Source organism: Heptranchias perlo, chromosome 25 (genome assembly GCF_035084215.1).
Source record: "Heptranchias perlo isolate sHepPer1 chromosome 25, sHepPer1.hap1, whole genome shotgun sequence".
Classification (NCBI taxonomy): domain Eukaryota; kingdom Metazoa; phylum Chordata; class Chondrichthyes; order Hexanchiformes; family Hexanchidae; genus Heptranchias; species Heptranchias perlo.
Genome location: NC_090349.1, coordinates 9,357,357 through 9,464,967, shown reverse-complemented (window position 1 = coordinate 9,464,967; position 107,611 = coordinate 9,357,357). Strand labels below are relative to the sequence as shown.

General features: G+C 44.2%; 4 protein-coding genes across 7 annotated transcripts; 3 read left to right on the top strand and 1 right to left on the bottom strand.

Annotated features, from left to right (window-relative positions):
* Nucleotides 1-1,557: 1,557 nt before the first annotated feature.
* LOC137342430 (peptidyl-prolyl cis-trans isomerase FKBP8-like) lies at nt 1,558-37,845 on the top strand. Its single transcript, XM_068006351.1, has 9 exons — nt 1,558-1,693; nt 1,785-1,954; nt 4,338-4,426; nt 7,808-8,047; nt 9,189-9,246; nt 10,719-10,964; nt 21,039-21,116; nt 25,125-25,223; nt 36,793-37,845. The coding sequence occupies exons 1-9, from the start codon at nt 1,609-1,611 to the stop codon at nt 36,940-36,942; spliced, it is 1,215 nt and encodes a 404-aa protein (XP_067862452.1). The 5' UTR covers nt 1,558-1,608; the 3' UTR covers nt 36,943-37,845.
* A 3,455-nt stretch (nt 37,846-41,300) lies between these two features.
* Nucleotides 41,301-69,786, top strand: LOC137341981 (peptidyl-prolyl cis-trans isomerase FKBP8-like). Its single transcript, XM_068005541.1, has 10 exons — nt 41,301-41,359; nt 45,412-45,507; nt 47,609-47,700; nt 47,783-47,952; nt 57,125-57,210; nt 61,724-61,929; nt 62,917-63,089; nt 63,195-63,272; nt 66,725-66,847; nt 69,662-69,786. The coding sequence occupies exons 3-10, from the start codon at nt 47,637-47,639 to the stop codon at nt 69,734-69,736; spliced, it is 975 nt and encodes a 324-aa protein (XP_067861642.1). The 5' UTR covers nt 41,301-41,359; nt 45,412-45,507; nt 47,609-47,636; the 3' UTR covers nt 69,737-69,786.
* A 12,308-nt stretch (nt 69,787-82,094) lies between these two features.
* Nucleotides 82,095-92,253, top strand: c25h22orf39 (chromosome 25 C22orf39 homolog). 4 transcript variants are annotated; one of them, XM_068005553.1, is made up of 3 exons: nt 82,095-82,190; nt 86,846-87,013; nt 91,786-92,253. In XM_068005553.1, the coding sequence occupies exons 1-3, from the start codon at nt 82,167-82,169 to the stop codon at nt 91,909-91,911; spliced, it is 318 nt and encodes a 105-aa protein (XP_067861654.1). In that variant the 5' UTR covers nt 82,095-82,166; the 3' UTR covers nt 91,912-92,253. The 4 variants fall into 4 exon arrangements, with proteins under 4 accessions (XP_067861654.1, XP_067861655.1, XP_067861656.1 ...); XM_068005554.1 differs by having other exon boundaries at nt 82,139-82,181; XM_068005555.1 differs by lacking the exon at nt 82,095-82,190 and adding an exon at nt 82,906-82,929.
* Nucleotides 92,254-96,789: 4,536 nt separating this feature from the next.
* mrpl40 (mitochondrial ribosomal protein L40) lies at nt 96,790-105,930 on the bottom strand. Its single transcript, XM_068005540.1, has 4 exons — nt 105,736-105,930; nt 104,075-104,158; nt 98,603-98,758; nt 96,790-97,158 (listed from the first exon to the last, which is right to left on the bottom strand). The coding sequence occupies exons 1-4, from the start codon at nt 105,768-105,770 to the stop codon at nt 96,849-96,851; spliced, it is 585 nt and encodes a 194-aa protein (XP_067861641.1). The 5' UTR covers nt 105,771-105,930; the 3' UTR covers nt 96,790-96,848.
* Nucleotides 105,931-107,611: the final 1,681 nt, after the last annotated feature.

Here is a 107,611-nt window from a genome sequence, read left to right as displayed (position 1 = left end):
AAGAGAAAAAAGAGAAAGAGAAAGAAAGAGATAGCGCTCTACAGCCAAAGAAGTACTTTTGAAGTGTAGTCGCTGTTGTAATCTAGGAGATGTGGTAGCCAATTTGTGCACAGCAAGTTCCCACAAAAAGCAACGTGATGATGACCAAATAATCTGTTTTAGTGATGTTGGTTGAGGGATAAATATTGGCCAAAACATTGGGGAACTCCTCTTTGAAATAGTGCCATGGGATCTTTTACATCCACCTGAGAGGGCAGACAGGGCCTTGGTTTAATGTCTAATCCAAAGGACGGCATCTCCGTGCTGTACTGGAATATCAGCCTAGATTTTGTGCTTAAGTCTCTTGAGTGGGACTTGAACCCATAACCTTCTGACTTAGAGGTGAGAGTACTATCACAGAACCACTGCTCCAAGGTGTTGTCATGGCAGTAATTTATTTTTGTCTACAAGCAAGTTAGAAACTGGAACTAAAGGATTACAATTACAAAGAATGTACAACACAGAAACAGGCCATTCGGCCCAACAAGTCTATGCCGGTGTTTATGCTTCACATCAGCCTCCTCCCACCCTTCATCTAACTCTATCAACATATCCTTCTATTCCCTTCTCCCTCATGTGTTTAACTAGCTTCCCCTATGCTCGTCACCTCAACTACACCTTGTGGTAGCGAGTTCTACTTTCTTACCACTCTCTGGATGAAGAGGTTTCTCCTGAATTCTCTATTGGATTTATTAGTATCTATCTTATCTTTATGGCCCCTAGTTCTGGTCTCCCCCACAACTGGAAACATCTACATCTACTCTATCAAACCCTTTCATAATCTTAAAGATCTCTATTAGGTCATCCCTCAGTCTTCTCTTTTCTAGAGAAAAGAGTCCCAGCCTATTCAATCTTTTCTGATACATATAACCTTTCTTTTCTGGTATCATTCTAGTAAATCTTTTTTGCACCTTCTCCAGTGCCTCTAAATCCTTTTTATAGTGTGGAAACCAGAACTGCTCACAGTATTCCAAGTGTGGTCTAACCAAAGACATTCTAATCAGACTGACATCGTCGTGTCACAGGTAAAATCGAAAAACTCTATGATTCTAATGGTTAGAAAGACGGTGCTGAGAGCCTGTGAGCTTTGCATCTTGACCCATTTCACTTGCTCTCACTGTTGTGCATTGTGCTGATCCAGAGTCCAGGACAATTGCCCCCTCTTGGGATAAACAGTCTTATGACGTTCCTTCCTTCTTAGTAAATTTAATTCTAAACGGCTTCTAACTGACATCTTTGTATCAGATATGTATCCATAGTAACAGGAAAACATTCTGTGATGCAACAATCTGTGTTCGAAAAGTGTTCTAAACAGTAACTCGTCATTGAGACATTTAATCCTCAAAATGTTTACGCAATCAAATGCTGATAATCGCCAGTGCATCGTAGACCTAAAAGTGTCTGCATATTTGTAAATGATGTCCTGATTGCAACGGACCATTCAGACTGTGATGGCCTTTTAACAATAGCATCTGTTTCTCTTTATGATTGGATAGTTTTGATTGCAAACATTACCAAAATTTGGCGGGCTAACAGCGTTGAGTGCAAGTCTCTGCTGCTGCGCTGTGAATGAGCACATCGTGGGGCATGGACACAACGCATGATGCCACTGGCGATGTAGCGGACAATCCGAAAGACTGGATTGACGTGCTAGGTACGTGTAATAAATGGTGCAGTTACTAGTAATATAACAGGTACAGAGGTCATACTTGAGATAAAGTGATGCGAATAATTCACTATTGCAGGGAATGGGCTGCTGAAGAAGAAGATTCTAAAGTGTGGCAATGTTAAGCTCGAGAGGCCAGGAAATGGGCAGAATGTGAAAATCTGGATGAAGATAATGCATGAAAATGGAGATGTCATTCTGGGCCGGCAGAGGCTCTCGTTCATCATAAATGGAAGGGATGTCATTAAGGTGGGTGAACAGAACACCAGTGTCACAAACAGTGTGCCACCTCACTAAAGTAGTAACCCCTTTAGCATTAGAAGTCTCAGCTGTGTTTGTCACACCTGTGCATACTGCAGCTCTGTATAATCACACCTACACATCTGGGTAGGATTCATGCATGTGTATAATTTGCATCTGTGTAGAGTTTGCAATTGGGCATAATTCAAATCTGTGCATTTTAAACATGTGTCCAATTCACATTTGTGTAAAATTTACATCTGTGCATAATTACACCACGAGAGTTTAAACTTGCATGTAATTCACATCCATATTTCATACTCATCTATAATTCACACTTGTGTATAATTCAGATGTCTGCAACTCACAGCTATGCACATTACACAGCATTTTATAATTCATATCTGCCTTTAATTGACACCCGTGTATCCTTACACCCTGCTACAATTCACCTATACCTTACACTGCCTGTCTATAATTGACATCTGTGTAAAATTCAAATCTGCCTATAATAGATTTGTGCATGATTCACATTCATATATAATTTAAACCTGTGAATAATTCACAATTGGGTATAATCCACAGCTGTCTGTAATTCACACCCGTGACAGTAATCCTATAGCCTGTGTATTACGTCGAACTGCATAGAAATTACAATATAATTCACAGGTGTGTATATTTCACATCTTGTGTACTTTTTCAGTTATTCCCCTCCTATTCAATTAGTGTTTTTCACTCAGTTCTGCAGTCAGTTTAACTCAATCCCACGAAAGTTCATCTCAAATATTTTCACATTGATGCCTGGTCTTTAATTAAGTCTTGACCATCATTGTTCACCTTAATTAGTTTTCTGTATAAGGATGTGAAATCACAATGGCTTTTTCCACTGCCTCTTCTGGCTCGTGCTTCTGTTCCACTGCTATTCTTCCTTTATCCCTTCCTTTCTGTTGCCTCTCCATTTACATTCTGCATATTGTTGTACTGGTTAATCTCCTGTAGCATTGATCACAATAATTTGGTGTATATGATCATTTATAATGACAGGAGCGTGATAGCATGTACAGTATATATTATACGACTTGCTATGGGTCAGCTGTGTGAAAACATATGTATCTCTTTAAATCCGTAAGGTTTCAATGTTGTAATATCCCATGGTCAATTGGAGGCTAATTGTTCTTGGGGGAATCCTGAGGTAAATTGGATGTTTTCTGATGCTGGAGAGGTTTCCCTGTAGACTGGCTTTCTTTCCTTTTATTAATACTTTTTTGAAAGTGTAACACAGCAATTTGCATATTTCACACACAATAAAATCAACATTCTCACAAATATGGGCCTTGAATTTCCTTGGGGAAAGAGGCAACTGTCAGCGTTCAGCCAGGAGTGCAGTGTATGTTCATGCAGGACCCAGATATGCCAGGTCCCCACCCAGGCAACCAATTCCCAATGAGGCCTGGGTGAGCGCAACATCTGTCTGCCCCAAACGTGGCCCATGATGTCACAGGCAGCGCAGCCGAGGGGAGGCATTTCCCACGCTGGGAATTTCCTCAGCCCCTCATCTGGCATCAACCTGGTGTACAGATCACTGAACAAGTGGGAGTGGGACCCACCAGGGTCTCCAGGCTAGGGTCATGGCCTGGAAGACCCTGAAAATTTTTGTTGCCGGTGGTTGGATTAGCTCCCCAGCCAGCTTCCTACAACACATTTCCCACCCTCACCCCCCTGCAGTGGGTGTCAAAGATGCGGCTATTTTGACACGGGCACCTGCCAACTTTATTATAATTATCTGACCCCAGATACTGCACCTGGTCAGAAGTATAGGTAAGTAGCGTCTTTTTACTACACTTATGTCAGTGGAGCAAGGCCAAGGACTTTCAACCCCATGGTCTTCATGTATAACACAATCTGATTACACAGGAACATAGCAAAATAGGAATTCCTAAATGAAAAAAGACCAAGGTCCATCTAGTTCACCTTCTACCATCCTGGCAGTCGCATAATACAACGATAATGGAGTTGTTGACTATCATAGCAATCAATCTCTATCAATTAGTCTACATCAGACCCAGACATGACATAAGGAAAACTCTAATGGTGGAGAGCTTTGGGAATCTTAGGTCCAAAATATCTGCTCCTCCCAAGCATGCTACACTTGACCACATGTCATGTCTCAAATTACTCATATATTGTATCCCAAAATATTGTTTGCTGAAAGAAATACCTAACTTGCCTATAAATGAATCAATATTAACTGCTTCCACCATTTCCTGAGGGAGTCTATTCCATAGATTGACCACTGTTAAATTATCTTAGCATACAAAAATTTATAAATCAGAGAAGTATTACATGACTGATTTAACACAATCACACTTACAATTTTCCTTCCCTCTCCAAGGCTCTGGAAATCTGTGTGCCCCTTATGTACATACATGAAACAGCACTGATTCTCACTGACTCCAAATTCTGTTCTGGGAGAGCAGCCAGGTAAGACTTTACATGAATTTCCTTTATTAGTTAATCAACTAACAACTGTTACAGAATTACATGTGGCTGAAAGTCAGTTACAAGGCTGTGGATTCAAATGAAATCACAAGCATGAAGGTGAAACTCGACTGGATTATGGATGTAGCCTGAACCGTGAGATTAAATTCCTTTGTATTTGTGGACTACTATTTACGGTTACTTTGAATGCTAGTAGATCTCCTGTGGCATTGTTCAGGGTATAGAACATGGTTGTGATGATGAGCTCCTAACCTGGCCAGTTTCTTTAAGATCTCTGCTCTTTGATAGGCAAATCCCAGAATTAGAGCTACTTTTAAACTGCTAAGATCAGAGGACACTTGTAACTGCTTGTAAGTTTCAGGCTCCAGGTGACTGACTGACTTGCTTTCACCTTTTTAAAGATTGATTTCCATCTGTAACTGAGCAGTTAGCATGTGACATCTGGAGTGTTACAGATGCAAGATTTTTAGGTTAATTGATCTCTTACGGCTGAAAGACAAAAGAGGAAATTGTGTGTGTGTCTCTCTCTTATAACTCTATCTTTGATTGCCTCACAATCTAATTCTTTTTACCTTCCTTTCCCTGTCTTTCTGCTTGTCCGTCTGAAACATCCTCTTTTCTCAAGAGAAGGTACAGAGAAGGGTAATCAAAATGATATCCAGTCTTAAGGCTTTTAGTTACCAGTATAGGCTCAGAGAGTTGAGGCTATTTTCGCTGGAGAAATGTAGGCTTAGGTGAGACAGGACTGAGGTCTTTTTAAAAGTATGAAAGGATTAGATCTGTCCAGTTAGATACATTATTTGAGATGCAAGAACTATAGATAAGTAGAAATAGTTAGGTTACATGTTAGGAAGTATTTCTTTTCACAGAGTCATCACACCCTGGTAAAAGTTGTATTTCAAGCAGCAACAATCACTAATCCATTATTCACAAATCTTTGTAATTCACACAAATGCATTCACATTCATCAAGAATCAATATGATTGTCCAAGCAACCAGGATCGACCAAACCTCAAATCAATCTTCAAACTAAAGGGCTTTTGTTTTGCTTTACGGGATATTTTCACTACAGGAAGTTAAGTTTCTCCTGATTTAATTATCAGACTTTCAGACCTGGATAAGCACTTCAGATCCTGAGAAATAATCACCTTCATGAACAGATTGAGTGGCCTGTTGTAAAAATCGGAATACATCCCTATGTTCATGTGATTTGGTGCTATGTGTTGATGTGCAGAATATGTGAAAATGTAATACAACCCCAAGTGTCAGGTGACCAATTTAATTTACTTGTCATTACAAAACGTCACCTGTCTGGAATTGACTGAATCAGTAATGGTTAACACTGTGAAATAAATCTAAATGATCAGTATGAATTTATCTTAGAAAGCAGTTTTAAATGAATAGAGATTAAAAAGAACCAAAGTTCAATTTGACATATCAACTGTACTTTTGCATATTAATTTAGTACTAGAAAGCCTGTTTAAATGAATGGCTCAAAATTTCTCTTATTGTAAGTTACATTTGTGTGACTCACTTCCACAGGGTATTATTTGAAATTCCCAGCTCCCCTGGGTTATTTTCCCCCACTTTGGTTTTCTCTGCTCTGCTCAACTGCTGGCTCTGACCTCACTCAGTTTTCTTACACACTTCACTTCCTGCTCTTTCAGGCTGAGTACGGTGATGTAGTGGTGATATAGTAATCCAGAGGCCTGGAATAATAATCCAGAGAACGTGAGTTCACATCCCACCATGGCAGGTTGAGAATTTGAATTCAGTTTTTTAAAAATCTGGAAGTAAAAAGCTGGTATCAGTAAAAGTGACCATGAAGCTGCAGATTGTTGTAAAAACCTAACTGGTTCATTTAATGTCCTGTAGGGAAGGAAATCTGCCATCTTGACCTGGTCTGGCCTATATGTGACTCCAGTCCCACATCAACGTGGTTGACTCTTAACTGAAAAGTGGCCTAGAAAACCTCTCAGTTGTATCAAACTACAACCAGTCGTTCAAGAAGAAGGCCAACCTTCTCATGGCAACTAAGGATGGGCAATAAGTGGGGGCCTTGCCAGCTCCGCCCAAATCCCAAGAATAAATATTATATTTTTGAAAAGGACCAGTGCAGCCACCCTAATCAGTCCAGTCTGCATTGCAACAGCCATCCAAAAGGGAAAGAAATATAGACGTATGAGTGAAACCCGTACACCGACTATGTAGTTACTTTGTCTCCTTTTTACTCTTAATAGTTAGATGAGAAATTTAAATAAGTGTCTTACTGCCACAAACATTTCTGGTACAGGTATGTTCTAATGCACACCTACCAGGGGTGTTATTAGCCAGGTCCTTGCCCCTCCCTATCTCAGTAGCCTCCTCCAGCCCTACAACTCTCCGAGATCTTTGCGCTCCTCCATTTCTTGCCTCTTGCGCATCCCCAATTTTCATTGCTCCACTATTGGCGGCCGTGCCTTCAGCTGCCTAGGCCCTAAGCTCTGGAATTTCCTCCCTAAACCTCTCCACCTTTTTACCCCCTCTCCTCCTATAAGACGGTCCTTAAAACCTATCTCTTTGACCAAGCTTTTGGTCTCCTGTCCTAATATCTCCTTACGTGGGTCAGTGCCAAATTTTGTTTGGTAACGCTCCTGTGAAACACCTTGGGACATTTTGCTACGTTAAAGGCGCTATACAAATGCAAGTTGCTGTTATAATCTCAATGAGAGCATCTGCATGTGTTTTGTAATGGTAGTTCCCTGCCCCTTTGCATCCATTTACTGACAACACCGAAACAGGAGAGGATCCTTTCCCCCCTTGAAGAAGCTATCTAGTTTCATTTGAATTCAGATCGTTCCATTCAGATTGATAAATGCAAAGCTTGAGTTCACTGGATTCTTTACCTCCTCCTTGCTTGCAGATCTCTAACACTGAAGAATTTAGAGAGACTGGGACATGGCACTCGGTCCATCTGGCTCACACCAATTGGGGAGTCTATTTTCTGGTGTTGTCGTCTTTCATTTTCTAACGATGCTTTTCCACCTTCACTCTCTCTTGGTTACTTTCTATTACTGTGTTTTGTGCTGTAAAACTTAGACACATTTTGTATAGAACTCTCTTGTGTGGCTCGGTGTCAAATATTGTCTGATAACGCTCCTGTGAAGCGCATTTTTATAGCTCCTTTACTACGTTAAAGGCGCTATAAAAATGCAGTTGTTGTTCTTTTTGTTGTGGTTCTGCTCCTGTGTGAGTGTGTGGTGGCTGTATTGGCCTTTTTATAGCCACAATATCAAAATAAAGCAAGATTCAGTAGCCCGAAACTGCACGTTACATATCACTACAGGGAAACCGTTTCCAGTCATGTCCTTAATTGCTTTGCAGTGAAGCATCAGAAGTGAAACCAGGATCCAGACTCCTCCTAGAGGTGCAGCTCCTGTCAGTCAGTGGAACTCGTCTGGAGGTGAAGCCCAAGGCTGAGCAGCTGAAAATAATCAGGAATGAGCGGGAGAAAGGCAACCGCTATTTCCAGAGTAAGAATTATAAGGTGGCGATCCTTTGTTACACTTGTGCTTTGACAATCATAGATGCAAACACCAAAGGTATTGAATCATTTTTCTTGAAGTAATGATATTTCCTGTTAGAACTGTATTCATAATATGCAATGTTAAGGGAAATCTTTCAAATTACTCCTGTTAATGGCATTAGCATTACTGTCATGAGCCCACGAGCACACATAATCTAAACACCGCCTTCAATTATTTATATTCTTCCATACCCATTCACTTTTCAATCTTGGCTCAGTGGTAGCACTCTCACCTCTGACTCAGAAGGTTGTGGGTTCAAGTCCCACTCCAGAGACTTAAGTACATAATCTAGGCTGACACTTCAGTACAATACTGAGGGAGTGCTGCACTGTTGGAGGTGCTGTTGTTTGGATGAGATGTTAAATCAAGGCCCTGCCTGCACTATCTGGTGGACGTAAAAGATCCCATGGCATTATTCGATGAAGAGCAGAGGTGTTCTCCCTGGTTTCCTGGCCAATATTTATCTTATCCCTGAATCAACATAACTAAAAAAACCAGATTATCTGGTCACTATCTCATTGCTATTTGTGGGATCTTGCTGTGTGCAAATTGGCTGCCGCATCTCCTACATTGCAACGGTGACTACACTGCCAAAGTACTTCATTGGCTGTAAAGCGCTTTGGGACGTCCTGAGGTCGTGAAAGGCGCTATATAAATGCAAGTTCTTTCTTTCACCTGCAACTACATACAGAGCCACAACCCGAAGACATCCAACCACAGGCCCCACCTACTCCAATGCACAAATAACTTTAGATGTATTGAGGCTACACTGGTGTACAACTAAGCAGTGTTAAAAATGTTGCAGTGCATTGCAGTTATCCTGTCCATCAGCAAAACCCCTTACTTCTTTATCTGCAACATCATCACCTCTGCCCCACTGCTGCTGAAATCATTACACATGCCATTGGCACCTCCAGACTCAATGGGGGGAATTTTAACCCTGAGAAACGGGTGGGAGTAGTTAAAATAATTGATTTTTGGAGCGTGACCGCAACCTGGCTCCACTGTCAGGTGTAACAGAGGCACGTTTGGATGCGTGCGAGTAACCCACTTGCCAGAGATGGAACCTTAATTATTTCAGGAGGATGGGTAGTTAACGAGCAATTAACATGATTATGAGACTTGAAGTAGGTGTTTTTAAATTGAATTTAGGACACCTTTGAATTTAATGCCTCCAGCGTGGGTTTCCTGGAAACACAGCAGGTAAAACGAGGCAAGAAGGGCTGGATCAATGAGGTAAGTGCCTTTATTGCACTGATTGTGGGCCAGGAGGAGCAGGAGTTCTTCCCCAGGACTGACCTAGCTTACCTGCCGTGATCAGACACCAGTGATCAGCCAACGCCCCCCAACCCCCGGCCGTGATTGGCCGACTCCCCCCTCCTGCAATCACCTCCCGACCCCCGATCTCCTCCCCGGCTCCCCCCTCCCCCGATGTCATCCACGGCCCCCCCCCCCCCCCCACAACCGATGTCCTCCACGGCCCACAATCTCTCGCTCCATCCCTCCTCTTCGATCCCCGGCTGCGGCCTGCTACCGCAGGCCTTCCCACCCGTCAACCAGGCAGTCTCTCAATCTGGCTGGCTGCAGGCGGGAAACCGATTTGAAAAATTTAAAACGTGTCCTACTGTTAAATTCGGTTGGATCTGTGGGAAACTTCCGGGTTTCCCATCCGCAAAACCGCCACTACCCGCTCGCTTCCCAACTCCAAGTTAAAATCCAGGCCAATTACTTTAACGCTCTCCTTATGGACCTCCTACCCTTACGGACCTCCTATCCTCCACCTTCAGTAAACTCCAAATTGTCCATAGCTTTGCTGCACATATCCTGTCCTGTATAAAGTCTCATGTGCCTATCATCCTCATCCTCACCGACCTTACACTGGCTCTTCATTCCCCAACACATGAAATTCAAAAATTCTTGTCCTCCTCTATAAATCCCTCCATGGCTTTGCCCCATCCTCTCTCTGCAGTCTCCTCCATCCCCATATTCCTTTCCAAATCCTCCCGGCCTTTTTCTCCTGTGCATCCCCCCCCCTTTCTTGAACCCATGACTGGTGACATAGCCTTGAGCCACCTCAATGTTACTCCTTTGAATTCCCTCCCTAAACTTCTCCACCTCTGTGCCTCTCTCTCAACCTTTAAAAACCTCTTCGGAACCCATTTCTTCAACTTAGCTTTAGACCACCTTTCCTATTCTCTTCCTTCCCGGTTCATTGTTAGTTTACATTATGCCTACTTGTGAAGTGCCTTGAGGGTTTTATTATGTTAAAGGTGCTTTGTAAATGTGAGTCATTGTTGTTACTGCTCCACAATCCACTGTGATGGAGGCATAATCTCTCAATGCCTTTCAAGCCCAAACTTTGATTTGAAGTCTAACAGTACTTGCACCGAGACCCGAGAAGCCCACTGTGAAGGAAATGTAATATTTGTACAATAACGCAATCTAGCATCTGCCTGTGGTACTTGCAAGTATATTCCATTACCTTGTGTAGCTGGCTGGCATTGAGGATTTGCAAAGCTGAAGGAGCAGATGAATGATGTAATTTGAGTAGCTGCCCAACATTAGCCTGTGTTCTCCAACTTTCAGGCCATCGTTGTCAAGAACGAGGAGGTCCACAAAGACGATTAGACCCAAACAAAGGTCTACTCTTGAGTTCAGGTTAACATGAGAGTTTTCAATCCAGGCTTATGTTGTGGGATTTGTTCTAGGTTGGTGTGATTGCTGGCTGTGCGCCAGCACGCTGTGCTGAAACACTCATTTATTGCTACATTATTGTTCCAGATGTCCTCAACCACGAAGATGAGAAAAGTCTTCTTGAAGAGAAAGTGAAATGTTACAGTAATATCTCAGCCTGCCACTTGAATACGGGAAACTTAGAGGAGGCTTTTTCCTGTTGCGATATTGTCTTGCAGCATCAGCCTCAGCACTGCAAGGCATTGTTCAGGAAGGGCAAGGTAGGCCTGCACTTTATATTAAATTAGTTATAGAGATCTGATTACTCATTGATTAAAAGTTTCTGTCTTTGACTCCTAATAGACATAGGTGAAATGTGCTTTTTGTGAAGGTAAACCAAGGGAAAAGGGTTACAAATTGGACGTAGCCACAGTTTGGCACTAATGAACTAACCATATGCACCATTGACTGCAACAGTGCGATCTGTTCGTGAAACAGTAGAGAGATGTTGGAACTAAAGCATTGGAAAGTGGTTGACAACGTTCACACTGGCATGGTGGTTAGTTAGGCTTTGTCCTGATGTGGATACAGGTCGATCCCCTACACTGTGGCAGGCCTCCAAAGTCTTCTACAGCAAAACTCTGCCATCTCCTCCACGCCACCCCCCGGCAGAGGCTGGGGAGCCTGCCTCCTGTATTCAACTGAGCTGAAGCCGGAAGGTCGGCGGGGGTCAGTGTACAACTTAGTGGCGGACGATAATCAGCCCTGCTGAACCTTAACCCTAATCAAAGAGGACCAGAAAGTTCAAATCCATTTTCCCATTAATTTGCATACATCTCAAGCTGCTGACACAAACAGATCTTGGTGTTCTGATTTAAAGATTTATCCATCATTGAGCCTAAAACAGCCATTTCCAAATTTTCAGACCCACAAAATTCAAATAGGACATACCAGTAAATAAGAAAAATAAGTGCAAATGGGTCTGAGTAGCCTGAGTTTTGAGGGTTATGTGGGCCAAGTGTGACCCCAGGAACGTAGGATAGATACCAGGGGCACACGCAGCAAAATGCGCCCAGAAAGCGCTGGACACTGCATCGGTTTTGCCGCGGTAAAGTTAAGCTCAAGTTTCCATGCAAACTCATTAGCATAAGCCCAAACGTAAAATCTCCCATGAATCAGCACAATCAAGCTGTGTAATCGAACGTAATCGATTCGTGACTGGAACAGGGCATTCTCCAGGACCACAAAGAGGAGTGGGATTGCCAGGAAATGAGTCATTCTTCAATTGACTGATTTAATGCTCTTGGTTTTACTTTTTAATTGGTTTCAATTGACTGCTTTGATCTGCCCTTGTTGCATAAGACATGTGACCAGCAATCAATTGAAGCCACATAGGTGTGTCCTGCTCTGCTGTAATTGACTGAATTTAGATTAATTCAAACTGAATTTAAAGTAATTTAAAGTAATTGCAGTTCGTGCCTGCATGCAGCAAGACCTGGACAACATCCATGCTTGGGCTGATAGTGGCAAGTAACATTCACGCCAGACAAGTGCCAGGCAATGACCATCTCCAACAAGAGAGAGTCTAACCACCTCCCCTTGACATTCAACGGCATTACCATCGCCGAATCCCCAACCATTGGGGTCACCATTGACCAGAAACTTAACTGGACCTGCCATATGAATTTTTTTTTTTTCAAAAAATATACTTTATTCATAAAATTTGCAGCAGTACATACAAACAGTTGTCATATCACTTTCCAAACGTACACAATACAGATTATACAATTTGCAGGTTACGTTAAGTGCAGTACAATGAACACATTGGACATCATTGCAGTTCATGACACTCTAGGGTGTCTCATTGCATCATACTCAACACAGATTATTGCTTACAGATTCATTTTTGGTCCATTTCAGATTCATTACAGGTACATTACAGCAATTTGAATTTTACATTCTGCCTGAGGGGGTTTTTCCCTGATTACAGCCCCTCGGTTTACAATGGCGGGAAGGCTCTAAACGGTTGCCTTTCCCCACAGGGCCTTTGCGGCGGCCGCACCCATCCTCAGTGCATCCCTCAGCACGTAGTCCTGGACCTTGGAATGTGCCAGTCTGCAACACTCGGTCGAGGACAGCTCCTTGTGCTGGAAGACCAGCAAGTTTCGGGCAGACCAAAGGGTGTCTTTCACCGAGTTGATGGTCTTCCAGCAGCAGCTGATGTCCGTCTCAGTGTGCGTCCCCGGGAACAGCCCGTAGAGCACAGAAACCTGTGTTACGGAACTGCTCGGGACGAACCTGGACAGATACCACTGCATCTCTCTCCAGACCTTCTTTGCAAAGGCACATTCCATAAGGAGATGGGTGACGGTCTCGTCTCCACCGCAGCCTCCTCTGGGACAGCGCGCGGTGGCGCTGAGAGTCCGGGAGTGCATGAAGGATCTGACGGGAAGGGCCCTTCTCACCACCAGCCAAGCTAGGTCTTGGTGCTTGTTTGAAAGCTCTGGCGATGAGGCGTTCTGCCAAATGACATTGACAGTCTGCTCGGGGAACCAACCGACAGGATCCACCATCTCCTTTTCCCGCAGGGTCTCGAGGACGTTACGTGCGGACCACTTGCTGATCGCCTTGTGGTCAAAGGTTTTTTCCTGCACAAACCTTTCCACGAAGGACAGGTGGGGCGGAACGGTCCAACTGGACGGAGCATTCCGTGGCAGCGTGGCCAGGCCCATCCTTCTCAACACCGGGGACAGGTAGAACCTCAGCACGTAGTGACACTTTGTGTTTGCGTACTGAGGGTCTATGCACAGCTTGATGCAGCTGCACACAAAGGTGGCCATCAGGATGAGGGCCACGTTGGGCACGCCTTTCCCTCCTTTCTCTGGAGATTTGTACATCGTGACCCTGCGGACACGGTCCATTTTTGATCTCCAGACAAAGTGGAAGATGGCTCGGGTGACTGTCGCGGCGCAGGAGCGAGGTATGGGCCAGACCTGCGCCACGTACAGCAACACCGAGAGCACCTCGCACCTGATGACCAGGTTCTTGCCCACGATCGAGAGGGATCGTTGATGCCACAGTCCCAGTTTCTGCTTAACCTTGGAGATACGCTCCTCCCAGTTTTTGGTGCACGCCCCGGCCCCCCCGAACCAGATCCCCAGCACCTTCACGTAATCCGACCTGATGGTGAAGGGGACAAAGGATCGGTCGGTCCAGTTCCCAAAGAACATGGCCTCGCTCTTGCTACGATTTACCCTGGCCCCCGAGGCCAGTTCGAAACGGTCGCAGATGCTCATCAATCTGCGGACCGACAGCTGATCCGAGCAAAAGACGGCGACGTCATCCATGTACAGGGAGGCCTTGACCTGAGTGCCTCCGCTGCCTGGGATCGTCACCCCTCTTATGCCCGCATCCCTCCTGATGGACTCGGCAAAGGGTTCGATGCAACACACGAACAAGACGGAGGAGAGAGGACAGCCCTGCCTGACTCCAGATTTGATCGGAAAGCTTTCTGATTCCCACCCGTTGATTGAAACTGCGCTACTGATGTTTGTGTAGAGCAGTTGGATCCAATTGCGGATTCCCTCCCCAAACCCCATTTTGGAGAGCACGTCCATCATGTACGTGTGGGATATTCTGTCAAAGGCCTTCTCCTGGTCCAGGCTGATCAGGCAGGTGTTCACCCCCCTGTCCTGTACGTAGGCAATCGTATCCCTGAGTAGCGCCAGGCTATCAGAGATCTTCCTGCCGGGTACGGTGCAGGTCTGATCGGGGTGGATCACCACCTTGACCAGGTGACTTGACCCGATTGGCGATGACCTTGGACAGAATTTTGTAGTCAACGTTAAGTAGTGAGATGGGTCGCCAATTTTTGATTTCTTCCCTCTTCCCCTTCCGTTTGTAGATGAGGGTGATGATGCCTTTCCTCATGGAGTCTGACATGCTGCCTGCCAGAAGCATACCCCCGTACACTTCCAGCAGGTCTGGGCCTATCCAGTCCCACAGAGCCGAGTACAACTCCATCGGTAAGCCGTCGCTTCCGGGAGTCTTACTCTTCTCGAAGGATCGGACGGCCTTTGTCAGTTCGTCCAGAGTTAGCGGGTGATCCAGACTCTCCCGCTTGCTGTCGTCTAGAACCTCCGTGATAGACGACAAGAAGGAGTGGGAGGCCGCGCTGTCTGTGGGCTTCGCGTCGTACAGTCCGGCATAAAAGGATTTGCAGATCCTCAGTATGTCGGGCTGCGAGGACGTGACCGAGCCGTTCTCTTCCTTCAGGCTGCTGATCACAGAGCTCTCTCTGTGCACCTTTTGGAAGAAGAAGCGCGAGCAAGTCTCGTCCTGCTCCACGGAGCGGACTCTGGACCGGAAGATGATCTTGGAGGCCTCGGAGGCAAAGAGCGAGGCTTGCTGGTCCTTCACCTCTCTGAGTTCCTCCCCGACATCGATCCCCATCGACTGCAGCAGGAGAAGATTCTGCATGCTTTTCTGGAGTCGGGACGTTTCCCTCTGCCTCTCTCTCGCCTTCTGAACACCTTTGAGGATGAAGAACCTCTTGATGTTCGCCTTGATGGCTTCCCACCAGTGCACTGGGGAATCAAAGAGGGGCTTTACGGTTCTCCAACCTTTGTAATCCCTCGTCAGTTCCTCAATGTTTCCCGGGGTCAACAGTTTCACGTTCAGCTTCCATGTCCCCCTGCCCACTCTCTGATCGTCCTGTAGGTGACAGTCGGCCAGGAGGAGGCAGTGGTCAGAGAAGAACACCGGTGTGACCTTGGTGGATCTGACCTTGAGCTTCGGGGATACAAACAGGAAGTCTATCCTGGAACGGACGGACCCGTCTGGTCTGGACCAGGTGTATTGACGCGCCGCTCCGTCTGCAGGGTTGCTGAAGACGTCGCACAGCTTGGCGTCTTTCACCGCTTCCATCAGGAGTTTGGACGTGGCGTCCAGTTTGCTGTCGGCTCTGCCGGATCGTCCAGCCGCATCGATGATGCAGTTGAAGTCACCGCCGAGAATGACCGGCTTGGACGTCGCCAGCAGCAGTGGGAGCTGCTGGAAGACGGCCAGCCGCTCGTCCTTCAGAGCCGGGGCGTACACGTTGATCAGCCGGAGCGGAGCGTTTTTGTACATTACGTCTGCTACGAGGAGACGGCCCCCCACCACCTCCTTTACTTCGGTGATGGTGAAGTTGCCCCCCCGCAGCAGAATCCCCAGGCCGGAGGCACGGTTATCGTTGCCTCCCGACCAGATAGACGGCCCGTGGGCCCAGCGCTGCGACCATTGCCTGTAATTGCTGAGATGCGGCAGGCCGCACTCCTGTAAGAACAGCAGGTCGCTCTTGACCTTGGCCAGGTAGTCCAAGGTCGACACACATCGCGTAGTGCTTTTAACGCTACGCACGTTAATGGATGCGACTTTCAGACCCATTTTAACAACTGTTTAAAGTCTCACCCGTCAGTCCGTTTGCTGTTTCCAGCTCTTGGCCGTGTTTCTGCATATAGGTGATCTGTGTAAAGTGTTCCACGATCCCTGAGCTGAGGTACGAGTTCTGTTCTGCCTCAGAGAGGGGGTCGTCGTTCCGCCGGGGTGACATCGGCGGCCTGGTGTCGGGTGAAGAGTCCGTGCGATCCTCGATCGGTTGGGGCTCCTCGTTGTCGCTTCTCCCGGTTTCCCGGAGCTGGTCTTCGCTCTCTGCGGTGCTGCTCCCGGTGTCCCGGAGCTGGTGTGCGCTGGGCACTACGATGCTGCCGGCTTCCCGGAGCTGGAGGGCACTGGAGGCGTTGTCGCTCCCAGTGTTCTGGAGATGGGGGCTGCCGATCGCTTCGCGGTCACCTTGGGTATTTTGCCGCTTTCGGTGGGACGGCTGACCACTTCGCTCCTGTCGTCCCTCCTCGTCAGACTCGGGGTAGTCGTTGCAGTCCGACTGCAGTCCGACTGTGGCTACAAGAGCAGGTCAGAGGCTGGGTATTCTGCGGCGAGTAACTCACCTCCTGACTCCCCAAAGCCTTTCCACTATCTACAAGGCACAAGTCAGGAGTGTGATGGAACACTCTCCACTTGCCTGGATGAGTGCAGCACCAACAACACTCAAGAAGCTTGACATCATCCAGGACAAAGCAGCCCGCTTGATTGGCACCCCATCCACCACCCTAAACATTCACTCCCTTCACCACCGGCGCACTGTGGCTGCAGTGTGTACCACCCACAGGATGCACTGCAGCAACTCACCAAGACTTCTTCGACAGCACCTCCCAAACCCACGACCTCTACCACCTAGAAGGACAAGAGCAGCAGGCGCATGGGAACAACACCACCTGCACGTTCCCCTCCAAGTCACACACCATCCCGACTTGGAAATATTTCGCCGTTCCTTCATTGTTGCTGGGTCAAAATCCTGGAACTCCCTTCCTAACAGCATTGTGGGAGAACTTTCACCACACGGACTGCAGCGGTTCAAGAAGGCGGCTCACCACCACCTTCTCAAGGGCAATTAGGGATGGGCAATAAATCCTGGCCTCGCCAGCGACGCCCGCATCCCATGAACGAATAAAAAAAAATTGCAACAGCTGCAGGAGAAACAGACCTGGGTCAGGCTTCAATTGACTGCTCATCATGGCAGGTACAGGTGATTAACACTGGACTCATTTGACTACTGGTGCCTGTGTGCCCGAGAATCTAGGCATAAAGTGATGAACTCCCCCAAATGGGCGCAATCGGTGGAAATTGGGATTAAGGGTAATTACTCAGACTGGCAGAAGATGGGAAGTGGTGTTCCACAGAGATCAATGCTGGGACCACTGCTGTTCACCATTTACATAAACTCAGGTTGGACTCAGGAATGGGAAGTACAATTTCCATATTTGGGGATGACATCAAATTGGGGGGTATAATACTGAGAAAGACTGCGACAAAATACAGGAAGACAGTAATAAACTTGCAGAATGGCCGAGTATATGGTAAATGAATTTCAATATAGATAAGTGTGAGGTGGTGCTTTTTGTTAGGAAGAAGAAGGAGGAGGCCACATACTCCTTGGGATAAAAGGAATCTAAATGGGGTAAAGAAACAAAGGGATCTAGCATACACCTTCACAAATCATTAAAAGTAGCAACGCAATTTACCAATGCCATAAAAAACGCAAACAAAACACTATGGTTCATTTCTATGGGAATAGAATTGGAAAGCAGGGAAGTTATGTATAGAACCTTGGTTAGAACACACTTACAGTACTGTACACAGTTCTGTTCTCCATATAATAAAAAGGATATAGAGGCACTGGAGAAGGTGCAAAAAAGATTTACAAGGAAGATACCAGAACTGTGCGGTTATAACTATCAGGAAAGACTGAACAGACTGGGGCTCTTCTCTCTAGAAAAGAGAAGGCTGAGGGGTGACCTAACAGAGGTCTTCAAAATTATGAAGGGGTTCGATAGGGTAGACATAGATAAGATGTTTCCACTTGTGTGGAAGTCCAAAACTAGTGGCCATAAATAGTTACTAATAAATCCAATAAAGAATTCAGGAGAAACTTCTTCACCCAGGGAGTGGTTGGAATGTAGAACTTGCTACCATATGGAGTAGTTGAGGCGAATAGCATGGATACATTTAAGAGGACGCTGGATAAGTACATGATGGAGAAAGGAATATAAGGGTATGCTGATAGGGTTAGATGAAGTTGAGCGGGTGGAGGCTCATGTGCAACATAAACATTGGCATTAACCAGTTGGGCAGAATGACCTATTTTTGTGCTGTATATTCTATGTAATTCTATGTAAAACCCGCCATTCTGATTTGGGGGCATGGCCAATTTTGTGGGCGGGGACTGCTTCAGGCGAATGGACTTTTGAACCAGCGTAAAAGATACTTGTGCGTACAGTAGTTAAAGGTGGAATTCGCGTACATTTAAAAATTCCGCAATCATTTGGGCTATTTCATTTGATTCTGCCCAGATCATGCTGAGATCTGGGTGGAAATCATATGGAAACTCCATGCCTTAGTGTATAATACTGCATCATTAAGTGCTAACTTAACTGAATTGACCACTGTCATAGAATCATAGAAAGGTTACAGCAAGGAAGGAGGCCATTTGGCCCATCGAGTCCATCCCGGCTCTATGCAAGAGCAATCCAGCTAGTCTCCCTCTCCCGCCCTATCCCCGTAGCCCTGCAAATTTTTTCCTTTAATTTATCCAGTTCCCTTTTGAAAGCCATGTTTGAATCTGCCTCCACCACCCTCCCTGGCAGTGCATTCCAGATCATAACCACTCGCTGTGTAAAAAAGATTTTCCTCATGTCACCTTTGGATCTTTTGCCAATCACTTTAAATCTATGTCCTCTGGTTCTTGACCCTTCTGCCAATGGGAACAAGTTCTCTCTATCCATTCTGTCTCGGCCCTTCATGATTTTAAATATCTCTATCAACCCTCCTCTCAATCTTCTCTGCTCCAAGAAGAACAACCCCAGCTTCTCCAGTCCATCCAAGTAACTGAAGTCCCTCATCCCTGGAATCATTCTACTAAATCTTTTCTGCTCCCTCTCTAAGGCCTTCACATCTTTCCTAAAGTGCGGTGCCCAGAACTGGACACAATACTCCAGTTGTGGACATAACCAGTGTTTCATAAAGGTTCATCATGACTTCCTTGCTTTTGTACTCCAGGCCTCTATTTATAAAGCCCAGGATCCTGTAACCTTTTTTAACCACTTTCTCAAGTGCCCTGCCACCTTCAACGATTTGTGCACATATATCCCCAGATCTCTCTGTTCCTGTACCCCTTTTAGAGTTGTGCCCTCTAGTTTATATTGCCTCTCCTCATTCTTCCTACTGAAATGTATCACTTCGCATTTTTCTGCTTTAAAATTTGCTACGTGTCCACCCATTTCACCAGCCTGTCTATATCCTTTTGAAGTCTATCACTATCCTCCTCTGTGTTCACTAAATTGCCAAGTTTTGTGTAATCTGCAAATCTGGAAATTGTGCCCTGTACACTGAAGTCCAAGTCATTAATATATACCAAGAAAAGCAATGGTCCTAGTACTGATCCCTGAGAAACACCAATATACACCTCCCTCCAGTCCGAAAAACAACCGTTCACCACTACACTCTGCTTTCTGTTACTGAGCTGATTTTGCATCTGTGCTGCTACTGCTCCCCTTATTCCATGGGCTTCAATCTTGATGACAATCTATTATACCTATCAAGATATTTGCCTAGTTGGCCTAGAAGGGAATTCAGGTTAATTTATATTATGATGTTGCTGCAAAGTTAAATTAAGGCCATAAGGTTTTAACTCCCAGCAACACACAAGCTATTTGGGAATGTTGATTAGGTCTATTAACTGCCATGGCTCAGTGGTAGCACTCTTGCCTCAGAGTTAGAAGGTTGTGGGTTTAAGTCCCACTTGAGCACAAAAATCTAAGCTGACACCTCAATGCAGTACTGAGGGTATGCTGTAGTGTTGGAGGTGCCGTTTTTCGAATGAGACATTAAACCAAGATCTGCCCTCTCGGGTAGATGTAAAAGATCCTCCAGCACTATTGTTCTCCCTGGTGTCCTGGCCAATATTTATGCTTCAGCCAACACCTACAAACAGATTATCTGGTCATTATCACATTGCTGTTTGTGGGACCTGTAAATTGGCTACTGCATTTCCTACAATACAACAGTGACTACACTTCAAAAATACTTCATTGGCTGTAAAGCACTTTGGGAGGTCCTGAGGTTGTGAAAGGCACTATATAAATGCAAGTTCCTTCTTTCTTTCTTTTATCAGATGAAGTAATTCATAGAATTCGGCATACTCATAACACTATAGTTTGAGGCAATGGAGGGGGATCGTCAGCACATTTCAGAGGGTTTCGCAGCTATATTGTCGGATTGGTTATAGTCATTTAACATAGCAGGTGGCCGATCTAGTTAAATAATGTAGCTGCAATGAGACCTGGAATTTCTGCAGAGGTTCTCCTGCGAGAAATCGGAGAACTCCTGGAGAAACGGCATAAATGACTAAAACTGTTTCTCTGGGGATTCTGACGATCTCCTGCCTAGATCGGGAGAACCCCATTAAAATTCAGGGCAAGTGACTCGTCCTGGCTAGTTGTATGGACACCAGCTTGCCCCAGTGCCTCACCCAATCAGCAATTTTTCATAAGTGAGCCAAGTGATTGAACAGACTTCCAGTTCAGACAGTGAGTGTTGGTGTTATTGTTCAATTGAGATGGCATCAGTAAACCACATCTGCAGCTCCTCATCATGAAATTCCAACCTACACTTCATTAAATTCCTTGTGTAAAATGCTGCTGGTATAATAATTCTGTAGAAATGTGCAGCATCTAAATATTTTGTTCCAATTGTTTCAGGTGCTTGAACTGCAAGAGAAGTATTTCCTCTCAATCAAATTTCTCAGAAAAGCTTCACACGTGGAGCCTGCAAATCAGGTGACTGTGATCTCAGTGATGCTCTAACACTGAGCCGAATGATTCTGACTCCACTGTGCGTTCCCTTCATGATGCTGCTCCCAGACGGTGATTGTACTGTCTATGAATCTGCTGCTCATGATTGTGCTGTTTCTGATTGTCCCTGCCTTCTTTGAGTCTGCTCCTGGTCAGTGTGGTCTGTTCTTGGTGAAAGTTCTCTCTCATTCTGCTCCTCATGAGCGTGCCCCTTGTGTGTATGTTATGATTCTTTGCCTAGTGACTGTATTCTATCATTCCGCCTGTCGTGAATGTAATTTTGCACCTGCTGAGGGTACTGCTTGTCACTGCCTCCAGTGAGTGTGTTCTCCATAACCACTTTTATAGTGGCACTGTTTTGGTTCAAATTCTAAGTCATAACACTAGAAGCCGGCTGAAGGATGGTAAACACTTTTAGTCTGTCACAGGGAGTGGCAGACGGTCGACCCAGCTTTGTGCATCTAGGAGTCGGTCTCATGGATAATTTAGCAGTCGAATAGCCAGGAGCTGGCAATGGATGCTCGTACCTGGAATCCGTATTGTAATTGTCCAGGACTAGCAATAGATGCTCATCTCCCAGAATCCGTAGTGTAATTGCCTGGAACTGGCAATAGAGGCTCAGCTTCCAGAATCCGGAGTATTATTGCAGGAGCCGGCAATGGATCATAGTCTCCCAGAATCTGAACCAAAACAGCAGCAATATAAAAGCAGTTTAGGATTCTGCACCTGATGAGCACGTGCTCTATTGGTCATATTTTCCTCTTTGGGCTAAGGTTAACTGAGATGTAGGCGTGACTAAAATCATTAGAAAGCAGTAACGGATCTTTCTTCCATACTCGTAGTTTTGCTCCCATGCTGAAATGTGTTAATGAAATAAGCCCAAAAGTTTTTCTGTTAAAGATTGTTAAAGTCTTGTTGAAGTCTAATCTGCAAAGAATCTTTTAGAGTTGCTCAGCTCAGGCTAAGTTTAGTCTGGAGTGCCTCAAGGTCAGGGAATGAGGCCTGGACTGTTCTGAAGCGGCAAATTTTGGTGGACTCGCAGGTCAGGGCTGACATTTAGATGGAGATTGGACCAATCAATATGAAAGACAGCATGAAGGAATGAGGTCGGTGGTCACATGATTAGTAGGGACCAGTTTCCAGAAAATTAGACTATTATTGATCTCAACTACCGAAACAATCAGCTCCCAGAAAACAATGCTGAGCAAAAGATGGATGGACTTTGCTTTTTTTAATGATATATGTAGATCGATGGAATTGCTGAATACTTTACTTGCTTAATTGTGACTAACACCTGCCTCAGGTCACTTTGGTTTATTTTGAAACAACAAACTTCCTCTTCAGCACCCTGAAAGAATGACAGACTACACATATAGTCTAATTGCCTGTAATTTTATTTAGAGAATGAGTTTGTGATGTTTGAGTGCTTATCACATTACAATGCATGTGATTTGAGATATTGAGTATGGTTTACTATGGTGTCTCTTATGATTTGTGGTATTGCTTTCTCATATGCCCAATACCAAAGTACTGCGGAAATAGTGGTGGTGGTTGTTGGCTTAGCCAATGACAAGTTGCCTGGAATTCAGAAGGCCCGCTCCTGCATGTGTGACTATCTGCGATGTATCTGCCACAGTGCCAGAGATGACCTATGCTGCAGTCACTAGGGGCTCAATGCTTTCACAGGCAGTACCTGCAGCCACTTGTTCAGGGCAATGTGGTGGCACAGAGCTACCACTCAACTGCTTCTGTTCTATTCCACACCGTTACTGCTGGAGGCCATTGCCTCACAAAGCCCAAAGATCTGTTGCGAGTGTAATCAGTGAAGCCCTGAAATTCCCTGAGGGTTCTGCCAATCTCCTGCAGTAATTTCAGCGAGAGTTCCATAGAACTGCCAGAGAAATGGCATAAACCGTTTTGAGCCATTTGCATTGTTTGTCTGGAGGCTCTGCCAATCTCCCACTGAAGTTACAGCAGGAGTTTGGGAGAACACCTGAAGAATTTACAGCCCAGTGTCTCGAAAAGGACTTTGAACCTCTCCCTGCTCGTCAAATCAAACCCAGTCATAAGAACATAAGAATTGCTAGACAAAAAAAGACCAAGTCTATCTGGTTCGCCTTCTACCATCCTGGTAGTCGCATGATACAACGATAATGGAGTTGTTGACTAATCACAGCAATCAATCTCTATCAATTAGTCTACAACAGACCCAGACATGAGGTGAGGAAACCCCAGTGGTGGAGAGATTTGGGAAGCATAGATCCAAAGTCACCTGTTCCTCCAAGCAATGCTATACTGACCACATGTCATGTCTCAAATTACTCTTATACTGAATCTCAAGATGTTATCTTCCGAAAGAAATCTATGTAATTTGCATTTGAATAAATCAATACTAACTGCTTCCACCGTCTCCCTAGGGAGTCTGTTGCATAGATTGACCACTCGCTCACTGAATCAGATTAGGTTTAAATTTACCCCCCTGCAAGCGCAGGCCGCATCCTCTGGTTCTGCTGTTGTGGACAAGGTGAAATAACTTGTCATGGTCTACATTATCTAATCCTTCCAGGATCCTAAAGCTTCCTTATCGGCCAGTCTCAATGTTTTTTCTATGGCATCCGTTAGTGACATCACCACTGTACTTGCTATTCGTGTTGCTCCCTGCTGAAAGGAAAATTACATTGCAGAATCATGAGGGTAAATTTAACCCCCAAGGATGGGTGAGTTGGGGGCGGGTGGGAAGGTAAAAAATGTAAAACCCAATCCCAACTTGTCTCCAACCCGCCCACTTCCAGTTTTAACGGATCGGAGGGCCGGCAACCAACCCGCTCTCTGGAGGCGGGTCAGTCAGTAAAATCTTTTAAGGAGGCTGCGTGCCTCCATTTCAATTGTTTTTTTAACTTTTACTCCTGGGGGCCCGGATTCCCGGGCCTTCGGATTCACGCCAGGCAAGAGGTGGCGAGAAGGCCTGGATCAACAGCTAAGTGCCTTTATTGCACGGCTTGTAGGCCAGGAGGAGCAGGATTGTTTCCTCCCAGGCCCAACAAGCCTACCTGCCGCAGTCGGACAAACATGATCGGCCGACCCCCCACCCCCATGTCCGGCCCCCCTGATCTATCCACGGTTGCCTCCACCAATGTATCCGACCTCCCCTCCCCCCCCCCCGCCCCCCCGATGACCGATCCCCTGATGTCAAGCCCTAAACCCCCCCACCCCATGACCGATCCCCCCCGATAACTGACACCAAACCCCCCACTGGCTTACCTGGCATCCGCACCCCGGCTGCTTTCCCGTCCAACAGGCAGCCAGCCTGTCAATCAAGTTGGCCGTCGCGTGGGAAACCTGTTGAAAAAAACTTAGAAGACATCCTGACGTCAAAATCGGCAGGTCGTCCGGGAAACCCATGCTTTCGGGTTTCCTGTCCGGAAATCCTCCCCCCTCCCCTGCTCTCTCCATGGCTTGGAGTAAAAATCCAGGCCATGGACACTACACTCACTAAGGCCAGGATCATAGAGAGCACACGCAGCATGGGCAGAACCATGGACATTACACGCACTAGAGAGCATATTCACTAAGGCCAGAATCAGAGTGCTCACTCACTACAGCCAGAATCACAGAAAAGCACAGCAGGGGCAGAATCCCTTGACTTTGACATTGCATCGGTTTCACGCTCTGATAATCAATTTCAAATCCTCGGTCGCCCTCATACGGTAACACAATAGGGGTGATTTTTTGACTGAGCCCTACTGCCGGGCAGCTTTGCTCACCAGCAGTACGTATTGGAAATTCAAGTGCACACTGCACACAATTTACCAACCATTAAATGATCGGAAAATTGTTCACACTACACATCCAAGTTTCTGATACTTGCTGCCAGTGAAGCTCGTAGTCGGAGAATTACCGCATGTATCAGTAAATTACTGCAATAATAAGCATTGCTATATTGTATATTACCAAGGGCAATCTAACATGTTCTATTGCTGTTTGCTCCTGCAGGAAATTGAAAGGGAAATGAAACTTGTTTTTGACAAGTGGGCAGAAAAATCAGAAGGTACCAGCAATGTTAAAACAGTGAATGCATGTCCACTGTTCTTGGTAGGTTCAAAGTTACTCACTAATGGTATTTGATTTGCTCTATAGTGTGGTACATCTTCTAATAGTTAACTTTGATATTCTCAGATCTATAACAGGTCAACCTGCCAACACACAACGGCTAAACCTTACCGTAACCTCAGACGTCATGAGTAATCATGTGTTACTTACAATAATAAATGAAACAAGGTACTTTGTTGGAGCAGAGTTGAAGCACCTTTGCTCTGCAGTTCGCTGTGCTGTAACTGGCCTGGGAGTGTTTCATGCTGAACTAGGTGCCTGACATGGCAAAATGTTCAATTCCCCAGCACTTAACACCCCTCACCTTGCTCAGCACAAGGTTAAATATCTGAGGGGGGAGGGTCTGCCATTCATCCTCCGTGACTTTGCTTATGCTGTTTCTCTGGGCTTTCCACGGACCTTCTGCTAAAGTTATGGTGAAAGATTGGAAGAACCGCCACAGAAGCCAAAAATTCACCAAAAAGAGAGTGTCTGAAGACCCTTGCCGTGGACTAATTATTTAGTCTCCATCTCATTTTCTTCTGATATCAACAATCCTAGAATGTTACAGCACAGAAACAGGGCATTCGTCCCATCAAGACTGCTGTTTTTCGCCACACATGGCACCTAGTCTAATCTCTGCTTATTCCCCATACCTTTTATATTCTTTTTCCAGCAACTATCTAATTGCTCCGGTAGTTCTACAATCTCTCTTAAAACGGAGACAAAGTCATTATTTAATAGCTCTCCCATTTCCTCATTGCCCGCTACAGGCTTGCTTCCTTCTTCTCTTAGCTGCTCTAACCCTACTTTCACTATCCTCTTATTACTGAAGCGTTTGTAGAGAGCCTTTTTGTTGCTTTATGTTTTCATGTTAATTTTCTCTCATGCTATCTTGTTACTTTTCTAATCTTCCCTTTTGTAGCTTTCCTACATTCATGTTTTTCATTTTTATTATCTGCCCCATAGTCTTTTAGACTACACAACAACTACTTGCATTTATATTGCGCCTTTAACATAGTAAAACGTCCCAAAGTGCTTCACAGGAATCAAACAAAATTTGACAGTGAGCCACATTAGGACAGGTGACCAAAAGCTTGGTCAAAGAAGTAGGTTTTAAGGAGCGTCTTAAAGGAGGAGAGAGAGGTAGAAAGGCGGAGAGGTTTAGGGAGGGAATTCCAGAGCTTAGGGCCTAGGCAGCTGTACACATGGCTGCCAATGGTGGAGCGATTAAAATCAGGGACATGCAGGAGGAAAAAATTGAAGGAGCGCAAAGATCTCGGTGGGATGTAGGGCTGGAGGAGGTTACAGAGATAGGGAGGGGCGAGGCCATGGAGGGATTTGAAAACAAGGATGAGAATTTTAAAATCGAGGTGATGCTGGACCGGGAGCCAATGTAGGCAGCGAGCACAGGGGTGATGGTTGATCAGAACTTGGTGCGAGTTAGGATATGGGCAGCAGAGTTTTGCTAAGCTCAACTTTACGGAGGGTGGAAGATGGGAGGTCGGCCAGGACAGCATTAGAATAGTCAAGTCTATAGGTAACAAAGGCATGGATAAGGGTTTCAGCAGCAGATGAGCTGAGGCAGAGCAGAGACGTGAATGTAGAAAAGCAAAGTACAGTGAAACTAGGGGAGATTTAATAATTATTCAAAATTATGAGGGGTTTTGATAGAGTAAATAAGGAGAAACGCTTTCCACTGGCAGGAGGATTAGTAACCAGAGAACACAGATTTAAGATGATTGGCAAAAGAATCAGGGGAGACAGGGAGAATTTTTTTTACGCAGTGCATGATTATGATCCGGAATGTACTGCCTGGAAGGGCGATGGAAGCAGATTCGATAGAAACTGTCAAAAGATAATTGGATATATATTTGAAAAGGAAAAATTTGCAGGGCTATGGGGAAAGAGCAGGGGAGTGGGACTAATTCGATAGCTCTTTCAAAGAGCTGGCACAGACACAATGGGCAGAATGGCCTCCTTCTGTGCTGTATGATTCTATGATTGGCAAAATTCAAATCGCAAAATGGAATGCGTAACATTGGTGTTAAGCACCTCAGTGCAGTTTTCTACATTAAAGGTGCTAAATGAATGCAAGTTGTTATCTCTCATCTTGTTCGTGGAAATAAAAATTACATTTCAGACATCTGGGGCACAATTTTAAAAGAAATCTGCGGGTGCATTGGGAGTAGGGGGGCAAATCGTGTTTTTGAGGAGCGGACAGAAATCCCGGCTCCAACACGCCTAAGAACGCACACAACCCAGAGCCTTCTGGGTGCACGCGCCATCCGTGAACCCGGAAGTCCAGCCGGCTTTAATTGCCGGTGTTTAAAGCACTAAATCACCTAGCTGAAGTAGTTTAAAAATTAGTAAATGTAATTTACAATGAAGGCAAATGATTTCAACGCTGCCTCAGCGTATTTCCCATGCTGTGTGAAACACGCCATGGTGAAGGAGTCGTGTTTCAGCTGGCAGCCATTTGGACATTTGAATCCCTGTTTGACAGATGGGGATAAAAGGTGAGTTATTGCAGCAGGGCACTCAGTTCTCTCAGACAAACTTTTGGCTGGGAGATCTTTGTGTTTAGACTGGGAATTCTTGATTTCCACTCAGAATTGTTCTCTTTACACATACTGACACCATCAGGATGGGGGGGCACGATGGCTGTATTCACTAGTACATCAGAGGACGAGCAACATCACCATCCTCGCCAGGCATGGCGTGCTCTTCCACCACTTATAGCTCCACAACACAGTGCTGTGCCACAGGTACCTGCACAAGAGCACAGAGGAGAAACAAGAGAGGGAGTGACGTCGCAGGAGGCACTACCCTCGTCAGAGGGTCTACAGACTGCGGCTCAGCTTCCTGGACCTCTCTGAGGAGCAGTGCATACAGAGGTGGTCACAGACATCTGCAGCCTCCTTCATGCCGACTGGGCCTGGCGGCACCTCATTACCCGTCGCTGTCAAAGTCACCACTACCCTTAACTTCTTCGCCTCCAGATCATTCCAGGGTGACACCGGTGACATCGCCGGGGTCTCTCAGTCGTCTGCACACAAGTGCATAAGACAGGTCACCGACAGCTTGTTTTGCAGAGCCTCGCACTACGTCAACTTCCCCATGGACAACCTCAGCCAGACAGAGAAGGCAGTGGGGTTCCACTCTGTGGCTGGCTTCCCACGTGTACAGGGTGCAATTGATTGCACGCATATAGCAATCTGAGCGTGACCACATGAGCCAGGTCTGTTCATCAACAGAAAGGGTATCGCTCCATCAACGCTCAGCTCATTTGTGACCACTGCAAAAGATTCCTTCATGTGTGCGCCAGATTCCCTGGCAGCTGCCACTATTCATTTATTCTGAGGGAATCCAACATCCCGCCCCTCTTCCACGCACCAAACACCCTTAAGGGCTGGCTCCTTGGGGACAAGGGATACCCCCTGCACACAAGGCTCATGACACCTCTGAGGAACCCCATCAGCGAGCAACAGCGTCGAAACAATGACAGCCACATCGCCACCAGGTCTATAATTGAACATGTGACAGGGCTGCTGAAGATGCAATTTCGGTGCCTCGACTGTTCAATACGCACCAATGAGAGTGGGTCGCTTTATAGTAGTGTGTTGTGTCCTGCACAACATGGCGCAACAGAGAGGGGTACCAGTTGAGGAGGCCCCACGCCCTCATCCACCATCCACATCTGCCATCCACATTGAGGAGGAGGAGGGGGAGGATGAACCATGGGCAGAGCAGCGGCTCATCTGGCTGCTCATGAGGCCAGGGAGTCACTCATATGTGAACGGTTCTCATAAGATCAGAAAGTGAGAAGAGACCAGTCCTCACACCACCTGGAAAGACCAGCGCCAACACCAGCAGCCCCCCGCCACCCCCCGCACAAAACAGTCCTGCAAATACACATACACCCATTGTAAAGTGACCCACTGGGTGGCATCAAGTGTCGCCGTTCATGGTGAAGCACATGAAAGGGCGATATCACAAAAGCCAGTCAAGAATGGGCAAGATGTGGCAGAAGTGTTGAGAATGATAACATTTAATGTGACTTTAACAGAAACCAAATATAAATGAAAAACATGACAGACACTCTTGTGCATACCCTTCGTGCTTACAAAACCTTTGCCTTTCGCTTCCGACCATTTCTACATGGTGCATCCCCTGTGGCAGCAGCAGAGGTAGTGGCAGGTTGCTCATGTTCATGCCCTGACTGCTTAGATGCTTTTGGCCTACGCCCTCTGGGTTTTGGAGCCCGTGAGGCCCTCTCCAAAGACTGTTCCACCTGCACCTGTGCAGGGTCAGACTTGGCCACCTGGAGAGGAGGCAGCATTGCAGGTACTGGTTGAGAGGGGGGCAACGGGTGAGACGTGGGAGCACTTTGAGTGGCGTTGTCACTTGCATGTCCCCTTTCATCATCATCCCTCTCCTGGACCTGGCCCACATCACTCCTACCACCCTTCTGGAGTACAGTTTGGAGGATATGTATGATGCCTTGGAAGCCCAGTTGTAAAGTTTCTGTCTGCCTGTTTAAGGCGGCAGAATGTTGTTCATTGTGAGTCCAAACGGCCATTGTCAGGGCCTTCTCTCCATCGCAGACATTCCCGCGCTTACCTGCGACACTATCTCAGATATTTCAGCAGTTACGTGTGACACTATCTCAGACAGTTGCTCACGTCCCTGTGACACTAACTCAGAGATTCCCTCATGTCCCTGTGACACTATCTCAAAGATTCCCTCACATATCTGCGCCACCATTCCCTTAATGCAAAAGTTGGACTGTTCCATCTTCTGCGCTATTGTGGAGAGTGTGCATGACACCTGTTCCAGTATCACGCAAGTGTGCTGTTCTCCTTTTAAAGAACGACCCCCGGGGTTCAGCATCTGCGTCCAGCTGAGCAGAGCGTGGAGAGGAGTGCGTCCACTGACGCGGACTCTCCACAGCTGCCCCTGCCACCAGTATCTGCTCATGCTCACTTGTGTGTGGTGACTCACCAGGTGCCAACCCAACTAACTGACTACTAGGACCCACCGAGGTGTGAGTATCTGTGCTGTGGATGGCTCGCTAAGATGTGACAGTGCACCCTCAGAGGCCGGCAGGTCCTCTGAGGAATCACCCTCTGCTGTCGCTGCGGTCGTTGAAGGGCCTGTAAGAGAACAGAAGACAATATTAAGCATCATCACAGATGTGTCATGTTGCGATGAGCATACTGAGGTGTTCAACATGCCAAGCATTGTTAACATCAATTCATGTTTGTGATGAATGTTAAAGTTGTGTCACCAGACGTTTGTGGGATGCCAGTCTTGGCATCCCCGACAGACAGGCACTCGAGGATGCGGCTGATCTCCAGCGCCTCCTCCTCTGCGTCTGTGAGGACCACTATTTGTTGTGGCCCCCCTCCAGTCCTCGCCCTCTCCCATGCATTTTGCACTCTCTTCTGGAAGGGGAGAAAGTACAGACATGTGAGTGAGTGATGGTGAAGTGGCCAACTGATGAATGCATTGCTTTGGGTGTGGCTGACTGTGAAAGAGGTGCATCAGAGGGTGAGTATGTGACAGAGACATCACATTAGATCAGGATTGGGGTGAGTGGTAGTGGTGGGGTCACAAATGGGGAGGTGAGGAAGTGCAGGTAAGTCGAGGATCAGCCTTAAGTGGGTGTGAGGAGTGATGTCATGGAGTAGTCTTGGCAGTGCAGAATGAGTTCAGGAGTTGGGGGGGGAGGAGGGGGAGGTTGATGTGCACCACGGAATGCAGGAGAATCAGTAAGTGTACTCACTTTTGCTGACTTAGTTAGGCCATTGAAACTCTCCCCGCACTGGACCTAGGTGCAGGATATGTTGCTGCTGCTGGTGACCTCCTCTGCCACCTTGAGCCAGGCCTTCTTGGCGGCAGAGGCAGGGCGCTTCCTCCTGACGGCCGGGTAAAATAGTTCCCTCATCCCCCTCACCCCGGCCAGTAGCAGCTGAAGTGAGGCATCGTTGAATCTTGGAGCAGCATTACCCCTGTGCTGCTCCGTTGGGTCTTCTGGCTCTTTGCTCCAGCAAAATCCATTGGAGCAATGGCCCTTTAAATCTAGAGGGTCCAGCTGACAGCCTGTCATGCAGGTGCGCAGTCCACCCACTGCGCAGCTTTTGGACGGAAAACCTGGAAACAGGATTAATGGCCACCAATTAAGTCGCGATTGCTTGGGTAAAGGTAAGTTTTTATTAGTCGGGTGTGCTGCGCACCCATTGACCACCCCCCCCCCCGCCGCCCTTTTAAAATCATGCCCCTGATGTTCAGTTGACAGAGTGTGTACATCCCATTTCCCATTCTGTATAGTTCCATGGGCGATGGTTGCCCTCTGAGCCCTCACCCATTCGTTATATGAGAGGATAGGTGGTGAGTGTATTGGTAGTTTATTTGATCATGAAAGGCATCAAAACAGAACCCTATCCTGTTCTCACCTGACAATCACATGTACACACTTTATGAAGCATATCACACAATCATGTTACAAAAATGGGGATCGATACAGTTTGCTTATTTTATGCCCAGATGTCTGTTCATCTCAGTAACAACTTTGTTGCTCATGAGTTGCTTAGTTACTTTAACTGGGGAAATTATAATCCTCATCACACAGACCGGCCTACTCTATATATTATATAGCAAAGCTCCACTGTTGTTTGTGTTACACGCTTCAGCAAAATATCAAGATTCATTGATGTGATAAACTACTCAAATTTTACTCGTGTTTTTTGACGTTATCAGACCTGATTACGTTGTAGCCTGTTAGACACCTCAGACTGTTGGCCTTTATATTTAGTTGGAACACTCAATGAAGAAGTGTCTTGAATTATGAAGAATGCCACACTCAACCTTTTTGTGGATGCGCAATATTTAATCCTTTTGGTTGAGGAAAAAATACCAAACCACCAACACCAATATCCCAAAGGGACAGTCTAGGACACCTCCACTAAAATCTTCCATCCCTCTTCATGCTAAGACACTAGTTACTCATAATTGAAAAGCCAGCTTTCCCTGATGGCCCACTGGGTAAAAGGAGGTCCGTGTGACATATTACACTGAGCCTTGCTTATCAGAAGGTTCGAAGTTTGATTTCTGGCCTCTGCTTTATTAGCTGATCTCAACCAAGTCAGTAGATGCGGCACTACAATTGGCAGAGGTGACCTGAGCTACAGAGGGGAAAAAAATCCCTGGAAAGTGTGTGTGGCAGTCTGGTGAGGATAGGATTGAGCTTGGCTGTAATACCTTGAACAGTCAGTAGCTTGCCAAGTATGGGCATTTGGAGGGTGCATAGCATTAGTGGAGCTTTACCCCAGTGAGAGTCATCACCTTCAAGAAACAGGTGGAAGCTGGAAAAGGATTGATTTATAAGATATAGAAAGTCAAGTATCAACCCATCTGTCTCATGAACCAGTAATGAACTGATTTCCCATTATTGACTTGATACATCCCTCAGAGAGGATTATAAGGGTTTAATGGCTTGCACAAGCAAAACATGTTGATAATGCAAAGCACACTTCCAGTGACTCTATTTTGAACAATAGCATAGTGTTGGATTTTGCATGATAACACATGTGCATGACAATGTCAGATTTCAGTAACTGTAGATACATAAGAACATAAGAAATAGGAGCAGGTGTAGGCCATACGGCCCCTCGAGCCTGCTCCACCATTCAATCAGATCAAAGCTGATCTTCCACCTCAACTCCACTTTCCTGCCCAATCTCCATATCCCTTGATTCCTCTAGAGTCCAAAAACCTATCCATCTCAGCCTTGAATATATTCAATGACTCAGCATCCACAGCCCTCTGGGGTAGAGAATTCCAAAGACTCACAACCCTCTGCGTGAAGAAATTCCTCCCCATCTCAGTCTTGAATGGCCGACCCCTTATCCTGCGATTATGCCCCCTAGTTCTAGATTCTCTAGCCAGGGGAAACAATCTCTCAGCATCTACCCTGTCAAGCCCCCTAATAATCTTATATGTTTCAAAGAGATCACCTCTCATTCTTCTAAACTCCAGAGAGTATAGGCCCATTCTAATCAACCTCTCCTCACAGGACAACCCTCTCATCCCAGGAATTAATCTAGTGAACCTTTGTTGTACCGCCTCCAAGGCAAGTATATCCTTCCTTAGATAAGGAGACCAAAACAGTATGCAGTACTCCAGGTGAGGTCTCACTAAAGCTCATTAAAGATAGAATTAGGCCATAATGAATTAGTGCTTAACAGGGACTGTCCTAAGAAGTTTGTTTTTCACTGCCATAGGCTGAAGATAGTAAGGTTAAAAATACGAAGAATCATTCAGAAACACAGGAACAGCCAGATGAATGCCAAAAGGTTTAAAGAGTTGCTGAACCTTTCAGAGACTGATTTAGGTATGTTTGATTGATTAATCTTTCAAATAGCAAATGTTAGGGTGATTGTTGTAGGGTCAAAAAGAGCAAGTGCTATCTGAATAATGGGATCAATTTTGCAGGAATGTTTAAGGTGTGTTCTCAGACCTATGCCCCAGTTGAGATATAAAATGATAATTTGGGGACCCAAGCACACATTAAGATAAGGATGATGAGTTGGAAAATTCTCAAATCACAATATCCACAGCTGATGTCGGAAGTATATCGTAATTTCCTTTAGCATGGCTAGAGTTTAATTTAGGATGCCGAATTTGGCTCATTTGGGATGTCCTATGTTAAACCAACCTGAACAATAACATTAATTGAAAAGATATTCCGCCAACAGCCTGAGTAAAGTGTAGTATTGGTCGAAAATCATTTATCTCTTGGCTCATCAGAGATCAAAAAATTATTGACAGGACAAAGTTGCTCTCTAAGGGGGATTCCACCATCCCACACTGCCAGTGAGAGTCGTACTCAAGGGGGGCAGACATAGGGCAACAACACTATAGCCCCAATTCTTCAACCTGTGCTCCCATTAAGGGTGGCTCCCTGCTGGGAACTTGGAAGCATCCCTTCTAACTCTATATTATTTTCCTAACTTTATACATGTAGGTAGCATGGTTATCAGAGTAATCATCACAAACAGTAGAATCACCGTTTCTGAATTGCAATAGTGCAACATTAGCTGTGTTGAACTTTGTATGACATAACTCATTCACCAGTATATTCACAGCCTTAGCTGGTTTCAGCTTAACATGAAGTAACTCAGTTCAAAACGTGCTGTCTTTTGCTGTTGTACAGCGGCATAACTGATATCAACCGTGTGCCTATGGTATTGGTAAAAAGGCTTATGACTTCCTTGCTCCAGAAAGGGGTTAAAGTTGAATCCTCTTCAGTGGCAAAGCGATTTCATCTCTCTCCAAGGTGGGCTGGTTATGGCACCTCGCAATTTGGCTGCCCGTTTCCTAAATTACAACAGTGACTGCACTTCAAAAATAATGTCCTCAGGTCATGAAAGGCGCTATACGATTGCAAGTTCTTTCTTTCCTTCTTCAGCTACGGTTGCACCTTCAATGAATCCTTCACAATTGTCTGTCATTCCGAGTTCATCGGACATCTTCTCCTGTTTTTTCTAGCATATTACAGAATTAATTGGTCACAATACTGCAAAACCTCTTCTGAACTGAACTGAGTTCTCTGAGCTCTTTTTAGTTTCCTTTCCTTTCTGCCGTAGTCTGATTCTGTCTCTTTCCTAGTCCGATTTAATCCTTTTTTGTACTTAATCTTAAAAACTGTTGCAAAGCTGTCTCTCCCAATACCTAATCATCAAAGAGAGCCAAAGGAAAGTACTTTATCTTACATCACTGTTTCAAAATTTAAGCCTATTTTTAGTTTTAACTTCTAAGACAGCCTTCGGCCTTTTGTTTATTGTAATCATCTGTCTCAAACTAGCCCCTCTTTTGATCTGCTATCAAGGTATTTCAGTCATCTATCTGGTATATGTTGTTCATTCAGAACCTCTTGCCTTCAGGATTTATTACCTCTATATTACAGGAATGTAAACAAGGATACAAAGCTATTTTTATGGTTTCCTTTACTATTTGTTTCTTTATTGCATTGGCCTGCTTTGGCTTTCAGTAATTTAACAACAGAAACTCTTTTTTTTATGGATTTAAGCAGTAAAGAAAAATTACATTGTAACTCCATTATATCTTGTGGATTCACTCCAATTTTCCTACGATTACCATAATCCATGGTCAATAGCAGGATGTAGTTCAAATGAAAATGAATCAATTAAATTATAAAAGAGCAATTGATACAATTTACAATACTTTGAATCCATCCATATTTTAAATATCATCTTATGAAGATTAAACAAATACAGTTTTTAGATGAAAGGGATAATTAGATGAGTTTTTCTAGAAAGGATTGAGGGATGATGGGGTGAAGATGGGTTTGATCAATTATAATCTCAAACTACTTTTAAAGTTATTCCAACTCATTCTTTCCCAAAATCTCAAAGCTGGAATTCCTTGCCTCCATCATTCTTTCCTGCCTCCTACAAACTTCAGGCTTTTAAAACCCAAACTTAGCATTCCCTAATCATTGTGTCGTGATTCACATCATCTTCTCTGATACACATTTCAACACTGGCGATGTCCTGTATAGTAGGCTTTGGCCCTTCAGCCAGATTTATCAATTTTAAAACAAGGGATAGGTATCTTGGGCTTTTCCTGTTTCTAAAAAAATCTTTTAATTCTGGACTATGGAACCGTTAAGCACACTTGGCAGGAGCTTTCTGTGTCCAAGCTTCCATGGTTTTCCACCCATTAAAGTGAATGGGCAGTAAATATTGGACTAGTGTGCACTGAAATGGAAAACCCCAGCCACTGTGTAACTGTTTAGTTCAGTCTTTAACTTATACCTATACTGCCCTGTCCAATCAATTGTGTAACTGTTGCACCTCTGCTGAACCTCTTCTTCCCAGCACATTTTGTCAAGGTTAAACCTATGTTGTACCTGCCCAGTCCAGACAGTAACTGTAAACACATATTAGGTATGTGTGGTTCAGTTCAGCCCCATGTGCAACTGCTAAAATTTGGTTTTATTCCGCTTGTGGTCGGCTAAACCCATGTTGGACCTCTCCTGTCCACACAATAACTGAAACTGTATTGGACTTGCCCTATCTAACTATGTTGGACTTGCCTTGTCCAATCTCCACAAAGGAATAGATAGAATCAAAATGATGCAATTAAGTAATTTATGATTAAAAGTCATTCTTTAAAAGAAATAGAAGGTAGATAGTAATTTATCATGTTGACATTGTATGCCACTTTGACAGCTAGAAGCTTGAGGTATGTGATCAATATCTCAATTGCTGTACTGATAATGCAAAATGAGACATTATTGTTTAGTAGAAAAAGAGGGATTTCGAGCCAGATCAGACCTTTAAGGACACAAATTAGGTGTTGCTGATGTCATTGCCTGCATAGAAAATCATATATCTTCAAAACAGAGTGGATTTGGAAAAAAATGTCTTTGAAGTTTGTTAGCTGTCATCAACACATACTCCAGAAACAGTTTGTAGAGGCCAATATATCTTGTGAACTGTATTTTTCTTTTTCTGATTAATCGTTGCGCAACTTTTTTTCTCAGATTCTCAGAGTATTTTCTGGATGTACGTATCAGGATATGCATCCATTCCCCTTGAAGGTATTACAGTGTCCAGACTGTTTCAGAAAACATCTAAGACTAGAAATTTCTGTTGACACTATTAGTGGATGGATGCTTAGCATGTTTGTGTGAAATGCCTCTGCCCATTCTTTCAATTCCATTCTAACTTGTTTAAAATAAATGGGTTAATGCCCTGATTAAAACAAAGAACAAAGGAATGTCAGATGAATGCCCAGTTTGTCCACTAACATGGCCAGCAGTAATATCTAGCCTATAGTCTGCAAAGAGGAAGAACAATTAAAAAGCTGTTATGTATATCCACGGACCTGAGTCTACACCAGGAGTTAGTTGCTAGACTGAACAACTTATTCTTTGATTGAACACCTACCTGCACCTGGATTGAACATCTTATCTCGTGGACCAGATACCTTGCTTCTGCACTGAATACCTTATCGAGAGAGGGAGAGACAAACAAAGGGAGAAGGGGCACAGGCCAGAATGAAAGTTCATGTTTGTACTGAACAGATTATCTATTTAATGAAGTGGAAATGTATATATTCCTGGTTGAAGCTTATCTACAGCTTATCTTATTCTCAATGTAATTTCTTCCCATCTACTATTCTCGGTGTAACTCCATGCCAATTATTCAATCATCCCTATGTAATTCTGTGCCAATTATTCAATCATCCCTATGTAACTCCACGCCAGTTATCCAGTCACCCCAATGTATGTGCCAGGTATCCAGTATTCTTTGTGCAGCATTTAGGCAGAATCCTTGAACAGAGGTTGGGGTGATGGTTCAGTAAATAAGTGCTTATCCTTTTTCCTTAGGTCCATGCCCACACCAATTATTTAAGAAGCATTTTATGTTTGTCGGCCCAACCAACATTTCATACCAAAGCCATGATTTATTTTATACATTAATTAGGTTCATTGAATGATCCTTAGGACACTATCAATGTGTGCATTTTATTTTAAAATGATGCAGTTCTTTTCTGCAAAGAACGTGTCATTACTGGTGTAAATATTTGAATATACCACAATGCTGAATTCAATTAAATATGTTAGAATTGTTCCCAGAGTGCTAATCTTACTTTCTGGGAGTTCACTGAAAAATGATCTCAACGTATGAGTGTTTTGGGGTCTCTTGGAATAAGGAATTGCATGATGATAATCCTAAACTGCTTCTAAAGGGAAATGCTTCATATCATCTCCAGGATACATTGCAGCAATTCACCAAACTTTTTTAGATAGCACCTCCTAGCCCTGTGACCTCCACCACTGAGAAGACAAGAGCAGCAATGTCATGGGGACACCATCTCTGCCAACTTCCCCTCCTGGGTTTTGTAATTAGGAGCATGAAGTACAAGCGCAAAAAGGTAATGGTACATTTGCACAAGACAATGGTTGGGCACCAGATGGACTCCTGTGGCTGCTCCATTATAGAAAGGACATTAAAGCCATAAAGAGAGTGCAGGAAAGATTTATGAGGAGTTCCCCTCCAAGTCACACACAATCCTGACTTAACAATATGTGGCATCCTTCATCATCTCTGGGTCAAAATCTTGGAATGTCCTACCTAACATTGTGGAAGCACCATTTGCACAAAATCTGCAGTGGTTCAAGGAGAAGGCCCACCACCACCTTTTCAGGGCAACAAGGGAGTGGCAATAAATGTGGCTTTCCAGTATCAGCCACATCCTGAGAACAAATAAAAATAAGTTCTGAATTCTTGCATAGGGAAATGCAAGCTGCTGGTGCTGGGCTCTCTGTACAAGGAAAACTAAAGGTGTGTTTACATTGTAGCTCAATGCAGTCCAAGTCCTGGAAAGGTAATACCAATGACCTCCCTGCATCACCCTCTCCTGTACACGTTTGAAATCTGCCCCAAGTCTCCAGCAGACTGGCTGGATCTACAAAGCAGGTCATGCTGAAGGCAGATCTGGGTACCCACAAAAAGTGAAAGGGTGAAATTCAACTTCGGCAGGACAGCAGCAGATTGGCCACCTGTTTGATTGCCTTCAAATCGGGCGGGGTGCATAGCGGGCCATTTTGCGCCCCCCACCAAAGTTGAATTTCGCCCCTTATGTGTCTACCGCTGCTGATGAAATGTAGGTTCTGCAATTTACACTGGGACTCCTGCTGACAGTGCAAGAACACACAGTATAATAAGGATATAAAAGTCCCTTATGTCAGACGTAGGAAGCTAGATGTGTGGTTTGTTGCACTGTAAAATAGTTAACCCTTGGAATAAACACACGGGCTCTGAAATTCTGCAGGGATTTCCCCATTTAGCCTCAGAATTTGATGACCAGTGTTTTTAAATCACAAGGCCAAACATAGAAGCTGTCTCAATAACCAATCACAATCCATTAGGAGAAATGGTTCACAGTGGGTGAGATGCCTTTGATTTGGTTTAAAACAAAAGGTGGAAGTGTTAATAGAAAAGGACACTGGATTCTTATATACTAATGTATAAAATATATGCATTGAATATAAAAGCAATGAAGTTGATGTTGAATTTGTACGAGATATTGGTTAAGCCACAGATGGAATCTTATGTGGAGTTGTAACAACCCAATAGAGCAAGGATTTGCTCGGATGATATTAGTAATGAAAAATTACACTTATGAAGAAAGATTGAAAAAATTACAGTTATCATCAAAGGATGAAAGAGAGCGATTAGGAAAAATCTTTTTACGCAGGAGGTAGTTAGAACAATGAATGCCCTATCAGAGACAGCAGTTAAAGCAGAATAACTGTTAAAAGGGACGTGGATAAATATTTGAAAAATGAAAAAATAAAAGTGTGTGCGTGGGGAAAGGTCAGAAGATGAGCCTATTTTGCTGCTAGAACAAAGCCATTTGATACAACTACACACGGCACCAGAGCTTACAGCCCCTTTTCCAATACCTGAGAGGGCTGCTCCATTCATTTGGTTGTATTTTACACCAGCACTCCTTATCTTTGGTCATCTGATTTGCAGGGGGTGGGGGGATAGCAAATCGAAGGACCCCCTGGTGGGTCCGCTTCTGAGCCTGGCAAAAACTGCCATTCATAGGTCCAGGATATGTGGGATCACCAGGGAGGGTTGTTCTGACTGCTTGCCTCTTTTTCAAGTCCTACCACGTGCCCAGGTGACTTTGGAACGAGATCATGCATTGTCTGTGACTGGTGGGCTGCAGAACATAATCTAGAATCATAGAATCATAGTTTACAGCACAGAAGGAGGCCATACTGCCCATCGAGTTTCAAGTTACATTCACCAATACACCACTTAGCTGATTAACATAGCTCCACCCCACCCCATGCAAAAGATGAGAGGTTGCAAGTTTGCTGCATTTGCTCCCATTCTGAACTGACGTAAATTTATGCCCAAAATTTTAGGTGCATCAAAACCCAAAATCACCTCAATGCGTTGTATATTCTATATCTTTGAATGCCGTTTTATGGTATCAGAATCTGTTTCATTAAAAAGAGAAAAACTTGCACAATTGCATTTTCCTAAAGATGTTGGTGTGGAGTTTCTGCTAGGGGCGCAATCAGCAAAATGCGCTCAGAATGCGCCGGTTTTGCCGAGGTGAAGTTATACTCAAGTTTCTGCACAAACACATTCGCGTAAGATCTCTCATAATCAGCGCAATCAAGTTGTGTAATTGATCATAATCGATTCGTGACTGGAACAGGGCATTCTCCAGCAACACAAAGAGGAGTGGGATTGCCAGGAAATGACCCATTCTTCAACTGACTGACTTAATGCACATGGCCAGTTTTGTGGGTGAGGACTACTTCGGGCGAATGGACTTTTGAACTAGCGTAAAAGTTTGTGGATATTCGAGCGTCAAGTAGTTATAGGTACAAATCACGTTTAAAATTCCACGATCTCTAGTCCTATTTCATTTGATTCCACGCAGATTACGCTGGTGTCTGGATGTAAATCATGTGGAAACTCAAGGCCATTGTGCATATATTATGGTTTGATGGCTTTAAACTTTAATTTTCATAACATCAATAAGATAAAGAGGGATTTAAAGGAGGAAGATGATGTACGTTCTGTGCCTCCCTGGGCCCCAATTGTTTACACTGATTCAGGCTTGTTTTACACTGGTTTTTAGCTTCAGGCGTATGCCATTAGGGTTCTCAGGAAATTTCAGCATAAGTTGCTAGCGCCAAGATCGGCGTTAAACTGGTATACATTTCAGGATGATTTCAGCACCTGCGATCCAGGAAATTCTGTCCCATTTTTGCACATATATTACATTACCAAGTTAAATATTCTGCACACACATTACACACAACCTTAGAGTGAACTTTCTCAGGTGCACTATTGCATTACAATTGCCCGCTTCGCCCCCAGCCCTCCCACCAAAATCTTGAAACACGCAGGCGCAGTTCAGCTTCTTCCCCCATTTGTCGCGCAATTCTTGGCGTGACGTCGCGGTCCGCGTGCAGCACGGGGAGGGAGCTCTGTGACGTCACCGGGGTTGCCGCAGTAACGGAGGCGGCTCGGTGCCGCTCGCGTCTGGCGGCAGTAGATGACCGGGAGCGGGTGAGTAACCGAGGCTCAGCCTCCGCCCCTCGCACGGCACAGTCCGCAATCCCATCCTCCACACACATATACTCATTGCATTGGTTGACTGCAGCGACTCCATGTCTGTTGTTTTGAGGGGGCAGATAGTTATCATGGCTCATCCTGGTGTCACTTTTAATGAACCGAGATGGTGTACAATGCACACATTCCATGAGCTCACCACCCATATTCGTAGTGCAAATTGCACAATCCTTAGACGCACTACTGCCACTGTTCAGACTTACTGTGCAAACTGAATGTAAATGCCACTCTACAAACTGCATCCCTCACTGTGCACAAATATTCACACCGTTTGTGCACATTGTATCCCATTCAATCACACTCACAGTGCACATATACCGTGCACGCGCACACCACATAGCTACCAACTATACATAGATGCGCGCTCATTATACCACTGCATTACACACTATATAGCAGTGAAAATTTATGATGCTAGGCACACTTGCAAACGTTGCAGTTACTCAAACTTAGTATTTATATATATATATCTCAGTTGCTGATACTTTCGTCATATACACTGAATAAAGCCAGTGTGAGAAGTTTATAGTATGTGCTATTTGTACAGTAACTCTGAATAGTGAGAGGTGAATAAGCATAGCATGTACTATGAAAGTAGTAGAAAACATACATATAGTTTGTAGATATTCTGGAGTCTGGTTTATTTGGTGTGACTGCATGCATTGTACATAGGCTGAGTGTGTATATTGTAGATTTGATATTCATACAATGTAAATAGTGTTCATAATGAAATAGTGAGTATAATGTTTATTTTCTTTGTGTACAAAGTGTGATTAGTGTATTTATAGTGAGAGGATGTACATATAATGCACACTTATAATTTGTAGAGCATTAGCCAGTGAGTCCAATGAACAACGAGGGTACTACTGCTTATAAGTGTGCATTACATGTACATCCTCTCACTATAAATACATTAATCACACTTTGTACACAAAGAAAATAAACATATATACTCTCACTATTTATACTCACTAGTTCATTATGAAGACTATTTTCATTGTATGAACATCAAATCTACAATATACACACTCAGCTTATGTACAATGCATGCAGTCACATTAAATAAACCAGACTCCAGAATATGTACATTAATCTTGCACTATTATAAACACACCTGTACTATACATATACTTTATTCAGTCATATACTATGTATATCCTCAGTCGCAATGTATAGTTACATTGCTTATACATTACCGACATACAAACGGACATGCTATGTGACCATATGTATATTTCATGATTATAGTGTATATATTGTGTGATTGTACATAGTGCATTCACGTTCATATACAATATAATTTGATTGATAGCTCTCCAGAAGATGTCTGCTTGTGATCATAACTCTTTTTCATCTGTTGTTCTGTTCTCCTTACTGCCCCCTCCTCAGAACATCGTCCTTATCACTGTTTAAAGTCTTTCGCTGGACCAACGGTCCTACAATGTCAACTATGATCAATCATTAATCAGCCACTTGCTGTTTCACATACTTGCTCTTCTTGAGTCTCAGATTGTTGGGTTCACATGGGAACCTCTGTCTTTATGACCATGGACAGATAGCTGGGTACATCCCTGCACTGATTATGAATTGAGGGGAATTGCATTAATTTGGTTAGGTTTTACCTTATACATTGGTATATTTTGCATTTGAGACCACTCAGCCAGCTGATTACTAGATGTCCATCCTTTTAGCCCTCTACCAAAAGGCCACCTGGCAGATCATTACAGGGTAATAGTTCAATGAACTGCTGATTGACAACTGTCAAAATTAAAAGCAAATGACTGAGCCTTACATGCACTGTCAGTAACTGAAAGAATCTTTTCTGTAGATTTATTTAAATGCTCAACTCTGTTGTCCAGCAATGGATGTAGAGGAATTGCCCAGATCTTCTCAAATGTGCATACTGCATATTTACTTAGTTACTAAGGAATGAACCAGCTATAAATCTATAAATTAGTCCTTGTACTGAAATAGTTGCTACATTTCTATTTCCTGATGGGACATGTTTCTGTCCATTTTGTGAAATAAATTCTTTACTTATTTCCTCAATCATTTGGGGACCTTGAATATCCATGGTGACTGTTTCTAAGGGTTCTACCTTGTGGTAACCAAACAGCACTTTCTTAGTAATTTCTTTCTTTGTGCTTTTTAGTGTCTTTCCACTGAATGGTCTTCTGGCCTGATTAGCATTTCTGATTGGCAGAAATAAATAATTCCACATTTTCTCAAGTAACCACTTTACCATGATTGGGGTCAATCTTTAAACATGGGTGATGTTAAACCAATTTAGCATAGATTAAAGGACACCAGTTTCAGGTCTGTTGACAGAAACAGTTGTCATGCCGTTTGCACGAACAAAGAGGTGTTTTCACAAAGACATAGGAAGAAACTGGTTTCCACTCAATCCTTCTCCATCGTCTTTTCTGTGTGATGTACCCACCATAGCACTGCTCTAGCTAGTTCCACTCCTACCCACCCTCCAACAAAGATAGCATAATCTCCTTAACCCCACATGGTCACATAAGGTGTGCTTGAAAACTCAAACTTTAGACCCTTTCTTTTCCTTATTTACATGCAACCCCATAGTATTTTTAGGCATGGGGTCAGTTTTCACATGTGTGCTGCTGACACCCAGCTCTACCTCTCTGCCACCACAATTTTTTATTCCATTTTTTGCTGTTTAGTTGGCAAATCAGTGTTGTAACATTAGGATTTAGTAAATAAACAGATTGCTATGCAATACAAGTCAATAAGATAATTGGGACCAAGGTACATGTGTAAACAATCCTTTATGATATAAACTAACATAGGTATAATTCTACGTACTGCTGCCACCGCTCTTGAATCCCAAACCGCCACTATACTCTTTGCTTAGCTACCATCAAGTCCTGGATGAGCAAGAACTTTTTTTTTGATGGAATCAAATAGTCTGCTTCTTCACCCCCAAATCCATTCTTCCCTGGCAACATGCTGAAATTGAGGCTGACGCATGCAGCCTCTGTGTCCTGTTTGACCCTGAGCTGAGCTTCAAACTCACATCCTAGCTAGCATTAAGACTGCCAATTCCACCTTTACAATGTCGCCTGCCACTGCCTTTACTTCCTTTCCAGTGCCACTGAAATGTTTATCCATTTTATCGCCTCTAGACTTGATTATTCCAATGCTTTACGTTCTATACTTCACAATTTGAAACTTGGCCAAAATTCTGCCACTCATATCTTACCCATCTCTAAGTCGCACTTCCCTATCATCCCTGTCCTCATCAACCTTCATTACCTCTTTGTCCCCCAGTACCTCAATTTCAAAATTTTTCTCCTCATCTACAAGTCTCCCCTGGCTTCACCTCTCCCTACATCGGGAACCTCCTTCAGGTCTATGTTCCTGCATGCGTCGTTGACTCTTTAAACTCTGGCCTTTGAATTCTCTTCTTTCTCCAAGTTCTCCCTAAACCTCTCCACCTTGTCACCTCTTACCCCTCCTTCAAAAGGCTCCTCAAAACTATCTTGTTGACATTACCTTCAGTGGCCTCTTCTAATCCTTCTCCTATGTCTGCTCAGTGTCCAGTTGTTTTCAACTCTGTGAAGTGTACTGGAACATGTTATTCCATTAAAGGTGCTAAATAAGTTGTTCTTCTTCTTTATGCGGGGTGATTAGTACTTGGAGTGTCTTCTAGGTAAAGTATCGGAGCAAAGACTCTGGGAGGCAAATTTTTTCAAGAGGCAATTAGATACTGTGATAAGAAAACTATAGGTTTATATATTTATAATTTGAGCTACATGGGCTGAATGACCTCCTTCAAATGTGCTTATCTTTTCTGTTAGATAACACAGCCATGGCTTCCAAGCGGCCATGTTTAAATTTAGGTGTAATGCCCAGAAATAAAATTCACAACTTTCATCAATGTTGCTACCAATTTATTCCACTTTAGGTAAGATTGTTGCAAATCTTAGGTGCAGATTACATAACTAGGTTTTATTTTTCTTCTCCAGAGTTTGAAGCATAAAGTGAGGGTGAACTTACTAGAAACTCATGATATTGTGTCCAGGAAGGAAAGCGACAGCTGTCTGCACCTGACCCACCTGCAGGTGACTGGAGTTAGTGTTCCTCTTGATGTGAATCCCTCTGGGAAGCCATATGCTACTGGGAACCTCGTAACTACCTGCCCTACCATCTGCCAACGAGTCCTCTCCTTTCAGAGCATGATTCCATTACCACTGATTGTAATGTATTCAATTTATGTGTTTTTTACTAAAACAAAAGGAAGAGATAAGTAACATGATAACTTTTTTGGGGCTAGCACAGAAGGGGTTGTATGATCTCAAAAGCTTGTGTGTTTTACAGAGGGAATCTCTTATGCTGATATACTGTTATACTCAAAACTGTTGAAGTAATATATAACCGTTGCTTTTTAATTTTTCTGTTCCTTGTGATGATCGAATATTTAATTTGGTGGTGATTGCTGGTGAAATCATAGGGTGAAGTGGCTTGTAAAGTGACTTGGAGGCTTTACTGAAGCTGATGGAGGTGAAGAATTCCTCAGTGCATAGGGTTAGTGGAATCATAATCCCCTTCTTTGTCAGGGTATTTAAAAGTTTGCTGTACCCAACACAGAGAGGAAATCTTGCCCTATGGTGTGAAGGATCTGTGTAAACATATGCTGTTGAAATGACACAATCACTGAAACATCCCTGAGTCCGGGACCATCATGATCATGGCTTCCTCTGACTTGTATTCTGCTGTTTTGGCGATAAATAACATTTTACTGGCTTTGCTGATTGCTGGTCTACATTGGTTGGACACATTGATGTGTACTAAGACTCTTAGGTCTCTTTCAAATTCATCCATGGCTATTTCAATACTATTCACGGGGTACATGTGACATCCATTTTTCCTTCCTATGTGAAGTATTTTATACTTATCTGCATTAAATTTCATCTGCCATTGTTCTGCTTTTGCTTACATATTTTGTCCAACTACTTTTGTAATTTCTGAGATACTTCCTCCTCCTCCATTGTCCTTTCTAGTTTGGTATAATTTACAAATTCGGCGCATTTACAATGAGAATCCAAGTCACTAATGTAAATTAGAAATAGTAGTGGTCCCAAAGCCAATCCCTGGGGCACCCCACTACTTCCCTCATCTGACATACCCATTATCTACTATTTTCTACCTTACAGCCAATTTCTTATCCGTTTCCAAGATTTACACTGAATCCCCACAGCTTTGAGCTTAACTAATAGTCTTTCGCATGAAACCTTGTCAAATGCCTTTTCAAAATCTAGGTGCATACAACATGTTGTCGGTCTTTCATCTATTGTTTCCACATTCCTTAGAAATTAGCTCTTTAAAAGTTATATAGCTGGCTTCTGGTCTTTGATATTTCTGAACTCCAAAACATTGTGAACTTGATCATTCCGTGGCCACTGTTCCCCATGGGTGCTATGACTTTCATTATTTGTACATTGTCTAGGTCATATATGAATACCAGTTCAGATCAGCATTGCTCTCATTGCCCTAATGCACTGGTCTATGATGCAGTCATACATTACACTTACTGACTGACTCTAAACTGCTTAAGTTTTCCAATTCATATTCATACATTGAGAACATCCACTTAATCATTTTAAATTTTGAAAATGATTTATGATGCAACATTAATGAAACTCTCTTGTTGAACAGGATTACAATTTTCCCTCCTAAAATTTGTACCTAGGATTGTCCAAATTGGGATGAGCACTATCCAGTTTTTGAAAGGGAAATATGAGTCAGCTTGTCCACTTTTGTGCCTTACAATGTGGAGACATTAGTTATTAAGGTTTTCAATGAATTTCCATCATTGGCAAAGCAAATACCAAAATTCAAGAGATGGTTCCATCCCTATTCTGCACCCCATCCTTTTTTGGATAATGATAAAAGATGGCACATCTCCTGGTCACTGATATACGCTACAAAGTAGCCTGATTTCACAAACCATTATGCATGGGAGTATTAAGGTGTCTCCTAAATCAGACCTCCAGTGTACAACAGGCCCATGAAACTACTGAGCCTTCTGTTGAGGCTTGTTGTAGTATGTACTGTACAGTCCTGAGGTACTGCTGCTCCTTCTATGGTGAACACCCATTTTCAGCATATGAGATTATTTTTACCTCATTTTTGACATGCATCTGATCTTTGTGTGCCCGACAGAGCTGTAGCTGTTAGAACATTCTGTGACATGGAGCATGAACATATAGCCTGCGATTCAGTGCAATATCTTGAAGGCTGGATTGATGTGCTCGGTATGTACAATGGGCCAAGCAATTATCAACAAGACAACGGAGATAAGTATATCAAAGCATGACAGTAAACTTGTTTCTTTAGGGAACGGCCTGCTGAAGAAAACAACTCTCAAATCCGGCAATGACCAACCTGACAATCCTCAAACTGGCCAAATTGTCAACATCTGGATAAGGACAATGCTTGAAAATGGGAAAGATATTGAACCCCCCCAAAATCTCAGCTTCATGATAGGTAGTGGTCATGTCGGTGAGGTATGTGAATGTTAAATCAGCAAATTAAAGGAAGTTAACAACGTAAGGTTAAAGTCAATATATTTTTAATGTCAAGCGTGTTTATATAGTCTGAATTAAGTTGCCATACTGTAAATAAAAGGAAAGCGCCTTTAAGAAAAATCGGTCAGTCTTATACAGTGAATATTAGGACCAGCCTTTTGGCTTTATCTCACTTTGCTTTTGGGTCTTTTTGAAGATCAAAGCCACTAGATTGCCAATGGATTGCATTTGTTGCAAGACTGACAGAATGGCCCATTCATAGATTCTGGAATGCTCTTGCATGTACTGAACCTTTTTTATTGCTGTCAGGATGTGGGTGATGCTCGCATTTATTGCCCATTCCTAGTTGCCCCGAGGTGCTGGTGGGTCTTCTCCTTCACTCATTGCAGACCTTGATCTTATGGTGCTCCGCTGATGGTGTTAGGTAGGGAATTCCAAGATTTTGACCCAGCAGTGATGAAGGAATAGCAGTATCTGTCCAAGTCAGAATGGTGTATGGCTTGGGGGGGGGAACTTGGAGATGATGGTGTTGCCATAATCTTCCTGCTCTTGTCCTTCTTTAGGGTAGATTGCAGTGTGGGAGGTGTTGTTGAATAAGCTTGGATAGCTGCTGTAGTGCGTTCTGGAGAATGTACATACTGCAGCCAGAGTGCACCAGTGGTGGAGGGGGAGTATATTGAGTCTAGTGGTAGGGACGCCAACCAAGCAGACTGCTCTGTCCTGGATAGTGCCCAGTATCTTAAGTGTTGTTGGAGCTGCATCCATCTATGCGAATAGCGAATATTGTATCACACCCTTGACTTGAGCCTTGTAGATGAGGAGAGGCATTGAGAGATCAAAGGGTGAGCCTCTGCCCTACTCTTGCAGCCACGTTGTTTCTATGGCTCATCCAGTTAAGCTTCTGTCTGGTGGTGATCCCCAGGGTGTTGATGATGGGGGACTCGATAATGGTGGTGCCGCTGAAGGTCAGGGGGAGGCAGTTAAACCTTTTTCTTATTGGAAATGGTCATAGGCTGATAATTACGTGGTGTAAATGTTACCTGCCATTTGTCATCCCAAACTTGGTTGTCCAGGTCCAACCATAGGATGCCATGAGCTGCTTCATCATTGGAGGAGGGAAGATCATTGATGAAGCAGTTGAAGATGCTTCCCTGAGGAACTCCTACAATTATGCCCTGGGAATGTGATGATTGGCCTCTGGGAACCATGACCATCTTCCTTTGTTTCAGGTATGGCTCCAACAAGTGGAGGGTTTTCCCCTTGATCCCCATTGACCTCAGTTTTGCTAAGGCACTTTGGTGCCATATTCAGTTGAATGCTGCCTTGATGACTATTCCCAGGGGAATGGGACTAATTGGATAGCTCTTTCAAAGAGCTGGCACAGGCATGATGGGCTGAATGGCCTCCTCCTGTGTTGTACCTACTATGATACTATGACGTTAAGGGCAGCCGCTCTCACTTCTCCTGTGATATTCAGATATTGTGTTCATGACTGGATCAAGGGTGTGAAGAGGTTTGAAGCGGTGTGGCACTGGCAGAACCTGAAAGCATCGATGAACAGGTTACTGGTGAGCATGTGTTGCTTGATGTCGTTATTGATGACTTCTTCTATTGTTTTGCTGATGATTGGGAGGAGGTAATTGGCCAGGTTAGATTTGTCAATGGGCAGTTTTCTACATTGTCGGGTAGAATACAGTGTCAAAGCTACACTGGAATAGCTTGGCTAGGGGATTGGCTAGTTCTGATGCACAGGTTTTAGCACTAAAGTTGGGATATTGTCAGGGCCCATACCTTTCGCTGTGTCTAGTTCACTCAGTCCACCTGGTCCTTTTGGCCTTTCTCACTACAGACTCTGACATCACGTGCCAGAGACCATGGCTGTGAAAAATAATCCTAATTATTTCTGATCTTTTACTCCAATCAGCGGGTGACACATCCCCCTTGTATTCACTTGGTGTAAACCCCTGAAGGATGAATTGTATATCTTCATCAATGCACAGCACACGTTCGATGCACCTATATTGTAATGGATGTTTGCTTTTTGGCATAAAATCCATCAAGGCAAGCACATTTGCTTTACAAGTACGTGCAAGATTTACATGTATTCAAAATAGTTGGCTTGCACTATAAAGGGTTTGGCTGAAGTTCAGTTTCTAGAGAGTAAAGCATAGATAGAAAATAGCCAAAGACAGCGGACCTTCTAGTGGCAGTGCCACTGCAATTTTCGGGAGGAGGACCCTTGTAACAAAACCATTGTTGATATTCGTGTGACAGGGGTAATGAGAAGAAATGCTTTGAGAGAAGCAGCCAATGGCTTGAAACAACCACATTATCAAATTTGGATAGTCATTAACAGCTGTTCAAATGTATCATATAAGGAGAGGAAAAGACCTCAGGACACGATGGAACAACTGAATTGTTCCTTATAAGACCTTGTGGCTTGATCGGGTGGATGGGGTAAGGATGTTCCCAAGGATGGGTGAAACTAGAACTAGGGGGCATAATCTTAGAATAAGGGGCTGCTCTTTCAAAACTGAGATGAGGAGAAACTTCTTCACTCAGTGGGTAGTAGGTCTGTGGAATTTGCTGCCCCAGGAAGCTGTGGAAGCTACATCATTAAATACATTTAAAACAGAAATAGACAGTTTCCTAGAAGTAAAGGGAATTAGGGGTTACGGGGAGCGGGCAGGAAATTGGACATGAATTTAAATTTGAGGTTAGGATCAGATCAGCCATGATCTTATTGAATGGCGGAGCAGGCTCGAGGGGCTGATTGGCCTGCTCCTGCTCCTATTTCTTATGTTCTCCAAACCTGATTCTGCACCATTTTACCCACTCAACTTGCATTAGAGGAGGAGCAGGCATCTTAGATTTAGAGTCTGGGCAGCAGTGGATATTGAGAATTTAGATACTTATTAGTGGTCATCGCCATTGCTACCTCATCTCTCCACTTCCAATATAGTCGGCCTGAGTGCACAGAACTTATCTATAGCTTGGCACTAATGTGTTCAGTATCACTCAGATTACAAGGGTGGCTGTCATTGAGAAGTGGAAAATTCACGCCTATGTAGAAGGTGATGCTCTTTTTGAGTTGGAAATTAAGGGTCTTTGTTGGGGCACAACAGATGCTAAGTCTGAGAAAGGAGCATTTGAGGGCCAACTCTGATGTTTGAGATCTTTCACAGAGTTTGCATGAGGATTATTACTCTGGAATTCTTATGTGTCGTTATGCAAATTTGTCCCACTATGAATCAGCAACTTATGTTCAGCTGTTCACTCGTAATAGCTTTGTTTTTAGATGTTTACATTTTAAAAGGTGTGAGTTTAATTTTAAGTTCTCAAAAATTTTTTAAATATGGCTGATTCAGCATTATCTTTGGATCTTTCTGCCACTGTTTGCTGCTGCAATTAGGCAAGACTCGTTTGGCCACAGCACTGTTTGCTTAGCAGTAACAACAGTGTTCAATATGGGAATTCCATTTGGCCTTCCAATGACAGTGATGAATTTGGAGGAGAAAGAGGCAAAAGGAACAAAGGCAGATGCTCAGGCACCTACTTGGCATTGTCCAAGGAGCCAAGACTTCAGACCTAGGCTTACTAGTCTGAGAAGATCAGCCTACACTGTCTGCACTCTATAAGGGAGGCTTGAGCATGACCTCTAGACAAGAGTTAACACAGAGAAAGACACGCCCACTTCTGTGAAGGTTACCACAGCTTTAAATTTTTATGTGCACAATTCCTTCAAAGCCAACAGTGACGACATTTGCTGCAGTCTACGATGATTAAAAATGACAAAGGCCTTATTTACCGGATGAATCACTTTCCTGATGGAAAGGAGGCAACAGCATGAAAAGTGCACCACTGTTACCAGGCGGCGTACTTTCCAAAGTGCAGGGTTTCATTGATGGCACACTTAGCCATCAGCGCCCTGAGCAGCAAATCCATGGCATATATATGTATAAAAAAGGCTTTCACTCCATCAATGTGCAGCTGGGGTTGGACCACAGAAACAGAATAACGCAAGTTAACGCACAATATGCTGGCAGCAGCCACAATGCCTCCATTTCACAGAAATCTGTTGGGCCACTGCTATTTGAAGGAGTGGACAAAATAGAAAGCTGCCTGCCAAGGGAGCAAAGTTACCCACTGGAGTCCTGGGTAATGATACCATTGAGAAACACCCAGATCGAGGTGGAATCCAAATATAATGAGGCTCATGCCTGCACTCAAATTCTGGTGGAACGAACAATTGGTATGTTGAAACACAAATTCTGATATTTGAACAAATTAATAGAGTGCTGCTGTACAGCCCTGCTAATTGTCAAAATTGTCAGCATCTACTCTGCATTGCAAAGTTTTGTTACCCAGGGAATGGAAAACCATTGAGCAGGAGGCCGCGGCAGGGTTGGAGGGTGGGTGGGTGGTCGAGGTGGGGGGTAATCACGATGTCTTGGCAGGGAAGGAGGAAGAAGTAGATATGGTTGATGCTGTTGTGTCAATCATCTGTACCTCCTCCTGCTGTGCACTGGCTGCTGGGCACCCCTAGCTGATGGCTCGGGATCTGTGTTGAACAGATTCTTGGCAACCGCTTGCCAATAAGATTTTCTCAGGCTGCTGCCATAGCTTCTCCAAGACAGAAGTGAGAGTTTCCTAAAAATTGGAGCCCAGGTCTCAATAGTAGCAGCCACAGAAAACGTAAGAGAAACTACATCGCACTTTGGTCCTCTGTGGCTCCCCTGCAGGTAGCACCCCTGCAGGTGGCACCAGAGTTGCCACTTGCCCCATAGTGGACTCTGGGTTTCTTAAACCATCTTGCGTGACTGCAGGCCTCAGAGCTGCAATGCTGCAGAGTTTCCACCATACTATGCATGGAGCTCCGAAGATTCTCCTGCAAGGCAAAAATCCATGGGTCCTACAGCAGAGGAACATCTGACCCTTGACTTCCATTCACGTTGTTGCCCATATCCTCTCTGTCACCAAGACCACCTGCTTCCACCTCAACCTTGTTTTCAAATATCTTCATGGCCTCAACCCTCCCTACTTCTGTAACCCCATCCAGCCGACAACCCTCTGAGATCTCTGCGCTTCTCCATTTCTGGCCTCTTGCGCACCCCTGATTTTCATTGCTCCACCATTGGTGGCCGTGCCTTCCACTGCCTAGGCCCTAAGTTCTGGAATTCCCTCCCTAAACCTCTCCACCCTCCTTTAAGATTCTCCTTAAAACCTACCTCTTTGACCAAGCTTTTGATCACCTGTCTTAATTTCTCCTTACGTGGCTTGGTGTCAAATTTTGATTGATAATGCTCCTGTGAATCGCCTTGCGGCGTTTTACTACGTTAAAGGCACTATAAATACAAGTTGTTGTTGTTGTTGCTGCTCCTCTGCTGCCAACTCAGCTTGTTCCTTCTCATGTTCCGTGCGCTTCACAGTTTGCTCCCTCCTGACCAGCTATCTCATTCCTCCATGGTGGATCTATCTGAGCATGATCAGGAGTGTGTGACAGATGCTCATGAAATGGTCCTGCTTGTTGCTCATTTCTGGTGGTAGGTACATCACTTTGGGAGACACTCCACAAAGAGGAAAGGAACACGAGTTAGCATGGTTTGTGCTTGAAATGGTTCTGCACACAGTACCAATGCCAATATGTTGAGTGCCAGTGTGCTGTTAGGCAGATGTCCCTGCATGTTTCTGAGTTTGAAGTAGAAACACGAAGTTAAAGAGAACACTTAATTTGCTGGGGTGCCACCAAGCCACCACGTTCTCCTTGGCCCACAATCTCTATTGCCTCTGCTCTCATGATTTGAAGGGCTGCCTTCTCATGGTGATTCAAAATTTGGGATTTGGAAGACCTGCCGACACTCTGGCTTCTCTATCTTTGATTGTGTGAAGCCTTCACCTATAAAACAAGAAAAACATATGCTTTCAGCATTTGCCACCCCAGTGCCCAACCTCTAGCCCACTTTTTTATGACTTGATGAAAACACAGCAAGTAATTTCAGATGGCACAGAGATTTGGTGGCACAACATGCAACAGTTGTGTGTTGTATCATTAGAAGCTTTTTTCTGTGGCAGCCACAACATTCAAGCTGAAGCAGTAAGGACATGGAAGATTTGGTGTGCAAATGTGAAAGGTTATGCCAATGCTTCCCTTGCTTCATTGTTGATGCTGCACCATGTTAGCAGCACAGTGACAAGCATACTATGGGCATAGACTAAGTTGTCAAACTGTGGGCAGTCTTAGTTTGCATTCTTCCTGACACCTGATCATTTATTCCTTACCTCTTTCCATATTATATGGATGTGAAACAGGGTTCACTTGATCTGTCACTTCCTGCCATGCATGTTGCACAGTGGCTCATACAAGATGGTTCTTCTCTGTGCCAATTATTGCTTCCTTCCTCTGATGTACCTCTTTCAGCAGAGCATCCAATGTTTCACTATTGAAGGAGACTGTTCTTTCCACTACCCCTTGATGACCTTCCATATCTTCTGGTTCACGCAGCCACAACAAACAAATTAGGAAGCACTTTTTCATACAAAGGGTAGTGGAAATCTGGAACTTGCCCTCCCAAAGGCTGTGGATGCTGGGGGGTCAATTGAAATTTTCAAGACTAAGATTGATAGATTTTTGTTGGGTAGGTGCATCAAGGAATAACAAGCAAAGGCAGGTGAATGGAGTTGAGGTACAGATCAGTCAGGCTTGAGAGGTTGAATGGCCTATTCCTGTTCCTATGGGGTCGATTTTAGCACCCGTGATCGGGTGCGTTCGTGGCGGGGGGAGCTCCGAAAATCGGGGATTCCCGGGGCGGGAGCCCGGCTCCAACCCGCCCACTTCCGGGTTTCCCACAGATGCGCTGACATGCGCGCGCAGCCCCCGCATGTGGGACTCCTGCAGGCAATTAAAGCCGGCGGGGTGCCACTTAAGCTATTTATTTAGGTATTTCAGGTCATTTACAGACATGATTAAGGAGATATTTCAGGAGGGTTGGGATTTTACAAACAACTGGGACTGTTTCCCGTACTGGGGGAAACACTGCCAGTTCAAATGGACGTGTTGCAGCCATCAGCCTGTGGCAGCTGCAAAGGTCCATTTGACAGGTGGGGGGAGACCCTCACTCATTGCAGGAGGCCGCTCTGTCACTTTGGACACAGTTTGGCCTCCACCTCCCTCCTCCTAACAATAAAATTCACCAACTTGCACACTTAACCTGGTGTCCAGACACATGTACCTACCTTGCGGACCCCCTCAGATGTACATCTTCTGGATGGGGGCCGCTGTAGCTGCAGACATGACCTCCTCAGAGGGCGAACAGCATCGCCGGCCTCGCCATCCACGCCGTCCACCTCTGACACGTGGAGCTCCACAACACAGTGCTGTGACACATCCACCTGCACAGCAGGAGGGAGGGCAACCGCAGAGAGAGATGTGTCGCAGAGGGCACTACCCTCGCCACAGGGTTCACAGACCAAGGCTCAGCTTCCTGGACCTCTCTGAGCAGCAGTGCACAGAGTCTGTCAAAGTCACCACTGCCCTCAACAACTTCTGCTCCGCATCCTTCCAGGGTGCCACCGGAGACATCGCCGACGTCTCTCAGTCGTCTGCACAAAAGAGCCCTGCAAATACACCTACACCCACTCTGCAGTGACACAATGGGTGGCATCAGTTGTGGGTCTTCATTGTGATCCTCAGGAAAGGGCATTATTGCACAAACCAGACAAGATTCGCAAAGACGTGACAGTAGTGGTGCCAATATAATATGTAATGTGAGTTGCTCAGAAATTAAATATAAGGAAAAACCATGACAAACCCTCAAACAACCTTGTGCATCCCCTTCATGCTCACGACACGTTTGCCTTACGCTGCCTACTGCACATATGTGATGCATGCCCTGTGGCTGCAGCACGGGTAGTGGCAGGTTGAGTGAGGCTGACCGTGAAAGAGATGCATGAGAGGGTAAGTATGAGATAGAGCCATGAGATTATATGAGGATTGGGTTGAGTGGTAGTGGCGGGATGAGTACTGGCAAGGTGAGTAAGTGCAGGTAAGATGAGGATGAACTTTGAGTGGGTGTGAGGGGTGATGTGACAGAGTAGTGTTGGCAGTGCAGAAGGAGATGTGGGGTGGGGGCGGTGATGTGGCAGACGGAGTGTAGGGGAATGAGTAAGTGTACTCACTTTGGCTGACCTACTTAGGTCATTGCAGCGCCTCCTGCACTGTATGCAGGTGGGCGATATGTTGGTGGTGCAGGTGACCTCCTCTGCCACCTCGAGCCAGGCCTTCTTGGTGGCAGAGGCAGGCCGCTTCCTCCCGCCCGCCGGGGGTAGATCTCTGTCCTCCCCCTCCTCCTCACCCCATCCAATGATACCTGGAGTGAGGCATCACTAAACCTGGGAGCAGCCTTCCCCCTGGGCTGCTCCATGCTGTAATTTTTCCTATTTCTTGCAGCATCAGTAAGTGGAGGACTGCCCCTTTAAATAGGGCTCCTCCAGCTGACGGACCTTACTGCGCATACGCAGTCCGCCCGCCGCGCAGCTCAGCAGCGGGGAACCTGGAACAAGAGGTAAGTGGATCCAATCAGCCTGCGATAGCGCGCGGGGCAGTCTGATTTCACCGGGCGCGTTACCCACGCACCCAATCGCTCCCCCCAGCCGCCCTGGTAATATCGGGCCCTATATGTCTATAAACACCAGTGTTTAAATGGAGCAGCAGTAGCACTTTAAGACTGGCTGCTCTCCTGATTCTGTGCCCCCTTTTATTCATAGAACTCACTGCATGCATGAGAAATGCACAGGGATCACACAATAATTATTTAAATGAGTTAACTTTGTTGAATTTGGTGAGGTTAGTTCACTAATCACCATGTATGGGACATCTGCTCACAGTGATCCGGCTCCATTTTTTGCCTGAACTGTGGAATCATCCCTATTCATGCTGACATTTGTTGCAAAAGGTATAAAGTGGTCCATTCCCCCCAGACACCCCTCACCTTCATCAGCACAAAATGCAACTCCTAAAGAGATGTGAATAATTAACAATTTATTAACAATAATTAACAATTTTGGTTAATGTTGTTCAGCAGGATTTGAGATTTTTCCATAGAGATTGTACTTACACTTAACGTCATTGTAACACTTGCTTTCTCTTTCAAAGGCTCTTGAGATCTGTGTTCCTTTGATGAAGGTGGAGGAAACTCTTCTGATCCTTGCTGACGTGAGATTTTGTTCCCCATGGTCAAGGTGGTATGATTGAATGCATTGTTAGTTAATAATGAATAGGGCTTGTACTGTTGTCATAACACAAACTTCCCAAAGTTTGCAACTTGGTCCCAGCTCTAACTCTACATGGGTTGATTTTGATATTTGAGTGGCCGACCAGTAAGAGCCCATCCCGGCTGCGAAGTGGCAGCTGGGATTTTGAGGCCCCCGCCCTCATTTAGATCGAATCGGTGAGCTGCGGGCGGCTAAATAGACGTCCTGATGCAGCTCGCCGGATTAAGACGGGCCAATATCGGGGCGCCCTGGCCTGCAGCAAGGTAAGGGGTTGTGATCATGGGAGGAAACGGTGAGGGCCCCATGTAGGCAGCAGGCCAAACTATTTTTTGTAAGGACTTCTGCTTCTCCCGACCTTTGCTAAGCCTCTTCTCCTCCTCTATCGTCTGTGGAACTAATTGGAGAGTGCATGGTTTACTCATTATTCAAACGAAAGACTCATTATGCCAGACACCTAAATCACAGGTCAATGGGCAATCCCTCCCCTCACCTTGCACTGTGTCTGAAGACGTATTAAACTGCCAAGTGTTCAAGCAATGGGCACAAGGTCTATCAGGTGGCTGTTTTGTTCTCTGTAAGTGCCTATGAGGAGTAGTAATGGGGAACAATGTATAAGTTTTCTTCCCCAGAAAATTAAAATAGCGGGACCTAAAATAAAAAATGACCTCATAGGGAGAGTTGTTATGGGAAGCTGATTCAGGGCTCAATCACGTGCTCACCCGATAACGTTTACACACGGTAGGAGGAGAGAATTACTGATACTGAAAGTGAACACTGACTTCAGTTCAATTGACAATATCATGCTACATATAATAAGTAGTGTTGGTCCCTATATAATAACCAGTGATGATTTTTAAAGAATATTAATCCAATATAATATGCAGTGTTGGTCAGTTACATAATAAAATGTAATCTAGATACTCTATATAACAGTATTAATTTATATCGATAGCATTCACAAAGTTACCATCTCTGGCCCTGGTAAATGTTACCAGAGTTGGGAGTAAGGGTGCCTCCTCCTCCTATGGTCCACTGAGAGAAAACAAGGGAATACTTTTAGGAATAATACCTATCCCAAAATTTACAGAGCAAGTGAAGGGGCTGCATTAAAGGCACCAGGTTTTTGAATGAATTGCTAGTGCTGTAGGCTTTTTCACTTCTCCTACTCCTGTAGGCAGGTGTGGTGGCAGACTTCAACTTAGGAGCTCACCATCTGGGGAACTATATTATGTGCACTTTTGGTCAAAGCAGTGGTTAGACTTGATCTTTAAGTTGTTTTCAGTCTGAGTTTACGTATAGAGTGTGCATTTAAAGTGCTTCATTTAGCAGTTTGGACACTTGCTGACTGGCTGAAAAATTATCAGGGACAAACGAGAGGTTTAATTTATTGACAGCATTTGCCCATGTTAGTTAATTGGACACATTTTCATTGTTTAAGATACAGTCGCTATTATATTGTTGTAATTACTTGACTGCTTTTCTCTACCACAAAGTGAACATCATCACCATTGTCCCTGCACCTGTTCTGATAGATGACAGTGAATGTGTGTACACTGGGCATATAACCCCTTTTAAACGGATCTCAGAAATAATTCCGATGGTCAGTGACTGCCTGATGATCACTGCATACTAACATTTCCAATTATAATGATGATCAACAAGGTTAAATTGCTGTCTGGGGAACTCCACATTTCCCCGTGAAACTTGTGAGGATCTATCCAGTACCTGCTCACTAGTTAGATCTGGGAAATTATGACAGTAATGTGTGTGCAATAACAGCCCACATGATTTGTGGAATCATATGAAGTAGATCTCCAAACACCCAAATCAATGGACAAGTGACTGAGTGTTATCAGTGATAGAAGAATGTACAATTTGAACATGGCCGACAACTGATGTGTCACACGTATTTTCTGGTGTGACCTGATTTATTTCAGTTTTTTTTTAATGCGTTGATTATTGGATGTTTTGAAATGCTTTCAAACTGTGTTAGCTTGTTACACTTTACTGTGACTCTATTGCATTGAAGGTATATTCTCAAATTGCATATTAATGAGAAAAAAAGACTGAATTTGCTTTGTTCAAGAGCTGCTTCAATTCCTATGAGCAAGGAGAGAATGCTGGGAAATCCTTGCCCAGTCTATTAAAAACGGAGAACTTCACCCATATTCAGCAATGTGGGGAAGGAGGCATTGCTGCAGGAGTTCCTCAGGGCAGTGTCCTAGGCCCAACCATCTTCAGCTGCTTCATCAATGACCTTCCCTCCATCATAAGGTCAGAAATGGGGATGTTCGCTGATGACTGCACAGTGTTCAGTTCCATTCGCAACCCCTCAGATAATGAAGCAGTCCGAGCCTGCATGCAGCAAGACCTGGACAACATCCAGGCTTGAGCTCATAAGTGGCAAGTAACATTCGCGCCAGATAAGTGCCAGGCAATGACCATCTCCAACAAGAGAGAGTCTAACCACCTCCCCTTGACATTCAATGGCATTACCATCGCCAAATCCCCCACCATCAACATCCTGGGGGTCACCATTGACCAGAAACTTAACTGGACCAGCCATATAAATACTGTGGCTACGAGAGCAGGTTAGAGGCTGGGTATTCTGCGGCGAGTGACTCACCTCCTGACTCCCCAAAGCCTTTCCACCATCTACAAGGCACAAGTCAGGAGTGTGATGGAATACTCTCCACTTGCCTGGATGAGTGCAGCTCCAACAACACCCAAGAAGCTCGACACCATCCAAGATAAAGCAGCCCGCTTGATTGGCACCCCATCCACCACCCTAAACATTCACTCCCTTCACCACTGGCGCACTGTGGCTGCAGTGTGTACCATCCACAGGATGCACTGCAGCAACTCGCCAAGGCTTCTTCGACAGCACCTCCCAAACCCGCGACCTCTACCACCTAGAAGGACAAGAGCAGCAGGCGCATGGGAACAACACCACCTGCACGTTCCCCTCCAAGTCACACACCATCCCGACTTGGAAATATATCGCCGTTCCTTCATTGTCGCTTGGTCAAAATCCTGGAACTCCCTTCCGAACAGCATTGTGGGAGAACAGTCACCACACGGACTGCAGCGGTTCAAAAAGGCGGCTCACCACCACCTTCTCGAGGGCAATTAGGGATGGGCAATAAATGCCGGCCTTGCCAGCGACGCCCACATCCCGTGAACGAATAATAAAAAAATGAGCTGAGTTTCTCATCTGAGAGAATTGATGTTGAATTTAACTTTCTTTATACCAAGCTTCAGGAATCTCATTGTACAGGAAGAACTTGTGCCCTCCTTTCTGAAGTCAGGCTGACAAGGACAGAGAGCTAATAAGAAAGCTCACTGTAAAGATGGGACTGGTAAAGGAAGAATTGGTTACTGCGCATATCAATAAAGCAGAACTGCCATTTTTGGTGCAAAACCTTCATAGCAGAAACGTTACTGGGATGATGATTCTGGCCTTCAATGTTATCATCCATATGGAAGGGAGGGATCCAGAAATAAAAGGACAGCTGCAGGCCAATATCCCTTTTCAATGCAGAGCTTAAATCATAAATATTTAACAATTTTGACTAATATTTGACTTATTGAATGGCGATATTCCACTCTGAGCAGATTGGATTCATAGTAAAGTGGGTAGAGACAACACAAAAGGTCACCAACAGGAAGTTGCTTGCTGCAATAGCAAAGTGTCAGTTGAGGCAGAGAAGATCTTTGAATGAACACCTGATAACTCATTTCAGTAGTTAACTTTTGTGAATTGAATGCCTTTCTGTATCCACATTATAAATTTGGTCTAGACTCCTTGATTATTAAGTGGGTTTCTATATTTAACAAGAAGTTATTTACTGAGGCTAATACCAATGGATTAACCTCTTTGTGCTAGATCAGGGCAACTGGTGGCTTATCCTCTGCCATCTATTCTGTTTGACCTTATATTTGTAGAGATGACTTTTCTTCAACAAGACTCATTGATTCACATAATTAACACTTTACTCTGCATGATTGATATAGTCCTGGTCCTGCAGGACAGCTCTTTTGGACCTGGGTGGTTCTCAGCACAGCTGGAATACAAGATCAGTCTAGAAGAATGTTATTTTCTCTACACTGGTGCAACCTAACATCTACTTTTTAAATGGACTAGATAGAGACCTCTGGTGCTCAAGGATTCAATTCTTCCCAAATCTTAGCAAGTTAGTAGCAGTAAATGTGGGCACGGTAATGATCCAGGACAACAAACTTGAAATATTGAAGTCTAATGACCCCCATACTGTGAGAGAGAGTAAGAGGTATGCATAATTTTCAACATAATAGCATCACATGCAAGTGATAAGATGATTCATTTTTAATATGCTTTATCTCATGATGTGTTTACAAAATAAAAGATGACACCAAATCAATTAAGCTTCATAAATATGCATATGGCAGAATAGGTCACACTGCCACCAAGTAAAACTGTTGTACCTTTGCATACCCTCAGCCAGCCACCAGGATCTAGATTACTCCTTGAAGTAAAACTCTTGTCGATCAGTGGAACCTGTATAAAGGAAAAATCAGAGGAAGAGCAGCTCGAGTTAATTAATAGAGAGCGGGAGAAAGGCAATAACTATTTCCAGAGTAAGGACTATCACCTGGCACTCCTTACCTATATTTGTGCATTGAAGATCATAGAGTCAAGCTCCACAGGTACTGAAGTACAGTCAACTCCATCTCAATCAATGCCTGAGATTGGAACCCCAACCCATTTTCTATCTTCATCTATTATAGTCACAGCTGATAGCTCAGTAATTTCAGTAGTTAACTCTTGTTAATTGAATGCCTTTCTACCCATAGTAGGTTGGGGTAGAGCAGGTGTGTACTGTGTGAAGTTCCTAGCGAGCTGGTCACATTACATTTAGCTTATTGAACTGATGCAAAGTAGATATAGTCCAGTGGGTGTGTTCTTAGTTGGTTGGATTCTTGGAGGTGGCGAAGGTTCAATGTAATTGGAGGGTGGGTTCTTGTGGGCTAGCGTGGAGTAGATTGAGTCAAATCGGAGTGTTCCTGGAGGGCTGGGTTGGATGAGTTGTAGTCTAATGAGAGATTTCCTTGTTGGTTGAGCTGAGTAGGTTTATTGTAATGAGGGGAGGGTTCCTGCTGGGCTGGTGCATAATGTGCATCCAACCCCTTTTGTGTGAACATTTTTCCTCCTTTTTTCCCCTTTCTGCTCCTCCTGGTCAGTGTCAGACAAAGCCGCTTGTCACCCAGCTGCTCCATTTCTTCAACCAGAGCTATCTACTCCAATCCCATTTCCCCACACTTTCCCCAAATGCTTTTGATGTTTCCCATTAGGATTTTGAAATGGTGGCACTGCTTTTGGATCACTGCCGCTTCGTGACAAAGGCTGATTTTAACTGTAGCCACTCGATGTAAACCATAGCAGGCTGAAAATGGCATTGGGTCACTTACTGCCCTGTTGATGCTGGTGCTGTAGTCACCGCCATCTTGGTAGGAGTCTTGAGATGGGTGGCTGGGTTATTAGTAGAGATCTGGGAGTGGGCTACCTGCTTGCCCTCTTACAAGAAGAGACGTGAATCCAGGCAGAATGGACATAACCAGGGTTTGCTGGACTAAATATCTGTCAGTATGAAATTTCTGTGAGTGGCACATTCAGATTATACATTTTTTCTTTAGGTGAGATAAATCTTGAAAAGAAGGACATGCTTCTTGATGAGAAAGTGAAGTGTTACAGCAATATGGCAGCCTGTCACTTAAAGACAGGAAACTTAAAGGAGACAATCTCCTGCTGTGATATTGTCCTGCAGCACCGGCCTCACCACTGCAAGGCCTTGTTCAGGAAGGGCAAGGTAGGTCTGTTATTCATTAGCTGCTGATTTCTTTGTAACACTACCCGTATTTGGAATGCCATAGGCTGAAATGACCAATCGTTGTTTTCTTTGCAATTGTCTCAGGTGTTGGCAATGCAGCAGATATATCCCCTTTCCATCGTCTTCTTAAAGAAAGCCTTAGCTGTGCAGCCAGAGCACCCGGTGAGTGGACTTTATGTTCTTTCCAATTAGGGCATTGGGTAATGGAAGAAATCTTGTCATTCATTAACTGACAAATTCCAGGTGAAGGGCCAAGTCCTAAAGTGCAGAACAGCGTCAAAGTTGGAAAGAGTGGGAGGGGAAATGGAATAAATCAAATGGTGATTAGGTGATGCCAATCCTAAACTTTTAAAGCCTGGAGATTGCAGAAGGAAGGGAGACTGAGAGCGATACGGTAGTGTTTTAGCTTATAACTAACTGCATTGGAAGAGCACGGTATTGATGAATATATAGGCTGATTCTGATGATAGGTGTTAAATTTGATTTAACATTTAGCAGTCCATAAGAATTTGTTAGTAACCTTGGATATCGGCAAATATTTGGGGCTGAATTTTCCTCCTCCTGCTGGGAGAGGACTTGGGCCCGCTGCCCTGACCCCAACATGACCCTGGGTTGTGCTGTTTATCTCTGTAGGACAGGCTACCGGCAGGATCCTTGCCAGTATGCTTATGGGATGCTGCAGGCAGCACCAGAAGACAAACCAACTCTTAAAGGCAGCAGAAGCACTCTGTAGAGGTGAAGAAGAATGGAGGTCTGGGCGCCCAGACGGAGCGAGGCCTGAACAAGATGCATTCTACTGACCTGAGGAGGGGGAGCGGTGCCCTCTCTCTCAAAAAGGAGCTCCAATTGACCCTTTTGCTGCTGCCCAGGGACCGATGCCACACCTCTACTGATGTTGGTGCAGTAGATGGCAGGAAAATCTATCGGATTGATAGGCCCTGCATCCCCACCGTCACTTACATATGGCAAGGATTGAATGGGTGGCCAGTGGACTTCCCCGCTGGAGTGGGAGGATGCGGAGGGAAATCCAGGTTGGTTGGACTTGTGGCAGTCAGCCGCCTTGCCCAATTTTCCATCAATTTCCTCTGCTAGATAACGTTGAGGAAAATCCAACCCTTGGTTTCTAGTGATCATTGCATAGTTAGATTTAATATGGTAATACAGGCTAAAGTCAAAAAATAAAACATGGAGGTGGATGACTTTGGAGGAGGGAGCCCTGAAGTTGTGAAAAGAGCTCTAACGCTGGAAAATACAATTGGCGACAATAGTGGATGTACACTTAATGCGTTTTTATGACTTTCCTCTGTCTACTGTCTTAAGGGAGGGGTTAACCTATTTATTTTATATGGGTTAACGGCTCCATTAAAATAGTGGACAGAGGAACGATATACAAATGCGTTGTGTTTGTCAACTAATATCACCAATAGTAATTCCCAGTCTTTGGTTAGGATGAAATTGAAAGCAGAGCTAGGGAATAAGAAAAAGGAATGTTTTAATGATCATTTTAAGACACGGAGAAAAAAACAATGGAGTACATTTTATGATTTAAAATGAATGGGTGGAATGCAGTGCGAATCTTGAATCAGGCAACAATTCCCAATATACACTCCTGTTACAAAAAGCTCTGCACTGGTGGTGCTATATAGTAAAATTTACTCCTTTATTCCCAATGGGGACCAAGCGGAAATATTTTAAAATGTAGAAGGAAGCAAAAAGTAGCAAGGATGGGACTTTTATAAAAATCAGCTCAGAATAATTACACTGAGAATTGGAAGAGGACAACAACAATTTGCATTTATATAGCACCCTTAACGTAGCGCTTCACAGGAGCTTCGTCACCCAAAAATTGACACCGGGCCAAAGAAGGAGATATTAGGACAGGTGACCAAAAGCTTGGTCAAAAATTGCATTACAGTTACAGTCACAGAGGATGCATTTGAGACTTTGATAAGGGCCGATTGAATGCAACGCGGGGAAGAAACCTAATTGGAGAGATTCAAACATGGACTTGCGGGGAAGATGGGCACAGATTTGGGAGGCAACAACACATTCAAGGATTTTGGAGAGGAAAGGGAGGTTGGAAATTGGTAGTTCCCAGCACAGAGGGGTCGAGGGCAGGTTTGAAAGGGAGAGGGACAGTACCTGAGGACAACAGATCACAGACAGCAGCAAACAGATCCAAATACATTATTCACTTTTGTAAGTGGTGGTGGTGGAAGACGGGGACAAATCTGTGCAAAACGTCACCTGTACTAGAAGTTAATTGTCCTTGTCTATGGGATGAGCATTGTTCTTTGGAAATAGGTAACTCTTCGTTAGCACAGATTTGGTGTCCTTTCTGGTTTCTGGTCCTTTTCTTTCACTTATGGTCAACATTTTTATAATGTTGTGACTGCACTTGGGTGCATAATCATAATTCTGAACAAAATCTGAATTGAAGTATAATTTTGTCATTCAAAAATTTCAGAAAAATGCAGATTATAGAATATTCATGATAATGTATTTTCATAAATTATATATTTTTAAATTGTATTTGTAAATACTTATTGTCTCATTTTAAATTTATTTTCCATAGATTGGGTGACAAATAGCAGACCTGAAACATGTTTCTCTTTTTGATTGGAAAAAAAGAGAACCATTTTGGTCTGGATGTTGATTGTAGTAACAAGATTGTAGCTTTTTCCTGCATTTTATTTACAGCCGGAATGCTGGTCAGGAAGGGTGGATCTATTAGTTTATCGGGAGAGGGGTTGGGGCAGGTTGGGTGTAAACCCTTCACCAGATCACAGTGCTGACGTATTCGGGGAGGTGGACGTCTGTAGCGTTAGCCTGTTTTTTTTTACCTCTTTTCGGAAGTGGCTTACCACTATGTTTCCCAACATGTTTGTGTCTTCAAATCTCTTGCATTTATAGATTTCCCCTCCCCCTTTCACCTATTTACCCCATTTTCTAACCGTTTTGTTTGTGAGACCCTCTCCCGTGTCTCCCGATCTCCCACCCTAACACTGGCGGAACCATTGGAGAAGTGGTGGAAATGGTTGAAATTGGCCATTTCCCCAGGGTTTCTGCCAGTCGAAGTTACAGCAGGAGTTGGGAAGAACCCTATAGAAAATCTCCCCCAATTTCTTTTAGACCTGGGAACACTGAGCCTTCTCGGTTCTACATCTTGCTGAAACTGTTACACATACGTTTTGCACATTTCTACACCTAGATTACAGAATTCTTAGTGCTTTTTTGGATAAGTGGAAATGTTGCTGAAATATCATTGGTAGGAAGCCACCAGCCAGGGTTGAATAGTGGAGACATATGCGAATGGATGGACATTCTGAACTTTTACTTGATTATCTTTGAGGTTCAGGGAGAAATTATACAAAGCAGGGTCTCAGGAGATGGAATAAGTCAATAAGTCGAACATAGTTTGTGTGAGCAGTGAGCTTAAGGGCCTGAATAGACTTTTCTCATTCCATGCGCTCTTCTGTTGTTCAGCTACCGAGATTGCATTCGCAGACATTCACTGTGGCTCTACCTGAGAGAGTAATTTCAGGATGTAACAATGCTTCAGACCATGTAATGCTATGGTCTATGTCACGGTGTGCCGCTGTTTACACCTCCAGGAAATTAAAGAGGAAATTAAGACTATTATTAGCACATGGACCAAAAAGAGAATATCCGGTATTGCAGAGAATTTTGGCGATCGCAGCTCAACACTGCAAGTCACCAGGCACAAGGCCTTTAAGGTAGGCTTGAAATTACCCACTGGCAGGATTGGATGGGACTCAAGGGACACATTTCCAGAACAACAGTTGCCAGGTTCATTCCTGTTAGAACCTAGGCTTGGGTCTTTTCCCATCAGAGCCTCATTTACATTTCTTGGGCATGGGTTTACGAGTGGGTTTCTGTTATTCACCACTTAGGGCAAAAGTGTGTGAATTCTCTGTGATTTGAAACCCATTGAGACTGAAGATGGATCACTGATGGTACCGGTTGTCACAGGGGTGTGAGATTTAACTTACCACGCAACATTTTAAAAGGAAAATGTGTAAGTCTCTGGGGTACCTGCTTAAATATCGCGTAACATGAGCAAGCTCTCACGTGTTCCAAATGCACTGATGGTGTTTGTGGGTATGTTGAATGCTTAGAATTCTTGCTCAATCAGACAAGCAGTCATTCCTTGCTTGCTCTCTGCTTGTAATTGTATCAGTGAGCCGTAATGCATTTAAGGGGAAGCTAGATAAGTACATGAGGGAGAAAGGAATCGAAGAATATGCTGATAAGGTTAGATGAAGTAGGGTGGGAGGAGGCTCATATGGAGCATAATAACACTGGCATGGACAAGTTGGACCTAATGGCCTGTTTCTGTGCTGTACATTCTATGTAATTCTATGTATTACCTGCTCCAAATATATCAGATTCCTGCCTCCCACCTACTGCATTTATCTCAGAGCCTTCTTCCTGCCCACTCCACTTGTATCCGAGTTACCTCTCCTGCCTGTTTCATCTCCTCGCTCTCTTCTGCAGTGCTTTGCTGCTCCGCTTCCTCCTTTGTAGTGCTCTATCCTCATTCTGTCCCTTATAGCTCCACATCTCATCTCTCTCAGCTCTTTCTGAATGTAAACCCGCTCTGACTGACAGTAACGGGTAAATTCAGCACTACTGCACTCCAAGCAGGGAAGCCGTGTTTGAAGTGTGTGGGTCAGAGATGGGGTTATATATGGGGTTATATCATCGTAGCTTCGATTCTCTGACCTACAATGCCTTTGAGTGCAGCTCCCCACTGAAAACACAGGAGTGATGAATTTACCTAAACTCGCTTCTGTCTGTCTCTCTTTTTCCTGCTTTGTCTCTGTACACAAAAGTTTGGTGTCCTGTTTAACCCAGAGCTGAGCTTTAAACCCCAGATCCTATCCATTACCAAGGCAGCTTATATCCACCTCCGCAACATTGCCCGCTTCTGCCCATCCGCTGCTAAAACCCTTACCAATGCTTTGCCATTTCTAGGCTTGATTTCTCTAATGACATTCTCGCTGATCTCCCACCCTCTATGAACACCAACTGGTCCAAAACTCAGCTACCCAAAATGTGCGACTAAGTCCGATGCACCCCTCACCCCCACTTTGCTGACTTACACTGGCTCCAATGCATTAAATTTAAAATCCTTTTCCTCATCTTCATATCATTCCATGGCCTCAGCCCATGGAATCTCTGCAACCCCCTCTGGCCTTGTAATCCTCTCTTACACCCTACAGTCATCCAACTCTGGCCTTTTGTTCATCCCTCCCTCTCTTTTTTCCTACTGTTGGTGGTAGAGGTTTCAGCTGATTTGGCCTGACTCTCGGGAACTGTCTCCCTCAAACCCTCCACCTTGCTCCTTCTCTCACCGCCTTTATAAGCCTGCTCAAAACCCATCTTTTAACCAAGCTTTTCATCACCTCATCTAATCTCTTCTCTCCCTCCATAACTTGGCATCTCTACTCTTGTTTATTTTCTCCTTCCTGCCTCTGTTAAGTGCCTTGGAAAAACTTTCTACATCAACATGCCTGTGTAAACGCAAGTTATTATTGCTGTTGCTCTGTCTGACTCTGTCCAGTCCTGATTCCATTCTCAGGTTCTAAGTCTTCTTTGCATATAACATGATAATTTGCTGGCCAAGTTCAACTAATCCACTCGGTCTTAATGCTGACCTTTAGTGATACCACTGGGATGGCATTTCCACAGGGATTCTTTGGCAGAAACCTTTGAGAAATGGCATAATCGACATCACTGTGTTATGTACAACATTTAGATGGAGTTGAAACTCCGTTAAACATTTATGCACAGATCCACCATCTTCACCTTTCATTCAGGATTGAGATTCATGATTCAAGATTGAGAAAGGGGCAAAGCAGAAACACATACTCATTCTCAATTAGGATATAAACTAACAGAAACTATATACCTAGCTACCAAAACAGCGGGATTAAATCCAATTCTGTTTATGGTGACGAGATCTGACCATTTCAGCTGGCTGTCCCTTGTAATTAAACATTTTCATCATGGAAAATAACCCTAGTATCTCAGATAAGAGGGAGAAAAAACTGCGAGACTGTGGTGGTGACTTCCCATTTACAATACTCATTCTAGAATCTAAAATCTTTGCCTCGTGATTTTCTGAACTCCATTTCAATTACTCTGTAACCATTTTCACTTTCCCCTCAGAACTCTCTTATCGTCACTGTCAGCCTGACTCAGTTGGTAATAATATTGCCTATTGGTCAGAGAGCAATTTATAGTCCAGGACCCAAGTACATTATCATCCAAATTGAGCCTTATAATCATCACAGCGCTGAGAGGATGCCTCGCTACTTCTCCCCTCTTTGCTTTGTCATGTTGTTTCTCTGCTGTTTCCAGCTCCAGTTTTTTTTTCGTCTTTTGGGAGTCTCTCCAAGCTCCGCTGTGTACACTAAGTGTTGATGGGTGAAAGGGTCTATGGTGTCTAGTATGATCATGATTATTGCTGCTAGTTGTTATTAATATTCATATTTTCTAATTTTATTCATATTTGTCTTTCCCAGAATATATCCTGGAAGTGGACGATAGGAATTTCTGCTGTTGCGTTGGGTAGTATGATTTTATATAAATGGAGATGAATCCTAACCCTAATAAAGAGAGATCTGTTTAAGATTTAAAACATCAACAACTTGTATTTATATTAGCGTAGTAAAATGTCCCAAGGCGCTTCACAGGAGCCTTATCAAACTAAATTTGACACCGAGCCACATAAGGAGGTATTAGGACAGGTGGGCAAAAGCTTGATCAAAGAGGTAGGTTTTAAGGAACGTCTTAAAGGAGGAGAGAGAGGTCGCGAGGTGGAGAGGTTTAGGAAGGGAATTCTAGAGCTTAAGGCACGGCCGCCAATGGTGGAGCGATTAAAATCGGGGATGCGCAAGAGGCAAGAGTCGGAGGAGCGCAGAGATCTCGGTGGGTTGTAGGGCTGGAGGAGGTTATAGAGATAGGGAGGGCGAGGCCATGGAGGGATTTAAAAACAAGAATGAGAATTTTAAAATTGAGGCGTTGCCGCACCAGGCGCCAATGTAGGTCAGTGAGCGCAGGGATGATGGGTGAGCGGAACTTGGTGTGAGTTAGGATACAGGTAGCAGAGTTTTGGGTGAGTTCAAGTTTATGGAGGGTGGAAGATGGGAGGCCGGCCAGAAGAGCATTGGAATAGTCAAATTTAGTGGTAACAAAGTCATGAATGAGGGTTTCAGCATTAGATGAGCTGAGGTAGGGGCGGAGATGGACAATGTTATGGAACAAGGTTATGAATGGTCTGGTTCAGCCTCAGACAGTGGCCAGGAATAGGGATGGAGTCAGTGGCTAGGGATTGGAGTTTGTGGTGGAGACTGAAGACAATAGCTTTGGTCTTCCCAATATTTAGTTAGAGGAAATTTTTGCTCATCCAGTACTGGATGTCAGACAAGCAGTGTGAAAAATCAGAAACTGTGGAGGGGTCGAGGGAGGTGGAGGTGAGGCAGAGCTGGGTGTCATCAGCGTACATGTGGAACCTTACGTTGTGTTTTCGGATGATGTTGCCGAAGGGCAGCATGTAAATGAGAAATAGGAGGGGGCGAAGGATAGATTCTTGGGGGATTCCAGAGGTAACGGTACAGGAGCAGGAAGAGAAGCCATTGCAGGTGATTCTCCGGCTACGACTGGATAGATAAGAATGGAACCAGGCGAGCGCAGTCCCACCCAGCCGGACGACAGAGGATGGTGTGGTCAACCATGTCAAAGGCTGCAGACGTGTTGAGAAGGATGAGGAGGGTCACAGTCACATAGAATGTCATTTGTGACTTTGATAAGGGCCATTTCAGTACTCTGGCAGGGGTGGAAACCTGATTGGAGGGATTCAAACATGGAGTTGCAGGAAAGATGGACATGGACTTTGGAGAGGAAAGAGAGGTTAGAAATGGGGCGGTAGTTTGCAAGGACAGAGGGGTAAAGGGTGGGTTTTTTGATGATGGCAGATTTGAAGAGGAGGGGGACAATACCTGAGGAGAGAGAACTGTTAACAATATCATGGGGGCCAGGAAGGGAAGTTGGGTGGTCAGCAGTTTGGTGGAAATAGGGTCGAGGGAGCAGGAGATGGGTCTCATGGACAAGATGAGCTCGGAGAGGGCATGAGGGGAGAAAGGAGAGAAACTAGAGAAAGATGCAAGTTGAGGGCTAGGGCATGGGGAACCGTAGGGGAAATTTGGCTTGGTGGGCCATGGGAAGGGAAGGAAGCAGCAAAGGCAGCTGAACGGATGATCTCAATCTTAGTGATAAAGTAGTCCATAAGTTCCTCGCACTTGTTGAAGGCGAGGATGGAGGAGGCAGGGAAGAGGGGTTTAAGATGTCGGTTTGTCGTGGAGAAGAGAAGCCTGGGGTTATCTTTGCATTCCAGGATGACCCTGGAATAGTGAGCAGAGGAGAGCAGAACCTGATAGTGCTTTATGTGATCTCGACCGATCTGGTGATGAATGGCTAAAACGTCCAAGTCTGTGTCCCTTGGACTTAAGGGAGCGGAGATGAGAGCCGTACCAGGGGGAACGACCAGGGTGAGAGAGGGTAATGGTTCTAATGGAGATAAGGGCATCAAAGGTGGAGGTGAGGGTGTGACTGAGCAGATCGGTAGTTGCAGAAATGTCGTGGTGAATGGAGGGCCAAAGGCTAGACAACTGGGAATTTGAAAATGCCGTTGTAAGTGACTTGGGGGAGAATTTCTTCCAGGGCAAACATTGAAGGAAGTGGGATTGGGAGGAGGAAGGGGGATGTGGGTGGAGGGGGATACAAGGAAGTGACCAGAGATGGCCTTATCTCTGATTGACACAATGGAAGTAGAGAGGCTGCATGAGATGGCAAGGTCGAGGGGGTGGCTATGAATATGGGTAGGAGAGTTTATATGGAGGGAGAGATTAAGGGAGGATAGGAGGGCAGTGAGCTCAGAGGAGAGAGAGAGCACGATGAGTTGAGATGGAGGTTGAAATCGTGCCAGACAAGTGCCAGGCAATGACCATCTCCAACAAGAGAGAGTCTAACCACCTCCCCTTGATATTCAATGGCATTACCATTGCCGAATCTCCCACAATCAACATCCTGGGTGTCACCATTGACCAGAAACCTAACTGGACCAGCCATATATATACTGTGGTTACAAGAGCAGGTCAGAGGCTGGGTATTCTGCGGCAAGTGACTAACCTCCTGACTCCCCAAAGCCTTTCCACCATCTACAAGGCACAAGTCAGGAGTGTGATAGAATACTCTCCACTTGCTTGGATGAGTGCAGCTCCAACAGCACTCGAGAAGCTCGACACCATCCAGGACAAAGCAGCCCGCTTGATTGGCACCCCATCCACCACCCTAATCATTCACTCCCTTCACCATCGGCGCACTATGGCTGCAGTGTGCACCATCCATAGGATGCACTGCAGCAACTCGCCGAGTCTTCTTCGACAGCACCTCCCAAACCCCCGACCTCTACCACCTAGAAGGACAAGGGCAGCAGGCACATGGGAACAACACCACCTGCACATTCCCCTCCAAGTCACACACCATCCCGACTTGGAAATATATCGCCATTCCTTCATCGTCGCTGGGTCAAAATCCTAAACTCCCTTCCTAACAGTACTGTGGGAGAACCTTCACCACACGGACTGCAGCAGTTCAAGAAGGCGGCTCACCACCACCTTCTTGAGGGCAATTAGGGATGGGCAATAAATGCTGTCCTCGCCAGTGACGCCCACATCCCATGAATGAATTAAAAAAAAATCAGCAAAGATGAAAAGTCACTTGGTGCAGAGGCTGAGGGAGGAAAGTAGTGAAGATATCATGGTGAGGATTTTAAAGGAGAGGTCAGAGGGGTGGAACAAGGTGAGATGCTCAAAGGAGAAGAAGGTGCCAGATGAAAAAAGAACATGGCTGCTCGCTTCAGATTTTTCTGGGGTTGAGGCATCTTCAATAAACTGTGAATTAAAAGTAGTTTGCAAATCTGTGTGCGGAGCTTAACTTAGTTCAGCAATTCAAACTGAACTGAAATGCTTAAATATAAATATTTACAAACGTGTTAGATTGTTTTTTTGGTTTTGCCTGGAGCACTGCCTCCCCACTAGAGTTCTAAGATTCACTGCCATGATATGGGAGAAAACCTCCTTTCATTCCGAGAGGGACATCCCAGATAGAGGTTGTGCCATCTCCTTGGAGAGAGTGTTGTGCCTGGGTAGTACCTCGTGCCTCTTAGCTGCCAGTTGAAGGGAGCACTTGCACAGATCTTACAAGCAGTGATATGAAGTTAAAGAGGTGGGGATAAATGACATAAAATTGTATTTTAAAAATGTTCCTCTTGCATGAGCAGAATCTAATGTTCTGCATTCATAAATCGTATTACATATCTGCTCAAGTGATTTGGGTACATCTAAAACCACGTTTGACTCTGAAGAGAAAGCAACATTATCGTGGTCAGAGCAGGATGAAGGCGAGGATGAAAACTGGAAGAAAGGGAACTTACCTGATGGAAGGAAGGGACTCCATCTGATGGTTGAATAGGTAAAGGCATCATCCAATGTGGTACCGAGCCACACAGTCCAGGATGATCCAGGTTAATCCATACTCTGTGCTATTTAGCAGATCTCAATCAAGTTAGTTGACCTCAGTTAGTGAGGGGGAAAAATTAGCCACGTTTTCTGCACCTAATTTCTATCCAGCGAGCCCCTCTCTACTAAATGCCCATGTCGAGCGAGGGTCAGGATTGACTTTGGCTCTGATGTCGCTCACGGTCGAATAACTGACCAACACTAACTCTAGGCTCATCCGGTCACCTGGTTGAGCTATTGGAGAGCTGTAGGAACAGGTAGAGCCATTAGCTTGGTGAAAATCATTACCTTCAAGACAGGAAGGGAGAAAATCAGAGGAAAAACAAAAAAAGGAAAATTCTAGCCCGATGTGGTCACAATGATCGTTTGGCTAATCGTGCAGATCTTGGGTAATATACATAATAAATTTTACACCTTTGGTAAAAATTTTTTTAGACTTAATCATTAAACACCAAACACAGTCTGCAGAAAGTTGATCTATGTGCAGACTCTGTTTTGTGCAATTTTTTTATGATGAGGTGACCATGAGGGACATCAGAGCAAAAAGTCTTCTGTAGGCATGTAAATAGTAAACGGGTAGTAAGAGCAAGGGTGGGACCGATTAGGGACCAAAAAGGAGATCTACACATGGAGGCAGAGGGCATAGCTGAGATACTAAATGAGTACTTTGCATCTGTCTTTACCAGGGAAGAAGATGCTACCAAAATCACAGTAAAAGAGGAGGTAGTTGAGATACCAAATGTGCTAAAAATTGATAGAGGAGGTACTAGAAAGGCTGGCTGTATTTGGACCATAAGACCATAAGAGATAGGAGCAGGAGTAGGCCATTTGGCCCTTCAAGCCTGCTCCGCCATTTAATGAGATTTTTACCTCAACTCCACTTTCCTGCTTTTTCCCCATATCCTTTGACTCCCTTGCTGATCAAAAATTTGTCTAACTCAGCCTTGAATGTATTCAATGACTCAGCCTCCACAGCTTTTTGGGGTAAAGAATTCCAAAGATTCACGACCCTCTGGGAGAAGAAATTCCTCCTCATTTCCGTCTTAAACGGGCGACCCCTTATTCTGAGACTATGCCCCTAGTTTTAGATTCCCCCATGAGGGGTAACATCCTCTCAGCATTTTCCCTATCGAGTCCCCTCAGAATTTTATATGTTTCAATAAGACCTCCTCTCATTCTTCTAAACTCTAATGAGTATAGACCCAACCTGTTCAATTTTTCCTCATAAGACAACCAATATAAAATAGATAAGTCACCTGGTCCAGATGGGCTGCATCCTAGATTGATGTTGGAAATAAAGATGGAAATTACAGAGGTGCAAGCCATAATCTTCCAATCCTCCTTTCATACATGGGTGGTGCCAGAGGACTGGAGAATTGCAAATGTTACACCCTTGTTCAAAAAAGGATGTAAGGATATACCTGGCAACTATAGGCCAGTCAGTTTAATCTTGGTGGTGGGGAAGCGTTTAGAAACAATGATCTGGGACAAAATTAATAGTCACTTGGATTAATAAAGGAAAGCCAGCACGGATTTGTTAAAGGCAAATCATGTTTAACTAACTTGATTGAGTTTTTTGATGAGGTAACAGAGAGGGTTGATGAGGGTAATGCGGTTGATGTGTATATGGACTTTCAAAAGGTGTTTGATAAAGTGCCGCATAATAGGCTTGTCAGTAAAATTGATGCTCATGAAATAAAAGGGGCAGTGGCAGCAAGGATACGAAATTGGCCAAGTAACAAGAAACAGAGTAATGGTGAATGGTTGTTTTTCGGACTAGAGGAAAGCATACAGTGGGGTTCCCCAGGTGTCGGTACTAAGACCACTGCTTTTCTTTTTTTTTTATATATATATATATTAATGACTTGGACTTGGGTGCACAGGCACAATTTCAAAATTTGCAGATGAGACAAAACTTGGAAGTGTAGTAAACAGTGAGGAGGATAGTAATAGACTTCAAGAGGATATAGACAGGTTGGTGGAATGGGCGGACTCAAGGCAGATGAAATTTCATGCAGAGAAGTGCAAAGTGATACATTTTGGCAGGAAGAATGAGGAGAGGCAATATAAACTAAATGGTACAATTCTAAAGGGGGTGCAGGAACAGAAACCTGGGGGTATATGTGCACAAATCTTTGAAGGTGGCAGGATAGCTTGAGAAAGTGGTTAAAAAAGCATACGGAATCCTGGGCTTTATAAATAGAAGTATAGAGTACAAAAGCAAGCAAGTTATGTTGAACCTTTATAAAACACTAGTTCGGCCACAGCTGGAGTATTGTGTCCAATTCTGGGCACTGCTCTTTAGGAAGGATGTGAAGGCCTTAGAGAGGGTGCAGAAAAGATTTACTAGAATGGTTCCAGGGATGAGGGACTTCAGTTACATGGATAGAGTGGAGAAGCTAGGGTTGTTCTCCTTAGAGCAGAGGAGGTTGAGAGAAGATTTAACAGAGGTGTTCAAAATCATGAAGGGTTTAGATAAAGTAAATAAAGAGAAACTCTTCCCATTGGCGGAAGGGTCGAGAACCAGAGGACACAGATTTAAGGTGATTGGCAAAAGAACCAAAGGTGACATGAGGAAAAACTTTTTTACGCAGCAAGTGGTTATAACCTGGAATGCACTGCCTGAAAGGGTGGTGGAAGCAGATTCAATTGTGGCTTTCAAAAAGGAATTGGATAAATACTTGAAGGGAAAAAATTTGCAGGGCTACAGGGAAAGAATGGGGGAATGGGACTAACTGGATTGCTCTTACAAAGAGCCGGCATGGGCAAGATGGGCTGAATGGCCTCCTTCTGTGCTGTGACCATTCTATGATTCTATTCTATTTCTATGGTCTCTAGGACGATGCACACAAGTAATCAAGATCAAGTACAGTCTTCAGGTGAAGTGGGGTTATTGGGCAGGGGATAATTGGACCAGGGCATGCAGAAGTAATTCAGTCCCTATTTTAAAGTCAGGCATTTTGTCCTTATTTTTACATGATATTTTGATTTTTGCATTAGTATTTAAAGTTAAATAGCAAAATTTAGGCAACTTGGGAAGCAGAGCACAGTAGTTGAAACATAAGAGCCCAAGTCTTGCTGGAGTGGGGCACCTTGCGGTGCACGTCGTGAACTCGCCATTATTTTTCCAGCACGATTTGGGTCAAGGATTTCCCTGAAGTACAGACTGAGGAGCGGAGGAACACAAAATTGAGGTGCTAAAACATCACCACTGGCAGGAGGGTGTAATTACAGTGTGGCACAATTACAAAGGCAGTTTACGTTATAAATATGGACATAGGAAATTATAATGGAAAAATTAACAGGAACTACATGCAGACTTAAGATTTTTAATATGTTATTGATATTTGCATAACAGTCACATTTATAAAGTATTATCACGTTAAAACATCACAGTCTAATTCTTCAAATACTGCTGTGGGATCTTTGGTGACCTCCTGAACAAACAGAAAAGGTTTTGTTCATGAGGTTACCAAAGACCTCCAAAAACACTGTGCAGAGGTGAGATCGCCAACTGAACCTAACTTGACACAGAAAACAGAGTTAAGGTTCATGTATTTGATCAGATCTGAACTGTTGAAAATTGGTACACTTCTGTGTGGCTCAATTCTGCACCATGATTTGTATTACCAATTGAACAATCGGGAGAATTGCCAAGCGACTGCATAAGTAAGTTCGCACATGAATCATTTTGTAAAGATTGAAGCTCAGTGAGGTTAGGCAAAGACACACCATGACTGAATCCTCTAATCATTCACCGTCACTGGCATAACATCTAAACTATCTTTTGATGCTTCTCCCAGTTGCCATCAAGATTTGAACCAAGTTAATCAGAGAGTTACAATTGGCATCAGCGCCCCTGGCTAGAGTGTGGGTGGAAAAATCAGCCATGGTTCCTATTCCTGATCACTATATAGTGACTCTTGCTGTGTGTGTGTGTGTGTGTGTATTGGATGTTCAGTGAGGACTGGATTGGACTCAGCAGCAGTATTCTCCACAGTTGAGTATCCTGGCAACACTCACCGTTAGTTCGAGTCAATGTCTTCAGGAGAAGAGGGGCAAAGATTGAGGATGGGGAATTTAAATTTTGAACTGAAGACTGGAAATCCATTCCACAGCTTTTGCACTGCTGTTTTGAAGTTTATTTAGTGTATCAACATGTAATGAGAAAAAAATATATTGAGGCCTGCTATTGGAGATGAGTATTTCCTTTATGGCCACATTTGCTGTCAAGGATGATATGTCGCATGAAATTCAGTTTTAAAAATATTCCATGCTCCAGAACACACTCTTTGAATCTCTCCAATCACATTTCTGCCCTTGCCACAACACCGAAATAGCCCTAACCAAAGTTACCAATTGCATTCTCTGTGACTGTGACTATGGTGCATTATTCCTCCTCATCCCGCTCGACCTCTCTGTAGCCTATGACATGGTCGACCACACCATCCTGCTTATATGGGAAATATGGGGCTACCATTTCTTCCCACAAAATGGCTGATCCCGAACTTGGAAGAGATTTGAATCCCCTGTCTTTTGTACAAAGGTATGAAATGACTGATTCAATATTAGTGCTTAACTCACTTGTGACAGTAGTAGTATCTGGAGATGGTCCTCTGAGCTAAATACTTCATCCACCCTTTAGAAGATCTTCAAGATTGAAGCTAATCATGCCTAAAGAGAAACAAGAGGTAGTAATGTTGTTCTGCAGCTGTTATATACACAGAAAGCAGAGTAAGGATTGAAGGAATAGCCAGTTCCTGTCTACTTGTTCGCTTGTGAGTTATGGGTCCTCTCTCACTATGTTTCCAGAAAAAAATTACTTACATACAATGTTTAGTGAGGCACTCAAGAATTCAAAGCAGCTACCTTGAAGAGGAAACTCTTCATGTTGTATGACCTTTGTTGCCTCCCTCTTTGCACCACATGCCAATAGAGTGGGTGACCTGCTCCCAGATCTCTTCCATTAGCATTCTGATCTTATTGGGCTATTGGAAGGTTTATAAGACCAGTGCATATTAAATCAACTTCTTATCTACCCTATGCGCTACTCCCTTCATCTTTACCCCAATATTAAAGTGGAACCATTACTCACATGTAATCAGTTGAATTCTACCTTCATTTTAATTGTTATTTTTATTTGTTTATATTTTTCTTCACAAACTCCGTGTGTAACTCCTTTTTGCTCACACTCAATAGTTATTGCAAAGAAAACTTAAAAATTTCTTAGAATTCTAACTCTGTTTTAAACTTCTAAAAGCTAAGCCTTCTCTTTCGGTTTTAGCCCATGATATTTTCCTACTCTTGTTTCTCTCTTTCTAGTATCTAGGCTTCTGAGATGGAGAAATATTGATCAGGATACCTAGAGAACTGCCTGTTATAGAATCAGCTCACCTGAAGGATGCACATCTGACATTGTCTCACTTCCTCAATAGTGGATAGAAGTATCAGCCTAGATTAACATTAAAAATCTTGGAGCTGGGTTTGAATTTACAACCTTCTGACTGAGGAACAGTATTTGCAGTAACAACTCAGTGACAACATTGAGACAAGCGTGATTACACAAACCTATAGACATGTAAGACACAGACTCAAGATAATTGTCAAAAGAACCAGGGGGGAGATGAGAATTTTTTTCATGAAGTGAGTTGTTATGATCTGGAATGCATTGCCTGAAAGGGTGGTGGAAACAGATTCAATAGTAACTTCTAAAAGGTCATTGGATATATACTTGAAAAAGGACAAATTTGCAGGTCTGTGGGGAAATGGCAGGGGAGTGCGACTAATTGGAAAGCTCTTTCAAAGAGCCGGCACAGGCATGATGGGCTGAAAGGCCTCCTTCTGTGCTGTAAGAGTCTATAATTCTATGATACAGGGCTGACACCACAGATTGAGCAGACGTGACACAGGATTGATATCACAGAGTGAGCAGACGTGACACAGGACTGATATCACATGAGCAGATGTGACACAGGGCTGATATCACATGAACAGATGTGACACAGGACTGATATTATGCAGTGAGCAGATGTGACACAGGACTGATATTATGCACTGAGCAGATGTGACACAGGACTTATATCAAACAGTGAGCAGATGTGACACAGGACTGATATCACAGAATGAGCAGGCGTGACACAGGACTGATATCACACAGTGAGCAGATGTGAGATCTGACTGACATCACAGACTGAGCAGAAGTGACACAGGGCTGATAACAGATTACAGGCTGGCAGACAGAAGATGGAAACACAGGAGATGAGGGGAGGGGGCCAGTTGTCTGACACAGCATGAGGCCAAAGGTCTGAGGCAGTACGAGAGGTTGGACATCTGAGGCTTGTCGATGTGCAGCACAGATTTGGTTTGTCTCATGGAGCCAGAACCAACCACGAACCAGGTACAATCTGTTCTCTAATGAACTCTATCCACTATTTTAAGAAAGGTGAGAGAGGGAAACCAGGGAATTATAGACCAGTTAGCCTAACGTCTGTTTTGGGGAAAATGCTGGAGTCTATAATTAAGGATAGGGTGACTGAACACCTTGAGAATTTTCAGTTAATCAGAGAGCCAGCATGGATTTGTGAAAGGTAGGTCGTGCCTGACAAACCTGATGGAATTTTTTGAAGAGGTGACTAAAGTAGTGGACAGGGGAATGTCAATGGATGTTACTTATATGGACTTCCAGAAGGCATTTGATAAGGTCCCACATAAGAGACTGTTAGCTAAGATAGAAGCCCATGGAATCGAGGGAAAAGTATGGACTTGGTTAGGAAATTGGCTGAGTGAAAGGCGACAGAGAGTAGGGATAATGGCTAGGTACTCACATTGGCAGGATGTGACTAGTGGAGTCCCGCAGGGATCTGTCTTGGGGCCTCAATTATTCACAATATTTATTAACGACTTAGATGAAGGCATAGAAAGTCTCATATCTAAGTTTGCTGATGACACAAAGATTGGTGGCATTGTAAGTTGTGTAGATGAAAACATAAAACTACAAAGCGATATTGATAGATTAGGTGAATGGGCAAAACTGTGACAAATGGAATTCAATGTAGACAAATGTGAGGTCATCCACTTTGGATCAAAACAGGATCGAACAGGGTACTTTCTAAATGGCAAAAAGTTAAAAACAGTGGATGTCCAAAGGGACTTAGGGGTTCAGGTACATAGATCATTGAAGTGTCATGAACAGGTGCAGAAAATAATCAAGAAGGCTAATGGAATGCTGGCCTTTATATCTAGAGGACTAGAGTACAAGGGGGCAGAAGTTATGCTGCAGCTATACAAAACCCTGGTTAGACTGCACCTGGAATACTGTGAGCAGTTCTGGGCACCGCACCTTTGGAAGGACATACTGGCCTTGGAGGGAGTGCAGCGTAGGTTTACTAGAATGATACCCGGACTTCAAGGGTTAAGTTACGAGGAGAGATTACACAAATTGGGGTTGTATTCTCTGGGGTTTCGAAGGTTAATGGGTGATCTGATCGAAGTTCATAAGATATTAAGGGGAACAGATAGGGTGGATAGAGAGAAACTATTTCCGCTGGTTGGGGATTCTAGGAGTAGGGGGCACAATCTAAAAATTAGAGCCAGACCTTTCAGAAGCGAGATTAGAAAACATTTCTACACACAAAGGGTGGTAGAAGTTTGGAACTCTCTTCCGCAAACGGCAATTGATATGAGCTCAATTGCTAAATTTAAATGTGAGATAGATAGCTTTTTGGCAACCAAAGCTATTAAGGGATATGGGCCAAAGGCAGGTATATGGAGTTAGATCACAGATCAGCCATGATTTTATCAAATGGCGGAGCAGGTACGAGGGGTTGAATGGCCGACTCCTGTTCCTATGTTCCTACCCCAATCTCTGATAGAATCATAGAATGGTTACAGCACCGAAGGAGGCCAATCGGCCTGTCGAGTCCACGCTGGCTGTCTGCAAGAGCAATCCACTTCCCCACCCTATCCCCATAGCCCTGCAATTTTTTCCCCTGAAGCACTTATCCAGTTCCCTTTTGAAAGCCACGATTGAACGTGAGGAACAAAACCCGCAAGGTTTTTTTTTACCCGAGGATAAATCAAACAAAACTCAGAGCATTTCTGTTACCGTCAGAGTGAAACTACATAAAGCTGCATTAGTTATTTATTTAGTTATTTATTACAACAGAAGGGATGAGTAATTGTCCCTTTAAAAGTTACAATGCTGCTGAGATCAGGAGCGCACCACAGCCCTGGCTGGGTGCGATGAGGTCACAATTGAAGAAACCCCGCCCCATCTCTGCGCTGATTGGCTCAATGTACTTTTGAATATTAATGTGCCAGGTTTTTCTTTAAAGCGGATTGGCTGAGTTACTGTCACTTAGGTGGTAGGGGCGGGAAACGTGACTCAGACTTGACGGTGATTGGTTGCGTGCGATGTCCGTCAGACAACTGTGGACCAGCTGGAGGAAAGATGGCGAAGAGGGAGGTCTGGAGGGTGAGTGAGGGTGGGAGGAGTGGGAGTCTGGGGTGAGGGCCTGGGCCGGGGTCGGGGGAGTGGGAGTCTGGGAGTGAGGGCCTGGGTGGGGGGAGTGGGAGTGAGGGCCAGGGTGGGGGGAGCGGGAGCCTGGGGTGAAGGACTGGGTAGTGGGAGCGGGAGCCTGGGGTGAGGGCCTGGGTAGTGGGAGTGGGAGTGGGAGCCTGGGAGTGGGAGTGGGAGTGGGAGCCTGGCAGTGAGGGCCTGGGTAGGGGGAGTGGGAGTGAGGGCCTGGGTAGGGGGAGTGGGAGTGAGGGCCTGGGTGGGGGGAGTGGGCGGGGGTAGCGGGGGCCTGGGTAGGGGGAGCGGGGGCCTGGGTAGGGGGAGCGGGGGCCTGGGTAGGGGGAGCGGGGGCCTCGGTAGGGGGAGAGGGCGAGGGAGTGGGAACGGGGGAGTGGGAGTGGGAGCGGGGGCCTGGGTAGGGGGAGTGGGAGCTGGGGCCTGGGGTGAGGGTAGGGGGAGTGGGAGCGGGAGCCTGGGGTGAGGGTAGGGGGAGTGGGAGCGGGAGCCTGGGGTGAGGGCCTCGGTGGGGGGAGCCTGGACTGTGGATAGGAGAATGCATGAGGTTGCAGAATAAACCATAGGTTTACATTCTGTTATACAAAGATGTGGCCTGAGTTCTGTTTGTTTTATTGATTCAGTGCAAAGGTTGAATGATCTGATTTCTCCACATTACCAGCTGCAGGAGTAAATGCAAAATGTGCTTACATCTGGTTTAAAAATCAGACCTGCTTTCGGTTTTAGAAAGTTCCTGACACACCACTCATAAGCACATAAGGGGGGTTATGCTGGAACTATAGTAAACATCGGTTAGGCTACAGCTTGAATATTGTGTACATTTCTGGTCACCACATTACAAGAAAGATATGATTGCAGTAGAGAGAGTACAGAGGAGATTTGAGGATGTTGCCAGGGCTGAAGAATTTTAGCTGTGAGAAAAGATTGGATAGGCTGGGGTTGTGTTCTTCGGAACAGAGGAGGCTGAAGGGAGATTTAATTGAGGTATATAAAATTATGATGGGGACTAGATTATAATTACAGGCCAGTTAGCCTATTATCAGTAGTGGGGAAAATGCTCGGATCTATTATAAAAGATGTGATAACAGAACACTTGGAGGGCATTAACGGGATTGGACAAAGTCAGCACGGGTTTATGAAAGGGAAATCATGCTTACCAAATCTACTGGAGTTTTTTGAAGATGTAACTAGTAGAATAGATAGGGGAGAACCAGTGGATGTGGTGTATTTGGATGTTCAGAAGGCTTTTGATAAGGTTCCACTCAAGAAGTTAGTGTGCAAAATTAAAGCACATGGGATTGGGGGGAATATACTTCCATGGATTGAGAATTGGTTGACAGACAGGAAGCAGAGAGTAGGAATAAACGGGTCTTTTTCCGGGTGGTAGGCAGTGACTAGTGGGGTACCAGCTATTCACAATATATATCAGTGATTTGGATGAGGGAACTAAATGTAACATTTCCAAGTTTGCAGATGACACAAAGCTGGGGTGGAATGTGAGCTGTGAGGAGGATGCTAAGAGGCTCCAATGTGATTTAGACAAGTTGGGTGAGTGAGCAAGAACATGGCAGATGCAGTATAATGTGGACAAATGTGAGGTTATCCATTTTGGTTGTAAAAACAGAAAGGCAGAATATTATCTGAATGGTGATAGATTGAGAAAAGGGGATGTGCAACGAGACTTGGGTGTCCTTGTGCACCAGTTGCTGAAAGCGAGCATTCAGGTGCAGCAAGCAGTTAGGAAGGCGAATGGTATGTTGGCCTTCATTGCAAGAGGATTTGAGTACAGGAGCAGGGATGTCTTATTGCAGTTATACAGGGCCTTGGTGAGACCACATCTGGAGTATCGTGTGCCGTTTTGGTCTCCTTATCTGAGGAAGGATGTCCTTGCCATGGAGGGAGTGCAACGAAGGTTTACCAGACTGATTCCTGGGATGTCAGGACTGATGTATGAGGAGTGATTGGGTCGACTAGGCCTATATTCACTAGAATTTAGAAAAATGAGAGGTGATCTCATAGAAACATATAAAATTCCAACAGGACTAGACGGACTAGACAGACTAGATGCAGGGAGGATGTTCCCGATGGCTGGGGAGTCCAGAGCCAGGGGTCACGGTCTCAGGATACGGGGTATGCCATTTAGAACCGAGATGAGGAGAAATTGCTTTACTCAGAGGGTGGTGAACCTGTGGAATTCTCTACCACAGAAGGCAGTGGAGGCCAAGTCATTAGATGTATTCAAGAAGGAGATAGATATATTTCTTAATGCTAAAGGGATATGGGGAATAAGCGGGAACATAGTACTGAGTTAGACGATCAGCCATGATCATTTTGAATGGTGGAGCAGGACTGAATGGCTGACTCTTGCTCCTATTTTCTATGTTTCTAGATAGAGTGGATAGGGAGGACCTCTTTTCCTTAGCAGAGGGGTCAGTGACCAGGGGGCATAGATTTAAAGTAATTGGTAGAAGGATTAGAGGGGAGCTGAGGAGAATTTTTTTTCACCGAGGCTGAAGGGGTTCTGGAACTCACTGCCTGAAAGGGTGGTAGAGGCAGAAACCCTCAATTCATTTTAAAAGCACTTAGATGTGCACTTGAAGTCCCATAACCTAGAGGGCTACGGACCAAGAGTTGGAAAGTGCGATTAAGCTGGATAGCTCTTTTGGCCAGCATTGTTTTTTTATTCGTTCATGGGATGTGGGTGTTGCTGGCGAGGCCGGCATTTATTGCCCATCCCTAATTGCACTTGAGAAGGTGGTGGTGAGCCGCCTTCTTGAACTGCTGCAGTCATTGTGGTGAAGGTTCTCCCACAGTGCTGTTAGGTAGGGAATTCCAGGATTTTGACCCAGCGACGATGAAGGAACGGCGATATATTTCCAAGTCGGGATGGTGTGTGACTTGGAGAGGAACGTGCAGGTGGTGTTGTTCCCCTCCAAGTCACACACCATCCCTTGTCCTTCTAGGTGGTAGAGGTCGTGGGTTTGGGAGGTGCTGTCGAGTAAGCCTTGGCGAGTTGCTGCAGCGCATCCTGTGGATGGTACACACTGCAGCCATAGTGCGCTGGTGGTGAAGGGAGTGAATGTTTAGGGTGGTGGAAGGGGTGCCAATCAAGCGGGCTGCTTTGTCCTGGATGACTTCGAGCTTGTTGAGTGTTGTTAGAGCTGCACTCATCCAGGCAAGTGGAGAGTATTCCATCACACTCCTGACTTGTGCCTTGTAGATGGTGGAAAAGCTTTGGGGAGTCAGGAGGTGAGTCACTCGCCGCAGAATACCCAGCCACTAACCTGCGCTTGTCGCCACAGTATTTATATGGATGGTCAATGGTGACCCCCAGGATGTTGATGGTGGGGGATTCGGCGATGGTAATGCTGTTGAATGTCAAAGGGAGATGGTTAGACTCTCTCTTGTTGGAGATGATCATTGCCTGGCACTTGTTTGACGCGAATGTTACTTGCCAGTTATCGGCCCAAGCCTGGATGTTGTCCAGGTCTTGCTGCATGTGGGCACGGAGTGCTTCATTATCTGAGGGGTACGATGGGCCGAATGGCCGCCTCCTGTGCCGTAACTTTCTATGATTCTATGATTCTATGAATATAAGAACATAAGAAATAGGAGCAGGAGTAGAACCTACAGCCCTCGAGCCTGCTCCGCCATTCATTCAGATCATGACTGATCTTTGACCTCAACTCCACTTTCCTGCCCGATCCCCATATCCCTTGATTCCCCTAGAGTCCAAAAATCTATTGATCTCAGTCTTGAATATACTGAATGACTCAGCATCCACAGCCCTCTGGGGTATAGAATTCCAAAGATTTACAACCCTCTGAGTGAAGAAATTTCATCTCATCTCAGTCCTAAATGGCTGACTTATCCTGAGACTATGCCCCCTAGTTCTAAACTCTCCAGCCAGGGGAAACAGCCTGTCAGCATCTACCCTGTCAAGCCCTCTCAAAATCTTATATATTTCAAATAAATCACCTCTCATTCTTCTAAACTCCAGAGAGTATAGACCCATTCTACTCGTCTCTCTTTGTAGGACTACCCTCTCATCACTGGAATCAATCTAGTGAACCTTCGCTGCACCGCTTCTAAAGCAAGTTTATCCTTCCTTAACTGGACAGGATAGAATTCGAGAGTCAGATGAACCAAATAATTTTAGTAATGGTGCAAATCCACTGTGTTAGGACAGCATGCCGGGTTCTGCTGTGTGTGTGTTGCTGAGTAGCTGCATTTAATATTTTTTAAAAATCAGTTTGGAATTTAATAAATCTCAAATATTATTTTGTAGATGCTTGGCTGTTTTTCAAAGATCAGGACCGATAATGCACTGCACACACTCACAACCAGTTCTGGCACGATACAGTTCTTCATTCACACGGGCAGGTCCAGCACAGTGCAGCTGAGCTGTGTACTCACACAGACAGTATGAATTCTGGTTCTTAGGGACTGACTTTATGGATGGGAAATAGCATTAAATATAGGTTTACTGCAGGGGGAAATGGCAGGCAGCATTCTTGCTCCCTGACCTAAGCTGCTTTCACAATGTCTGTTTTCCGTCAACTTCCCCTGACCTTTAACTGCCAATCGTGTCATTGCAGCCTCCTCGGATGTGCGATGATTACTGGAGTGAGTGGAAGCACTGTCGGAATCTGCGGAATCTCTTTCATCACTACTACACGTATGGAGCGTTCCCCTCGTGTAAGCAGTGGAAAAAAGATTACAACAGTTGCATGGAATGGGAAAATCATAAGTCTGGAGAGGCTAAGGTGAAAGTTGTGAAAACAAGTTGTATATTATACATACAGTACATCTGGATTTAGCCAAATAGCACCCTGATTTTTCTTGGGATTGCTTTCTGAAATATGCTTTCCATTTTCTTATTTTAATCTTTTTGTTTAAAAGTTATTCTCTAACTTTTCTCTCCTCTTCTGAAGGCAGTGACTTGTGTTGGATACTGGTGTATGAGTGACAGCAGCCCTTCAGTTGAAGTAACCATTTTTAATGTGTAAACTTTAATGATGACTGTTTCTGTGGGAGGTATCACAACTGAGACTAACCTTGTCGCCTGATGTCCAAATGCACATGTCATTAGGAGTCACTGACTGATGATCATGAAATGGGAATCATGGTTGACTGTTCCCCTCCACAGGTTGGGACTGTTGGGAGCAGGGGATCCCAGCAAAAATCGGGGACTTATACTAACTACTGAGAGAATGTTTCAGCTACCGAAAGGAAGAATTGCAGAAGAATTATTTGATTAATATACAGTAACAAAAATAACATGTTAGTCAAGAAAGAATGAACAAACTTGCATGTATTTGGCGGCTTTCAGGATGTCCCAAAGCGCTTTACAGCCAACAAAATACTTTTGAAGTGCAGTCACTGTTGTAATATAGGGAAATATGGCTGCCAATTTGCACACAGCAAGGTCCCACAAACAGCAGTGAAATAAATGACCAGATAATCTGCTTCTGTTTGAGGATTAAATATTCACCAGGACACCTGGAGAATGCCCCTACTCTCAGAATGATACCAGGGCTCAAAGGGTTAAATTATGAGGACAAGTTGCATAAACTTGGTTTGTATTCTCTTAAATTTAGAAGGTTAAGGGGTGATCTAATTGAGGTCTTTAAATTGATAAATAATTCAATAGGGTAGATATGGAGAAGCTATTTCCTCTGGTGGGGAAATCTAGAACAAGGGGGCACAATCTTCAAATTAGAACTGGGCCATTTAGAAGTGAAATCAGGACGCCCTTCTTTATACGAAGGGTAGTGGAAATGTGGAATTCTCTCTCCCAAAAGGCTGTGGATGCTGGGTCAAGACTGAGTGCGATAAATTTTAGTTAGGTCAGGGTATCCGGGGCTATGGAGCAATGGCAGGTAAATGGAGTTGAGGTACAGATTATCCATTGTCTAATTGAATGGTGGAACAGGCTTGAGAGGCTGAATGGCCTACTCCCGTTTCTATATTCCCATGTTCTCCAAATAGTGCTATGGGATCTTTTACGTCCACCTGAAAGGGCAGGTGAGCCCTTGGTTTAACGTCTCATCCGAAAGACGCGGTCAGTCAACAAATAGAAAAAGATCTAGAATACAGAACTCCGAAGAGTCAGTGGTCATGGTGCGCAGTACACCATTGTCCAGCTAGACAGAAATCTGACGTCACGGACTCTGTAGGAACTGCTGTGGACCCTACGGTTTGTCAATTCAACTTTTTGGAAAAATAAAACTTGTCCTAGTTTCATAAAATGGTGATCCAGGTTGGAATATAGTTCTTCAGCTCTCCAGGTGAAAGTGTTAATCATATTTTCTTTTCATTGTTCAGATTATTTTACTTGCCAGTTGTTCAGAAGCACACTTCAGTTTTAAAAGAAAAAGTTTGAGTAGACAGGTCTTTACAGCCACTAGTTTTGACTTTTAAGAAACTTTTAAGAAATATTTCCTATAGATTTGGGACTTGGGATTCAGACCTCAAGGAACAGTGTTGGAATGTAGATGCCCAGATGAGAACAAATGTGATATTGGGATAGGACCGGACTAATGTAACATATAAATTATTGGGCTTTACCAGGCAGGCAGCAAAAATAAACTGGCACCCAACATGTCAGGAAAAGTACACTTACTAGCCAACGAGGTATTCCTTTCATCTTGACCACTTAGAGCTATTCGATGCCTAATTTTCTTTGCATACAGGTTACCCTGTGTTTGGAAAGGTGGTTACAGAATTGGAGAATATGAGTATAATCTTTTTGTGTGAGGCAAAGGAGGAGATTGCGGGGGCTCTAACACATATATTCAGAACCTCTCTGGCCACAGGGGATGTGCCAGAGGACTGGAGAACCGCTAATGTAGTACCATTATTCAAGAAGGGGAGTAGGGAAAAACCGGGGAACTACAGGCCAGTGAGCCTAACATCAGTGGTAGGAAAATTATTGGAAAAAATTCTGAAGGACACAATTAGTCTCCACTTGGAGAAGCAAGGATTAATCAGGGATAGTCAACATGGCTTTGTCAAGGGAAGATCATGTCTGACTAATTTGATTGAATTTTTTGAGGGGGTGACTAGGCGTGTGGATGAGGATAACGCAGTGGATGTGGTATACATGGATTTCAGTAAGGCCTTCGATAAAGTCCCCCACAGGAGACTGGTCAAGAAGGTACGAGCCCATGGAATCCAGGGTGCCTTGGCACTTTGGATACAAAACTGGCTTAGTGGCAGAAGGCAGAGGGTGATGGTCGAAGGTTGTTTTTGTGACTGGAAGCCTGTGGCCAGTGGGGTACCACAGGGATCGGTGCTGGGTCCCTTGCTGTTTGTGGTCTACATTAATGACTTGGATATGAACGTAAAAGGTATGATCAGTAAGTTCGCTGATGATACAAAAATTGGTAGGGTGGTAAATAGCGAGGAGGATAGCCTCAGTCTGCAGGACGATACAGATGGGCGGAACAGTGGCAAATGGAATTTAACCCGGAAAAGTGCGAGGTGATGCACTTTGGAGGGACTAACAAGGCAAGGGAATACACAATGAATGGGAGGACCCTAGGCAAGACAGAGGGTCAGAGGGATCTTGGTGTGCAAGTTCACAGATCCCTGAAGGCGGCGGAACAGGTAGATAAGGTGGTAAAGAAGGCATATGGGATACTTGCCTTTATTAGCCGAGGCATAGAATATAAGGGCAAGGAGGTTATGATGGAGCTGTATAAAACACTGGTTAGGCCACAGCTGGAGTACTGTGTGCAGTTCTGGTCGCCACACTACAGGAAGGATGTGATCGCTTTGGAGAGGGTGCAGAGGAGATTCACCAGGATGTTACCAGGGCTGGAGCGCTTCAGCTATGAAGAGAGACTGGGAAGATTGGGTTTGTTTTCCTTGGAGCAGAGGAGGCTGAGGGGGGACATGATTGAGGTGTACAAAATTATGAGGGGCACAGATAGGATGGATACTAAGGAGCTTTTTCCCTTCGTTGAGGGTACTATAACAAGGGGACATAGATTCAAGGTAAAAGGCGGGAGGTTTAGAGGGGATTTGAGAAAGAACTTTTTCACCCAGAGGGTGGTTGGAGTCTGGAACTCACTGCCTGAAAGGGTTGTGGAGGCAGGAACCCTCACAACATTCAAGAAGCATTTGGATGAGCACTTGAAATGCCATAGCATACAAGGCTACGGACCAAATGCTGGAATATGGGATTAGAGTAGACAGGGCTTGATGGCCGGCACGGACACGATGGGCCGAAGGGCCTCTATCCGTGCTGTATAACTCTATGACACTATGACACTGCACTTTCAGAAGGATGTGAAGCTAGCGACTTTGGATGTTTTCACTCCACAATATAGTGACTGTGATCTGCACTTCTATTTCTTTTTAAAAAAAGTGTTGGATAAGGAATGTAATTGAGGGTCGTTAGGAAAAGTATGAATGGAGCTGATCAAATTCTCTTTGCAATATGTTGATTCATGATACGGAGCCACATTGCAAAACTCACAGGTCACCAAGATAGTGGTATGGTGAAAACTGTCAGCATTAAATAAACGCCTAGCAGCAGAACACAAAGGGAGAGGTATGACACATACTTTGGGTTCAGTTGATAAACTGCTTTTCTGTCACATATTGTTATCTGAACCCCTTGAGTATGATACAACCTTGAGAAGTTTCTGTCCAATTCTTCAATATATGGCACAATTAGGAAATGCATTCCAGGATAATTGTAAAGTGTTTTGAATTGGAATAAACTAAACCTGTATTTGTTACTCTGTTATGAATAGCCGGCCGACACCCATTGTTGAGGTGTGCATGTGAATAATGGATTCTTGGGCAAGATACCGGCAGGCTCCCAAGGAACTGTCCTAGCAAGAAGTCATAGAATCACAGAACCAGAGTGGTTACAGCACAGAAGGAGACCATTCAGCCCATTGAGCCGGTGCCGGTTCTCCGCAAGAACAATTCAGCAAGTCCCATTCCCTACCCTTTCCCTGTAGCCCTGCAAATTTTTTTCCTTCAAGTACTTATCCAATTCCCTTTTGAAAGCCACAACTGAATCTGCCTCCACCACCCTTTCAGGCAGTGCATTCCAGATCATAACCACTCGCTGTGTTTTTTAAAAAAAAAAGCTTTTCCTCATGTCGCCTTTGGTTCTTTTGCCAATTACCATAAATCCGTGTCCTCTGGTTCTTGACCCTTCTGCCAATGGGAACAGTTTCTCTCTATCTACTTTGTCTAGACCCTTTATGATTTTGAACACCTCTATCAAATCTCCTCTCAACCTTCTCCGCTCTAAGGAGAACAATCCCAGCTTCTCCAGTCTATCCACGTATCTGAAGTCCCTTGTCCCTGGAACCATTCTAGGAAATCTTTTCTGCACCCTAATGCCTTCTCAAAGTCATGTCTTTTGGTTTTTGTTTTGTTGTTGAGCTCCCCCGAATGGTTTTTCTTCAATGCGATGCCTCCTCACTGGGCTTCTTTCACAAGAGTTTTAGCTTTCAGCCAGAAGCTGCTGCTAATGTGGATCTAACCATTGAAGTTTGTTTTAAATTTACAGACAGCTTTATGCGAGAGTGAGAAGAGGCGGTTATTAGAACAAAACAGGCACTTCCCAGTCTGGGAAATGAGGAAGAATCCACCAGCTGAATGGCATTTGCCTCTAAGTGACGGAAAAGACAAATAGGGGAAGTTGGCCACACCTGATGTCACAAGCTGCCAGATTGTTGGGATATGGTGCAATGGGGCCTGTGTGAGCATGTCACCACCTCCTTGCTGTGCATCCTGTATAATACTGGATATAGGGTAACCCAACTGGAAGTAGCTTTCTCAGGATCTTAACGCTACCTGTTAACCTGTTTCCACTTGTATATAAACTAGGTGGGGTTGGTACATCATCTATCTTGTATTTGCATCTGGTGCTCAGAATAATGTTGATGTGTGACAGATACTACCAGAAAGTGTTATTGAGGCAATGTTGCCTTAAAGATCTGTGTTCAATAAATAAAACAGCAGCATATTCATTTTCTATGACTGCCAAATTCTTGTAAATGCTTATTTTACATTTCTGTGATTGCAGATACTCTTAGTTTGAAGGAGGATGATCAGAGAGGCATCCAAGACTGGTTTGAAGTGGAGATTATGGGTGGGAGAGACTGTTACGAGACCAATTTAGGGTGGGGATTAGTTAGAGAGCCAGTCTAAACACTTGGAAACCGGTTTGACAACGGCCCTGAATTTCCATGCAGGTTGTCCGGCTCTCCTGTTGGATCTTCGCAAATCGGTGGAACCCCTGGAGAAACGGTGTAAACAGCATTTTACTCCTTCTCTGGGGGATCTGCTGATCTCTCTCTCCCACGTTACAACAGGAAATCAGGATAATGCCAGCAGAAATTCAGGGCCCATTAATTCAGGTGGAGGGGTCAGAGAGATACTCCTGGTGTTGAAGAGGGATTTAGGAACTATTTATTTTCTTACCAGAAGGATGTGGGAATGCTGAAGATAGTGAGAAACAGTGGAGAAATGGAAGTTCTTGGAATTGCTGTACGTCTGCATTCCATACAAGATGTTGCTTCTTAAGCAAATCAAATGAGATGGTCCATCAACAGGAATTGCCAAAACCAAGGGAGCTTCTTCAAAGCTTGTACATAAGTTTCAATCCATTGTAGGTGTTTGGCAAGAAGTTCTCACCTGACCCCAAATGTGTAGCTTTTTGTTTTGTTTGTAAGTGAAAATTTTGCCCTTCCCTCCCAGCATTCATTCTGCAAAATGCAGTACTTTATAAAATGGAGTATCCATCACAGCTTTAGAAAACTTGCTAACACTCCAGATGGTCTGGCTAAATATAATTGCAATCATTTCTTGCCTCCTCGAACAGACAATTAGAGTTCCACTCAGAGACTTTTATAAAGATAAATGCACGAGCTAATACTTACCGTGACTAATTCCTTTTCTATAGTTGCCTTGAACAATTTTTCTACGTCCCGCTCTAATACACCTAGTGAGGTCGAGTTTCCGCTTGTTACATCAGAGCAAACCTTGCGGAATCAGCCAAACTAGGGCAAAAGTGTGAGGAATTTTAAACTTGAATGAGTTACGCCCAGAACCAGTTATGTTCGTGTTTTCCGCAATCTTTGACTCTGATTCAAGATTCAATTTGCCAAAATCAGGCCCCGCCCACAAAAATCACCACTTCCCCCCCCAGGTCGAAATTGCGAGATTCCGCTGGTTTGGGAAGACTCATCAAATTGCTCATTTTCCTAGGTGCGTGGCATCTTTTAAAAGTATTTTCATAATAAAAAATATTTAATTTACTAAAAAACTAACCAGTGTACACCAATGGAAAAATGCTAATTTTTGCTGATAAACCCATTTTCAGTTGTTTTAATAAAAATGCACCAGGTTACCACTTCTAAATACATCAAGGAATACATTTTAGATGTTAAAGAAAAAAAATGATTATGTTCTATTACGAAACCCGATTGCACTGGTTCATGTAAGATTTTACATTTGTGATTTTGCAAATGAATTTTAGTCGAAACCTGAAGCCTAACCTAACCAGTGCATTTTGGGCGCAATTTCCCAATTGCGCCCGAAGCGGAAACTTTACCCAAGTGTTTCAGCCGTGGTTCAGAGTAGCACTCTCACCTTTGATTCAGAGGTTGTGGGTTCAGAGGCCTGAGCACATAATCCAGGCTGACACTCCAGTGCAGTACAGAGGGAACGCTGCCTTGTCCTTCAGATGAGACGTTAAACCGAGGCCCTATCTGTCTCCTCAGGTGGATGTAAAAATCCCATGGCACTATTTGATAAAGAGCGGGAGAGTTCTCCCCGGTGTCCTGGCCAATATTTATCCCTCAGCCAACATCATTAAAAAACAGATTATCTGGTCGTCATCATATTGCTGTTTGTGGGACCTTGCTGTGTGCAAATTGGCTGCCGCATTTCCTATATTACAACAGTGACTACACGTCACAAGTACTTAATTGGCTGTAAAGCGCTTTGGAACAGCCTGAGGTTGTGAAAGGCACTCTATAAATACAAGTTGTTCTTTTTATACCTAAACTCTCACTTCCACTATCGTTTGTAAAAATAGTTGCAAAATATTTAATATTTCTGCTATACTTTTATGCTCCACAAGATTCCCCCATCATCCCTTAATGGTCCTACCTTGAAATTACTCTTATTTTTAATATGCTTTTAAAAGCCCTATTGGAAACAACTAACGGGAGGAGGAGGCTCTGCAAACATCCCCATTCTCAATGATGGCAGAGTCCAGCACGTGAGTGCAAAAGACAAGGCTGAAGCGTTTGCAACCATCTTCAGCCAGAAGTGCCGAGTGGATAATCCATCTCAGCCTCCTCCCGATATCCCCACCATCACGGAAGCCAGTCTTCGGCCAATTCGATTCACTCCACGTGATATCAAGAAACGGCTGAGTGCACTTGATACAGCAAAGGCTATGGGCCCTGACAACATCCCAGCTGTAGTGCTGAAGACTTGTGCTCCAGAACTAGCTGCGCCTCCAGCCAAGCTGTTCCAGTACAGCTACAACACTGGCATCCACCCGACAATGTGGAAAATTGCCCAGGTATGTCCTGTCCACAAAAAGCAGGATAAATCCAATCCGGCCAATTACCGCCCCATCAGTCTACTCTCAATCATCAGCAAAGTGATGGAAGGTGTCGTCGACAGTGCTATCAAGCGGCACTTACTCACCAATAACCTGCTCACCGATGCTCAGTTTGGGTTCCGCCAGGACCACTCGGCTCCAGACCTCATTACAGCCTTGGTCCAAACATGGACAAAAGAGCTGAATTCCAGAGGTGAGGTGAGAGTGACTGCCCTTGACATCAAGGCAGCATTTGACCGAGTGTGGCACCAAGGAGCCCTAGTAAAATTGAAGTCAATGGGAATCAGGGGGAAAACTCTCCAGTGGCTGGAGTCATACCTGGCACAAAGGAAGATGGTAGTGGTTGTTGGAGGCCAATCATCTCAGCCCCAGGGCATTGCTGCAGGAGTTCCTCAGGGCAGTGTCGTAGGCCCAACCATCTTCAGCTGCTTCATCAATGACCTTCCCTCCATCATAAGGTCAGAAATGGGGATGTTCGCTGATGACTGCACAGTGTTCAGTTCCATTCGCAACCCCTCAGATAATGAAGCAGTCCGAGCCTGCATGCAGCAAGACCTGGACAACATCCAGGCTTGGGCTGATAAGTGGCAAGTAACATTCGCGCCAGATAAGTGCCAGGCAATGACCATCTCCAACAAGAGAGAGTCTAACCACCTCCCCTTGACATTCAATGGCATTGCCATCGCCGAATCCCCCACCATCAACATCCTGGGGGTCACCATTGACCAGAAACTTAACTGGACCAGCCATATAAATACTGTGGCTACGAGAGCAGGTCAGAGGCTGGGTATTCTGCGGCGAGTGACTCACCTCCTGACTCCCCAAAGCCTTTCCACCATCTGCAAGGCACAAGTCAGGAGTGTGATGGAATACTCTCCACTTGCCTGGATGAGTGCAGCTCCAACAACACTCAAGAAGCTCGACACCATCCAAGATAAAGCAGCCCGCTTGATTGGCACCCCATCCACCATCCTAAACATTCACTCCCTTCACCACCGGCACACTGTGGCTGCAGTGTGCACCATCCACAGGATGCACTGCAGCAACTCGCCAAGGCTTCTTCGACAGCACCTCCCAAACCCGCGACCTCTACCACCTCGAAGGACAAGGGCAGCAGGCGCATGGGAACAACACCACTTGCACGTTCCCCTCCAAGTCACACACCATCCCGACTTGGAAATATATCGCCGTTCCTTCATTGTCGCTGGGTCAAAATCCTGGAACTCCCTTCCTAACAGCACTGTGGGAGAACCATCACCACACGGACTGCAGCGGTTCAAGAAGGCGGCTCACCACCACCTTCTCGAGGGCAATTAGGGATAGGCAATAAATGCCGGCCTTGCCAGCGACGCCCACATCCCGTGAACGAATAAAAAAAAATGAAAATCAGGCAGTTTATACGATGGACGGCCTGCTTGCAATGCCAGATGGCAAGTTGAAAATCTACCCCAATGATGCCTGGAAAGGAGGGAGAAAAATTGTGGTCACATCAGAAAGACTAAATTTGCACTATGTACAAAGTAACTAGACCCAACACATTACATGCATTGGAAAACAGCACACGTTTCTGCAAGTGAACCCTACAATATTTGTACAATCATTTCATTATGAAGGAAATTCATATCCTTTTTAATACAATGACTACTGAAGACTTCTAGCCTTATATTGGTTACCCACCCTAACGTGCCATATGTTTGAATTATGATATGGTTGGTTTTAAGACTATGCACATTACCACAATGTGGTACAGAAAATGCAATATGCATAGAACCATCCGGTCACCAGGCAGCATATCATCACAATGCAGTAACAGCGACAACTGACAAAGAAAACTAACAAAAAAAAATCTATTAGGAAAATCCAGCATCTTTTCAGGAAACTTGAATATTGAGGCATATAATTCACATTAATTCAGTAGCAGTGTGGTAAATATACAAGTCAACATTCACTTTATTTAGAAAAATCAGCTTAAAAGGACAACCCAAAACATGTCACTGTGTGTATACTTTTGTGATGTTTCTGTATTTTCCATCAGGTGCTTGGTAGTCAGCTATGGGAGGAGTAAAACAAGGCCCTTGTAACTCCAGTGGAAACAGTCCTTGATCCCGTTTAATGGCAGCCTGGTACAACTCTTCCGATACGAGCCGCAGTTCCTGCAGGGCCTGCTGCTGTGCCTCCATCACGGACTGAATCATTTCTGCTTCCTTTTTGTGCTCTTTCTGCTTATACCTTGACCATTCCTTCATCAGAAGCGCTCGCTGCTCGCTCTCTTCTGCTGGCAGCTTGGGAGGGTCTCGGATTCTGTAGGCACATAGACAATATGTTATTGCAGGCTCTACATGTGCTTAGTCATCATTATTACATATTGTTCACATTGCAGTCTGGCCTGAAACAATGCAATCTGTCAACATCTGCATTCATATGTCACATTTCTCAGAAACGTCTCCAAAGTGCTTCGTACAATTAATTACTTGGAAGTGTAGTCACTGTTGTAAGCAAACACAACGGCCATTTTGTGCACAGCAAGATTCTACAATGATTAAACGAATGACCAGCTAATTGTTCTTAGTGATAGTGATTAAGGGAGGACACCAGAACTCACTGCTCTTCTTCAAATAATAGAAATGGGATTCGGAGACCAGAATAGGCAGATGGAGTCTTGGTTCAATGTCTGAGTGCGGTGTCTGCTTAGATTATGAGCTCAGACGGCCATCAGTTGAGCTAAAGCTGGCACATGCCTTGTGTCTCCATAGACTGGATGGGTGGATGAACGACCAGCTCTTCAACTCTCTTGTGCAGAATATATTCGCCATCTGATCCCTGGATCCACTGTCCTCTCATCAACCACACCCACTGCCTCCACCTCTCACCTATATCTAATACCACTGTCCCCTTCATCTTGCCTTCACTTTCCCTTTCCTCCACTTATATCCTGGACCCACTGCCCCTATCTCCCTGGTCCAGATGTTGCGCCCACTGCCCGTTTCCCAGTTGGAGGAGGATAGCTAATGGTGATAACACTAGATAATCCAATCAGAAAAGAAAATCCAGGTCTGAAAGTAAAACTCTTACCAGCACTATAGCAAAACAAACCCATAATGATTAATCAACTGATCAGAGTGAATAGTACTGATCAAAGAGAAAGAAAAATCAAATCTCAACCCAGGCTTTCAATCACTGGGCAGCCTGCTCGCAGCATTAAGAACTGGATTTAGTTAAGTGTTAGCATGTAGTTACAGTGACTAATCCTATGTGCTCACCAAAACTTCTCTACATTCAATTTTAGCAGGCTGTTCTGCTCCAATCACTTCTCATCCATAATTATATCAAGTATAAACTACAGATCTGTTTCTACTTATGTGGATTTCTCAGGATATGGAGATTCGTAAACATGCCAATGGATTTCTGCATGTATCAGATACCCAGTTGATGAAAAAAATCCTCTTCCAGAACCAGCATCGTGAAGCCAAATGTCTGGATTAAACAGGCGATTAAATAATACACTGTTGCCACTCAGCTCTGTGGCCTTCCCTGGAGTCTAGTTTTGTGTCTTGAGTATTGGCCGTGTGAGTCAGCCATTTTGGATATCTTCTCACTAAAGTAATTTTAAAAACACAACAAAAACACAGAAAAAAACACCACAAAGGAACCACCCCACCCAGACTATGAGGAAAGAATAGTTCCCGAAAGGAAACATGACAAGTCTTTTGGATTTCTGACTGAGTCTGTCACAGACCACACAAACCTGGATTCATCAAGGAACTTAGTGGGAGTGATGAAATCTTCAATCGGGATCAGCTCCGGAGGAACGCGTTCCAACCTCTTCAGTCTCTTTCTCAGACGGTCTCTCATTGCCTGTTCTCTCCTGGGATCCACTTTCTTCTTTTTCTTAGGTTCAGCTCTACAAAACAAATCCACAGGCAGATATTGAATGAAAATTTAATTTTTGCTGCACCTTTATATAATAGGAGCAGTAGGCCATATGGCCCCTCGAGCCTGCTCCGCCATTCAGTAAGATCAGGGCTGATCTTCTACCTCAACTGCACTTTCCCACTCTCCCCATATCCCTTGATTCCTTTAGTGCCCAAAAATCTATCACTCAGTCTTGAATATTCTCAAAAGACTGATCACAGCCCTCTACAGTAGAGAATTTCATAGATTCACAACCCTCTGAGTGAAGAAATCTTTCCTCATCTCAGTCTTAAATGGTCAACCCCTTATCTTGAGACTGTGACCCCTAGTTCTAGACTCTCCAGCCTGGGGAAACAGCCTCTCAGCATCTATCCTGTCAAGCTCTCTAAGAATTTTATATGTTTCAGTGAGATTCATAGAAACATAGAAAATAGGAGCAGGAGTAGGCCATTCGAGCCTGCTCCGCCATTCAATATGATCATGGCTGCTCCTCTATCTCAATACATATTCCCGCTCTCTCTCCATACCCCTTGATGCCTTCTGTGTCTAGAAATCTATCGAGCTCCTTCTTAAATATATTCAGTGACTTGGCCTCCACAGCCTTCTGTGGTAGAGAATTCCACAGGTTCACCACCCTCTGAGTGAAGAAATTTCTCCTCATCTCAGTCCTAAATGTCCTACCCCGTATCCTGAGACTGTGACCCCTAATTCTGGACCCCCCAGCCAGGGGAAACATCCTCCCTGCATCCAGTCTGTCTAGCCCTGTCAGAATTTTATATGTTTCAATGAGATCCCCTCTCATTCTTCTGAACTCCAGAGAATATAGGCCCATTCTACACAATCTTTCCTCATAGGACAACCCTCTCATCCCAGGAATCAATCTAGTGAACCTTCGTGGCACCTCCTCTAAGGCAAGTATATCCTTCCTTAGGTAAGGAGACCATAACTGTGGTCTCACCAGAGGCCTATATAATTGCAGCAAGACCTCCTTACTCTTATACTCCAACCCCCTTGCAATTAAGGCTATCATACCATTTGCCTTCCTAATTGCTTGCTGTACCTGCATGTTAACTTTTTGTGATTCGTGTACAAGGACACCCAAACTCCTCTGACTACCAACATTTCCTAGTCGCTCACCTTTTAAAAAAATATTCTGCTTTTCTATTCTTCCTACCAAATTGGATAATTTCACATTTCCCCACATTATACTCCATCTGCCACCTTCTCGCCCACTCACTTAACCTGTCTATATCCCTTTGTAGACTCTTTACGTCCTCCTTCACAGCTTACTTTCCCACCTAGCTTTGTATGGTCAATAAACTTGGATACATTACACTTGGTCCCCTCATCTATGTCAATTGATACATAATGTAAACAGCTGAGGTCCAGGGACTGATCCTTGCAGCATCCCACTAGTTACAGCCTGCCAACCCGAAAATGACCCATTTATTCCTACTCTGTTTTCTGTCCATTAACCAAACCTCAATCCATGCTAATATATTACACACAATCCCACGAGCCCTTATCTTGTGTAACGACCTTTTGTGTGGCACCTTATTGAATGCCTTTTGAAAATCCAAAATATACTACATCCACTGATTCCCCCTTATTTCCCCTGCTAGTTACACCCTCAAAAAATTCTAGTCGATTTGTCAATCACTATTTCCCTTTCATAAAACCATGTTGACTCCACCTAATCATGTTAAGATTTTCTAAGTGCTCTGTTACTATGTCTTTCCTCCCCCAGACACCTCTCCCCAGCAACGGGGTGGTGAGGAGACCTGCTCTCAGCTTCTGCTGCTGCTACTTTAATCCAGCCATAAGGAAGTGCAGAGATGGGACTGCAGTGCCTCATCCATTAAGTCAGAGAATCATACAGCACAGGAGGCCGCCATTTGGCCCATCGTGACTGTGCCGGCTCTTTGAAAGAGCTATCCAATTTGTCCAACCACCGCCCCATCTCTTTTCCCATAGCCCTGCAATTTTTTTCCCCTTCAAGTATTTATCCAATTCCCTTTTGAAAGTTACTACTGAATCTGCTTCCATCACCCTTTCAAGCAGTGCATTCATAACAACTCGCTCCATAAAATTTTTTCTCCTCGTCTCCCCTTTGGATCTTCTGCTAATTACCTTAAATCTGTATCCTCTGGTTACCGACCCTCCTGCCAGTGTAAACAGTTTCTCCCTATCTACTCTATCAAAGCCCCTCATAAGTTTGAGCATCTCTATTAACTCTCAAGTCTTAATTTGTTCCCTGTAGTAGAGAAAATAAGAGTCAAAGCTGGGATTGTGCCATGTGGAAATCACAGGCCCAGATTCACTCTGTACAGCACCCATTTGATACAAGGATTCCAGGCAGGAGCATTAATGGGGGTAAAGAATTTTCACGCCACATCAGTTTAGTTTTTTTACCCTCTTTATTTAAATGTTTTCTGTTACGTTCCCTAAATGTGCTGGATTAATTCAGCTTATCTGTACGTTCTGCTCCCTGACCTCTGCCAGTAAAAATAGTTCCTGCAAAGTGCTTGAGAGCAGCCTGGGTGATACCCTCTACCTCCTCCCCAGAGACGCAAATCCTCCATTTGACTCCTCCCATAACGTGGGCAAGATCAGAACCTGGGACTCGGAAGTTGACCTGCATCATTTATAGTGTTGCAACTTTCTTCTTTAGATTTTCAGCAGACAATATTTTGCTTTTTTTTTAAAAAACAGTTCCCAAAAGTATTACATGGCAATATTAATGAATTCAGTCATTCTTTGATTTGTGTGCAATTTAAAATATATTCCCTTTGTACGATTTATCCTTTCAAACTCTACTGTGATGTATGCAAGGTGATCTGGGCAATTTTAATGATTTCAAACTTGTCATATACATAAAGAAACTGATAAACAGAAATTCCTCTTCATGAACACAAGTTGAACTTTTCTTGTCAATTTTCTCACCAGCTGCAGGTTTTGATTCCTAGGGTACAGTTCCACAACAACAACTTGCATTTCTATAGCGCCTTTAACGTTGTAAAACGTCCCAAGGAGCTTCACAGGAGTGTAATCGGACAAAAATTGACACCGAGCGAAAAGTTTAGGTGACCAAATGCTTGGTCAAAGAGGTACAGGTGTTATGCAAATGCAAGTTGTTGTATCGTGTCCATGCTCATGGGAGGTACTAGAAGAGTCTCCTCGGACCTGTACAGTAATTGTCTTGAATGGATTTGGGCTTTATAAGACGAGTAAGAATTAATGAGGGAAAAAAACAGGGAACCAAGCACCTCAGAGGCAGCTTTAGCAAGAGGAAACAGTGAGGCCAATGATGTTAATAGTGGAAGAAGGACGAAGAGCAGAGTCATTAAAGTGCAGAAGTGGTAGCTGCAGATCGGATTTAGGAGCAAAATTAGGAAACTAGATTTTTGAAGAATTGAAAGAAGATTTTCACTGCACCATTGAAGGGTGTAGACAGTATCAAGTTATAGTTACTCAGCCATTGCACTGGGTCAGGACTGGAAGTGTGAGCACTAAGGGCATATGGTCTGAAGGAAGTTGATGAATGTAGAGTAGAATCATCAGTCGAAGAGTTTATATGGTTGGATAATGAATGGAGGTCACTGTTATGAAGAAGGAACATAGACTGAGGAACCCCCGAGTTAATGGTGAAAGAGTCAGAGGATCAGTCTTCAACTGCAGCACAGATAAGGTGATTTGAAAGGAAACTACACAGCCATGAATATAGCTCCAGGCAGAGGCCATATGGTTGGAACTTGTTTAGAAGTGCATAGCGCCAGACCCTGCCTAAAGCTTTGCAAATGTCCAAGGCAATGACACTTCATTCATTAGGGGTTACGGGGAGCGGGCAGGAAATTGGACATGAATTTAGATTTGAGGTTAGGATCAGATCAGCCATGATCTTATTAAATGGTGGAGCAGGCTCGAGGGGCCGATTGGCCTACTCCTGCTCCTATTTCTTATGTTCTTATTAAAGTGTTCAATAGTAGAGTTCCTTTAGTGCAGAACAAAGGCAACCAGATCACGAATGGAGCAGCCATGACAGTTCTCATCGTGATTGTTTTATTGACGTTCTTGTTGCTTATGTTATACATCTCAGTAACTCAACTCTCAAAACCTTTAAAGAAAAAATTAGGGCAGAACTTACTAATAATTTGAGAGAGAGAAGAGCAGCTTCCATAACTTTAGAAAAGTATTGGGTTGAATGGATCCAGCTGGAAACAGAGGATACAAGTCAACTGATTGGGGAAGACAAACTGACAGATCAACTGACAGACTGAACCAAAACATCAGAGACGGAGCACAAACTAAAATTAGACAAGGGCAAAACTACTAGGAAGATCGAGTAAGAAAAATAGAAAGAGTGAACAATTGTAAAACTGCCAAAATAGAAGAAAAGGAAATATCATGAGCGACAATTTTGAAGAGTAAAAGAGGTGTTTATTTTTGTTTTCTAAATTATCTCTCACACTGTTTCCTTTTCTTCCACCTTGGAAGCTTTTCAGTCTTCACTCTTCATACTTTTCTTACTTCATCTTAACAGAAGAGGAAAAAGGAAGGACTTTATATAATTAGGCAGAAATGATTTCTGACGCTCAAAAGTGACAGAGCCTGGGCCGATACCATGAAGTATAGGTTAGTGTGTCGTTGAAATATTAATACATTTAATTATGGTGATTTGGGAATGTATTCTTGTGCTGAAAGTATTATTTGAACTGACAGTAAATTAGAAGGTGCTACTGGATTTAAATCTCTCTTTCCAGATTTTGTAATAGTTTCCTCTCTTTTTGGCCCCCCCTTAGTTCTGATTCTATTAAAATGCTTGTTCATTTTTCACCTCCGAAGAGCTGGAGCCCAAAATGTTAACATCTCTCTCTCTCTCTCTCTCTCTCTCTCTCCACAGATGCTGACTGGCTTGCTGAATTTTTCCAGCATTTTCTATTTTTGTTTCATAAGTCCAGTATTAGCAATTGTTTTTTTTTGTTGCTTTTTACCCATATAACAGCAGTGGTTATCCTTTTGTTCATTACTTCATGTTATTTATCTTTACAATAACTGCAAATATAAATCATAGGTGATGTCAAGGCATTTACATAAAGCACTGTAATTGAATGTATAGGCTAGCTGGGCCTCAGCTAACACACTCGAAAATTGCCAAACTAAAAAAAAATTATGTCATTGTCACAACGACAGCATTCTCCCACAGAAGAGGAGCTGATCCCCAGAATACACTGGGCAGTGCACTGTTCCATACCAACCCAATCAGCTGTACAGGAAGAACCGCAGCTTGTTCTATCGTATACTGTACCTCATGGGTAAGGATTCTCGGAGTGCCAACAGGGACATCTTCCAGTGACTACCTCGAACTGAAGCATTCCACACTGCACGAGGACTGCAAGAGAAGGAAAGATAATGTTCTAGATTTTATTGTTACGAGACCTACATATTCATACTGGAGTTTGACAGTTGTTGCTTTAACAAATTTAATCCCTCCTCCCAGCAGCTGTGTCTAATTCGGAAAATAAAACTGGAGGAAGTCAAAAATTGGCCTCCGAGAAAGTCTGGAAAAAAATTCTGCTTTAAGCATTTGCATCTCAATGGCACAGTTCTTCCAGCCAACACACAGATACTGATGACACTGAACAGTGCCTATTCTCTGCCAGCAATATCGACTCCACATTCACTAATGTGCTGTTAGATTGCTTGTCCGAATAAGGTAGAACTTTCTTCAAACGAACAGTGGCAAAACTTGTTCAGTTCTAGTCAAAGTCCTGTATACTTGCCCCGATGCCATCTTTCTCTCTGTTTGAACCTTGGAGTCTCCTGATTGACCCAAAGCTGAGATTCAAACTTTATCGATCACTAGCTTCTATTACTTACCCTCTCCCCCACCCTCTCTGCAACATTGTCCACTTTTACCTCAACCTCACTGATGCTGAAATCTTTGTTCATGCTTTTGTTACCTTAAGGCTCAAATGATGCGACTTGCTCCTCCTGTGTTCCACTGTGCGTAAACTCCAGCACACACACCTATATGTTCCTTCATCACCCCAATCATCCACTGAATCCCCATTCCTCAATGCATTGAACTAAAAATCTTTGTTCTTGTTTACAAATCCTCCACTGACCCAGCCCACACCCTCTCTGAAACCTCTTCCAGCTCTATATTCATGTGACCCTGGCCTCCTGCTCATTTCCCTTCCCTCCACTCAAATTCCCATCAGTGGCAGGGCTCTGCCCCTAAACTCTCTGCCTCATTACTTCTTTCCCCTCCATCAAAACCTACCTTTGAGGCAATGCACTCGGTCACCTCCACCAACCCTGCTACTAGATGTCAGCCTTGGTTCAGTGGTAGCCCTCTCGCCTGAGTCAGAAGATCGTTGGTTGTGGGTTCAAGTCCCACTCCAGAGACTTGAGCACAAAATCCAGTGCAGTTGAGGGAGTGCAGCACCATCACAGGTGCCGTATTTTGGGTGAGACGTTACGATCAGATGCCGTCTGCAAAAGATCCTCTGGCACTATTCCAGGGGAGTTCTGCCAACCAATATTTATTCTTCAACCAACATCCCTAAACGAATGATCTGGCATTTATCACATTGCTGTTTGTGGGATCTTGCTGTGCTTAAATTGGCTGCTGCGTTTCCTTACAATTGTGAGCACACTTCAAAAGTACTTAATTGGCTGTAAAGCGCTCATGAGGTTGTGGAAGGCGCTATATAACTGCAAGTCCTTTCTTATACTGCTGGGCGCCCGTTTCTCTTCCGTGAGGCACCTCGGGATGTTCATCCCATTAATAGAAACGGAAGATGTCTGTGGGAATTTAGATTTTTGTTCATAAGAGCTGCCCTGACCCCAAACCCACTCAACCCTCGCATTTAGATATTCGACGGTCACATCATTGACCCAGGGCCGGGTCTGGTTGGACACCGCGACCCGCAGCCTCTCCCCTCCCAGGCCGCGAATACTCACCTCAGGCCGAGGGCCGGTCGGACAAACCAAGACATGTTACCCGTGCGGGGCCGCGGCCAAGCGCTCTCTCGCACACGGGCGTTCCTCAGTCTCTCGCTGCCCCTTTCTCCGACCCACTCTCAGCCTCTCGCCGGTCCCAGTGTCCACTCTACCCGAGTCACCTTCAGCGGCGCACCACTACCAGCAACTCATCCCCACACAAATGCAGTCCGTCCCGAGCGCACAATTCACGATGATTGTTCCGAGTCCGCATAGTTAAGGAGCTCAGCAGATAGACTAAAACCCAGGGGTTTCTTTTTAATTGAACGTTTGTTATAAGTTTTTTTTAAAATTTAAAATAAATTGAAAATTATTAACTGGACAAAACGTTTTATTCTTTTTACAAAATAAATCTACAGTATCCAGCAAGCTAACAAAGCACATCTATTCTATTCTATTGTTCAGTCAGTGCACCAAACTTCCTTACATAAAAATGGGAATTAATAACTTTACTTATAACGTGAGCAACGAGATATTTGAGTTGACGAATACTTGAAACTTGATAAAAGGCACACAAGCATAGATTCAGGAAAGGGTAGTATTGTTGGAGTTTCCCCCCCAAAAAGATAATCTTGTATTTGTATAGAACTTGTATTTATATAGCGCATTTCACCACGGAATGCAATTATGGTATTCTTGGACTTTTAGCAAGTTTTTGACAATGTTTCTCACTGGCGATTAATAGTAAAGGTAGGGATGTTGCTATCAATGAGAACTTGTCAAGCTGGAAAGAGTTTTCAAGTGGGTTATGTAGGGAGTTGGTCTTAGGAGCCTTGTTTCGTCTATAAATGCTAGTGACTTTGACAAAGGTACTGGGAGGAAAATTTTCAAATTGCAGAAGGTACCAAAATATGTGATGGCAAATAATGGGAAACAATAAACCCAGATTCAGAAAAAAAATGATCTGTTAGGCAACTGGTCTAATGGTGGTGGATGTAATTTAATGTGGATAAGTATAAAATAATTAGTTGAGAGTGAAGAACCAAGAGGGAGCATATGCTAAATAGGACAGTCATGTGGCATGCTGATAAGGATTTATGGTGGATAAATCAACAAAACTGGCAAACAAATACAGTACTGTACTTGGTTGCAGAGGAATAGAGTGCTGCATCATTTGTTTTGGAGTATTGTGCGCAGACCTGTTCCCCTAATGATAGGAATGAGATTATTGTTCTTTTGAGAGCACTGGGACAACTAATAAAGATGAAGTACCTTCAGAATTTTAGGAACAGGAAAAGGCTATTATTACTAACAAGCCCATCCTTTTATTTTCATGCTACCCACCCTCTTACCATATCTCCAAATAGCTTTTCTCCCCAGAAATGCAATAATAATTTGCTTCTTAAGCCCATTTACTGTATACTATCTACTAATAATTTGAACTCTGCATCGTACCACTTCATTGATCTGGGCCAATTTGTCAGTTCCCTTCACAATCTTGACAACTTCAACCATGTTACATTAAAGTGTCCTTTTCCCCCAAATATAACAAGTACAATTTCCCTAACCTTTTCTTATAACTTTGTGACTTGAGCTCAAAATCTAGGCTGACATTTCAGTGCAGTTTTGTGGGAATGCTGCACTGTTGGAGATGACGTTTTTCAGATGAGAAGTTAAAGCGAGGTCCCATCTGTCCTCTCAAGTGGACGTAAAACATCCTATGGCACTATTTGAAGATGAGCAATATTTATCCTTCAAACAACATCATTAAAACAGATTATCTTGTCTTTATTTCATTGCTGTTTGTAGGACCTTGCTGTGCACAAATTGGCTGCTGTATTTCCTATATTACAACAGTGACTACACTTCAAAAGTACTTCATTCGCTGTAAAGCACT

What these genes read in the sequence shown, in the direction of transcription:
- c25h22orf39 (XM_068005552.1), top strand. Translation starts at nt 83,133, where the DNA reads ATGTTGCCAGGGCTGAAGAATTTTAGCTGTGAGAAAAGATTGGATAGG. An exon ending in TGAAGGGAGATTTAATTGAG is followed by an intron (nt 83,232 to 86,845) that starts GTATATAAAATT and finishes GTGTCATTGCAG; the next exon opens with CCTCCTCGGATGTGCGATGA. An exon ending in ATAAGTCTGGAGAGGCTAAG is followed by an intron (nt 87,014 to 91,785) that starts GTGAAAGTTGTG and finishes TTAAATTTACAG; the next exon opens with ACAGCTTTATGCGAGAGTGA.
- LOC137341981 (XM_068005541.1), top strand. Translation starts at nt 47,637, where the DNA reads ATGGAGCATGAACATATAGCCTGCGATTCAGTGCAATATCTTGAAGGC. An exon ending in TTTTGTTCCCCATGGTCAAG is followed by an intron (nt 57,211 to 61,723) that starts GTGGTATGATTG and finishes GCATACCCTCAG; the next exon opens with CCAGCCACCAGGATCTAGAT. An exon ending in CATAGAGTCAAGCTCCACAG is followed by an intron (nt 61,930 to 62,916) that starts GTACTGAAGTAC and finishes TTTTTTCTTTAG; the next exon opens with GTGAGATAAATCTTGAAAAG.
- LOC137342430 (XM_068006351.1), top strand. Translation starts at nt 1,609, where the DNA reads ATGAGCACATCGTGGGGCATGGACACAACGCATGATGCCACTGGCGAT. An exon ending in AGAAGGGCTGGATCAATGAG is followed by an intron (nt 9,247 to 10,718) that starts GTAAGTGCCTTT and finishes GATTTGTTCTAG; the next exon opens with GTTGGTGTGATTGCTGGCTG. An exon ending in CATTGTTCAGGAAGGGCAAG is followed by an intron (nt 10,965 to 21,038) that starts GTAGGCCTGCAC and finishes CAATTGTTTCAG; the next exon opens with GTGCTTGAACTGCAAGAGAA.
- mrpl40 (XM_068005540.1), bottom strand. Translation starts at nt 105,770, where the DNA reads ATGTCTTGGTTTGTCCGACCGGCCCTCGGCCTGAG. An exon ending in CGACCGGCCCTCGGCCTGAG is followed by an intron (nt 104,159 to 105,735) that starts GTGAGTATTCGC and finishes CTTCTCTTGCAG; the next exon opens with TCCTCGTGCAGTGTGGAATG. An exon ending in AAGTTCCTTGATGAATCCAG is followed by an intron (nt 97,159 to 98,602) that starts GTTTGTGTGGTC and finishes ATGTGCCTACAG; the next exon opens with AATCCGAGACCCTCCCAAGC.